At 36.2% G+C, this 121,896-nt stretch overlaps 4 protein-coding genes and 1 long non-coding RNA gene across 5 annotated transcripts; all 5 read right to left on the bottom strand.

Moving 5' to 3' along the window:
- Positions 1-354: 354 nt before the first annotated feature.
- Positions 355-23,164, bottom strand: LOC140146533 (uncharacterized). Its single transcript, XM_072168412.1, has 14 exons — positions 23,053-23,164; positions 21,425-21,535; positions 17,974-18,084; positions 17,643-17,753; positions 16,700-17,020; positions 13,190-13,300; positions 12,166-12,279; positions 10,770-10,880; positions 10,148-10,261; positions 7,388-7,510; positions 6,304-6,388; positions 5,441-5,488; positions 3,479-4,272; positions 355-2,569 (listed from the first exon to the last, which is right to left on the bottom strand). Exons 3-14 carry the CDS (start codon positions 17,984-17,986, stop codon positions 1,716-1,718), a joined length of 2,799 nt encoding a protein of 932 aa, XP_072024513.1. The 5' UTR covers positions 17,987-18,084; positions 21,425-21,535; positions 23,053-23,164; the 3' UTR covers positions 355-1,715.
- Positions 23,165-25,880: 2,716 nt separating this feature from the next.
- LOC140136551 (uncharacterized) lies at positions 25,881-28,836 on the bottom strand. The gene is made up of 3 exons (XR_011856686.1): positions 28,652-28,836; positions 26,552-26,613; positions 25,881-25,997 (listed from the first exon to the last, which is right to left on the bottom strand). It is a non-coding gene; the product is annotated as an uncharacterized lncRNA (long non-coding RNA).
- Positions 28,837-39,101: 10,265 nt separating this feature from the next.
- Positions 39,102-59,325, bottom strand: LOC140142129 (ornithine decarboxylase-like). Its single transcript, XM_072164097.1, has 11 exons — positions 59,221-59,325; positions 55,414-55,510; positions 51,019-51,095; positions 50,192-50,364; positions 49,301-49,435; positions 48,497-48,650; positions 47,769-47,937; positions 46,802-46,947; positions 45,594-45,717; positions 44,827-44,914; positions 39,102-39,252 (listed from the first exon to the last, which is right to left on the bottom strand). The coding sequence occupies exons 1-11, from the start codon at positions 59,323-59,325 to the stop codon at positions 39,102-39,104; spliced, it is 1,419 nt and encodes a 472-aa protein (XP_072020198.1).
- A 13,931-nt stretch (positions 59,326-73,256) lies between these two features.
- On the bottom strand, positions 73,257-77,398 carry LOC140136538 (ornithine decarboxylase-like). The gene is made up of 4 exons (XM_072158244.1): positions 77,259-77,398; positions 75,165-75,288; positions 74,302-74,389; positions 73,257-73,686 (listed from the first exon to the last, which is right to left on the bottom strand). The coding sequence occupies exons 1-4, from the start codon at positions 77,388-77,390 to the stop codon at positions 73,536-73,538; spliced, it is 495 nt and encodes a 164-aa protein (XP_072014345.1). The 5' UTR covers positions 77,391-77,398; the 3' UTR covers positions 73,257-73,535.
- A 446-nt stretch (positions 77,399-77,844) lies between these two features.
- Positions 77,845-90,366, bottom strand: LOC140142120 (ornithine decarboxylase-like). Its single transcript, XM_072164087.1, has 8 exons — positions 90,249-90,366; positions 89,086-89,182; positions 84,291-84,367; positions 82,278-82,450; positions 81,547-81,681; positions 79,445-79,598; positions 78,486-78,654; positions 77,845-77,855 (listed from the first exon to the last, which is right to left on the bottom strand). The coding sequence occupies exons 1-8, from the start codon at positions 90,351-90,353 to the stop codon at positions 77,845-77,847; spliced, it is 921 nt and encodes a 306-aa protein (XP_072020188.1). The 5' UTR covers positions 90,354-90,366.
- Between the last annotated feature and the right edge of the window lie 31,530 nt (positions 90,367-121,896).

Raw genomic sequence — 121,896 nt, 5'->3', positions numbered from 1 at the left:
ATCTGCAGTGTATCGCCGGGAGCTAATTTGTATAACTTGTGCGGTGTGTCCTGCGGAATTCGACCTTCAGCAAACTGCAAACCAGTTCGGATTTACTTTATATACTAGTAGTAGGCCATACATACTGTAGTTACTGTCCGTTTTCCTATACACAATACTCAGTGCGCTCACCATTGACGCGTGACCTCTACAAATAGTGTATGTTAGAAGTATAGGCCATTGCCTAGTTGACGTCACTGTGTAAAAAATAACAGGCCAATATTTAAAGTATTCTCTGAAATTCTAGAAAATATAGTTTTGTAACATGTCCTAAATTTTTAGCTAATTTAGGTGTTTGGAAATATTGGTACTTTTGTGTTTTAGGAAGGATATGTAAACGACAGATAACACCAAAAAATATGAAGAAATTATTTCTAAACCGTGCTAAGTCATTAAGCTTCTCATTTTCAAGAACGCTGGTTAACAATAAGCAGACTATTGTCTCATTTCGTAAACAAAAGCCCACAGTATTGTTACCTTGCGTTCGCTTTATAATCGTTCACCCAACTGAAACTATAATACCAGCTCATTGTTCATTGCACAGGTAAAACAGACACACGTGCAGTGTGTATTTAACCAGAGAAGATCTGATGTAACATAGTTGAGCTGTTTTCATTGAGTGTTATCTTGGTTTAATAGCTTTTAATGGGGTTTAAGTCCTTCAAAGGTCGTGGTGAATTCTACTGTAGACATGACTGCATCATGATTATTTTAAAGTCAACAACATTCAACAATATGATCACCGTGATAGTATGACAGTATCAGTACCGTGAGTGTCAGTGATCCTGGCCTGACACAGTAGACAAACAAACAAACAAACACGCCACACACATGACACATGCATGCAAGGTAACATTGACTATACACTAATCAAACAATGGTATTGATCCTGTACAACTGGTCGTGGTTTATTTACAATCGATTCATTTAAAATCCCCATAGTAAACATTAATTTTGGCAAGAGTTTTCTCTCTCTGGAACGAGGATGCATCCACTGGCTCCGCGTAATGAAAAGATCTAACATGATTGGTCAATTTAGCTCCGCGAAGCGAAAAGTAAGCTACGCGTAGCAGCTCCACGTTGTGGCGGTTACGGCCAGCCATATACTGATCATGCGAAAATCGTAAAAACATAGAATAGAAACAGTGTGGCAGGCTCTCAAAATCTCAAATTGTATGCTTAGCCTGAGTCGCTCGGCCTGTCTCGAATTAAATCACGGCAATTTTTGACACGAAGATATAGGGACGATGACGGTGTGTCTTGTTTCCTCTTTTCCAAATTTAGACTTGTGTCAAGTCTTTGAATTTTCTGACTGCAATTGAAAGAAATCATGCAGAATTGTATTTTACTTGAGTAGGGAGTAATGTCCACCCCTATGATTCTTTTAAGACACTAGGATCTGAAACATGCACATCATTCAGAACACGCTTATACATACATTGAATGGCCCTTCAGTGTGGTGTGTTTAAAACTCGTGCTCAAAAACACGAGGTTAACGTTTGAGGTATGTTTATTAAATGGAGTTTGTTAGGTATTAGTTTGGCTCGTCGTGAGAACGGTGCATAATTCGCAGAATAGCTCATCAGACACAAGCAGAAATTGTGGCATACATGGTTGCACAACCTAGCCTAAAATGGGTACTTGTACAACTAATGCTTATGGCATATTTGATAGTTTTACTGCAGGTGGTATTTTAGGATTGATTTCCCATTAGCAACCATTAGCGAACCATCAGGAGTCATTGACAAGTCACAGGGATTGTACAATCCTTTGGCTATACATTGTAGGAATACACCTGTTGGGCTGTATCTGTGAATGTGACCTCTGTTGTATACTAGCATTCCTGGGTCCATTGCAACATAAATATTATTGCTGTCATTACAGCCTATCCCATAGGGAATTACCTTTCTACCTGTCAGATCATCATCGAACTCTGGGGTGAAGGTAAAAACTTCGTTACCTGAGTAGTCTATTGCTACTACCCTACTGTATACCGAGTCTAATGCTGGATGGGAATGAATCAGGATTTGATTCTTGCTATTGACAACCATGCTTGGATAATAACCAAGAGAGCAATTGATCTTCTTAACCACCCTTGACCACCCTTCTTGAACACCATCTGGACATGCATGACTTGTGATGATACCCCTTTCACTATCACCCACCAATAAATGTCCTTCTCTATCTATGGCTAGACATTTCCACTTTACAGATGTGTTGGAATCATCACCAGGTGTAAAACAGTGGTTGTAATTTCCTTCTGTAGTAAACACGTGGACAAATCTACAGGAATCACTCACAACAAAGATGTATCCTTTTGATGATACACATATGTTACAAACGAAGCCGATTTTCATGTCAGAGTCTGTCTCAGTTGATATCAGTTGCATTTTGAATTTCCCATCACAATCGAAAAGACAGAGCTCATCTTTGTAAGACGTAACCATGTCCCCATTTGGACAGCAGGCGATACGATGATATTTGTGATGCGCGGGTTGGATTTCTCTCTGCAATGACCAATCACCCAATGCTACGGAAAAAGACAAATGACGATACTGACTATTAACTCATTGGTCTTTTTTCTTATTATTAGTGTTATTATTATTATTATTATTATTATTATTATTATTATTATTATTATCATGCCGATCACTCGCACCTGTTAGTATCTTTGAAAAGACCTGTATTGTATTTAATTTATGATTGCATTTTGTTTTAATTGCCACAATGATTGTGTTATCGCTGTAAACTGCAACTTTTCTTTTTAAAAAGTACTATGTTGCTAATATTGAAAGACACTATATATATATTGGACGAATGTGGTGTCAAAATACATAATCAATCGTTCTTTTTATGTTTAAGTATTGTGAACACGATGATAATAATAGAAGCTAAAGGAGTATATATAACGGCTGCGTTATATTTGGGAAGGCTTTATGCCAGTGTAACGGGCATAATTTATATTCTGCTTCTGTTCTGTAGTCTTCACCTTTTCCTTCTTCTTTTACCCATTAATGGCCACATCTATGCCAAAGACCACGGGATCTAGAGGCACTTATTTATCGTACATGTAGGACTATCACCATTGTATGTCACATTTACAAATGTCCAACTTGTGCATATGCATAGGTTTTTATTTAAGGCGTTTGATCCTTTCATGTCGTTCTATATTTAGTGGATACGTCCTTCTCGTTTAAGTTGCAAGTCATTTATTACCTAAATTTATTTACTTATAGTTTATATCATCATATTTAGATGTGTAATATCTCGAAAAAGAAAACCGAGGGTTCTAATCGAGCTCAAGGTTTTAAAGAGTATTGGGTAATTTTCAAATTATATATCTCGAAAACTAAATAAGCATCATATTTTTTCATGATTTCTTGAAAAGTACGTTTTTAAATTGATTAAATGTAAACAAATAATTATTCTCTATGCATACCCTCCACAATATATATCATTGTAGGCCGTTGCTTAGGATTAGTATTCCAACACTGCTGCATGATATTTGCCAGCCCCTTGGGACAGTGTTCAGGTATGAATGGCTTGACTCCTCTGCCAACTTCAACACCCACGTTGTGAAATTCCAAGTCATGAAATGGTGGTTTCCGTGTGCAGATCTCTAGAATCAGCATCCCATAGGCCCATACATCAACGGGTCTTGAATAGACAGCCCTTCCACGCCCATTCCCCAGATGAATTTCTGGTGCCATGTAGCGATATGTTCCCATCTGGCAGGATGTTGTCTGCGAATCTTTAATCTCACGTGCAAGACCAAAATCGCACAATTTCAAGAGGTTGTCTTGAAAAAGAAGACAGTTTGAGGGCTTGATGTCCCTGTGCAAGAATTTCTGTCCGTGAAGATAGTTGATTGCAAGTGCCGACTCTTTTGCCCACCTTTTCTGCAGCTCATATGGCAGAGGCTTTGATGGATCTTTTAGGTAATTATGCAGTGAACCATTAGGTGAATATTCCATTAGAATAACATGAGCACGTGGGATTTCACAGATACCAAGTAAGTTAACTATGTTTGGATGACGTAGTTGGCTCATGACTTCAATCTCTATCTTTCCTATCTCATAAACTACTGTTTTTCCGGCAGCCTCTTTGTATCCTTTGTAGGGCTTTTTAAATGACACGCGTCTGACTGACCCAAATCCACCTTCTCCAATGCATTCTTGGTAGTCAATGTTGCCAGCATCAATTTTATCACCTGATATGCCCACTATGATATATCTGTCGTTTGATTAAAATAAATAAGGAAAAGGCAATGTTAAGAGTTTGTTTTATTATTATCATCTAAACAGATCTTAACCATAATTTATGCCAGATAAGAGAAGAAAAAACAAGAAACAAAATAAAAAACAAACGTGTTGCAGAGAATTTAAGTTTCTGAAGGTCATATTGATTTCCACGCAAATGTAATCTCCCTAGGAGTGTACACCGATAAATAGAATTCCCTGTTAATTTTGGGTGAAAAAAGCGAGGAAGAGGAAAATAATAAAAAGAGGAAAGTAAAGAAGAGGGACGTGAGGTAGAATATGACGTAGTGAGAAACATATCTCAGCAAAAGTTTTATACGTGAGGGTCATCAGGCAGTAAAGCTACTGAATGGAAAGGAGTCTCTCAAGACATTGGTTGTGCATTGAGGAATTCAAATGATTGTTCAAGAAATAAAATAAATTTTTCAGGGAGTTTACAATTCATCGCCAATTGAGGTATTCAATGTAATTTAACAGGATAAATAACGTTGGGTGAAGGCACATATTTGAGAAAATTTATATAGATGCAGCAATGAGGATTTTATGAAACCCTTATTGGAAGCTCGAAGATTTTACATGTAGAATCTCTCCAATCATGTTATATTACCTTTCTCATCTTTTGAATTGCAGAATAAAGCTATTTTACAAGCTGTATCAAAATGATTGGTATCAGTCAAGTGTTCACATCAAAATTCAACATAAGATCCAACAAATTTAGCAAAAATGAAAAATCACGATACGTCACAATGAGATGAACCCGACGAAATGGTCTATAAAATATGCATCATGTGAGCGGAGCGAGCACGAGATTTTGCACATTTTACGTTTCTGTATTGTTTCACAAAGCCTTGTTAGAGAGTTTTATTTAAATGTTGCTCTATAAATGTGTGCCAATCGCTTCCCCCTTTACAACCTGCCTACCACCCCAATTTTACCCTCCCCCTGGGCTAACAATATTAATGTACATCCTCTGAGCTGGTCATGCACTGCAGTAACCTAACACATTATTTGGTACACGACTTGGTAATGCTCTTGATGTAGCTGCAACTTTCATTTTCAACGCGCTACACGTTGATTATTGTTTCCCTTTCACTCGTATATTATTTTGTTTTGATTAGTTCTACGGGACATATTATACCTACTTCGACCAGCTTCCATGGGTTTTACTTCTCTGCTTGGAGGAACGGTATCTTCAAGAAATATAACGAAAAAATGGTTATTAAGCATTATTGATAAGGCTAAACAGAGAAAGAAAGACATGAACAAAAACAACAACGTTGTTTCATTTGGGACGTGCGCCATTTGTTTTAATTTCGTTTATATATGTTTATATGAGAAATCAGAAGCAGCTAGTAAGAACAATAACAAAATGAGCTACGCAAAAAGGTACGTTTTAATCAGATGAGTAATAAATACCTTGCATCACGGTCATTGTAAAGTTGCTTCAAACTACATTACATTAGGAAACTGAAGATTTATAAGTAATGGCAACAAAGTGAGAATAATTTAAAAAGCAAACTTCAACACAACTTATTTTCCCCTTAATACCAAGAGCGCTTACATTAAATTGATTGGCCTACTACGAGTAAAGTATACAGATAGTGTCCTAATTTTAAAATATTTGGTTATCCACCTGCAGGAGACTGGGTTAGTGTTACGGCTCAGTTGATGCCCCAGTTAGATATGCCATCAGGTAAACATTGCTGTTATTCATCGACACATTCGAATACACTAATTTGTTAGTGTGGCAATCATGTTGCGTGTAATTTAGGGGTTTGGGCTATTAACGGTTAACTGAACAAGGACTTTTTATTAATCTTCAGACACACATTTTGTTGATGCATACTGCAATAGCATAATTTATTTTTCAGTGTAGCTGTATCGTCTTGGCGCAGCGTCTTGTGTTCCGGGCACGTCGATGAGTTTGGATTATGCTGGATTATAAAGGCTTACCTAGCTGTGTTACGCTTGTGGGGAGATAGAAATTAATATATATTTTACCAACCTTCTAACACAGTATACACAGGTCGGGATGAACACGAGAAGAAACACCGTAACACCACCAAATGAAATGAGAGTTATAAGTCCATCTGTTCATAAAGAGGAACAAAAATATTTTCGTACTAGGATACCTTATTTTTGGACTAGCGAATAATAAGGTGGGGGATCTTGGAAAATATTTGTACGGGGTGATAAAAGTAAACTTCAGAATGATGTTGACCATCTCTATACCTGCGTATTGCATTACTATACATATACCTCGCTTCTATCAGCTAACCAACCAATCTCTATACCATTTTACTGTAATGGTGACCCATCATGATATCATCAATATACTGCCGAAAACTTACAACAGCCCATCTCGATACCATCACAGAAATAAGGGGTCATTAATATACCTAAAACAACTTCAAAATCATCCCATTGGTATACCAAAAACGAGGAAAATGCACCTCAAAACCTTTGGGCATCCCCGTACACCATTTCTTAGGGAGAGGCCTCCCCGGGCGAATAGTTATTGTTTTAGCACTAGAGAACCTTAGGACTACTGGTCAGTCCATGGAGCATACTGAAAAAATATTTAAACACGAAAAGACATTTAAACACGAAGTTCATAGTTCTTTTCCAGTAAAACACTTCTGTGGACGTTTTGAAATGTATCGAATTTCTCCATCGACACTGTTGTTGTGACGACCTTCTGTTTACCATTAGATGCACAGCAACGCTTTTACCATTGGTTTCTTCTTCAGAAGATTGCTGCCTGATTTTCACTGCCTCTTTGGTCGAACGCTAGTGAGTTAGGCAATATAACCTCACTCGCGTATGATCTTCTGAAGAAGACACTGACTAAAAACCGAGTTGCTAAGCAACTAACGGTAAACATAAGGTCGTCACAACAATGTCATTGTTAGAGTCTCGGCAGACAGAAAATCGATTTTAGCGTGTCCGATTTAACAAAATAAGCTATATTATATGCAAACTTGCCGAATGGAACTCGTCTTTCAAAAATAAAACCAGTCTATAACTACTGAGTATTATAATAATTTTAATAAAATACATGATTATACCACATCATTCCCGTGTCTTACCCGAGATCATAGCATAACCGCACAGAGTCCCGTCGTATCCTGTGAAGCATTCACATGTAAATGTACCGACTCCGTCTTTACAATATCCATGAATACAGGGGCTCGAAAGACATTCGTCCGTATCTAATAATACAGAGTGTCCCAGAAAAAAAATACCGAGTAAATTAGTTTAGTCGTGAAATAGGCATCGGAATCTTAAAATTTAATAAAACAGTGTGTAACCCATCTTCTCATGCATCTTATCAGCTAATTTCACCCAAAACGGTTGACTGATTGCAAAGAAATGAGCAATTACATAACGCATGCATCGATTCACTTCATTCCAAGTTTGAAAGAAAGATCAAAAGTGATTAACTGTCAATGGGCTTTATATTTAGTTCGGTGAATCCTTTTGTTATTTTCACACAATCTGTTTCTTGCAAAAAATGTCATTAGGTTTTGTTCAAATTTGAAAAATTGCACGATATTGAAAATGAACCTTGCATGTAAGATGATGCTTGGTACATGTACTTGTAAATATCTTTTTCGTTAATTTTGATATAAGCATTGTATACATAAGTATTGCACAACGTATTCCAGCTGGCTAAAAAGTTTTCACACGCACATTAATGTTTGTTTGAATATGGTAATGGTAATGCAATGTTGAAAGCATTGAAAACTTCAGCATAATGTTGCATGATATCAAAAATCACACGTAAAGCTGTAAGCACTTGATCGTTGTTCTTGGCTCAAAAGTTCTTTGGACAGTTGTCATATTTCCACAACATAAAAGTTTTCCCGGACAAACCGTTGTTCATCTTCAGTGAAAGTATGAATAGCATAATACCTTCGGATTATAAAATAGATAATGAGGACTACCTTTAATAAGATACGCAAACTTCAGGTAAGGGAGAGCGAGTATGAAAAAGCCCTGTTGATCAAACTTGGAATGAACTGCATTGATGCCGACATTATGTAATCGTTAGTTTCTTCGCACCAAGTCAACCGAATTACATACACTTTGCGTATAGGATGCACAATGCAGTGATCTACTTTAAGTTTTTTGACTGCGATGTCTATTTCTTGACTTATGTCCATATTCATTCACTCGGGTTTACTTCGACTTCTAGAGGTTTTATTGGCAGAGAGGTTTTGACTACGTAATCTTCTATTATCCTCCAGACGTTGACGTTTCTGCTTTAAAACAGCATTTCGCAAACTCTCCAATATATTATTTTGAACAGCTGACCTCCTACGTGGTATGGAATTACACACTATATACTGACTTCCGTTTACGTGTATCCTACCCGAAAGAACAAAATTATTATTTACAAGCAAACTAACTATGACATTTGCACACAACAACTACCCACTGTTGATACACACGGCATTCCAATCAAATACTAAACAGACACACTCCCAGGGAGCACTCAACTTTTGAAGTGAATGCTATGTGCCCGTTTTTATAGTCATACCCAATGAACCCCGTATTTTTAGGCGCGTCTACTCAAATGACCCCTTTCCTCCTAGAATTGTATCATCAAATTTCCAATTGGGTAGACACTTCGTCTACCCAATTGCCCCCTTTATCCGTAGAATTCTATCATCAAAATTCCATAAAATAGGCAGACACTTCGTCTGCTCAATTGGCCCCTTTACCCCTAGAATTGTACCATCAAAATGCCATAAAATATGCAGACACTTTCTCTCATTTTCTCTCGTATCAGCAAAATTGTATTGTAATCTAGGCGAACATGGTCTCAATGTTTTCCACCGTTTCTACGCGATGACCCCCTTTTCAAAAGTGTATACCAAATGGCCCTTTCTAACCTAACAATGATATTGTATCTGAAATGTTGGAATGCAACACTAACGTAAGTGCCACTTACGTTAGTGTTGCTTTCTGCTGCAGGTTTGCATGACTGCACATACGATATTTTATTTTTATATTTTCATAGTCATTTAAGTGATTGTACAGACCAAAGAATCTGAAAATGATAGAAGAGGTATGTTATTTAATCTATTTAATGATTATTTACCCATTTAATTACTATTTACCAATTATAATCCTAATAATGCACAGGTTTGCACTAATACGTTAGTGTTGCATTCTATAATTGGTTTCTTAATACAGTGCAAGACAAAGTGGCATTTGGGTTAGTGTTGCATTCACCCTAAAATTTTGTCATCAACAATATTTAATTTCATAACTAAGTGAGGCACACTTGATGTCAAATGTTTATAGATAAAAATGTTTACCAACTAGTGAAACATAAAAATGCTTCTCATGTAAAACGGAGAAAAAGGCACTTACGTTAATCTTGCATTCTGCCGACGAAGTATTATAGAAACTGAACACATAACAGCTATAGGCAGCCATTCGAAGATGTCAAAGCCATTATGCGTTACGTAATTAAAACACCCAGTCAGATGTATTCCACATCTTCCAAACACAAATCACTCAATTTCTAAAACTGGACGTTGAATGTATACTCTCATGAATATGTATTGTCAACATTTTTCTATATGTCAGCGCTAATATCGGACACAACATATGAATAGATGCTGCAGTGCCTTGGGTGTCGGTGTGTTTACATATTCGCTGTCGTAGAGCACGTTCAATTAGCCTGGGCTCATACACTTGTTCTGAATTTTGATATGCCATAGGCTTTGTGTTGTGATTATTTTGATCAGTGGTTCGTAACAAAGAAAGCGTGAGCCAGTTGACCTAGCTACGGTCATATTCCAATGGCCGTCACTATGTCAGCGAATTGTACTTACCTATGTCGCATCGGTTTCCTTCATAGCCTTCGGGGCAATCGCAATGAAAACCACGAATTGCGTCACTACAATTGCCACCATTCCGACATGGAGACGACTGACATTCATTTATTTCTGAGAACATATAAACAAGTTTTCGTTTCTTTACTCAAAATCAAGACAAATTAAATATAAAATCAAAATGATCCGATAGTAAAGAACACCGCTAAACGTTAATGGTTTAACGATAATTTGATAGAGTTAAAAAATAATGACGAATGTATATATATATATTTTTGTAACATAGCATGGCTATTACAAGCGTTTATAATAACAATGATGATGATGATAATAATAATAATGATAACTTAAACCCTAAACCCTAACCCTAAATCCTAACCCTAACACTAACCCTAACTAACTATTACTACTACTACTACCACCACTACTACCACCACCACCACCACCACCACCACTACCACCACCACCACCACCACCACCACCACCACCACCACCACCACCACCACCACCACCACCACCACCACCACCACCACCACCACCACCACTACTACTACTACTACTACTACTACTGCTAATATTTAGTAATAAAATCAAAAGGTTAGTCTTCTTTCCTGCCTCTTACCATATTCGCACAGAGTCCCGTAGTATCCTGAAAAGCATTCACATGTAAATGCAGCCGCACCGTCCTTACAATATCCGTAAACGCAGGGGTTCGAACGACAGTCGTATGCGTCTATTAATTCAACAAATTAATGAAAGAAATTAAAATGTGACGGTTATGGTGGTGTTCATGCTCTTCTATCCGTGACAAATCTAAATGATTTCACTGGATTTCGGAATATCCTTAGGGATGTGACCCGCATTTTTGGTTCCTAAAGCACAATCGTTAGCCTTTCGATGCAATCGCAAAGAAAAGTACCATCATTGTGATATTTATTTGTTTCTCAAGATAATTCAGCAGTATATTGAAATATTTTATGATATCACAATGTAATGATGATCATGTTTATGTGACGTGTCATGTCAAAATCAGACACTTTTTGGCAGGTTATCAATTTTAAGGTTTTACATATCATAAATATAGAGATATTTTGCTCCACAACGCTGTTTTTCCCATTTCTAAGCGAAGATATTAAGTTCGTAAGTTATGATATTATAAAATTGGAAATTGGGATATCGGCATTTGAAAATATTATTGACAATGTTGGGAATAGGTATTACCTTTAAAAATGTCTTAAAAAATACAAGATGTCAGTTATATTCCGGTCTGAAAATATCAGACAACATTTTTAACATTAATAACATCACAAATTCGCAACAAACCCAAATTGTGAAAAAAATCAACAACGGCCAGATTTTTGGCTATTTCTCCATTCCTGCCCAAAAATGTCTGCTTTTGACATAACACGTCACATATACAATCAATGACAAGATTTAGAATACCAGTATATTGTATATTAGTAATTAGGCGAGGTGTACGGGAAAGTATCGAGTGCGAAGTGGCATACTGGGTAAAGCCGATTTTATCATACTATTAAGTCATTTTTAATATTGAATAATTAAGGTTTTAAACATATTAATTATTGCAAAAAAAACAAACAATTACAAAAATTGGATCTTCCGCGTATTATGCGCAACGTTTTTTTTTACGCGCCCGTTATACGTGAATCGCCTTTATAGGTGTACCTTGCCGTATGCGCGCGTCGTACTTACGTAATACACTCTCGCTCACCATATTTCGCGGTTAGTGCTTCTTTGTAGCCCTGTGGGACAAACTAGTTGGATATCCACATTTCACGGCTAGTCGTTCTTTTTTAACAAAACCGTAGCCACCCCAGCCAGTCCCATACCATAAACTAATAGTTTCCATTATTCTATCGTTTCAAATATTACTGTTTTATACCTGAACCCCATCGTTCAGCTATTTTTTCGGAAACCGCTCCACTTATAAACAAAATGTTTTAGTACAAATGTTTAGTAATAAAATCATACTGATAGCTTTCCTTCTTGAGTCTTACCATGCTCGCACAGAATCCCGTAGTATGATGCATCGTAGCATTCACATTCAAATCCACCGAACATGTTCTTGCAATCTCCGTGTACGCAGGGGTTCGAAAGACATTCGTCTGTGTCTATTAATATGTAACAATTATATTGAATTATTAAACTGTACGTAAGTCGATGAAAAGGCTTGTTGTACGATAAGAGGGGGGATTTGAAAGAGGACATCTGCATTAACACTTTTAAGTGTGCACGGTCTCCTGCACTCCCGTTAGTACGTAAAGGGCGAACATGGTACCAGACTTCAGATACCTCCTCTACCGGATCGAATTTGGCGATGCAATTTGAACCGCTCTTAAGGTTAAATACCACTAATAGGCCTGGGCGATACATTGAAATACGATGAGTAACTATTTGTTTTCATGGCATTCGAAAAGACTGCATTAAAATCGCTGAAATTGATCAAGTTATATAGACAAAAAAGTACTTTTTAGAGTTTGATGCTTCAAAATGGTACATTTTCTCTCATTATATGACATTTTTGATGTAATAGTACCAAAATTCATACGCACGGCTTCGGTTTTTAGGAAATAGTCGCCCTATCATATTGTAACTTTCAGCTTCGAGGGCGCACTGTCATTTTAAGGTGTTTACGGTTCAGTGCGTTAAAACAAGAAAAGTCTCAGGTCAACCTATGTTGAATTTATGATCATTTGGCATCTAAATCATATAGTTTCACCTGATATTGGTGGCATTGAACTGTGAGAGTTCTGAATATGAGAAAATTGCACCCGAAATTAGGCATTTTCCCATTGAAACACGTGTAATACATAATTAGTGGTATTTAACCTTAAATGATGGACGTGTTCGAAAGTAGACGAAAAAGCTACTACTACTACTACTACTACTACTACTACTACTACTACTACTACTACTACTACTACTACTACTACTACTAATAATAATAATAATAATAATAATAATAATAATAATATTAATAATAATAATTAAATCAAAATTATAGTATTTTGTGTGTCTTACCGTGTTCGCAAAGAGTCCCATGGTATCCTTTAGAGCAATGACAATAAAATGCATCAACTCTGTCAAAACAAAATCCGTGTACGCAAGGGTTCGAAAGACATTCGTCGGTTTCTAGAAATATAATACCAGAATCATTAAACTCTACGCACGTCCATGAACACGGGGTGTTGTACGACGGGTGGGGGTATCAATAAGTTTGTGTGCATGGGACCAAACCTCAACCCCCCCCCCCCCCCATTCCGCATTAATAAACTCATAAACTCGCGAATATCTTGTGCAGGATCTAGTTTAGATTAAATTTTATTAGAAGGGGATGAAAAAAAAATATAAATTTCTAAAAAGTCTAGAACCCAAAACATTGGGATATGTTTTAAATATATCAATATACGTAATTTCCAACGTGGACATTTCATGGCTATCACTAACTTCAAATTTCATATCTGACATGTATTCTAACATACATGACAATCACTCTCTGATCTAATCGATGATCTCCCGCGATGCCGCGGATTATATTGACTAATCAAACTATGAAAAGATTGAAACTGACAGTGTCTTTTTGTCTTTCAGATTTTTGGTGCAGAACGGTTTAAACCAGGCAAAAACTGGCAGTTTTTGCCACCTTTGCCGGCAAAAACATGTGTAATGGAATATATTATTTAAATATTCCGGAGTCATGTTAACCATGTTAACCTTTTAGGAACTTTTTGGATAAACTCGTATAATCTTTAATATACAGGCTGTATTCTTGCTTTCTAGGCTGTATCTTTATAATGACTATCTTTACAATAATTAAGAGTGCTCAATCCCATTACAGGAGAGCGTAAAACAAATTTCTAAGTATAGACCTCTGGAAAGGCATTGTTTTTGTGCTTTCCTGTAATGACATTGAGCACTCTTAATTATTGCAAATATGACCTTTGACCTGACCCCTGCAGAATGTTCCAAAATGTTCCCCTGGTCATCAAGTTGTTGTCACCGAGTTTGATCCCCGTACCCCCTTACAGATGTCCAGAAAATGAATCTCTAAGATTTGACCTCTGCATGACCTTTGACCCGACCATGCAAAATGCTCCCCTGGTCATGAGGTTCGTTGTCACTGATCACGAAGTTTGTTGTCACCGAGTTTGAGTCCCGAACCCTTTACAGGTGTCCAGATAATGCAATTTTAAGATTTGACCCATGATGACCTTTGACACGAACCCTGGAAGATATTTTATAATGTCTCCCTGGTCATGAGGTTTGTTGTCATTGAGTTTGAGCCTCTAATTTCTAAGATTTGACCCCAGCTAATTAACCTATGACCTGACGCCTGCAAAATGTTCCGAAATGTTACCATGGTCATCAAGTTTGTTGTCACCGAGTTTGAGCCCACCACCCCTTACATGTGTCCAGAAAGTTCGTTTCTAAGAATTTATCTCTGCATGGCCTGTTATCATACCCTGCAAAATGTTCCCCTTGTCATGAGATTGGTTTTCATTGAGTTTGAGCCCAATATCCATTACAGATGTCCAGATAATGCAATTGTAAGATTTTACCCCCTGAATGACCATTAACCCCGATTTTGTTTACAAGCTATGTGGATTGGGTATAGCCGATGCTTATATTCAAGTGACGTTATTGTGTTATGTAATATGTAGCAAAATAAGCATTTTGAAGGTATTTGAATATATACCGGAAACGCCCTCTTAATGACCTTCGACCCCAAGTCTGTGAACAAGCTATTGGCACTGGGCATAACCGATGCCTATGAGTAAGTAACGTCATTGTATGATGTTATAAAGAGAAGAAGCATTTTTAGCTGAAATTTTGTGGCCCTTCAGTGTCATGTGAAATGACATGGTCAACGACTGTTGTGACTAAGTCTTGTTAAAATCGGTCAATTCATGTCTGAGCTAGAGCAATGTTAACAGAAGAAGAGGAAACCAAGAGTATGTACCCCCCCAGCTAGGTAAAGAAGAAAGACGAAATCGGTAAAAAACAATAGACAGTCAAATCAGTCAAATCGGTCAAATACAATACAAGCCAGCAATGACCTGTAGTATCCACAAATATTAAGATAAATAAATAAGTTGCTTTTCACTTGGAATCGTCTTTGTCCCGGTACATCCCTTTTTAAAGGGATTTTTATTTTATAAGTTCTCACGCAGAATACTGCTTGTGGATTGGCGTTGTAGTTTATCAGTTTACTCAAAATTTGATCGTTGCTCCCCAAAGTTTACCTCAGAACAGAATTCTTTCGAAGCAAATTAGAAATCTTTAGTGGGGAGCGACGCCAAAAATATAACTAGATTTGTTGCAGCCTTGTTAGGCCACGAAGTCTATCCATGAGCTTGAAATGACCTCTGATGACCTTGAAATTACTTTGTAAGAAATGAATTACGGACATCGTAATTACGTTAATTTGTGAACTCGTATTCGTGTTGTGACAACGATTTTTTCGGACGTTGATATAACGTCATAGTGACGTTGTTTCGACCTTCACAACTTGACGTCGAAACAACGTAATAATGACGTTACATTAACGTTCAGGAATAACGTTGTCACAACACGAATGCGAGTTCACAGATTTACGTACTTACAACGTCCATATATTACGTTTATACGACTTTTATAACAACGAAAAAATTGTTAGCTGGGTCACTGTTAACGCCACACGGTTTACGTATTACGACATTGTGCAGTGTTTACCTCGTTATTTCAGCTCAAAATGGACAGAAACCATTCCCGATGATTATTACTAGTATTATTTCAGCATTTTGAGTATATAATGACAAATTTAAAATTTGAAGGAAATCGTACATTAAGCCTTTAAGGGGGAAACATTGGAGAGGAGATCCACGTTTACACTAAAATGTACAGGGGCTCTTGCACTTCGCATAAGACCCAACGACATATTTTCTTTATAATTAAGTGTGTACCACACATAAAGGATCAGAAATACGGCCATGTCGATGAAAATACATGCTGTACCGATCTGAGGCAATCAATACGGAAGCGAACTTTTGCATTAATGCGCGTTAAAAATCGTATGAATATACGGGGCGTATGAGACCCAATGACGGCACCAATACGTCGTTTCATTTCAGGGACAACCCTCAACCATTTGTATTTGTACCCCTAAATCTCCCTCATTCTTCAGACCCTGTCCTCTATCGGGAACTAATTCATAGTTTGATCGCTATTGTTTTTGAGCGCTAATTGTTCCTTTACAGCCCTGCGGGGCAACCTTAAAAAAACCCTTTTTGCTTCTTCTTTTTTTCGATCTATACCTCTACAACCTATCCCATATTTCATAAAGGACTTTTACTATGTTCTATGGTGTAAACAATATCTTTAAAAGGCGCACTCTTCAGGTATCTTAACATGCCGTATATGATCAGTTGAAGATCATTTGTAAACTATTTTCGGCGGTTTAGTCTGGAGACCAGGTTGGTGTATATGGGTATGCTGGTATAGATTTTTATGATTATAATTATGATATTATATATACTTATCCATGTTACATACCATCGGTGCAAATTACTCCGGCATCCTGCCCGTGTGCGCAATCATGAATTCCCCATCCACGATGGTTACATTCGTCCAAACTCTGATGATATCTTAAACAGTGTACATCATCCAGCAATATCGGTCCAGATCCTTGGCCAAAGTAAGCTCTTCCAACGGCTTCTGCAGCAAAGTATTGTAATCCAAGTTGACGACACACTGCCCTTGCATTATTGGCATCCCACGAGTCATCACAAACTGTGCCCCAGGTGTTATTGGATAATATTTCAACTCTTCCCTCATAAACGCTGCTACCATTGACAAGTCGAATTTGGCTGGTCTCTGATTATTATGAAACATTAAAAATTGTCATTTGTGTCTGTGTGTGTAGTTAGTAAACAAATACAATACAGGTTACGATAACGGTCTAATCGCCATGTTATTGAAGGTTTCAAGGGAGAGTTATATGTTACGTATAAATCTGGACGTGATTTCGCCAGTTCAAGTAGAATGTCTCATAAAGTTTTATATCTTGGCTTACGTTTCGTTGAGAAAATAACATAAAGTCAGGACAATAAATCATGATCTTAGGGTCGATATCGAGAATGAAGGTGTACATAAATATTGACCGCTAGGATGATTTCTTTAGTTCCGCGGACAACGGGGCTTGCCGGGGTATACAACATGACATGTATGTGTATAAACCAATAGGATTACAACGTTAGAATGTGTACTTTCCATTAGTTCTAGTTTTATGAATTAATTATTTCTGCACCGTTGACCGTCATTGATATCTCAAATTAAAGAAAACATCCTTTATGGTCTCATTGGTAGATTTATTTATTATTATTATTATAATAATAATAATAATAATAATAATAATAATAATAATAATAATAATAATAATAATAATAATAACAGCAACAAGCAACAACAACAACATAATAATAATAATGTGTCTTACTATATTCGCAAAGAGTTCCATAGTATCCTCTGTCGCAATAACAGGTAAATGCAGCGACTCTGTCCATACAACGTCCATGAACGCAAGGGTTCGAAAAACATTCGTCTGTGTCTAGTAATATGTAATACCATAATGAGACGAATATTGTACAGTTAGTTGGGGCAATATCATGGGGGAATGCGGAGATCAACATTAACCAGCCAAATCAGTGCAATTGTGCATGGGACCCAAACTTAGTTACCCCATTTCTGGATCAAACTTTTGTATTATACTACTACTACTACTACTACTACTACTACTACTACTACTACTACTACTACTACTACCTTACCATATTCACACATAGTCCCATAATATCCTGTGAAACATTCGCATGTAAATGCCCCGACTCCGTCCTTACAATGTCCGTTCTCGCAGGGGTTCGAATAACATTCATTTCTCTCTATTAAGATGTAACACAATAATCATTAAACTAAACGGGCGTCAATTGAATAATAGCATGCTTTACGTTTATCAGTACGACAGCAACTTGGCTCACTTCCGGTAATTTTTACCGGCGTTTGACTGAACCTACAAACAGTTTATAAAAGATTATTGTTGAACGAGACACTGAATTAGAAATAACATTTTAAAAGGTACGAGAATAAGTTAGCAGGTTGTGATGGTCTAGTGGCTAAGGCCGTGCCTGAAGTACGTGAGGTTGGAAGTTCGAACCCTGCCATAGCGTTTTTTTAATTTTTTTATTTTAATATTAATGATATTAGTAAACAACTTTCAGGAAGGGTTTCTGATCATTTGAATCAGAAATAATGAGGTAAAATAAAAGAAAGCATCTTGACCGCTTATGGTGTTCTATTGAAGATAATTAAAGTTGCTCTAGACAACGAAACGCTGATTCCAATAATGTGTATGTCTGGTTAGGGTGTAAGAACGGTGTAAAAATTACAAATAATATTATGCCAAAATATCAGGTTTAAAATTCGTAAATTATGGCTGACGCTATCTTATTTTCTAATATGTAGGCCTACGCATAAAGAAAAACATTGCAAACGTGTTGCATAGAAATATTTTCAATTGATCATAATACTGACGGGCCTACACACACACACCATAGGCCTAACAGAACAAGAGAAAAAAAAATCGAAATGCTGTAGGATTCGAACCTTCAACCTCTCGCAACCACTAGACCATCACAACCTGCTGTACCATACTCGTTTCTTTTGCAATCTTATTTCTCATTCAGGGACTCGATCAACAATAATATTTTTAAAACTGCTTTTAAGTTAAGTCAAATGAGGTGATATTACTTTTTATATTGACTTCAATATTTTGTAAGACTTTGCAGTATTTTGCTTGAATAAATAAATATCACTGGAGTTAACTGGACGATTCTGACGATTATTATTCGATATAATGACAAGGCCGGCTGCTATTTTGCTAGTGACACTTGTCACTTACGGGACACGCACGATTGAGACACGGGCCGTTTTGAGAGTAACTTTCCAACCTACGACTCGATTATTCCACAAATCATTTTCGCTGACAATTTAATACAAGCTCAAGTAAGTTAATATCTATTATTACAAAAAAGCAAACGACCGCCGTGTGCTCCTAGTTGTAGATATAACCATTTTGGTGATCGTGGCGTGCAATTTTTCTCATTTTCCTGGCCACTTTGGACATGTTCAAGCTTCTTTATTTTCAATATTATTCAACTTTTACTCGTTTTTTGTTCTTTGCACAAATGTTTGGTATCTTATCCGTAACCATGGAACGCAATTTAAGCAAAAAACGACTCCTGTCTCCCATTTCTGGAGCTATTTCGCTAAAACATTTTTGCCGACCAAATTTTCAACATTTAGTTACGTAACCCGTGTTCACCAACCCGTAAAAAATTTCTATCGAACAAAAGAGGTCACGAAGTTGCCGTCGTACTGTTATGGAGCTAATCACACAGACTTTTTGACTTACATAAATTGGAGGGGCATTGTGTTTGAACATGACGTTTATAACAACTGGAGCATTTGAGTGTGAAAACAAACCCGCAGCAGTATCCATTATTGAATTTCTAGTTTCAAATGTGGGTTTGTTATTAAAAAAAAACATCATTGAATAATGAAACCATGCAGTTTAAATTTAAAGAAAAGGACATTAGAATTGAATAAGAATGGGTAATTGGGTATTTTCTTTGAAAAAAAAAGCCTTACCGCCCTGTATATACGTCACCTCCAAAATATAAGGGACCCCTGGAATCTGGATCAAAAATCTAAATGAATTCAATGAATTATAAAGGAATCTCTAAATTAATATTTAGGCTTTCGTGTGTATAATATAGAAATAATCATACAGCTGCAGACCAATAATAATAATAATAATAATAACAACAACAACAACAACAACAACAACAACAACAACAACAACAACAACAACAACAACAACAACAACAACAACAACACCAACAACAACAACAACAACAACAACAATAATAATAATAATAATAATAATTATAATAATAACTAGTGGCAAATGGTGGTCATAGTCCACACACCTAGCTGGGGCATGTTGGTGTTGTGGAGGTATCTGAACCCTACAAAATGTTCCAAAAATGCTCCCCTGGTCATGGGGTTTGTTTTCACCGAGTTTGAGTCCCGTACTCCTAACAGATGTCCAAAAAATTCAATTCTAAGATTTGACCCCAGATGACCTTTGACCTGACCTATGCATGATGTTCCATAATGTTCCCCTGGTCTTGAGGTTTGTTGTCACCATGTTTGAGCCCCGTACCTCTTACAGATATCCAGAAAATGAAATTCTACGATTTAACCCCAGATGACCTTTGACATGACCCTTGCACAGTGTTCCAAAATGTTCCCCAGGTCAGTAAGTTTGTTGTTGTGGACTTTGAGCCCCGTACCCCTAACAGATGTCCAGAAAATGCATTTAGAAAAGTTGACCTCCACATGACCTTTGACCTGACCCCTGCAAAATGTTCCACTGGTCATGAGATTTGTTGTCACTGAGTTTGAGCCCCATACCCCTTGCAGATATCCAGAAAATGAAGTTATAAAGATTTGACCCCAGATAACCTTTGCCCTGACCCCTGCAAAGTGTTCCAACATGTTCCCCTGATCATTAAGTTTGTTGTCACCAAGTTTGAGCCCTGTACCCCTTACAGATGTCCAGGAAATGCGTTTCTAAAATTTGACCTCTGCATGACCTTTGACCTGACCCCCGCAAAATGTTCCCCTGGTCATGAGATTTATTGTATCGAGTTTGAGCCCCATACTCCTTACAGATGTCCAGATAATGCAAGTGTAAGATTTTATCCCCTTAATAACCTTTGACCCCAATTCTGTGTGCAAGGTATGGGCACTGGGTAAAGCCGATGCACATGTGTAAGTGACGTCATTGTGCTATGTAATATGTGGCAGAAGAAGCATTTTGAAGATATTTGGTTATATACCCAAAATGCCCCTTTAATGACCTTTGATCCCAATTCTGTTTGCACCATATGTGCAAGTTACGTAATTGTAGGGTGTAACATGTAGAAGGGGAAGCATTTTAAAGTTTGTTGCCAGAAGAAAAAGAAAGAAAGAAGAATCGGAGAGCATAATAATAATAATAATAATAATAATAATAATAATAATATAATAATAATAATAATAATAATAATAATAATAATAATAATAATAATAATAATAATAATAATAATAATAATAATAATAATAATAATAATAATAATAATAATAATAACAACACAAGCATTGTTTCCTGTATCTTACCATATTCGCACAAGGTCCCGTAGTATCCTTTGAAACATTCACATCTGAATGCAGCGAATCTGTCCTCACAAATCCCGTTGATGCAGGGGTTCGAACGACATTCGTCTATGTCTTTTAATATGTAACAAAATAATCATTCAAGTACACGTACGTCAATGAAAATAAATAAAATAAAAATAAAAACATTCAAAAAGTCAGTGCGTATATTCAACGTATTGAACTTCCTTAAATTAAATGTTGATAAGACAGAATAAGATCAAGTGAGCGTTGATCTATGAATTTAACACAGCAATTTAGGAGCATGTGTTCGAGTGGATAAAGCGCCCGATTCACAATCCATAGGTTGCGAGTTCTAGCCCCGCTCGTGCCAACGTGTTGTGTCATTGGGCAAGGAACTTTATCATCATTGCCTACGGGGGATGGGGTGGAATCGGATGTTTGTATAGTTGTTTGTTTCAATGTTGCAATATTGGCGCTGATTATGCTGCTGCCTGTAAAATTGCATTGTGTCTGTTTAAGTGTAAATTCTAATTTAGCAATTTGACCTGCGGGTCACTATTAGAGTTTGAAATAAAACCTTTTTTTTTTTTTTTTTTTTTTTCCAACGTGTTCACAAAGTTGAGTACTTGTAATCAGCTAACTTAGGAATAGTGAGGTATAATTGATGTACAATGTTTTTAGCCACTGGAGACAACAGAATTTGGATTACGCCAAAAGTGCGTGCGCTTTTATCTTGATGTAATCCGTCGCTTAAAGCCATATTATAACATTTTCTGAGGAGGACGCCCTCTATTTTTTAATTCTGAATAAAGCGCAGGAAGCGTTGTTTTATTATTACGATAGAAACATTAGTTAAACACGTATAATGCGATGTTCATAACAGTACGTACACGGAGTGCGGGTACTCCGGGTAGCAAATTCCAAATTTCTTTGCTTTACCTCAGTTGTCCGGCTCAAAATTAAAAGGGGACATATCTAGTAGTAAAAGCTAAAATGTGATGCAAAAGAAATACTAATCTATTTTTTTTTATAGAACTGTTATAATATGGATTTAAGTGTGTCAGATGGTAGCGAGTGGATAGACTACTTCTGATTGGTGCATGCAACTTCATTTAGAAGATCATTACCACATTACTGTGTCATCAACGCAAAGGTCTTCAAGTGTATAGTTAAGTCTTTGCTGGGCATGATTGGGGAAAACTAGGACTCAGAAAAGTAGAATATACCAAACATTGTTGTGATTAAGACCCTATAAAGCAGCTACGTGTATCATTAACTGTTTTTTTGTGTTTTATTAAAATGTCCAATCATCTTCAAATTATACTTTTCATTAAAATTTTTATTTTCGTTGAGTTGTAACAGTGTGTTACGCGCATGACGTCAGTGCAACATACGTGGTCACTAGTCGGTGATCGTGTGCTTGGCACACGATGGGTATAAGGTTCGAAGTGACTTCTTTGTTTATCTTCTCTCCTTTTTAGTTTCTTCTTTAACGTCAGATAGCAAAAATCAGTGTTTAGTTTTAGGATTAATACAGATATCTTTTAGTTGTGATTCTTCTGTACTACGCTTATGAATTCAATCTACATGTATACCAGGATACAGATCAGATTTCTTCCTTTTCTTACCATCTTCACAGAGATTCCCGTGGTATCCTTTGTAGCATTCACATGTAAAGGCTGTGGTTCCGTTCTTCTTACAAGATCCATAAACGCAAGGGTTCGAAAGGCATCCCCCGTCTACCTCTATCAATATGTAACAAAATAATAATTAAACTGTTCATACGGCGATGAAAAAAGGAGATGCCTCTTAAACTTACACACCGTCGATTTGATTGGCACAGAAAACCGGAGAAAAATAAATAGATCTTTAATAAATGGTGCTGAAAAGAGGAAAAACCCAAGCAACAGAACCTATGCCATGTCAAAAAGGGCGTGGCAACACCATGGTGGGGAAAAAGTTTAAATATTGAAATTGCGCGCATTTGTATCAGAGTACAGGTGTGCAAGTAAATGAAATTTATGCATGTATTTAAGAAAATACTTTTTTTAAACTGCTCATGTTTTAAATTACCATGGATATGAAAAGTACCCATTTCAAAAGAGTATCTTTATAATACAACAAACGTTGTACACAAACCTGCATATTTGAACATGCAGGCAAATAATGCTCCCTTATTATTTTACACTTAACGTGACTTACTATTACTAGAAACTAGTTCTGGTTGTTAAATTCGGACTCATCAGTAGGGGCCGTCTATCAAATGCCTAAACACATGTTGACAATATAGCTTAAAATACATGTACATTAACTAATTAAAGACAATGTTGTCTGTTACAAAATGAAAACCATTAATTGTAATGTAAAACTTACCAGTGTGGCACGTTTGCTCATCCGAATAGTCGCCACAGTCATTGTCTCCATCACATACGAATATGTTTGGAATGCAGTATCCGTTATGACAAATAAATCCACTGCATAGCGAATCTGCTGTATATGTATTAAAGATCAAACATTATTAAGGCAATATCAGTGATTCACAAATCAGAAAATCTAAACGAAATCAACTAAAATCAGATTTATGCCTTTTCGTAAAAGTTTATAGATTTGCTTACATACCCAGCAAGTGATAACAACGAACTCGACTTATGAGTGAAAGGCAAATTTTAATAAATGTCGGAGGAGTCGGTACCTACTGACATTTGTAGACACACACAATGGAATGGAGCTTCATATTTTGCAACACTGTCGTTTAAAGTTTCTACCCTTCCAACATTCGTTTTCATATAAAAGTTTTTAAAAAAATCAAGGATAATACAGCTCAACTGATCATACTTTTTCTACATTCGACCTTTCATGATTTTTGAGTTGACACAGTCATGAAAATAACTATAGATACTTGACAGACCATTAGTAGCCCAGTTCTGAACCTTTACATTGATCATTCATAACAATAGGTATCTGATGGATCAGTGAAGATAAGAAGGGATTATAATATATCCGTAACCTTGATATTATAGTATATCTCGAGGAAAAAGTGCAATGGACATGTTTTCATTTTATGTTTCAAATATCCCGCGCATGAAAATTGAGTATTTAACCCAAAATGGAAAATGGAACAATTTATTGAAATCTGTTTAACAGATTTTTTGACATCTTTTTCTGCACTGTATTATACCTAAATTAAGAAATTTTATAAATATTCAAAGAAAATATAGGTCATCCAAAAATTTAGATTTTGGGGCAAAAAGGAAAAATAAGCAAAAATATCAAAATCTGTTTAACAGCTTCATTCATCAAGTCATAACAAACGGCCTACATGCTTAATTTCTAATAAAATATTGAAATTGTGAAAAATATAGGTATTTATTGATTTTCATGTTTTTTCTTGCAAATATGCGAATAATATGCAAATTATGAAATTGCAAAATAAAGTTTCTACATAGCATACATCTTTCAAGTGTGATGTTCAAAATGACAGACATCAAAAAGAGATTCGATGAAATGTAAAGGTGTAGTAACAATTTTGGCATGGACTGTCTGGTCAGGAAAAGTAAGGTAAGTTGAGCTGTACTATTAATTTATCTGTCACTTCATTCAAGTCATTCATTCAAACCGTATACCTTTACGGGGATCACTAATGGTGCCTTTAAAATGGTCATTTTCAATTAAAGTATAGACATGAAAACTTTACACTTAAGGGGGTACTACACCCCTGGCCAATTTTGTGCCTATTTTTGCATTTTTCTCAAAAATTATAGCGCATTGGTGACAAGAAAAATATGTATTATTGGGGCAAGGACTAACTACTACACTGAAAATTCAGCAACTCACGGCAAGTAGTTACTGATTTATTGATCAAATATTGGTTTTCCATCATTTTTGACTCTAACTCCACAACTGTTGTCTGTACTAAAATAAAATTTCGAGTGCAGTAGTTGTAGTCCTTGCCCCTATAATATACATATCTTACTTGTCACCAATGCGCTATAATTTTTGAGAAAAAACGCAAAAATAGGCACACAATTGGGCAGGGGTGTAGTACCCCCTTAACTTGACTTACTATTACTAGAGACTATAATCTGATTGTCAAATTTGGACTACTCAATAGGGTATGTGATGGCTATCAAATGCCTAAACATATCGACAGGAAATTAATTAATCAAGAACAATGTCTTAATTAATTGGACATTTAAACTTATGATCTTAACACAAAATTAAGACGTACCTCAAATTTTCGGTCACAACTTTGACCTTCATCTGGAGACTGGCAACCCAAGTTTGGGATCAGTGACCTTTTGGACACTTGACCCCAAAACTCTTAATTTGTGTTGAGATCATAAGTTTAAATTTCCAATTATGAAGTCTACCAACACAGATGAACTTTCATGCTAAGAACAATGTCATTATGCCTGTGTATGTCGCAAACTAATTTCAATTTTCAACTTACCCTTGTGGCACGATTGCTCATCTGAATAATCGCCACAATCATTGTCTCCATCACATACGAATGGTTTTGGAATGCAGTATCCATTGGGACAAAGAAATCCACTGCATACCGCGTCTGCTGTACCTGTATGTTTTAATGTTATTGCATTCATTAGCAACTGTCAAACTCAGAGATAACCGTGTCACTAATTAATTTGATAACCATGCAGGTTTGGTTCACCCCAAAAGAACTGCTCTTGCGGGGCTTCTTCTTTAACTACAACTATTATCAAAACATGATTAAGATCAATCATCAGCCAAATTTGGTTGCAACATCAGAAAATCCAAACATTGTATTTAATTTAAGACAAGTATATACACCCAACAGTTGTACCTACACGCAATCGAATGGAGCTTCATATTTCATAATTACCTAATTTTGTACACTTTCGCAGGGAACACTGAATAAACAGTAAACTGAATAAGAATGAGAATAAAAGATAAGATTGTGTATTATGCCTATCCAATATCGTGCCATAATTGATGGGCTAGCTGATTTTTTATTTTTTATTTTTTTAACTTAGTCGCCGGCATCCAATAATCCAAATATAGGCTAGCCCATCTGGTACGATATTGGTTAGGACTAAGACGATATCCTATATTGTATTCTCTAGATATTATACATTTCACCTGACTTACTATTAGTCGAAATTAGATCTGGATCTGGATCTGGATTTGACGGTCCCGAACTTGGACTGCAACTGTAACATTTTATGATAGGAACAATAAATAAATAAATAAATAAATAAATAAATAAATAAATAAATAAATAAATAAATAAATAAATAAATAAATAAATAAATAAATAAATAAATAAATAAATAAATAAATAAATAAATAAATAAATAAATAAATAAATAAATAAATAAATAAATAAATAAATAAATAAATAAATACGAGTAGAACTTGTGGAACGAAAGTTGTAACTCTGAGTTTCACGCTAATGCGATCATCAGACAAACGAAAGTTGTAACTCTGAGTTTCACGCTAATGCGATCATCAGACAAACGAAAGTTGTAACTCTGAGTTTCACGCTAATGCGATCATCAGACAACTGATCAGTTGTCTGATGATCGCATTAGCGTGAAGCAACTTTCGTTCCACAAGTTCTACTCGTATTATTAGCTCTGCTTTAATGCATCGAGCACTCTGCACGAAGATAGTCACCTTTCTCCAAGTAAATAAATAAATAAACATCTCAAAAAAAGTTAAATGACCATTATTCAAAAACGGGTGATTGTATTACAAATCTGTAAAATGCGTTGGAAGCAGATTTTATTTCTGCACATTTTGACCCCTCAGTTGTAGCAATTAACTAAATATTGACGTCACAGCGTACATTTTAATCAATGTAGCCCAAGATTTAAAAGTTGCAGTAAATTCTATTGATTTTGCATTCAGTGTAATGGAAGGAAATTTGTGTAATGATATCTGAGAGTTTTTGTATTGTAAACATTTGTATGTAAGTGCAACTTTAAAATCTGGACCTCACTACATTAAATTGACCGGTGTTTTATTGTTTTCTGCGCTATCGTATCAAATGAGGTGTCAAAATGCGCAGAAATAAATTCTACTTCCAACGCATTTTACAGATTTGCAATACAATAGCCCCCTTTTGAATAATGGCCATTATTTAAGGGGGGTTAGTTACTTTTTTTGAGATGTTTATATAAATATATAAAGAACATCACGAACAAAAAATTTATCTGACGTTTTGTGGTAATTTCAAACGTCTGTGATGATTCAGTGTGATATGAGTATTAGTGCGTTCAAAAAGTAACGTATATTTGCATGTCGTCGTATTTTAGGGGTGGTGCAATAATTTTGTGTACCCTGGAGTGGTATATTATAGGGGGGGGGGGGCAAAGATTTTTTTTTGTCAGGCCAAAAGGAGGGGAGGCAAGCATTGTTGGGCAGGTCGAAAGGGGGTCAGATATTTAAGGCTCCGTTTTTAAAATTACACCCTAAAAAGGTGTAGGAAAACATTAGGAACACGTTCAAATATGCAAAATTACATGCTCGCTGCGCTCGCATTATTATGATAAGACAATTTAAGGTTTTAAATTCGGGTTTCCAACAATCTTAGTGTGTAAAAAGGGTGGGGGAGGGGCAAAGATTTTTGGCACGTCAAAGGGGGAGGGGCAAAGGTTTTTGGCACGTCAAAAAGGGGGGAAAAGATCTTTTGGCACAGCCAAAGTGGGGAGGGGGGCAAGCTATTTTTGGCAGACCGCTTTCAGAATTCACCACCCCTAGGGTACACATGATTATTGCATAACCCATTTACATGTTAAGTTTCAAGTGTAGAACCAATACTCCTGTCTATTTGTGTCAGTCAGCTTTCGACTCAGATTATAATGACGCAAAAAATACAGACCCCGTATTAAAGCAAATACGCCATAAACTACCTGGGCATTTCTGTTGGTAAAGTTGGTAGCTTATATAGCTTTAACTGATATTGTTACAATAATGAGCCTTTCAATTCCCGTGGATGTTTTGTCTGATTCACGAAACCTATAATATGGTCTCGAAAAGACTTAAAAGACAACATCTAGCCCAGTAATGCCCTCTATTGTTGAAATTACTTCAATTGGGAACACATATGAATGAAGCTCAGCCTTCAAATGGTAGTCATCAACAGAACAACAGATAATGATTATTATTCAAGACCGAGTTCCGCAATCTACACGCAGCCAGGAACGCAGGTGACGCATTTTTTTTTACAATACGTAAGATACATACCCGTTTGATGTATGAACAAGCACTAGAAGAACTAGTGGTATCAACAAGAACCATATATTCATTTGCCACATCATTGAAAACTACAATATACAATTATTGCATAAAATTAAACCACTTAGGCTGGAACCATTGGTAGCTAGACTAGACATCGGATGGTACTGCCTTGACTATATGGGGAATTCCAATATTAGTAAAACAGCACGGTTATTGAATCCTTTGTTGAGTGTTTTTTTTTCACGGTGATATTATCACGTACATAAATTTTTGACCCGTAGCCGTAGCTACAATCAACACACGTTTTATGTATGGTTATCTGTTCACACGTTAAATTTAATACTCATCGCACCGTTATTTAAAAAAAAAATCATCCTGGCTAGTATGTACTATTTTGTCATCAAGCTGTAAAAAGAGCAACTTTTCCATAGCTATTATTGGAAATAAACCCACATGCCGAAAATAAGATTATACGATAGGTAACATAGGTTGTTAAACATACTAACAAAATACCAGTAACCAATTCAGCGTCTTATCAATGGCATTGGCAACTCGAGCTGGCAACACATTAAGTTCAAGGACTTATTAAAGTCGTTGAACTTAACAGTTGAGAACGATTGGGTATAGGTGGAAGATGACGTCAATGCTATTTTAGCTTTTTATGCAATGAGTATCGTGTTTATGAACTTAGATAAATAAAAAACAGCGAACAAATGGGGATTTTTGAAACAAAAATTCCAAATAACAAAAGACGATGCGAATATGCAACAGAGTTTGGTAAAGAATGATGTTTGCAGTAGAAAATAATTATGACGCAGGAATTTGTTGTGCTGGTTATAATGATTTCTCATTTGCAATATTGATATTCTGAGTAATAAACCCATAATTGAACACATTTCCAGCTGCTTTCTTCATTAACTTGTAGAATACATCTCTTTTCATGTTATATACTTCGTTTGTGAAGATTATCATTCATCCAGGTAATAACAACTATGAACTTGAGATTATAATCTGATCTACTGGACTTACGTTTTGATGAGTGGCAATATGCAACATCCTATCTCGGATGCATCAGCAGGCCCGCTGATGTTATACTTCGTTGTAAAAGAAACAAACACATCCAAGGTGAAATATTTATTGGTTTATTACTCATCAATAGGGTCAAATTTGCAAACAAATTAAACATTGATTAATAGATTAAGAACATTATAAATACACGCATACACAGATGCAATACTTAATACATAAATATATAAATACATATATTTAGTTAGGGTCCCCCTTTTTGTCGCAACTGTCGAGTCGGTCCTTCTCTATGGATGTATTACAGTAAATCATGGAATGTCAAACCAAGGTTGCAAAAGAGTTAGATGGTTGCTACACCCGCATGCTGAGAGCAGTGCATTATGATGTATTACGAGGTTCATTCAGAACAGTTCTACCTCCTTCTACGGGTCACTCGCATACGAAAGTGGTATGCATGCTCGTCCCAGCACCTCAAAAATGTACCCTAAATGGCGTAATCAGTGTGGAACAATTTCACCCCTTGGCGTAAGGCTCTGTAAATCTTACCCCTAAAATATGGCGTAATTCAGCGTAAGAAACTAAAATGCACCCCTAAATGGCGTACATTCTAAAACAAACCCACTGAAAATGAAAAAATATACCCTAAACGTCGAAACTTTACCTGAAAAGCACCCTTTTTTCTAAAAACGTCGACGCCGCCACAAGGCCAAAAATCAACCCTTTTTCGACGTTTTTGGGGACGAGCATGCGTACCACTTTGGTATGCGAGTGACCCCCCGGGCCTCCATCATCACTTATCTGTTATCTTACGTTTCAGGATATTGAAATTTCCCACGGTTATACTCCTAAATCGCGGCTACAAAATGAAATTATTTGATTAAAATGTGGTTTTTGGTTTTTAAGATGTGTTGGTGAAAAAGAATACAGATTTGGTACATCTGAAACGGTCTGCAAAGAAATGCAAATTTTGATTAAAAAGGTTACCAACATCTAGTATCTATGTGGAAATCATTACAGATTTACTTCTGATAATGATTCAATTGCTTTAATTTTGTTCAAATAACTTAATCAATGGATTTTGTGCATATATAACTTGGGGCACTCTTGATGATACTGAAAGTATGAGGGATGTGAGCTGCCCTTAAGACAGTTTGCTTAGCTACCACCATCGACACTGCGCTTTCATTGAAAGAAATTGAATGCCATGAATTGGACCATAGGGTGTATTGTGAGAATTGAACTGGGTTAAAACCCAGCGTAACACCAAGTACGGCAAATGAATGAAATACATTGTTTTTCAAATGGGATACTGTATAAGTACTGATGGGATACAAACCACTCAATAAGCCAAGGAAAACAACTCGTTTGTATGAGTTCTTAAAAATACCAATTTAAGTAGAAGGTACAACGTTGCTGTCGTATTTGTGAGCTTCATTGTTCATACTGATGGTGAAGAACAGCTGCAAAGGTCAGGTGCCACACCGGCACTACTCATTTACACACAACCAGCCACACCGCTACCCAGGTGCTAGCAGGCCATTGCAGATGTCGTGAACGCCATCTTTAAATACTCGGTATACACGCCAGATACGATGACTTATTTTACAATTTAACAAGATTAGATCTTACCAAATCTCTCCAAAAATCAGCCACAAATGGTCACCAAACAATATATTATTGCTTGGTTAGCAGTATAAGACTAGATGCCTGAGGGGTGGTGCAATAATTGTGTGTACCCCCGGGGTGGTGAATTCTCAAAATGGTCTGCCAAAAAACGCTTGCCCCCCTTTGGCCGTGCCAAAAATCTTGCCCCCCTTTTGACGTGCCAAAAACCTTTGCCCCCCCTTGCACATGTTAACCTTAAATTGTCTTATCATATAAGGCGAGCGCGGCGAGCAGGAAATTTTGCATATTTGAACGTGTTCCAAACGTTTTCCTACACCTTTTTAGGGCGTAATATAGAAACAGTGCCCAAAATATCTGTGCCAAAAATATCTTCCCCCCCTTTCGACCTGCCAAAAATCGCTTGACCCCCCTTCCGACCTGCCAAAAATGCTTGCCCCCACCCTTTTGGCCTGAAAAAAATCGTTGCCCCCCCACCTATAATTAACCACCCCGGGGGTACACATAATTATTGCACCACCCCTGATGTAAAAAGTGGAATTTTAAGATGAAATATCCACTTCGGCGGAGCTCTCAAATTTTCCAACCACGCACTCCAGCGCAGCGCCCTCAACATAGTTCAGTATAGGGTATACGTACAATAGTTTACAACGTAGACGAGATGCATTGTACTTTAGCATTGTATCGTAATGCATGCAAGAGAGAAAGGCTTACTAGATTTTTTTTACTCGGATACATAGCCCGGTACATAGTGGGTTGAACTGATAAAAAGAAACGAAAAAAAACCCAAAATACTTTATGCATGAAATTGTATTTTTTGAACGAATCTCACAGTTGACCAAGATCTGATGACTTCAAATCTATCATGAATTATGTTTCAGTATAAAATAAAAGAAAGAAAGAAAGCGAGTCCCAATCTTATTGACCTATTCATAATTATATTTAAGCAATTATTGTTTAAGACGAGCGTATTTTAAACAATAAACGTTTAAAATCTTTAAACAATTGCTGGTTTAAAGTCTTAAACGTTCAATTGTGTAAAGCATTAAAGCAATAAATGGGTTAAGGTTTAAGCAAAGATTTTAAACATTGGCAAAGTTTAAGGCCTTTAACCAATTATTAGAAGAGAGGGCCACGCAAACAGTGGCTGTTTAAGATTGGTTAAGGATTTCTATATCGCGAAGATAAGAGTGTACTTGGCACAGTAGCCCTTTTTCTGTTCTGTTCTACTGAGAACCCTTCAAGGGATCTGTATTAAGGGATCCTTAAAGGTTCTACAAGCTTAAGGTTAAAGAGCCACTTTCTTGGCTTAAGAACCTTTTGTAGTTCTACGAAGAACCCTATGGGACCCAAACAAATTCTTTAGCTAAGGAAATGGTTCATTGTAGCACGTTCATGTTTGGGAACCATTAATAAAGAACCATTCACGATTTCTTTGTAAAATATTCTTTAACTAAGAATAGACTGCTACATACGAGACAAAATGTTATAAGTTGGACCTTAATGGTTCCTCGAACTTCCCCCTACAAGGAACCATTTTATTTGCTGAAAAACGTTTTAGATTCTTCAAAGAACCCAGCGGAGAGTCAAAAACATTCTTTAGCTAAGAAAATGTTTGTGCATAACCCTTTTGTACTAATATCTACACATAAGAAGACCAAATTAAATTTTTATTGTCCATAAATTACCATTTGGTCACTTCAGTTGCCTTAAATTGACGATGACATACCAAAATAACTGTTGCAAATAAGATCAGATAAGAACTGCAACAAATTTAATGTTTTGTATTAAAATTCTCAAAAGACATTAATGCAGAAATTGTGCGTATTAGAAAAACGGAGCTAATTGGAAGCATTTTAAACCTGCTATAGGAATGTCACTTCGTAATAAGCAGAGGATTCTAATTTAGCAAATGACAAAATTTGCCTGGTTGTCTTTGTTTTTACACATTTCATACAGATGGTCTCCAACCAGATTCTCATGCTCTGAAGGCATACCATGCATAACAGTAAAATTGGATGCTTGCATAGTTTTCAAACTTAAATACATTTTTTGAAAGTTCATCTGTGTTGGTATAAATCATGATTTTGATTTAAACTTTTGATCCAAACACAAGGAATCAATTCCTACCTCGGAATTTTCAGATGGCACCTCTGAAGTTATTAGAAGGACATTTAGCAATTACGGTGTCAGCGTGTTCTTCAAACCAACTCGCACACTAAGACAAATCCTAGTGTCACCAAAGGACAAGACAGAAAAGAAAGACATTACAGGTCCGGTATATTACATCCCATGCCAGGGCAAAACTGTAACCGGACAGTGCAAAGAATCTTATGAAACTGAACGCTCCTTAAAACACGGTTCCTGGAACATAGGTAGCCCAGCAGTACAGCATCAGAGGTCTCAAACCACATCCACATCGAGTCTCCTGGACATTTTGTGGACTTGGATAAAGTTCACATACTCGATAGGGACAGCAGGTGGTTCCAACGTGGAGTCAAGGAAGCAGTTCACATCAAAGCCAATCAACCATCTCTCAACAAAGACGGGGGCCGGTTCAAACTCTCAGGAGTATACGAGTCTGTTATCAGGTCAAAGGTCAAAAAGATCACGACCTGATACAGTCACTCTCTCGCTGATGAAAGATGGAGTACCATCTGAAAATTCCGAGGTAGGAATTAATTCCTTGTGTTTGGATCAAAAGTTTAAATCAAAATCATTAAATGCATTTTATTACTGGCCATCTTGCTGTTTGGTCATACGTTGACGTTGTTTTAGTTTACACTTGCATATCGAGCTGATCTCGTAAGATATCATTTACACATATTTTCGCATAAATCATTTACGATTTGTTGCCGTTTCTGGTGTAATAAATTTCATTTTGGTTCTGATGCCATCTACAGAAATCTGAAATAGATATCAAAAATACGCTTGCTATTATACTGGTAGGTAATATCCAAATAGTGTAACCATGCTAAGTTTAAAGAAGCTGCCTTAAACATGTTAAACTAAATTAAAGTTATAAGGGTGGAGATCTAACTTATTGAACGACCCTCGTATTTTGTCAATTTACAGTAAGCCAAAAATTAAGGTACCAGTTGTGTTCACCCTTGTATAACCTAAATAAAGAAGAAAGTGTCAAACTTAAAACAATCAGAAAATACCTGTACTCTTTAGCTCTGATTTAAGACCTCGTTTGTTGGAATTGGTTGAGAATTAAAGAAACGGTGGTATAAAACCTAATAAATAAATGAAATCAAAAGTTGCACTTTTCTGTTCTAATCAATGAACACGATGCCAGTTTTAACGTTACATCAATGGAAGCACGGTGATGGTTCTCTTGTTTGTGAACGCTTTGTGTGCAAACCAATAGGGCGCGCAATGTACCAAACTGCAACTTTTAAATTGGCATCTTCCTTGTGTTTTTGGATCCTCATATCTTTATTTCTTGAACAATGTCAACAAATGGGGTCTTCAATTCGTGCTAAAAGATACAGCCATTGGCCCCTGGTTCCAATTATGACATATCTGTCTTTGTTTATGATACACAAGGGGTGAACAGAAGTGGTACCTTAAGGGTACTTGCCCATCAGTTTCATTCAGGGGCGTGTTTGAAAAACGGCACAGCGCATTAGTAAAAAGAATAAAAAATACTAAAATTTTCACCGAGGTTCGAACCACTGCCAATTGCACTATGAATGCTAAAGATGCCTACTGTGCCACGGTGACTGTGGTTAACATTCGGCGATTTTCAAAGATACATATTAACACGTTTCTAGTGTATTGAAAATCAGATTTTGGTAGGAATACGGTCATAGAAAGACATATGACTCTACTTGTCTGTTTGTTTTTCATTTAATACAAATTAATTTTGATGAATTGAACTGGTACGACTCTTAGGACTCGTGATAAACGACGATTAATTTAGTAATAATAAAATGAAAACGTTGGGTCATTCACGACGTCATTTGTAATTCATGTCAAAACCTGGGGAGGACCATACACATCCGTGTTGCATGTATACGTGCGCAATCGATACTCAATGATCCAGACAATAGCGTTTGAATATACCGCCCTTATGTATGCATCTGCTTGACACATCTTGTCACTTGCGGGAAGATATACTATAGGCCTACCCTAATAGCTTACAATATATACCCCACCGTAAATAGCTCTCTGCATTACCTCGCTGTCCCAGTATATACGCGTAGTGTACGCACTTTTGAACCATATTTTGTTCAAAAATGATAGGAAGGGGCTGTTTTCAGCTAAAATGTTGGTTATCAGCAGATGCTTAATGATACCGGGAAGTGTTGCAGAAAGGTAAGCGTACTCTTTATTTATTCAAAATATCACATATCAATGAATTTAAATTGGAAATCAAAAAAGGAAATGTCAGGTCAAAATTCTCATCTTAGAATTATTGTGAAATAAAATCAAACCAAATTTAGGATCCGCAAACAACGTCCAATTATTCCCATTGGTGTGTGCTACACGTGAATATAATAAATTATGATTTGGGGCTAATTTGAGAAGAGTTAATGCCTCGAGTTTCAAAATACACCGAGTGATGTTTTTTGATCAAAAACATCGACAATTCAAGACTCTGTAAAAACAAATCAAGAATTATCTGGGATAATTGCAACTAAGTATAATGAAAGTTATGATCTAAGCTACCAGATGCATCATTAATTTCTTGACTATGATATTTAGTTGTGGAAAAAGATTACTTTAATGTTTTGGCGGGATTATTTCCCGCCAAAAATTTCAACCAAAAAGAGCATGTAGCCTTTATTGTTTCGCTTACTGTATATAAACTATAATAAAACAAATAATGTTTTATATCGATTCAACCGTCGTTATTTCATTCAACTAAACTTGCATGTGGAAACACGTCTACATAACTCCCATACTTAAAGACATCCACTGTGCATCCCGATTGCCAGATAACTTTAAGTGATAATATTTCAAAATGCATCATTAATCTGGAAACCTTCAAATCGGTACACGGTTATAAATACAACCTACATTTTGCGAACAAGAAAATACCATAATGTTTTGGATTTCAAAATGTTATTTGCAACTTCTGAAATGTTGGTATTACACGTCTTGTTCCAGTGGCGTAGCGTCATATGGGCACGGGGTGGGGGTGGGGGTGGGCACGTGCCCCCAATAAATTGAAAAAATCCCATAGGAGAATGGTCAAAAACGGCTTGTGCCCCCCCGCCCAATCAAACCCGGTGTACCAACCACCACCACCCCACCCCCAATCGGATGACCCACGCTACGCCACTGTTCCTAAAACTTCAACAGTAAAGTTTAGAGGGGGAAATATTTTATATATTGGAGAATTGCAAAGCCTGTGCACTTAATGTACGCAAATGGTGACCCACAGCTGGGGGTATTGCTGTATTACTGATATAGGCTATTTTATTACTTTACTTTGGACAAGCAGCTCATGCAACGAATTGTTTATAGTGAGTATCTTAGCAGTATCAGTTTGAACAGTTTGTAGTTCACGGCTTTCTGTGATTTAATAGCAACCTTACGAGTTTTCAAGTTCACACGTTTTACTAGCTACAACCAGCCTTCAAAAGATACGAGAGAACATTATAAAATCATTATAAATAATATATTGCAACGTAATATAGATACAATTTCCATGTTTAAAAGATAGAGATCTCAAAAGAAACACAAATGACCCAAGTCCACGTAAATCAAGATACAATCACTGAGAGCCAACACGTATATTGCTTATACGGTTTTAACAATGATCATGAAAATAATTAGGATCTTTGATTTTGCACTCTTATTTATATTTAAACCAATATATAGTTTCCTAGTTAATGTAACTGAATGTGAATAATATAATGTGGTTTTATTTTACTGTTTTCAAAAAAAAATTCTTCCTGTGGATATGTGTCGATTATTGAACCAGATATTTGATTTTGTACCATGAAAAAATCATTCTTTTGCGTTGTCCTTGTCAAGACCGGTTTATTTATATTATTATTATAATTATTATTACACATATTTTTGCATTGCTTAATATTCCTTGGAATCAGTAACGCAGATTTGATATTACTTTCTCACATCCAGTCCATTCCAGTTGCGGTTCTGGCTTATCTAATAATGGTATTACATAACAAAAAAAATGTTAAAATATTTTAAACAACGCTGTTTAAGAATGACATTGTTCAAACTGTTATACAACCAAGGTTGTTTACAATTTGAAGAGCTAATAATTGTTTAAAACATTTTAAACAACGAATGTGGAGCAGCGTGGCACACTGGTTAAGGTCTTTGCTTTTTGGCGCGAGAGGTCCCGGGTTCGATTCCCCACAGGACCTAAACAAATCTCCGCTCTCCCCGTGGCTCATCTGGTTATGGCGGGGCAGATGATCCATGATAAAAGACCTCGGTTACAGGCGGTTCCGATCAGGGTAAAGCCCGATTGTTCACCAGGTCACTTGTGGCTGGCCGAAGTTTCGTCAGCGTTATCTCCTAGATTCCCGCTGTTAATGCCTAGATATGCCCGACATAAAAAAAGGTATAAAAGTAGTGGCTGCGTCCCGGGGGCTGCGTAGGTTGGAAAAATGATAAGTAAAAGAGTCTAAGAGCAGAAATATTTGGTGTCAAACCACATTTGTATAAATTTATTTGCGTAGCAAAATTAAACACGAATTTTCGGTCATAGACCTTTGTCAAGTGATGACCTTTTGCGTGGCGGAAAACAAAGGAAGATGAGAGCACAGAAACTCGCGAGGTGTAGCGCGCGGAGTCGTGCGTGAAAACATAGATGGAAAGGCGCGAGGCCTAGCGCAACGCAAAGGGAGAAGACACGCAAAAGGTCAAAATCAAACTTACTGCAAAGAAAAGTGAAGGAAATAAAGAAAGAAAGAAAAGTAAAGAAAAGAGAAAAGAAGAGAAGAGAAAAGAAAAAAATAGAGTAAAGAAAGGAAACCAGAAAAGAAAGGAATAAAAAGAGAAAAGAAAAGACAAGAGAAGACAAGAGAAGAAAAAAGAAAAGAAATGAAGAAAAGAAAAGAAAAGAAAAGAAAAGAAAAGAAAAGAAAAGAAAAGAAAAGGAAAGAAAAGAAAAGAAAAGAAAAGAAAAGAAAAGAAAAGAAAAGAAAAGAAAAGAAAAGATAGAGAGAAAAGAAAAGAAAAAAGAAGACAAGACAAGAAAAAAGAAAAGAAGAAAAGAAAAGAAAAGAAAAGAAAAGAAAAGAAAAGAAAAGAAAAGAAAAGAAAAGAAAAGAAAAGAAAAGAAAAGAAAAGAAAAGAAAAGAAAAGAAAAGAAAAGAAAAGAAAAGAAAAGAAAAGAAAAGAAAATGCAAAAGATGAAAGTAATGTGAAAAGTTAAATATTAATGTTGAAAACATTAAACTGAATGTTCATCCCATTGGGTTGAAGTGTGCCAAGATTAAACATGATGCGTTGTTGATCGACTTTCCGTTTGTGAGTGTTATGCACTTGGGTGAGAGCGGTAACGGTAAGGTCCGTGATGTTATGACTATCACCCCTAAAATGTTGAGGGACGGGTTTGGCGGTGTCACGTATGAGGACGTCTCGTCTATGTTCGGTGAACCTATCCTCCAAACGCCGTTCAGTTTCACCCATGTATATATGCGGATGTCGTCGACACCTAAAAAAGTATTTCTTTAAACATACACAGTTGTTTAATAAAGCTGTTGTTTAAAAGAGTTAGGGTTATTTAAAATAATTGTTGTCGTTTTAAACATCGTCATTTTAGACAGCATTTTAGCACTGTATACAAGTGTGTGAATAGAATCCATCGTAGCCCTTAAAATGCTTGCAGTGAATAGACACTTTGAAGAATCTCCGTGGTAGATATATCAACTATGTGTTTCCCTGTGTTGGGTGTTTGATTAGATGCGGCTTTGGTGTCGGTCATTTGCTCTCTACACTGTACCAGAAGAGGATGGATATATGACCTGTAAACGATGAAGTATATGAGCATATTTATAATACATTTTCATGAATTTTCATCACGTTTTTTACGACGGTTTTTTTTAAATAAATTTATATGGAACATTTGCCGCTGAGTGCACCAAATCCGCGTAACTTCGGAGTAAGCTACTAGTTTAGTAAGTTGGCGAGTGTCTCGCATTTTGAGACTTCCAAATCGGCGTAAGTTGCTGGACTAATATTTTCTATTGTTATATCTTTTGCGGAGTAAGTTGGAGAGTATCTCAGAATTTCGAGATTTCCAAATGTGCGTAAGTTACTAGACTAGTAAAGTTACGCCGCAGCTGTTGTTATTTACTCGGCAACGTACTCTTCATCGTTGGAGGAGTAAGTTGGCGAGTAAGTAAATCGATTCATAATAATAAGATATTTCTCATTAAAGCGTATTCTGCGTGTGGAGCGTCTCGTATGCGGCGGCGCAAACCTTTCGTGTAAGCCTACTGACGAAACATTTTAAGTTAAGGTTGGCCTTAACCCTGAAACATGGAAACTATGGAAACCTCATAGTAGCCTCATAGTTACTAAACATAATTATTGTATGCCTATATGAAAGTACATTATAATTAGAATGTAAACACTTGAGGAAATGGTATTTCATAAGCGATCAGACTACGAAAAAACTTATTATCACCCGAAATGCATATGATGTCATTTATTGTGGAAGGGAGAACAAGGCATGTTGGAAGGGGGTGATCATCGTTAATTAGTATAACCGTTCTTCACTTAATCAATCAATCAATCAATCAATCAATCAATCAACCAACCAACCAATCAATTAATCAATTAATCAATCAATTAATTAATTAATTAATTAATATTCATTCCCTGTGACGTGTAGTGATTAGCGAATGGATTACATTTATATCTTCAGTAGATTGCAGAATATTATAGTAGGCCTACCATTTATGACATTTTTAAATTTATGACAATTGCATTCTATACTACCCCAGCAAACACAAAAACGTTTTAAAAACGTTTTAAATAAGTTATATTTTGGCTTTTGGTTTAGGTAAAAACGTTTTAAAAACATTAAAATGTCGGGTTATATAAAGGTCATGATAGCGTTTTAAAACGTCTTGTATGAAAACACACCACAACAATATTTGTTAATGTTTTCAAAAAATGTTATTGTAAACTATTTTTGCAAACATTTTAGCCAAATATTGTGTCAATACTTAAATAACATTATGTTAAAATATTTGAACCAAGTAAACACAGAAATGTTCTTAAAATGTTTTTTTCAAAACCTTTTAATAACATTTAAATGTCGGGTTATATAAAGGTTATGAAAACGTTTTTAAAACGTTATTGAAAATATTTTGGGCAAACATTTTTCGCAAAATATTTTTTCAACCTCAAAATAACATTCTGTTTAGAATGTTTTGTATCAAGTTTTCAAGAATGTTTTTGGAATGTTATTAAAACGTTTTTATACCCTTTATATAACCCGACATTTAAACGTTTTCTGTAAAACATTTTTGTTTGCTGAGCAGTAGATTATCAAAAAATGTTTTGTAAGGTTATGAAAACGTTTTATACTCTTAATATACCCTTTATATAACCCGACATTTAAACGTTTTCTGACAACCTTTTATAACCTTTTGCGAATGATGTCGAAAACGTTTTGTGTTTGCTGGGACACTGAATAATAATACGAATCTATACAAATATTTTCATGTCTGGGGAAACATTTTTTCAAAACTCGAGATATATTATAGGCCTATATCTAATATTGGCCTACATATTATTATCTTGTTTCAAGATCCCCCCAAGCTTCAAGAATTAGGAATAATTGCAAGTTTTGTGCCAAATAAATATTCCTTCACACGGCTGGATACAATCACAGAAATAAATTATTTCCTCCTAATTATAATGTTTTATTTTAACCTGATAACGGATAACGGCAGATCCATGCTATCCCAATCCGACTGGCCCTGGATGGGATTTTATTTTAAGTATATTTCTTGTTGTTTCTTCCATTCCCGGTTCGCCTAGTTGCAGGGCTAGAAAGTTGCACACTTTCAAAAAACGCTATATACCCCCATCCCACCCCTGGGGCATACCATCCGGTTAATGATTGAATAGCGTAGGCCGCAATTGTCAGATATTTTGCTCAAATTGCAATCAATTTTGGCACATTGTTACCAAATATCATTTAAAAAAAACGTGCGCTTTTTGTGATGTTTTAGAAATATACAAACCTTTATACTAAATTTGTATATAAATGGGGGAGCCGTTACTATACAAGAAGCCCCAAAATGAGATCCATATTTGCGGCTTATGACGTACGGTCATTTGAACTGAGCACCAAGGTGGTCCTTGCGGGGGGTTGCTAACTCCCCGCCACCCCCCAAAGAAAATTCCAACCCCCTAAAACCAACCTCACAAAGAAAATGCTAACAACCTAAAACCAACCCCCTAAAAATTTAAGCCCCCTGACCCCCAGTGTAAAATTGAAAATGGCCCGGTAAACACACAATTTTACCCTTATTTGAGCAAAGATAAATGAATATTGGCATAAAAAATATCACCTTAATTTTTGGCTAAAATGGTGCTCAAGTTTTTTTTTTTTTTTGTTTTGTCTTTTCCGCCCTCCTATAACGCGACTGAACATGTGAACTACTTTGACCCCAAAAGGATTTTTACAAAAACTACACGGCTGAGTTCCCCACCCCGGCGGGTTACCCCTTCTGACATATGGTGTGACAAAATAGATATCACAATCATAAACTATAGGCCTACTACAAAGCACGCTAATATACACTGATAGGGTATTTGGTTTGTACCGGGGTATTTAGTGACCTAACACTGCCTATTGTTAAAATTGAATAATAATTGACCGCGTGGTTAAAAACGTGCCGTCGTTTTATCTTTTCAGAGTCTGTTTCCGTATCCGTATCCGTTTTTGTAAGTCATTGTTATTCTGAAGTGGTAGTCTCCCAGGTGTGACCAATCTTTTATTCTATCCTTTTGTTAGTTACTGAAAATTTGAAGCTCGTGAATTTCAGTTTTCGTTTTGGTAAGTTATATTGATTTTTGACATAAAACCTTGAGATGTGCGCTTGGGTGCTAATCTAGACAAAAGAAGAGTCTAAATTTTACGGTCCTAAATTCGCGGTTAATTGTACGGCTTCAATTGACTTGTGTTTGGTGTATATGCACTTACGCCTAGGCGTAAGTAGCTCGTAAAATTAGTCTTGCATTGAAATATATACTAACCATGTTGCCAAGTTATAAGCAAAAGTCTTTCATATTGGCGATGAAACGAGCGTCTGAAATAGCCAAATATCTCCCAATGAGGAGCGTACAAGTGGCGATTTGGTAATCATGTTTTATATTGAAATGCAATACAAAAGAATTGCATTGGAGCAAAGATAATTTATTCTATTCATTCGTAGCAATGGCAAGCTAATCTGATAATTGGTTGGGCCTATATGCAAGACTCGGGTTTATTTTAAATGTTTATTTTTGCAGAGCTTATTTTCAGTCATGGATCATACTGATAAGGGAGGGAGATACTTGAGACTGAACAAGTGAGAGTGGGAGGGGTGAGGAAGAAAGAGAGGAGAGGGAGAGACGGAAAGGGAGTGGGGAGACTGATCATGGGAGGGGGGGGGGCAGGAGGAAGCAAAATATGGAGATAGACATTGATACGAGGGAAGGGCGACACTGTGGCCCTGCACAAGTGCATTGGGGTGCGACAGGCTCATAAGCGGACCTTTTGTGATTTAAGGGCTTATTTTCAACGTTTTTAATGAAAAAATTGGACTTTGTCATTCGGATTGGCATGCATTTTGTCAAACTAATGTAGATCAATTTAAAAATGTCAAAGACGAGAGGGCGCTAGACCATTAAAAACACCGGTGTTAACACAGGTGTTTCATAATCTTGTCTCTCCCTCTTTTATTGACATAGGCATCCCCCCTATTGAAATAAGCTGATTGGTACTTCAAAGTTAACAATGAAGTCAGATTACAGTAAACTTACTGAATCCCTTGCGTTTTCGTATCTGAACAATAGACTTACGGAAACTGAAAAGATAAAAAGACCCGTGATATTAAAGGTGCTGATTGGGATTTACTGCTCCATTAACGAAGATACTAAAGAAGTAGTACTAGCCAGTTACGCTTCAGAGCAAGTCCCAAAATTACTAGTTTAGTAAGATACGCGGCAGTTGCGGAGTAGTTACTAAAGAAGTAAGCTACTGTGTCCCAAAAAAGAGGCCCCTCATTGCGCCCTCTTTTTCTCCTATTTCTGGAATATTGATTAAATATATTTTGGTCTGTAAAGAAACCTTTAATCGTTAGCTTTAATAAGCCGAAACAATTATTTCAATCGGCTCACAACGTTTGAAGATATGCCCTTTTAAATAAAAGTACCTGTTTTTCATTCTGTGGAGTGGCCTGCACGATCACCAAACCTCACACCACTTGATTTTTTTTTCCCTTTGTGGCAATATCCAAGATCTTCGCAAACGTATTACTGAATGCATTTGCAAGTATCCGGCGCACAAGGATGGTACGCAATGCAATTGATGCAATGAGGACCAGGGGTGAAACCTGTATTCGCCAAGGAGGCAACCAGGTAGAGGGCAGAGCAGCACAGTAAACTCACTTCAGAAGAACCAAAGACAAACCAAACAGCCTTTTAGGGCTACCTTTTATCCTAAAAAGATAAATGACTTATGTTGTAAATAAATAAAGAAAGCAAGAAACAACAACGTAAGAAAGTAAGAAACATAATAAAACAAAAAGGCATAAATAACCAAGAAAAAATAAGTCATTGCAAGTAAAGCAAAAGAAGTCTCATTCGGCATCCATTTTACCCACAAATTAATGACACTATTAACAAAATCCATTGCCCATAAACCCACCGGTAAAGCCCATTCCATAATAAAGTTATTTTATAATTTATCATTGAGGAATGTTTGATATTCATGCATGGTATGTGTACTCCTTTTCAATCTTTGAAGTAGCCAAACCTTTTCCGTGGACAGAGTGAAAAACAGGTACATTTCTTTAAAAGAGCATAACTTCAAAAGTTGTGAGCCGATTGATATAATTGTTTTGGTTTATTCAAGCTAACGACTCAAAGTTTCTTTGAATATATTTGATCAACTTTTCAGAAATAGGAGAAAAAGAGGGCGCAATGAGGGGCCTTTTTTTTGGGGGGGGACACCCTGTACTAAACTAGTAAGTTACGCGGATTTGGTGCACTCAGCATTTGCATACTATAGTGATTGCAACCCATTAGTTTTTAAGTTTATTTAAATGGCTTGGCCCTTTCATTTTGTATTTGTGAAATGACTAGAGTTTATACTCATAAAATAATTGTCGCATAATGGTTCAATATATCAATTTGAAGTTTATAATCATGAAAGTAAACAAGACCAAGGAAACGTGCAATAGAATACCATGAACTACGCTACTATTCCATTCGTATACTCTCGTCACAGCTTATACTCAATTGTAGGGAAATAAACCTTAGTACTGCCAAGAACCAATTCAAGAATACTACAGATGCTACATAGATAAACTCACCATACGTTTTCTGGCACGGCGTAGAAGAAAAACGGTCTGTCGAAACCGTTAAATTCCGTTGACAGGCATGTAGTATAGGCTCCCATATCTTCGCATGAAACAAATAAAGATCAATTAACCAACGAATCAATCAACCAATTAATCAATCAAGGGTATATTGGTGTTTTTGCCACATGGACGTACCAGCAACGTAATTTCCCCTTGTTCCACGTGCAATTGTAGGAATGAGATTAATTTTTGCTGAGCCTAAATGTATACCACGTGACAATACAACCTTCATGTATATCACATTGTTCGTCTGGTTATATTGATCACAGACATATGTGATGCGATCAAGCAAAATCAGTCGGAACTCGTAAATATTGATTTTGAGATATAGCCAAACAAAGAAAATATTTCCTTTTGTTTCCTCTTGTTTTGAAAATTCTTCAATTGCTCATATCTTTGGCACCTGTTGTTCAATTTCATTTCTTTTTGTAAAATTCAGCTTTGTAAATGCTTTTTACTATCCTAAAATTAAAAATCCTAAAATTTAATATTTCCGAGTTCCGACTGATTTTGCTTGATCGCATCACATATGTGTATGTGTTGGAAGGAAAATGTTCAAGTTCTAGAAGTGAAAAATAAAATTGCTTCGGTGTCCGTAAAAGTTTGTCTATTTGTCTGTATGTCTATTTTATTTTTTGCTACGTAATATTAAAAAAAAAAAAAAAAAAAAAAAAAAATGTACTGTAGGTAAGTTTGAAACTTCACATAGTATAATTTACCTTCAAACACGATCCAATCGCCAACCTTAAGTTGCGGTAGCATACAGTCTTTTACAATAACATCTTGCTCAGCAACAGTTTGGCCCACAACCACGCTTTCATATTCCATTTCATCGACGTTTACCTTCATATAAAAATAATATTGTCGAAGCATTGTTGATAAATAATTAGATTATTTATACTTATTATTTGATGTATTTTGAAGTGAAGAAACTGGCTGTTATCTTTTAAGCGTGATCAATAGCTGTAATCTGTTTTATAATTTCAGGTTTCAAGTTCATATTATGTTAATTGATTCCATAAACATCGCATTTGGACTTGTCAGTCTTCACTTTATTTGTTTTCTGTTTTACCAATTATGTTAATACAAGTTATACATTGCAATTTCCTCATTTTTCATTAAGGCTGCGGCAATATGATCAGTGAAAACTAACATTTTCTGGAAAATATTTAAGAATCTATTCATTATGCAAATTACACATTATTGCTTTAAATCACACATTATTGCTTTAAAGCCTTAATGTACGATCTGTTTTCAGAAATATAACTTTTTTTTTTTTTTTCAAAGCCGGTTTTTTTTGGCATATTTGTAATACTTACACATGTTCCAACTTAAATTTATGAACAAACTGTCAAATTCGCCCTATTTGTAGTAAAACGTGATGATTTTGTGTTGGTCCGACATATTATCATAATTTTCAGATTATGATAATATGTCAGAACGGTCGCAAGTTGTAGTCTCCTAGGAAACCATTTGGTTACGCTCCACATATGTTGAGGGAGCGTAACCAAACTGGCTGCGTAGGAGACTAATTCTAAGGCCACACTCGCCGTCTTAATCCAAAAAGTGCGAGATATTACGAGTGATAGAGGTGAAGTTTATGATGTTGTTTCTGCTTTGCAAATTTCCAATGTTTTTAGAATCTAAATGTATTGGGAACTTTCATAATGATTGCATATTAACCATTTTATCATTTTGGAAGAAAAAAGAAAATCTAAAATTTTAAAAATTAAGGCTTTAACGTAACATTTGAAGTCGATTATTGAACATTACATTCTGTTCGTGTGTGGATGGGGTTGTGTGTGGGTTTGTTTATGTTTGCCTGTTCATTTGTTTGTGTTTAATTACGTGTTTATTATCTCGCTTCGATGATATAGGTATCCGTAATACAGCTTCAGATTTAACAACACATAGGACCTCTACTAACCTCCTTGTAAGTTTTAGGTAGAGTAATTGGGAATTCAAAAACATTTGCCAGAAATGATGTAAACAAGCCGTCGTTGACGAAATACATGTAGTCGTAATTCAAAGGCACGTCCGTCTTAAGTATATCTGACATCTCAGTAGAGTCATCTAAATGGTAAGAAATTTATGTGTTACTCAACCAATCACAGAACTTTTATCATCAGAAAAATTTGAAATATAAAAAAAGGAAAAAAAAACACTATCATACCTATTATGTAATAATGTGTCCAGTTAAGTTCTGAAACATATCCTATGTGCAACTTACAGCCCAAAAAACCACGTGTTAATTCCGAATTCATATTTTGAACCAAATAAAAGAGATATTTGCCCGTGGACAAATTCCCAATTTTGTTTCTCGCAGTCCTTACTCTTGTTGCCATGTTTGCGCTTTGTGTAATGCGCACATGGCCTGGTTTTCCGGACGTTTGCGAACGTTTCTGACGACATCCCTTGGCCATGGCGTCATATAAATGCACCCACGTAAAATTTGAAATCCCGGCTACGTACAAAGTATTCTGCCAATATTATTTTTAAACATACAACTTTCACCGGAATTTTGTCTTTAATAAAAGTGAAAATTGCAAACATATATAATCTACCTATAAAGATTGAAGTCAATATCACGTGGAATATTTAAGGGGACATGTAAATATCGCTGGGCTGCTCGACGACCCCCTAATCTCGAAACACCTTATCCCGGTGAATGTATTCCTGCTAAAAGTAATGATCACGATATCGAATGGGCGTACGATTATTCACGTCATACCAGCGCTTACTTGAGTGTTGTAATGCATCATTAAAATATATGTTAGGGGTAGGGTAGGAGGGGAGTTTGGTAACCCCAGTTTTGTTATAGATGAGAACATGCTTGTAACGAACCTATTTGTGAGTATAACGCTTTATCGTTACAGGTTTGTTCTCTCACTTACTGTATGTCTCTGTGTTCGTATCTAAACGTCTCCCAGATTTGATACCGATGATGTTGGCCACAAGGGTTGCCGCTGATTGGACGTAGAATCTTCCTGGTTCGGCAATAATAGTAACACCGGAATCAGGCGGGAAATAACTGTCTATTCCTTTCCTTACTGAACCAGCAAACTGTAATGTATTTCAACAGCATATTAAATTAATAAATTTGCACAATACAATCACTATGTTGCCATGAGTGTAGCCTTTACACAAACAGACTGTAAGCAAAATTAATATACATAGATATTGCACATTCTATTTTTGGAGTAACTGGTAGGCATTTGATCGAGAGCCTTTTTTTATAATGTGCTTAATTTGGCAACATTTCGAGCGAAACATTTTCTGAGGTGTACTGTCTTGACTTCGGAAGTACAGGAAGCTCTGCTATGGGTCGCTCAGCAAATATATAGGGGACCCATTATTTGCATCCATTTGTCCGTACTCTCTTGCGGATTTATAAATTAGAATTGATAACTATATTGCATTTAACTGTTCATCAAAGTAAAAGGAAAAAAATAACGATTCATCAGACACGAAAAACATTTTATACCCAAAATCAAACGTATATTAAAGCTTTAAATACTGTTGAATAAATAATGCTATCTAAAACTATCTATGCAATTTACTTCAAACTAATGAAATTATTACTTCTTGTATTGAAATAGATATAAAAAAAAGCATAGCCTACCAGTTTAAATGTGTGACGTGCAGGAAATCCGCCTCCTATATCTAAAATGGTCATGCTGAAACCCAAACGCATACCAATATCAAAAACGTCTCTTGCACATTTCAAAGCTCTTTCGAAAATATCCGGGTCTTGACTTCCACTTCCTATATGAAAACTTTAAAACACGGGAAAATATAAATATGAATAAGAATAAGAATAAGAAAATGTAGCTAAATCATGATTTAAATAAATAAGTGCAATGAAACTTGCATTTTATGGGAAAAAAATGTTACAATAAATATTATACAGTAACATCTTGGCTAAGAGTAAAACTTTACTTGGCTTCACCCGATTTTACAAAACTCCGAGTTGGGGCACTTTTTGCCATGTTCGCACATATCAAGTTTGTTCCGCGTAAAACTCTTATGCTCTCAATAGTAAATCAATGATATGATATCTATTTCAAATTTATGAATCAAAATACCACTTCAAATGTCCCATTGTTTAAAATACATATCTTAAATGCACCGACAAAGCTTATGTAGAAGCTTAAGACATTAAATAAATTGACGACAAAGTAAAACACAATACAATCAATAAGTGACACGTTTGCCTAATGCTATTTTATATATTGTATATTTTTGGTTACAGCCTGTAAATATCGCCCTCAAGTATATTAAACATCTTAAACTCTGTCGAAAACAGAACATCAAAGTTCAGTTCATCAAAGTACACTGCAATTATATACCAATCAAGATGTTAAAACTCAAACAATTAAAATACATTCTCCTCAGCCCATCTTGTACACAATATGGGAACACTTACTGAATTCCTGTCACGTTCAGTCTGTGTTTCTTGGCAAATTCCAATAACGTGTGCACATTATTGTGAAGACAGCCGAATTTGTGGCCAAATATTATGTGGGCTGTTTTGTCGAATACGCTCAGTCGAAGTAACAATCTGGTAAATGGAATGATACACATGATTATACTTATTACATGGCATACCAGCAAACACAAAACATGTTCGAAAGTATTGGCAAAAGGAAAGGTTGCCAGCAAACATTTAAATATCGGAATATATAAAAGGTGTAAAGGATATACAACGTTTTCATAACAATAAAAAATATATTTTGAAAATGTATTGAAAAATATTCTAATGTTATACAAGTGTTGACGAAATATCTTTGAAACATGTTTGAAAAAAAAATACAATAACATTTTGACAACATTTTAAAAATGTTATTATAGAACCTGTTCATACAAACGTTCTTAAATTCCTTCATTACCATTATAAAACCCGATATTTAATGTTATTAAAACATTTTTACCAAAACCAAAACACAAAACACTGTTTGTGTATGTTGTTATACATACATAAAGCAAATATTCTGACATCATCGTGGTGCGTAATTTAACAAGCAAACCTTTATTTTCGCTAGATCGACTACCGATACAATGTATACTATCATAAAACTATAAATCGATACTATCAAATTTGACTAGACATTGTATAGTCAGATTTTACATACATACGTACACCACTTTAAAACCATTGACAACGTCTAACAAACAAGTTCCGATTTTTCTGTGAGTTACTATCAAAAAATCTTGCTAGTTGACTGTTTGCAATATAAGTTAAGTTGCTACATGAAATAACATTCCATTTCCAAGATACTAAAAAGTCTTTCAAATTATGCTGTAAGTCTTAACTTACCGTGCTTCAGGGCAAACCTCTTTTATCTTTAACAGCTCTGTCGTATCGTCAAAGGTCATAAGGTCAACATTACATTTTGAAGCATATGAGAGATGGGACCGTTGCTTTTGGGTATGCGATAAGACGATACGTGACGGTGAGACTCCAAGACGCAAAACACGATTAATCTCTCCCTGAGTGGTTTAAGAAAGAAGAATAATCTTACTGTGAGGTGTTTTAACAAAACATTACAATACTAAAATGTGGGTTTTAAGAACAATGGTGTGTTTTTGTGTTTGGTACGGGCATACGGCAGGACGGGTTGTGTTTAGGGCGGGGACACCAGTAGCGTATCCAGCGGGGGGGGGGCAGGGGGCAGAGAAATGAAAATGAAAGAAAAAAAGTGCCCTTTGACAAAAAAATAAAAGGGAAAATCAGGAGGGCAAAGGAAAAGAAAAGGGGCAAGGAGCCCTTTTCTACCGAATTTAAGCCCGAAAATACAAAATTTTTACGCGCTACGCGCGCATATTGCAAGGATTAAGCCTTTTCCATCCTGATAATCGGCGAAAATAGTGTAAAATACCAACGCACATCGTCCCAATGAAGCCTTTTGTCTCTATGTATTGTATGATGCAACTGTAATTTTTTTCGTCTGTGCCCCAAAAATTTTATTTTGCCCCCTCCCCTGACCAAAAAAGCTGGCTACGCCCCTGGGGGACACTGATATGGGTCAGGATGGATGGGGTATTATATGTGGGTGAGGTGGATCAGATGAGCTGGGGTAGGTTGGTGGTTGGTGGGGAATCTGTAATTGAACAGGGGTTGATCAGTAGCTCATTGTTACATACCAAACTTGCACAATCAAAACCACACCCAAGCGACGCCAACACACTCAGTAGCGGATCGTAGGGCATACATTTCACCGCTGAGAAACGGAAATAAATCAAAAATGCAATATAAAAGATACGAACAAAGACTTTTAAGTTAACAAGATTATTATTGGTCCAGGAATATGTAAAAAGAAAGAAAGAAAAAAAACCCCAAACTTTCAGACACTGACGCAAGAGATCAAGTTCATGATGCGCACCCGAAATAATACAGGGTGGTCACAAACAACCTTACCCAATTTCAACGTTTCATATCTCAAAATTGAAAAGACTGTTTCATATTCTTGTTGCAAATTCTTAACGGCCATTTTCCTACAGGTATTCGGTGAAAAAAAAAGGAATGAAAAAAACAAAAATTACATCATTAAAATTACAAAGGTGGCGGCAGTTTTAAGTCAAATGATTAAAAGTTAGTTTGTCCACGCGTAGGGCTATGGCTGCTTAGTCACAGCAGATTATACATCAAGCGATTTCCCCTCACGGACGCAAGAGATCAAGTTCATGATGCGCACCCGAAATAATACAGGGTGGTCACAAACAACCTTACCCAATTTCAACGTTTCATATCTCAAAATTGAAAAGACTGTTTCATATTCTTGTTGCAAATTCTTAACGGCCATTTTCCTACAGGTATTCGGTGAAAAAAAAGGAATGAAAAAACAAAAATTACATCATTAAAATTACAAAGGTGGCGGCAGTTTTAAGTCAAATGATTAAAAGTTAGTTTGTCCACGCGTAGGGCTATGGCTGCTTAGTCACAGCAGATTATACATCAAGCGATTTCCCCTCACGGACGCGGTACATAATATGATTCCCAGGGTTGTAAATTGTCACCCCTTGGTAATTCAAGATACCCACGGTAAAAACGATGGTCCAATTTTGTCCCGGACTTGTCAAATTACCCCCTTGTCATAAGGATTCAGAAAATTATATTGTTTAGAGTTTAGAAGTTTAAGTTTAGAAAGGGAACTCCACGGGGGTTAAAATATTATAAAATGCTTACATTTTGAATAAAATGTCTCAAATTGTTCTTTTTGTAATAACAACTCTAATAAAAATAGACAATGACTCATTACCTTTTCGACCCTGATTTGGTAAAATGACATAACTTGAATTTGGACATTTTGAGGTAAAACAATATCTTGGGTAATGTTCCATTAGTGACATCTTCAAATCACCACCGTGATTCATTTTGAAGATAGCAGAACATATCCTGACACTTTTTGTCACTGGTCGTGTTAATGTGGTAAAGTCTTAAGGTTGGGTGATTTTAATTCATTATCTAAAAAATCCTCCAGAGAGCGCCAGACAAACCCAAACGCATAATGATAACACGGCAAAATGTCTATCTAGATCTAACAAGATCATGTTACCTTATGAAGGAGTCTTGCTATGTCATTTTGGTTACGAGGTAAAACAAAGTAAAACAATAACTTCCAAAAAATTAATTCTTAATTTATAACTACTCAACCAAATTAGCAAAATGTCTCCAAATAGTCTTTAATTTGTTTGAAAATGTATTTTAATCAAAAAGAAAAAAAAAGTCAAGTGTTCAAAGTTAAATTCTCTTTTTTCTCAAAACAGCGATTTTCAAGATATATCGTTTTATCAAATCAGGACCGTTTTTGCTTATAACTAGGAAAATAAGTCAGAGGAAGATCAGACTTTACATTATCTGAATCCTTACGATCAGATGAATAGTGGGGTATTGGTTTTAAATACAGTTTTGAACTTTGACCCCTATATTAACTTTTACCTGGGAAATCTTGGTGACAATATTATTATTCTACACCCCAAGAATCTCATTTAAAAATCATTAAAAAAACACTTTAAAAGGCATTTTGTGATCCACAGCATCACCCCCCCCCCACACACACACACACACCCCCACACACACCGCACCCACACACACACCCCCACACACACTTTTCTCAAAAAAGTTGATATTTTTCACTGAAACCTCTGGCTACATAATATTTATGTACAAACACTGTCTTGCAGATAAAATTAGTTTAGTAAATATATCGTGAAATTTTAATTTAGTATACCAGAACGAAATTACCACACATTGTCTATGGAGCTGTGTAATACACATAATCATGCATAACTCCCAAACGCAAAATCGGAATCAACTGAAATGTTGGGAATAAGCTTTTTCGTGGATATCTACTGCAAAATGTCCTAAAAAGAGGACGTTAGGATCACGAAATACTCCTTTAAATTACAAAACCATCTAACCAGATGAAAAATAATCACGTTAGCTGGTGTATTTTGTTCCCCCGGTATTTAATATCGACTGACTTGTACAATGTACATAAACTGGACTCAAAAAGAAACTTATAATTTTCACATGGTCATATATTGACAATCTTTCTATCAAAATGAACCAAAATTACACACATAATTACTTCAATACTCTACTTTAATGACATTTCAATATTCAAACAGTTACCTTACTGACAATTGAAAAATGCACTGGCATGGAACCGCTTGCTGAATATCCCAGGTGACAGCCTGGACATTTCGGCAACATATCGTTTAAGGTACGTCAACAAGTAAAAAAAAAATGAAGGTATTCGGGCAGGGCAGGGGGTGGTATGTTCTTTGGGTACGAATGTGAGGCACTCCTGAGACAGGAAAGTGCATATTGCTGTTACATTTGCTTTACATACGGATTAAATCGGCTGTAGAATGTGGTGCAGGACACCGTTCCATGTCAGTGCATTTTGCAGTTGTGTCAGTTGGGCAACTATTTGGTTACTTACATGTGCTTCGAGTAGAGTATTGAAGTAATAGAGTTTTGGAATTAAATCTAATACTGTAATTACTTTTTGCAACTATTGCTACGGCAGACTCCATCTTGCAACTGACCCGTTGGACTGGTCACGCATTGAGCAACCATCACTAAACAAGAAAGGGGGACTCCGCTTTAACTTATCTCATGCATGGGACGATTCCTAGCCGTCAATCATAAGCCATAAGAACATTCACTCATTTATTGGACCATTCTCCGATAAAGTGTTCAAGTTTGGACTCAGGAATGACAAAATGCCAACCTCGAAGAATTCATGAATATCATTTAGAATCGTAACCTTTAATTGTTTCAGAATACAAAACAATGCATGGGTAATACATCATTTTTGAGCAATATTACTTGTACGTTTTGGGCGTAACGTATCTGTGGTAACGTATCTGTGAAGCCCTTTCCCACCTTTGTCTTAATCTTGCAAGTGTAAAAACTTACCGACTTAATACCCATACTTGATCAGTCATCACCCAATATACTAAAGTCTGGTATGCTAGTTGGCTTCATTTATCACAACGTTTTTTCTGAGGGCAGTAGAATTTAGGTAACGTATCTGTGACGACATGACGTCAGGACTTTTTGCCATTAATAGACCTGATTTTTTACTTTGAAACCATTGTGTTATGTACCACATCTATAATATAACTATGGAGCCTGCTTGATCCATCACATATAAGAACATTTATCTAGGCAATTATTTTCACAGATTGTTAGCCATTAGAAATATGGTAACGTATCTGTGAACAATATTGGCGACATAGTCTCAAAGACCTGTTGGAAAAATTTAAGAACCTGTGTTGTGATATTTTAATGCTTTATAATTAGGGCATGATACCAGCTAATGAAAAGTACCTATAATCCATAATATGCGCGTTTAGCGAGGGACACATTATACGGAACGCACCTTGGCTGGCGACATGGAGAAAAATAATGGATACGCATAATCAGCTTTATTGTTTTATACTTTCTAGGCATGTTACAACCTCTAGCCCCACACATTTTAGAAAGCAACTCTTAAGTATAAGTTATATTAATAAAAGTTATTTCTTTCTAACGAAACAAGTCTGAATACGACTTGAAAATATGGGCGACACAGATTTGGCATTTTGAACACTTTATCGGAGAATGTGTAAAAAATTATAAGTTTCTTTTTGAGCCCAGCTTAGACATTTATATTCGGTGTATCTCAGTTAATAATACTGTATAATTAAATTTTCTATTTTGATTATCTACTTAACTTTGCAAATTATGCTGCTTTAATGAATCTGTTTAAAATATCTAATTTATTTATTTATTTATTTTTAATTATAATCCGTGTGCGTATGATAGATTTTATAAAACGTATTTGACTTTAACGTGATATTTTAAAATTACTTTCTATTATTTTACTGATGACCAACAGCTGTGATTTCACCATTTTTCAATTAATTAAAATGAATAAATTAATCTATTAACAAATGATGCTGTGGGTTTCTGCCATAGAAATAACATGTTCTGCCCTGAAAATGGTTAAAACTGTTGCTCGCAAATGAATCCAGCCATATATTTACCATAGAACGGAGTAATACGTGGAAGTTCACTTAGCCATTCTTTGTGTTTCTTCAATACATCTCCAATGTCAACAACCATGAAGGCATCGTCTACAAACTAGCATGCGACATGCATGTGTGAGGGCGTGAGACAGGTAGAGAAAGATAGAGACGGAGTGATAGAGAGAAGAAGGAAATGATTATGTCAATACATAACAATCGAGAGATAGAGATATTAACTATTAGTACTACTAAGTACGCTTAAATGACCCAACTCACCACATGGAATGAGTTTAAAAAAAGACCCGGCTAGAGCAACATACCACTGCATATAATTTGTGTTAATTAAAAAAAAATCTAACTCGCATCTGATGATCTTGTCAAAAATGCCCGTGATCGGCGGTGCCTTCATAAGATACGCGATAACGAAGTTTGAGTGACAGAATCGTCAGACGCGAATTATATCTTTTATTTCGGTCTTTAGTTATAAAAGTCCAATTAAAAATAAAACAGAATATCCTTTTCTGATAGTAATACACGCTGATATTTCTGTTGGAGAGTCAATTTACGGCCAAGCAGTATAATCATTGTGAAAATGTTTGCAATATTTTGCAAGTATTATCTTTTTACTAAGATCCCATTTTATTCGTAAAAAATGAAAGTAGTTTACAAAATAGGTTGTTTTGATTTTGCTAATCATCCAGTAATGAAATCAATCCTTCGTACTTAAAGCAAAGATCTGTTGGTTCTTTTTATGAATAAACCACTATTTTTTCTGTCTTTTTATTTCGAGGTATTTTGATATTTTTTATTTTGATACATTTTGTTATTGCCTGTTATTGGTTTTTTTTGTTTTTGTTTTTTTGCAGCATTATGATTTTTCCCAATGTCTGGATGTTTCAATGTAGTGCAAATTTCACGGCATGTGATTCCAACAAATTTGATTATGCAACATCCTAAATGACGCTCAAAAGCACTCATATCGTGTAATTCAAAAGTATACCAAGAGTAATATCGCAAATGACATTCAAAATCACCTGTATCATAAAAATTTAAAATCATATCAAGAGCTACCTCACACATAATGTGTCAAAACCATTTGTATCTTAATACTAAAGCGCATTCTAAGTACCTATCTTTCAATGGATAACCAACTCGGCCATCTAATTAAAGTTTCCTCCTTTGATTTTGTGTCATTCATAATACAGGATGGCCAAACTAGGCAGTTTTATGACATTTGCTTATATTATCCAACTCTTGATACAACCTATTATAAGAATAGTTTGCTAACTGGTTTCATAAATTTGCACATGTTGAGAAATTTTGGACATTAATATATTTTAAACCATATAAATCAACACATTACAACTGTTTTCTTTCACTAATATATTTATTTTTGCTCTGTTTAATATAGATCATTGCTGTTAAACCTCTTTGTACTTATGTTCCCTTTTTTTAAATGTACTAGCGGGATACCCGCGCTTCGCGCGGGTCCCCGCTAGATGAGTAAATGGGAGCGTTCACTATTTCAACAGGAAGAATTACTGGACAGGTAGAATCATCGAAAAGATACATTTTGATTTTCCGTTTCCATGTTATTTATTTAAACCCGTTCCCATTTTTTTTTTCAAATCTGTTATTTGTTTCATTTCCCTTTTAGCTTCATTTTTTATTTGCTGCTTGTGATTGCCCGTTTCCATGTTTTTTTATTTAATTCTGTTATCATTATTATAGCTTCTTTTTTTTCTTACATTTCCTGATTAGTTTCTTTCCTTCTTTGTTTCGTTCCCGTTTCATTTAGTTAATTTAACCCGTTGGCCGAATTACTCGTACCTCTTTTGTCATTTTAATTTCATTTCCTTTATAGTAGGTCTACCGCTTCATTTTGTTTATACAACACACATATTTTTCCCGTATACGTCCTCTCATAGCGTGTATGCGGACGTGTTCATCTTTATCATAATCCCGTGACCCGTCCATGTACCTTTTTGTCCTTTAATTTTTATTTATTTTTCCTTCTTTCTGTATTATCATGTCCACTGGTCTCCGCTTCATATCATGTCCACTGGTCTCCGCTTCATTTTGTTTATACAACACACATATTTTTCCCGTATACGTCCTCTCATAGCGTGTATGCGGACGTGTTCATCTTTATCATAATCCCGTGACCCGTTCATGTACCTTTTTGTCCTTTAATTTTTATTTATTTTTCCTTCTTTCTGTATTATCATGTCCACTGGTCTCTGGCTCGCAAGTCGCGTGGCTCTGCGCCGTTTACGCGAGCATTGGCGTAGTGCGCATTACGCTCGCGCGCCGACGCGCTGCCTGCCAGCTGCAGTGACGCGCAGGCTGGTAACTGATTTTCATAACAAAAACCCCGTTTTTATCCATATTTTCACTGTTTTTGCAGCCAATTCTTGACCGATTTCAACCAAATAAAGTCGAGGCAATTTTCCCGTATATTCCTCGATCGCCCGTATGAATTTGGCGACATGTGGATCGAAACTGATGGAGCCTTTTACATAAACCACATACATACACACATACAACATTCCCCTATTTATAGTAAGACTAGCGTGATACCCGCGCTTCGCGCGGGTCCACGCTAGTGAGTAGCCCGGGGTGAGTAGGCCTAAATGGTAGCGTTCACTATCATGACTATAACAGGAAGAATTACTGAACAGGTAGAATCATTGAAAAGGTAGGCCTACATTTTATTTATATATAAATCTGTCTCTTCATACATTTCCTTTTTTTTCCATGTTATTTATTTATTTAACCCCATTCCCATTATTTTTTAAATCTGTTATTTCTTACATTTCCCTTTTAGCTTCTCTTTTTTTTTTTTATTTGCTGCTTGCGATTTCCCGTTTCCATGTTTTTTTATTTAATTCTGTTCTCATTATTTTAGTTTCTTTTTTTTTTCTTTACATTTCCTGAATGGTTTCTTTCCTTTGTTTCGTTCCCGTTTCATTTAGTTACTTTAATAACCCGTTGTCATTTTAATTTCCATTTTCTTTATAGTACCGCTTCATGTTATTTATACAACACACATTTTTCCCGTATTTATTACGTCCTCTCATAGCGTGTATGCGGACCCGTTTATGGACCTTTTTGTCTTTTATTTTCTATTTATTTTTCCTTCTTTCTATATTATCATGTCCAATTTCTATATTATCATGTCCACTGGTCTCTGGCTCGCAAGTCGCGTGGCTCTGCGCCGTTTAAGCGCGCATTGGCGTAGTGCGCATTACGCACGCGGCGCTGACGCGCTGCCTACCAGCTGCAGTTTTTCATAACAAAAACCCCGTTTTTACCCATATTTTCACTGTTTTTGCAGCCAATTATTGACCGATTTCAACCAAATAAAGTCCAGGCAATTTCCCGTATATTCCTCGATCTCCCGTATGAATTTGGCGACATTTGGATCGAAACTGACGGAGCCTTTTACATAAACCACATACACACATACATACATACAACATTCCCCTATTTATAGTAAGATACACGCATAATACCAATTTATACATAAAAACTATATTGATTTACACTGCATACATAATACACATTGTCGCATATACAATATCAAAAAACAGATATAACATATTCCAACTACAGGGACAAAAATTTGACCCTCACTAACAGATATTTGAACCAAAAGGATGAAAACTTTTGACCCTCACTCACAAATCTCAATTACATTGCCAAATTCAAACCAAATGGATGAAAATATCTAAAAAAATCCTAATACGTGTAACTATCTAATAACATGTCAAATGTGTATAACCGACCAATTATTGCCTAATATAATACGAAATAACATGTTACCTTTCTACCGCATAATTCCTGCGTCCTTTCCATGATAAATTTTCTCTTATTGTCGCCATTTGTGTACATATAAGGCTGGAAATCTTTCTCTATAAACTGCGCCATTTCTACAACATAATCAAATGGTACCATGACCCGTTATCTATGTATCTATCTATCAGAGGGAGCAATAGTCCAGTACCTATCACCCAGTAACAAATCTTGCAAAATAAAAGACCAACAAACAAACAAACTATCGTCAATGTCAACTTCACATTCATAGACACGGCATAGTGCATGGCTATAATTATTACCTCAAATAATTCCAACTACAGTTTTGTCGACATGTACTTAGTCAAGCTACTCCAAAAGTTTGCATTATGGGTGGTGTCATAATTATGTGCACCACAGGAGTGGTGAATTATAAGTTGGGGGGGCAAAATTGTTGGACCCCCCTATAATACAAATTTATTGAAAGTATTGCAAATTAGAATTTAACAAAATGCTACAAATTTCAGAAAAGTTGACCAATACCAATACACCCACCTTAAAAAACAGAAAATAATCAATCACGCAAGACGCACACGCACAACGAGTACATTTAAACCAAATTTTTAAATCATAAACTCCGCGTATTTTTCTAAAGGCTTTCTGGTTTGCTATATGGATAATTTAACGTATCATCAATGATAAGCCGATATCGGTCTTGAACCAATGTTGGGCCAATTTTGACCCAATGCCTTTTCTCATGACAATAAGATGCTGTTGAACCAACATGTGTTTTATTACTGGGAACCATTGTTGCGCCAACGTAAAGACTGCATTGGTCCAATGTTGGTCCAATGTTGTTCTTGGAGTCTATACCGAATTGTTGTCAACATGATTGGCCAATGCTGGTCCTTAAACACCATAAATAGCATTACCTTTAATATATTATTAATTTAAAAAAATCCATATTATCGCATTTCCTTGTCTTAGTTATCTAGTGAGTTGAAAGCGGGCATTCTCTGATACCATTCAATGGTGAATTGTCATTGTCAAGACCAGATGTCATTTATTATCGCGAATTGTATTTATTTATTTTTTATCTACACTATAAACAACATATTTCTGGTAGGGCCTTGGATATTTGGCAATATACATTTGATAACAATGTTTTGCATTTAGGGGTGTGTACAGTAAACCCATCAAAGTCCTTAAAACTCTTGAAGGGAATATATATTTTGAAGTATCTCCGTGGTAGCGATATCAGCTGTATCGTCCTCGTTATTGGTAGCTTGATTAGACGCGGTCTTAGTGTCGGTTATTTGCTCCTTACACTGTACCAGAAGTGGGTGGATGTATGACCTGTAAATGGGAGAGAAAACTGTTATGAGTGTTTTTTCGCCGTTTACTGTATATGAGAATCACTTTAAAACAACTTGCATTGATTTAATAATTGAAATTGCACCCAGAGGTGTATTGGACAAAAACACTGTCAATTTATGTGTACAGCTGTGTATGTTAGAAGAACTATGAGATGGGATATCTCGCCCAAAAAGGTGAATACCAAAACTGTGCTGCTTTATTACGCGTCTAGCGCTTTACCGCTCGGCCACCGTGGCAGTTGAGCGGATGAGTGTAATGATAAAAGATAAATCTCATAAAACCATCTTTAGCCTTTTGTTTACTAAAAAAGACGCGTTTTGTAAAGATAGATTAGCCGTTTTATGCATAAATAGCACGAACGTCTGGGAAAGGCTTCAAACAAATAATAAAGACACTGATGTGATGATGAAATTGCGTAAGTCGGGAATTATCTGCGTCGCAATGTTTTGTTTTGGTTTTAGGAATTTGACCTTAAAATTTACGACTTCATGACATTATCATTCGAAATCAACAAAAGATATTTCAACACTATATGTCCTCTTTCTTTCTCTACAATGTTTTGTACATGTATGTGAAATAGCTTCAACAATGGTTCGCTGCATAATGGTAAAAATAGCCTTGACCTAACAAAGGGCGACAGGTACCATATTTACGGATTCAGGCTAAATTTAAAATTGATATAAAACGTTTGTTTTTTGATCGATTACAAAAATAATTTTTTGTCGTATAAAGAAATTGTATCTGGTGTGAATTACACTACAGTTTTTATTCCTAGGGCCCTTTGACTTCTTCAAATAATTTTTTTAATGTTAGAGTGAATCCCCTGGCCCTCTATAATTACGCACAAAAGATCGAGTCCCCTTAAGTTATATTGCATACGTCGTTTCAAAGAAACATGTAACTTTAAGGTCCATTTGGATACTTTCACGGTTGATACTTGAAATTCAGGGACAATAAGAGTTTACGGCCAAGGACATATTAAAACAGGACCAGTGTTACAAACAAAATATGTTACACTGACAAACTTACCATAAGTTTTCTGGCACGGCGTAGATAAAAAATGGTTTGTTGAAACCGTTGAATTCCGTTGACATAGACGTAGTATACGCTCCCATATCTTCATAGGAAACAAATAAAACCACTCAATTAATGAATGATTGAATGAATGAATGAATGAATGAATGAATGAATGAATGAATGAATGAATGAATGAATCAATCAATCAATCAATCAATCAATCAATCAATCAATCAATCGATCGATCAATCAATCAAACAATCAATCAATCAATCAATCAATCAATCAATCGACCAATCAATCAACCAATCAATCAATCAATCAATCAAGGGTGGGGGAACACGACATTCGAAAGCAAAAGCAAAAGCAAGGAGATGAACACAACATTTTTACAAAAGAAAATGAATTGCCACCATCCCCGGCAAAAGTACTGACCGATCCGTTAGTACTCTGGAAGGTTGCACAAAATGGAGCATGTGAGGAAAAAAGACAACCTCAACAGCTTTAATCCCGATTTCATTTTTACAGAATTTAAACAATACATTAACACTGTCACCTTCACTGGATTAAAAAAGACTAATAAAAGGTTCCTCACAACACCGGCATTGATGCAGAATTTTATCGGGAATTTAGGCCCCGTAAATCATTTAGTTACGTCGCTGGTTAAAACAAGCTCAAAATCATCGCATAGCTTTACATGTAACACGGACCACGTTGGTCCTTCGGAAGAGTGTGACGATGATATCGGAACATACCGATACACTATTTCTGCATCGTAAAAAAATATGGAAGGACACAATGGAAAATCTAGAATTTTAATATCGAGATTTTAGGCCTGGTAAAAACAAGCGAAAACTCATAGCGCATTGTTACGCATCTCACACAAAACAAATTGATGCTTCGTAAGGGTTTGACAACGAAATCGCAACTCACAATGATTTCAGTTGGAACACACACCTATACATGTAATCAGATATGTAATTATACTTTTTTGTTTCTATGTCTAGTTTACATAGTACTAGTTCATGTACTGTACATGTACTGTAGTACGTAGTTCATGTACTGTACATGTACTGTAGTACGTAGTTCATGTACTGTACATGTACTGTAGTACGTAGTTACAGTGTGGTACATGTAATATCATTTCTGCAAAGTATATGGACTGTGACACTGTTATGTTCACACAAATTATTATCATTGGCATCTGTTTTACTTGTAAATATTCATATTCTTATTAACTGTTTTATGTTCCAAAATTCTGACTAAAAGGTTCACCATCTGTAAGTCGTAATATGCACGAGATAAATCTATATTTAAAATATACAGAACATACTCATTACTTAAACTGGCTAATTATGCAAAGGTTTTATATTGCAGTTCCGGTAGTATTGAAAAACTAATCAGTTTTTATACATTTTGAATGTGTTTGGTTGCTTAAACGAACAGTTTATTTTTGGATTTTAATTCACAAAGTATAATGTTCACCTTTGGCATGCTTAATTGTTCTTAGCATTAAAATAATGCGGGTATAACAATGTTGATGCTCACATTAGTAGTATGGAAAATATCGCAACACAGCCATCATTGATATAGACAATAGGCAGGTTCATATATTGACGGAAGAAGAGAAAATATAAAAAATCATATCGTTTATTCTCATTCTTAGCCAGGTTAATGCTATTTTAATAATTATTGCCTTTGCCCAGTTCTCTCCTGAATGCACAATATTGAGAGAGGGTGGAGCTGAAGGGGGATATGTCTGATTAGTCGACTTCCAGTGCCAACTTGAGTTTTTTAACCTACTAGAAATGAAATGATAAATGGTACGACTGAAAAAAGTTCAAATTTGAAACAAAATGGACATTACGACAACTAGGAAATTTTTGGTCTAGAGCGCCCTAATACATTTTGCTAATCTCGGCACACCCACACAGATGATAAAATGGAATTATATCCTTTGACTATATAATGTTTGTCATCCGGTATAAAACATGTACGTGTTAACCCCCAATCGACTTAAGGTAATAGGTAAAAGATGTATCCTTTACATTCAGTTTAATAATAAAACGTTTTAACCTAGCACTTTAGGCAGTACCGCAATTTTAGGTCTGGAGCGCCCTAATACATTTGCCTCTCTCGACACACCCACACAGACGATGAAATGAAATTATATACTTTGATTTTCTAGAGAAAATGCACGTGTGATCTTGAGATTTAATACGTTCCCAATTTGTTTGTAATTTTGAAAGAAAATAGAGCAGCATCCTCGAACAAAGTTTGGCAGTCAAGTGTGCCAGATATAGGTCAGATATATGTCAGAATCGGAATCCTTGTGCTCGACATACCCTAAAAAGTGTCTTTGTGCATGATTATAGGTGCTCTGGTTTAAAACTTACATTTTCAAAATGGTGGCGGCGGCCATTTTGGATTTTGGCATCTAGCGAAAAATGCCGGGATTTTCGCGATGGACATGGGGGCTATTTGTTTTCTAAATAGTACATAGAAGTCGAATCAATTGTCAAACCTTACTAGCCAGAGTGTGGTCACAGAATTGAAAAAAAAAACTATTCATTTAATTTCTGTCAAACGAAAAGCCGAACAATATGAAAATAGCATTTAAAGTGAGCATACCTAGAAAACTACATTTGCTTCGAATATTGTAACATTTTTTCAGAGTCTTTATCGACGCATACGGTATATCATTAATATCATACCGATTTCAATGGCTGAGTTCCAAGAAATCCACCTCCAATATCTACGATCTTCATGCTAAACCCCAGACTTATACCAACATCAAAAACGTGTCTTGCATATTTAAGAGTTCTTTCGAAAATCTCAGGGTTTGGACTTCCACTTCCTATATGAAAACTTTAAAACAAAGTTGAAGTAAAGTAACCTGTCCAAAGAATGTTCTTTGTTACGTTTGTTTTGTTGTATCAGTGCTCTGGCGCTGTACTTAGTGTTTAATGTCTAATTATAAGTAAATACCATTTCAAGGTGGGCAAAATTGCAAAATTCAGCTAACCCGCTACTCAAATAGTACCATACGGCTGAGCAGTTTTGCCGTCTCTCTCTATCATGCCGCTCGCCGCCTGGTTTATATAGTATAGCTTTAAAGCACATTACAATTGTGTAAAAAAAATTGAAAAAGAACGCAGACGTTATTTACATGACTTACTGAATTCCGATCACGTTCAGTCCGTGTTTCTTTGCAAATTCCAACAAGGAGTACACGTTATTGTGAAGGCATCCACATTTGTGTCCAAACATAAACTGGGCTGATTTGTTGAAGATGCTCAGTCGCAGTAACAGTCTGGTAAAGAGAAAATGTTACATGAGCAGTATTTAGACACCTTGCATTTATAGAGATGATAACCCACTGAACTGTTTTTATATGATTAGGCTGATTTAGCCGTCTAGTGTAGGTGAGGATGATATACCAGGCCCCTACCAGGCACAGTACATAGTAGGTGATGACTGTGAGTTTTTACTTGTTGCGAATCTAGATTAGCGGTATGATTTCAAAATAACAACCCACCGTGCTTCAGGGTACATATCTTTTATCTTCAACAGCTCGGTCTTATCGTCAAAGGTCATAAGGTCAACATTACATCTTGACGCATATGAGAGATGAGACCGTTGCTTCTGAGTATGTGAAAAGACAATACGTGACGGTGAGACACCGAGGCGCAAGACACGATCAATCTCCCCCAGCTGCATGGATTAAGAAATCAGAATCAAATTAAATGTGCATGTTCCGAATCGAATTTTCTCATAATTACGGTGTGTTGTAGTTTACACCTTACTATTTAATCAAAAGCAACCTTATTCTATTAAAATTAAATTGAGTTAAATTACGAGTGGTATACAGTATGCAACCACGGCTACGACCTTTTGTGTCCGTACCATAAGGGACCGTTCACAAACACTTGTAAGGGGGGCCCGATGCAAAAAGGGGGTGGGGCCCTGAAATTTTTTGACCCTCATAAGGGGGGGGGCCTGAAAAAATTGAGTTTATATGCTTTTCTATGGGGTTGACCCATAATTTTCATGTCAAAAAAAAGGGGGGCCTTGAAATTTTCGAGGTCTGTAAAGGGGGTCCCTAAAAATTTTCGGGATAAATTTTTTTTTCATCAGCCCCCCCTACAAGTGTTTGTGAACGGTCCCTAAAGACGCTACAAGTCACAAGTTATGGCACCATGATAGGTTGATATATACCCAGCTTGCACAATCAAAGGCACACCCAAGCGACGCTAACACTCTCAGTAATGGATCATATGGCATACATTTCACCGCTAAAAATAAATATGTAAAAAAGAAAATGTAGATTCTACCATATTATAGTATAGAGCAAAATACTGCTCATCTCTTAATGAAAAAACACCTTTATTGCATTGATAAAAGAATTCTGTATGATTGGACTCAACTTATGATATATGAATAGTAAAATAATTGCATAATGAATACAAAACCCACCCAAGTCCATACTTTGGCCAAATTGAGTTCAGCATGGGAAATTGTTGCTATACATAGGCCTGTCATGTGTATGAAAGAACAACTCAAATTCATCCTATGTGTCTATTGGAAAATAGCATGTATGAAAGAACCACCCAAGTCCATGATTAGATTCTTGTAACACATTGATTGAAATCCAGTATGTATAAATGTTCACTTGTAACACATTCATTGCTGGAGAGTGACCTTTGGGAAAAAATGGGTTTAATAAAGAAAGATGTGTGGTTTATATTACATGGCAGAATGCTTAACAACATTATACATACCTGTGTGCTTTATTTTGCATTATCTCACTAGTGGTAATCTCATTCCAACATTGTTGTCTTTGTATATGAAAAAAAAAAAAAAAACATGTCCAGCATTTAAAATGAACCCCACGAAGTCCCTGAAATGCTAATCGTCATACCTAATACAGGTTAATCCATTCATTTGCACGTAAAACTTACGATATTGACCAGGTAAATCTAACTGAAGGAATTAAAATCACTTCCCATGGACTTGGGTGGGTTTTGTATTCATGTATTCAATTGTCTTTGGTGGAAATTCTGTGGTCAGAATAACAAGTACTTCATAATACTTTTGTCAAACCTTACTAGCCAGAGTAAAATAGGCATATAAAAAAAAAAACTTTTCCCGACCGACCGACCAAACTTCTGAAATGATCTATGGACAAACACACATTTTTTTATTGGCCTAATGTAGACTATGTGGTGCACGTGAAGTGCGTGGTGTCTTGAAAAGTGTCTTTGGGTCCATTGATGGTGATGTGACTATCCTCTGCAACAACTTTGCAAATATTGCATCTAGGACGCTTACATGGAATATATAATAATATTAATGTAGTGCTTTGTAATAAATATAATCATATATTATAGCGTAAAAATAACGGCCGTAATAATCTCACGTATATTTTTAATGAATAATAATAAACTAATAACTAGTTGCCAGAGCGAGTGCGAGTTTTAGTCTTAATGTCCTGCCCTTATAATTTGCGTTAGTACATTTTACGAAATAAAATTTGCTCGCAATGAACACATGCATTTAGTTACCATAGAACGGAGTAATACGTGGAAGTTCACTTAGCCATTCTTTGTGTTTCTTTAATACATCTCCAATGTCAACAACCATGAAAGCATCATCCACAAACTGGGGAGATAAAATTAATTTTTGGTCTCATTTGTCCGAAATATTTTTAAAATAGATATCTGAGTGTAAAGATCTGTGTCATACAACGTGCACAGGATGTAAAAAACACGTTCAATAATCTTGTGGGTTTTCACATCAAGAAACGGGCCTAACACTGATACATTAATATGTTGCTAATATATACACCAAATATCATGTTATTCTAATAAAGAGCTTTGGGGATAAAGGACTCGCTAAATATTTTAGGCGGCGAGGATGGTATCAGGATAAATCACCCAGCTTGGTAGATGCGTGATCTTGGCCAGCTCGTCTGGACTAGTCAACCTTCATTCCGGTTAGGTCTGGGTGCTTAATCTCGCCGATAAAGTCTGCGGCGTGCCCGCAACCCAAGACGCAGACCCAAGCCGATGCGTCTATGCTGAGAAATAAAATACTGTTGCGATATGCACTAACAAAATGTGTGTCTGCTCGATGAAAAGCCATGTTCAGTCACCCGTTCATCGGCTTGATCGGCCCAACTCCTACATTTCTCGCAACCGGCTTATAACACTTGACAACAATACCCTTACAAATTAGTGTCCTTGAGTGCGTTGATTCTTTGCCGGATTATATCGACTGATCCGCAAATTGCTCACGGTGAGTAAACTCAAGTACGTACTACAATAAACATTAATATAAAGGTTTTGAGTAATGAATGGCAAACCGCAGAGCAAGAAGATGGCAAGATGTTGCGAACTCGATGCCCATAACTGCTCGCGAATTCGCAACCAGGTATATGGCTACACTATATTAATTCATCGGCGTGCTGCGGCTTGATACTGCAAGACGCAGTAGAGCCATCGAAATGCTGCGAGACGACGCAGAGGTAATCGGCGAGATTAAGCACCGGGTCCTTAGTGCCTGGTTTGCACTTCCCTGCTCAGATTGATAATTCTCTTCACCGGCTCTTACATCGAAGAATTGGCATTGGTATGGGCGCTAACAAAAGCTCTCCCGAGAACTAGAGGTCCTATTTAGGCTTTCAGACTTAGACAAGCACGGATCAATTATCACACAAACAAGAAGACAATCAAAACCACAATTTACTGTTAATTAAGTACTTTATTACCTTACCTCATCTTCATCATTCCGTCCGTAACTTTATATAACAAACGTCATTACCAAAGTTAAATATTAGCGAGAATGATACCCGCTCTAGTCTAACAGGTTGTTTCCAAATCTGGACACACACGGGGAGTTTAGAGAGAGGCCTAAATCATAGCTTGCGTGTCCCACAAGAACTCGATTAACAAAAGACAACTGTGACGTTTTCGTTTGACTAATCTAAATTATACGGGAGAGTTAAGTTCTCACTCGGGGTGAATGACCCTATAATGTTGATTAAATAATAATTATATGAAAATAGAAGGGTACTTGATATAAAATATATCGCCACAACATTACCTTTCTACCGCATAATTCCTGGGTCCTTTCCATGATAAATTCCATCTTAAGGCACAAAATCTTTCCATATGAACTGCGTCATTGCTACCACATTATACGTATGTGTTGATATCGTGTCATTAATTGCGCACTGATTCGTACAACTCGGAACGACACCGCCTCCACTCTATTATCGTAGGCGTAGAAAGAGTTCCCAATAAAGGGTTGAACGCGTAATAATAGTATAAATTAAAATATAGAGATTTCTAAGAGCGATGGCGCCAACAGTGGCGTAACTAGGGATGGTAGCGCCCGGGGCAAGAAACAAAATTGGCGCCCCTACACCTGAGAATATATTAGACGTGTGTACCCCATTTTTCCCGTGGAGCTCGCGGAATTTTGGACAAATAAGGCCTAACACTAATTAATTTTAGTTATTAGAAGTTGAATATCGGTCTTAAAATTTAACCATCACATCTTAGTCTCGAAACAAGCTCTGCCCTCATTACAGCCCAATCAAGGCTGTCTGATTGAATGAAGGGGGATTCATGGTAGTCTGAAGTCTAGGACATATGAAATCCAAGATGGCCGCCCGTAGCAACCATAATCAATTAATCATCATATTAGTCAGATGAAATGACAATAATCATGATAATTTGGGAATCTGTTTGACCAGGGTCATTGAGGTCTCTATCCATACTATATAAATCAAGACTGTATAATTGAATACAGAGGGTGTAATGGTTACCTGATGTCTAGGACACCCACCTCTAAGATGGCCACCCATAGCAACCATATAATATTCACATTAACCAGGTGAAATGACAATATCGCAGTAACTATTTGATCTAGAAGAGCGATTAAGGTGTCTCACTTTACCAAATCATTGCTGTCTGGTTAAATGAATGTAAATGTAAGAGATATCATGGTTGTCTGAAGTCGAAGTCACACCAAATTCAGATGGCAGCCATAGCAACCACTACTAACCAAGTGAAATGTCATCAATTAGAACTTATGTGATCTAGAGGCTGGATTAATGTGCTTATCCTTAGAAAATCAAGGCTAGTTGATTGAGGAAGAATGTTTCTATGGTTATCTGAGGTCTTGGACACCTAAAATACAAAATTGCTACCCATAGTAACCAAGTGAATATTTCCACAGTTATAAATCTTTCAAATGATTTGACTGGGGCACATAAAATGTTACGTTTTTAATTGTTAGAAACGAATTTTAAGAGCTCACACGCACGTGTTGGCATCTGTGCAATTCGCCAGTCGCATCAGATACGGTTCTATTTGAGATTTTTGACTTTTTGGAGAAAATTGATGTGTAGAATCCAACATCTTTTCGAGCTCTTCATGTTCTTCAATTCATTAGTATCACATACAGATATACCGGTATACGATGAACGACGCATCACATACAGATCTAGAGCTTACGTTCGTAACCAATACACGCATCACATAGTGATATATACGTATGAAGAAAAACATAGCGAGACTGTAGCAAAATATAGCGAGAGAGTAAAAAAACGTTCTACATACAGAGCTATAACACTTTGTATACTTTCAGTCGGTGATTTCATCTAGCCAAAAAGTGAGTTTTCTGGTTAACCAGATTTAATTACCAGCTAATTACAGATCTATAAACCATATTAAACAATTTTACCTGAATAATGGACTTGTCAATCTCAGCAAAATGGAACTTCCAAGTCTCTTAGAAAATATTGACAGAAACATTTTAAATACCTGGCTATATTTACTCCGACTGTGCAAAAATCCGAAATTGGAAGTTATGTGACGCGGGCGCAAAAACTAAAAAAATGGAGGCTCTGCCATGTCTGTGGCTTCCACCATTTTTTAATGTTCGACAGACTGAGCCGATTTGAGTTCAATCTGATTTAGACCCTTTACCAATTAACACATTACTATCATTATTGTAACATATTTTCTAGCAAGCTAAAGATGTCTAATTCACATGATTCTTTCATTCGGAATGTCATTTTGTCATTGCCACTCAACCTTACAAAAATATCGTGGTATTTCTCTGTTGATATCACAATAAAACTAAAGAATAAAGCGGTAATATTTAGCTGCTACCCCCAACATAAGAGAGTTATGTTTACGCTATCTTCCAGACATCACGAATTTTACGCGCTCATGCGTATGAATGGCCAAGTGGTCCAAAAAACACGTAAGATAAACGTGTAAGGTTATACGTGTAAGCATGTCCAGAGTTACAATAACAGATTTTAGTAAGGCGTTTGATCGCGTGGATCACAACATTGCTATCCCAAAGTTAATTCAAATGGGAGCCAGATCTTGCATAATCCCCTGGATTTGTAATTTTCTCTCAGAGAGGTCTCAGTGTGTTAGATATCAAGACTGCCTTTCTGCATGGCTCAATCTTACAGGTGGTGTACCCCAGGGCACACTTACAGGCCCTGCCACATTTGTTTGTCAGGTTAATGACGCTGCTCAAACTACAGATGAGAACAAACTGGTGCTCAAATACGTGGATGATCTCACTATTGTTGAGAACACCTTTGTCAATCAAAGATCTAGTATCCAGGATAATTTGAATCTATTTGATCAATGGGCTAACATCAATAAGATGACATTAAAAAAAAAAAAATGCATGTTCATGGATATTAATTTTTGTCATACTCAATCAGATCATCAACCACTGACACTTGCTGGTGTCGAATTGCAATCTACTGATTGTGTCAAAATTTTGGGTGTGAAGATAACTCATGATCTTAAATGGGATGTGCACACTACAGATGTCATCAAAAGAGCTACAGGGCGTTTGTTCATGCTCACCACGCTGAAGCGGTTCGGTCTAGATCTGGATGACCTTAAAACCATCTTCATAGGCTTTATAAGACCGCTTGTTGAGTACGCTGTTCCAGCGTGGCATCCAGGTTTGACCGAGCAGCAGCATTACGCCCTGGAGCGAGTCCAAAAACGGGCATGCAAAATCATGCTGGGCTACAAATACACATCTTATCAAGATGCTCTAGAACGTTGCAAATTGACTGATCTGAGATCACGTCGCGATCAAATCTGTCTTAAATTTGCCAACAAACTCCTGGAGCATCCTGACTTCCGTAGCTGGCTTCCAGGTTACAGGAAGGAGACTGGTAGGAACCTGCGAAACGCTAACCACCTGTCTTTACCCAATGTGCGCACTCAAAGATACGCGCGTAGTCCCATCCCATACATGGTTCAGCTGTGGAACAAGGATGCTTCAGGAGCAGGTCAATAATTTCTTGCTAGCTTGTTTGCAGTTATATTTAGTTTGTATGTGATTTCGTTTTGGATTTCATGCTGATGTAAGATATATTTTGTGTTTTGTTGTTGCCAATTTCTTTGTAGCATGTATGTAATTCAGCCTTTTGGCTGCCATATGCATTGTTGTAATAAACCTTGAATAATAATAATAATAAGATTGCATTTTATACGTGTAAGAATAAATCGGGATTTTTAAATTGACGAATCACAGAGTAGGAAATCACAAACAACCAATCATCTCACGCGTAACAAACTTCAACCAATAATATGCAAAGACGTTTTGTGATTTGTAACACCTACGGCTTCTTATACGTGTAAGATTAGGATTTAAGTGATGGACAATACGTGATATTATTGGCGGCGTACCGAGGATAAGGAGAGCTCGTCACCAAAATCGTAAACAAGGCATTTTCTTAATTTGTATGAGTGCTACAATATCCTGTATTTAATGCTGAATCTCTGTCAGGAATTGTTCCGACTGATGGTCCGTTATGGTCACATCCCGCTTTATCTCACTTTTTGGCTACTTTTTTCAGTTATCTGGATTCAGTTGATACTCGTATCAATTAAATTTCAAGAGGTGATGGTAAAATAATCATGTTTGCGAAAACTACCGCGGTGCAGATTGATATCGAGGCTGAGATCATTCGGCACTCGTCGTATATCGTACCAGTCAATCGGAATACCGTCCATCCCTAATAGGCAATTCTTACGCGTATAGGAAATGCTATGGCGACATTTCATTGGTCGAAGATAAATACGCGTAAGATGATAGGTTGTTTGGGGTTTAAATATGGGCTCTTTATATATGATTCGTCAATTTAAGCATCCCGCTAGATTCTAAGACGTATAAGATGCGATCTTACATGCATAAGATGCAATCTTACACGTGTAAGATGCCATTGTGTTCGCGTATACACTACTGAACTGTGGATTCATCACGGATTAACAACGGTTGGCTCCTGTACAAAGGTATAGGAAGAGTTGTTGAAATATTTACAGAGGATGATTTTTAAAAGCATTTCCCAGCACTCCACTGGGGTCAACTTGCTGTTAGTAGCTGTGTGAGTGAACATGACACCACTGCCCGGGACCACTGCATAAACATGTATGGTTAAATTTGAATTTGGACTGATATATTTACAATAAAAACACATTTAAATGTCGGTTGATTTCACATGTTATGTTATCTACAGAAGGTGTGAATTATCCTTCATGCATACATCACTTTGGATCTGAAATCGACCAAGTAATAATGACACACGGGCAATTTTAAAACAACATCTTTTGCACAGACTTCAATGGGATTTGAGAAGTTAAGTGGTAGTTGAAACTCGCGTGATAACACTTTTACAGTGCATGATGGGGCTTCCTTAAATCATCCTCTGAAATATTTATAGATGTGCACGTAGTACAGGTTGATTCAAATTCGAAAGTTCTATTACAGTACATCTCGCACTCTTTTCTATGATAGTTTATTTAAGGTATAATCTCATTATATAAAAACATTGGTAAAGGTGGGTACAGTTATTTTTAAATCACCCTGTAATGCAAATAATCAATCAATGATAGTCCTTAAAAGTCTAGAAGTGAATATATATTTTGAAGAATTTCCGCGGAACATGTGTCGACTGCATCTTCTTCTTTGTTGGGCGTTTGATTAGACATGGCCTTGGTGTCGGTTACTTGCTCTCTACATTTGACCAGAAGTGGGTGGATAAATGACCTATAAAGGGTAAAAAATATCAGCGTTATAGTGAATCATTTTGCTGAATTTTCAGCAGATCGTTTACGATAGTTTTTATAGTTCCAAACGTTCAACACCATATACACGAAACTGTGTGTGTAATAGAATTTGAACTAACAAAATTGAAAATAGAACTGTAGGGTCCTTTTAAATAATCTCAAAGCGTATACTCTAAAGTATTGAAAATAACCTTCCATTGCCAAGGACATACTAAAGCAGGAACAGTGTTAAATGTCCTTGACCCAATCGACAGCCTCTTCCTGCCAGTATTCTTCATTAAAACTGAAATTTTAATATCAGAATAAAGTTGATATTTTTTCATTAACCCAGTTAAATTTAACGCCAAGGACATTTTTCGTTTAAATGGTGTGACCAAAATGTAGTCATTTGTGGTAACCACACCGGAAGTGTATGTATTATAGTATGAGGCATTGTTATGTTAATTTTTGGTCTCAAAATGATGGCGCTATACAACTCAAAATTTGGAAACACATTGTTTCAATGGTATGGTAGGTCTCAGTGTTAGATAGAAAACATAACCTGAAAAATGGACCACGCCTCCAACACCTTATTGGGCTACAGAGATACACTTACCACATGTTTTCAGGCACGGCATAGATGAAAAATGGTTTGTTGAAACCGTTGAATTCGGTTGCCAGACACGTAGTATACGCTCCCATATCTTCGCAGGAAACAAAATTAAAATCAATCAATCATTCATTCAATCAATCAATCAATCAATCAATCAATCGACCAATCAATCAATCAATAAATCAATACATCAATAAATTAATCAATCAATAATCAATTAATCATTCAATACATCAATAAATTAATCAATCAAATGTTCAACAATGAAACTTTGAATATTAATATATACTATATGAATAAGTAAATTAATACATATATGAATAAATGAAAATAATTAAATAAATAAATAAATAAATACATACATAAATAAATAAATAAATAAATAAGTAAATAAATAAATAAATAAATAAATAAATAAATAAATAAATAAATAAATAAATAAATAAATAAATAAATAAATAAATAACAAACAAACACATAAATAAATAAATAAATAAATACACACATACATACATACATACATACATACATGTGAGGCATTTATATAGCGCTACATACACAAAGAGCGCAGCGTATATGACAAAAATGACATGGCAAAAGATGAAACCAGATTAATTAAATACAAAGAACATAACAAATTATGACCACTGTGGAACATACTATTCAGAAGCAGCAAATAAGTAAGTTTTTAGACCCTTTTTGAAACCAGACAATGTATTTGATTCCCTGATGGTAGCGGGCAGATTCTTCCAAATAAATAAATAAATAAATAAATAAATAATTAAATAAATAAATAAATATGTTTTCGCATCTGAACAATAAGCTAACAGAAACTGAGAAAATTAAAAGACACTTGGTATCAATACCTTCAAAAACAATCCAATCGCCGACCTTAAGTTGCGGCAGCTTGCACCCTTTAATAATTACATCTCTCTCAGCACAAGTGTGGCCCACAACCACGCTTTCATATTCTGTTTCCACAACGTTTATCTGCATATAAACCAGTGCCATAAACCTTGTTAAGAAATAATCGGTTGTTTCGTACCCACAGTATCAAAATGGTTGGCATACATATGATGTATTTTGAGGAGACTGAAAATTGTCATTTTAGCTGGATCAATAGATGCAATAATCCTCATTATGTATAGTAAGGTTTCCAAGATCATACTATTATACATTCCTACACCTCAATGGCAGCCATAGCTGGGTCCCCGTCGGATATAGTCCACCTAAAATATGAAATGATGCGTCCTTGGCGGGGATTTTAAACTGCATTTCATCACCCATGTTACATGTAGACAATAGAATGATGAAAGTCTACAACACAATACAACATGACATTGATTGGCATCAGTATGGTGCGACGGGGACCCAGTCATGGCCGACTAAATTCTAACCATCATTTGGCTCGTGAGATTCGTATATATTTATACGTTCCAGCTACTGTGACTACCCGTGACGTCACGCTGGACAAAGTCCATTCACTATCAGAGGAGGTTCCTTTGTGTGAATATACTATGAAGCAATTATATATGCAACCAATACAATCTTGACTTTCTAGGAATTGAACAGAGCACGTGTCTCATCAAACCACTCTAATAATCTTTCGAAAGAGGCAGAGGTGTTTTCGAAACTAGAACATATAATAATTATCTACATAGTCCGGCTGTCAGTGGTATGACGTTGTTTTGGTGTCCATAGTTTCGTTTTTGATGGCTATTGTTTCCCAAGACCACCACTTCAAAAATTCTTTTGGATACCCCCTAGTATAGGCATGCCACAGATTGGTAAAAGTATAATTTTTCTGGATCGACATGACAAGAGAAATAATTTAAGGAACTTTTAAACAACATTTCAGCAATTTGAATTTGACCTCTGTGTGAACTTTGATCAGCCATATCTCAAAATGCTCAATGCTGACAGGGTTCCAGTGATCTTGAGAAGCAATATCAGTCTAAAACAAAACTATTGACGCCAATGACCAGTGACCGGTACCTGACCCCTGCAACCCGGCAAGGCCTTCGTCATCGCAACAACTACAGTTTTCAGATACCATTTGGCCGCCTTAACATTCACAAGAACTCTTACTTCAACCGCACCATAAAAGAGTGGAACACACTACCAGAATCAATCACAAGCTCACCAAGTACAGAAACCTTTAAGACTCACTGCACAAATTACATCTAGAACTTCTCAACCCCCCGCACATGCCTGGCTTTAATGCTCAATTAAGAGCCCAGCCAGAAATCGAGCAGAAGCAGAAGACAAGCTTCTGTGGCAAAATTGAGTTTGGCAGCCGGACTAATATTGTTTGACTTGGATGTGTTGGTCTTCAGAGGCCTATACGGAGTTTCGAAAGTGAATAACTGATAAACACCCAAGGGCTTTATGGCCACTAGAAGGGACAGAAGGAAGATACTAGGAGAAAAAAAACCAAACAGAGCAGTTGCTTGCTCCCGCCGGGATTCGACCCCGAGACCCCTCGTATGCCAAACAATGCGACCGTGTACATACATCACTTCGGGTGATTGCGTCATGACATCACCATGATCACGTGGGATGCACGCACGCACAGGGAATGTTAGCTAACCGGTTTGGGCCTGCAAATATTTTCCTTTGTAAACACCCTAGACGCCTTCAAACACCACATTCTTTTAAGACATAGTACATTTTATATCATAATGTAACCTCGTATCGATATTATTAATTATTTATTTAAACAATATTGAAAACAAAAGTGAATATGAATTGGATTATCCTTTATATTATGTTTATGCGTTCGTTTGTTTTTGTGTTTGATTGTTTTTGTTTTGTTTTGTTTTTGCTTTTTTTGTTTTGTTTTGTTTTTGCTTTTTTTTTTGCTAATTTGTTTTTGGCTTTGGTGATTCTATTATCAATAATAAAGCTTCAGATTTCAGAGAAAATAGCTAAGGCCTATTATAATAAATAATAATACTAACCTCTTTGAAAGTTTTAGGAAGAGTAAGTGGTAATCCAAAATATTTTGACAGAAATGATGTAAACAACCCGTCGTTGACGAAATACATGTAGTCGAAATTCAAAGGCACGCTGGGTTCAAGTATATCTGACATCTCAAAATCATCACCTGTTGAAATATATAACATGATAATGTGTATTCGTTATTTAATCGTTTTACGACGTACTTGCAACTGATGCACGGAGATGGAATTTGTATCCGAATACTAGACGCATTTGATATCTGAAATAAACACTTTAAAATATAACATGTTCTTATTTCAGAGGTCAATTTTATATGCGAGGCCTTGAGTTGTCCATACCTATCGAGGTTTTTTTTTGCTTTTTTTAATGTAACCATTTATATTGTAAACAATAATGTACAGTCCTGTAAATAAGTATAAGTTTCTATATGTAGCCTCTGATTTAGTAATATAACAGATATGTAATATGGATAACAACAAATGACCTGGATTTGATCAATTTAAAGTAAAGTTGTTCAAATTGGCTGCAGCGTTTATTTCTGATTGCCTGGCCTACATTTGTAACTTTTCTTTAAGCAATTCTGTATTAGCTGATAACTGGGAAAAGGCAAAGGCAACATCTATTCACAGGTCAGATGATAAAAATAATAATTATAGGCCAATTTCAGTCCTACCCATTGTGTTCAAGATTATTGAAAGGGCTGTATATAATCAATTGTATGAGTAAATGACGAAAATATTCTCTCAAGTGCACAATCTGGTTTCCGTGCCAATCATTCAACAACTATACAAGTCTTCTTGATGTTCTAGATTTTGTTCTTAATAATATGGATAATGGATATGCTACAGGTATGATCTTTCGTGATTTAAAAAGCTTTTGATGTGGTAAACCATAATATACTTATTGATAAACTGAGCAGATAATGGCGTAAATGGTAATGAACTAGTTTGGTTTAAATCTTACTTAAACAAGAGGTCTCAGGCTGTTAATGTAAACTCTACTTCAAAATTTGAAGATATCAATATAGGTATTCCGCAGGGATCATTTTTAGGGCCATTGCTGTTTATGATTTTGTAATTTTTTTTACCATCCACTGCGGTGTGCAAAATAGTCATGTACGCTGATGACACAGCCTGGATTTGTAGAGCTAAGAATGAAGTGAATCTTCAAACACAATTGCAACGTAGCAAGGCTCCATCGATCTTGTGTTTTGTTCCCCCACTTACTGATTGTTTTGCTGCTTGTATCTACCCGTCTTCCAGATTTGATACCAACAATGTTGGCAACAAGAGTTGCCGCTGATTCGACGTAAAATCTGCCTGGTTCGGCAATGACGGTAACGCCGGAATCAAGTGGGAAATATGTATCTAGTCCTTTCTTTACTGAACAAGCCGGCTACGAAAAAAAGAAGAAATCTGCGATCACTTTTACTTTGTAATCATAAACCAACATGGCTGCCAAAATATCGAACGAATTTGTTCCACAGCAACATATAATTCACAATATCAGGATGGTAGGACCTTTGATATTGGTATGTTGTTAACTATTTTCAAAGTACATTTCAAAACTTGTTATGTCACTCATTCCATTCTATTGATGAACTGAAATCATACTAGTTTTGAACAGGGTGCACGTTTAAATTTCGGATTATATACATGGTATAAAAGTTGTAACACGTGCTAACCCTAGTACTTCGAAAAAAGGGGTTTTACCCATAGTGTTTATCATCAGGTATAAAACATGATATTTGGCTAGAATTGTTACCTTTCTCTGCCCATCACCCACACATATAATGAAATGGTATAATGGAAATTTATGAATTTGATAGAGACAATTGCATGTGTGTTTACAATATAACAGACAATAAGACTAGTTAAATCTTGTATTTTAATAAGTTCCTATTTTGTTTGCGATTTTATAGAGATAAAATGAAAGAGTGCCCAGACGCAGTCAAGGGTAACAAATCAAAAGATCAGAAGAGTAATATATGTCTGCCTTGTATAGCTTTTATTCAAGTTCACATGATTTCTGCCCAAATTAAACAGATTAAAGTCGAATGGAAGTCAAATGTAAAATCGAACAATGTGGCAACCGCGTTTATCAAGTGAGCATACCTACAAAACGACAGTTACTTCAAATATTTGAACACATTTATTCATCAACGGACATGACATAAGTATCATACCAGTTTCAATGGTTGAGTTCCAAGAAATCCTCCTCCTATATCTACTATATTCATGCTGAACCCTAGACGTACGCCAGCATCAAAAACATCTTTAGCATATTTGAGAACTCTTTCGAAAATATCCGGGTTTTGACTTCCACTTCCTATATGAAAACTTTAAAAAATGGTTAAAGTACAAATAAAAAGAGGAACGTGTATGAATAGCTAAAACCATGGTTTAGACATTAGCTATAATACAACTTGCATTCTTAGGAAAATAAATATCGCCCTCAAAAGGTGTAAATTTGACCAAAAAGCATCTAGTCGTAGGACAGCCTGCTCTTAAAAGTAACCTATCTGATCTAAAAGTAACATGTCTATATAGCGTTGCGTGTTAGATGTTGCATGTAAAACTGAGTCATTTTTAAGAAAAGTTGAACAATGATGGCGCAATTTATCTAAAATCTTGTTTGCAGGCGACATAGGACACGCGACACGTGACGTTCGAGGCTGGCGAAAATAAAAGGCTGACAGCCCCATTCAAAATAGATGGTTAGCAGTTATAAATTGAAAAACAACATACTTACAGTGGGGTACATTGTCGTACCCCAACGTTTTTAGAGTAAAATAATTTTGCTTTGACACGACATAACAAATTTAGAATTGTTTGAGAAGATTTCATGATTATGTGTTAACCCAATGGCGACGTCAAAAATGACGATATCGCATCCGCCACCGCCCGCTTGTTTGCATCTTTACAAGGGGTAGACACTTGTAAAACGGTATTAGAACATCAATAAACAGACTAACGAATGAAAAGGGAATTTTCAAAAACCCTTGCATAGCCAAAACCCTTGCATAAGACAAAATAAGCCATTCTACATGAATCTAAAATGTATACTGACAGTATATAAATTAGCTACATGTATTTAAATGGGGCTTCAACTTCGTCAACATTGGTGTTTTCTTTCATTTCAAAAATACCAAAAGACAATTTTAATGACTTATCTTTCACTTTTAAGCAGTTTATAAACAATTTTATTTTTTGCACTTTCGCTGATCACTAAATGGTACTTAAATACAATATAATAACAAGAGCTATATAGAAAGTCATGCGAGACATGACACACAAGCCGACCTGTTAATGGGTCAAGTTTGAGCAATTTAGAAAATTTTTTCTGAACAGTTGTCCAGAAAATGAAATTATAAGATTTGACCCAGATAACCTTTGACCTGACCCCTTCAAAGTGTTTCAAAATATTCCCCTGGTCATTAAGTTTTTTGTCACCGAGTTTGAGCCCCGTACCCCTTACAGATGTCTAGAAAATGCATTTCTAAAATTTGACCTCTGCGTGACCTTTGACTTGACCCCTGCAAAATGTTCCCCTGGTCATGAGATTTGTTGTCACCGAGTTTGACCCCATACCCCTTATAGATGTCCAGATTTTGCAATTGTAAGATTTTGCCCCTTTAATGACCTTTGACCCCAATTCTGTATACAAGTTATAGGCACTGGGTAAAGCCGATGCATATGTGCAAGTGACGTCATTGTGCTATGTAATATGTGGCAGAAGAAGCATTTTGAATGTATTTGGTTATATACCAGAAATGCCCCCTTAATGACCTTTGATCCCAATTCTGTTTACACCCTATGGGTACTGGGTATAGCCGATGCTTATGTGCAAGTGATATCATTGTGGAATGTTACATGTACGGGAAGAAGCATCTTTAGCTGAAATTACAGTTTTGGCCTATTTGACCCCTCTGTAACCTTTAACCTACTAAAAGTCAGGTGACGGGTATGGTCGTGGTCAATGATAGTTGTGACCAAGTTAGGTCAAAATCGGTCAAAGCATGTCTGAGCTAGAGCAAAAATGTGCAGTTTGTTGCCAGAAGAAAGAATGGATAGCATTGCAGTACCTAGCTGGGGGTGTAAACCCCCCAGCTAGGTAAGAAGAATTGGAAGAAGACAGAACAAGCCGACGTTCGTCGTTGGCTTGTAATTAGTCACAAACAGAGCACCTAATGCTTTGTTTTTTTTTGAAGGGCGTGTATGTTTCTTTAAAGTACATTACAAGTGTGTAAAAAAATAATAATAATAAAAAAAAGAAGAGCAGACTTACTGAATTCCTATCACGTTCAGTTCGTGTTCCTTGGCGAATTCCAACAAGGACTGCACGTTATTGTGAAGGCAACCAAATTTGTGACCAAACATAAACTGGGCTGATTTGTTGAATATGCTCAGTCGCAGTAAGAGTCTGGTAGAGGCAATAATGTTACATGAACAGTATTTAGACACCTTGAATTGAAATAGATGATAACCCATTGAACTATTCTATGATTAGGCAGATTTAGCTGTCTAGTGTAGGGTCAGGAGGACCATAAGATCAGTGTCGGGACCCATGCATAGTACATGGGAAGAGATGATATATACACCACCTGGGCCATCATATTTAGGCTAACGCTTCTATAGTACATTTCGAAACTATCAAAAACAAGGTCCTGATGTACATTTCGGAATTACACAACACAATGCATGATAAGTACACCACATTTATACCGTCATATCAACATGCAGAATTGAAACGCACTACGTTTACAATATACAAATGTGTCGGTATCCCATCTAGGCATACACCTGCGCGGTATGAAACGTTTATAGAACCATAGGCCTACATCAACTAATTCCCAATTATCGACAACCAGAAAGTTTCAGTACTCAATGGTATTCTAGTTAGAAAATGAGAATTTCCTGGATTTGTGTAGGCCTATTTGTGTGCGGTTTTTTTCTTCTAATTATTATTATAATTATTATATATCTGTAAATATCTGGATATTGATCATAACAACCCACCGTGCTTCAGGGTAAACATCTTTTATCTTCAAAAGCTCCGTCTTATCGTCAAAGGTCATGAGGTCAACATTACATTTTGACGCATATGAGAGATGAGACCGTTGCTTCTGAGTATGTGAAAAGACAATACGTGACGGTGAGACACCGAGGCGCAAGACACGATCAATCTCTCCCTGCATGGATTAAGAAATCAAATTAAATAACATAAAACCAGATGTTCAATTTGAAATCAAATTGAAACATTGAAACATGTGAAACCAAGATATGGCTTTTACCGAGAACTTGTTGAAGCCACATATCTTTCATATTACTCGTACCCCGTCCCCCGGAATTGAAGGGGATACTACACCCCTCGATAAATTTGTGTCTATTTTTGCATTTTTCTCAAAAACTAATAACACAGCGGTTACGCATGTTATAGGGGCAAAGAATCCAATTACTACACTGGAATGTCAGTGACCCATGACAAACGGTTCATTATTTATGATAAAAAAGGGGTACCGCTAGGATGTACCTCATTTCCAATTATATATACTGCAACGCTTGCCTTGAGTCACTGAAATTTCAGTATAGTAATTGGATTCCTTACTAATAATATACATAACTTTTGTTACCAGTGTGTTATTATTTTTGAGAAAAAATGCAAAAATAGTCACACATTTACCAAAGGGGTATAGTACCCCAATAAAAACATGATTTAATTTTTTTTTTTTTTTTTTTACAATGGAGGCTTCATGGTTTCAAAGGCCAAGTACACATCACATTCCATCTACATGTAAGCATTTAAGGCAGCTCTAGTAGCTATGGCGGTGGGGTGTCCCAGATAGCAAAACTTCGTTGGCAGCGTTGGCAATGGTCGGCATGGTCGCGATCGGCAAGCCGACGTCAAGTAAACGTTGGACAAACTTTGTTGTGCCAACCTTATATTATGGTTGATATGCCAACGTCAAGCCGACGTAGCCAACCAACCTTTAAATGACGGTCGCCATGCCAACATTGGGCCAACGTAGCTCGCCAACTGAATGGTGGTCGATACACCAAGGTTGGACCAACGTTGTTGTGCCAACCTTAATATGGCGGTCGACATGCCGACATCAGACCAACATTGGTAAACAGTATACTGTTGTCTAAGTCATAGGAATGGTCAAGTTTATATTTTCTATAACTAGGCGTATTAAAGTGTGACATCAGTATAATAGCCCCAGTAGATAAACTAATAATAATAATAATAATAATAATAATAATTAAAAAAAAAAATAATAATAATAACAACAACAACAACAACAACAACAACAACAACAACAACAACAACACTAATAATAATAATAATAAGGATGATGATAACAATGATAATGCTTAGTAGGCCTAAAAATAATAATTATAATATAACCCAAATAAATGTAATAAATATAATCAATATTTACAGTAAATGTGATCAATATCCCTCAAAAGATGCACTTTAGCAGGTTTATAGATAAAATTATTCGTTATATTAATTTAAAATAACTTATCTAATATAGAAACCCCGTTAGGTCAGTCGGTAGAGCAGCAGACTAATAATACAGAGGTCCCCGGTTCGATTCCCGGTAGATACCATAAAGTAAGTGACAAGTATCAAATTAATCCAGGTAATTTGTCTTCGTTGTTAAATAGAAACCCAATTAATATGAAACTAAATACCAGCCCTGTTATTCACTGAAAACTAATATTTTTCATTTTTTTTTCATGATTTTTTGTCTCATTTGGCTTCTTTGCCAATGGTTGGATCAATGTTGGCAAATGTTTGGCTAAAGGTCAAATTACCATCATCATGACAATGCTGGGCCGATGGACAAAATTGCGTTGGCCCATCGTTCACCTACCAACATTGTGCCAATGTCCAGCAATATGTTGTGCCAACGTTAGGCCAACTATGCTTTGCTATCTGGGGTGTGTCTGTAGGGATGTGGGGTGTGTCTGTGGGGGTATACACTGTTATTTAGGTCGATGGTTCCTTGCTTCATTAATACATACCCAACTTGCACAATCAAAGCCACACCCAAGCGACGCTAACACTCTCAGTAAAGGATTATATGGCATACATTTCACCGCTAAAAATAAATATTTAAAAAATAAAATGTAGTTTTACTATATTAAAATATGAGAACTATCGAGCAAAAACACTGCCAATTTTTTTTTAATGAAAAAACATTTAATTGAATGTATAAAAGGACCATGTGTGTGTACGAAGTCTCGAAAAGGCAACATTATAACTGCGGCAGGTCCCGGACAGAACCTGAATCCAGTCAGAAGCTATCTCATTGGGCGATGAAAATATAATACGAAAAACATAGAAATATCCAAAACTATGGAACAATGATTTTAGAGTCTCATTTTTGTAAGGAATTTCTATCTGGAAATCCCTCGGGTAATTCTGGTTAGAAATACCCGAAATATCGAATCATGCTGTAAACATCTAAACATGTTAAACACCATCTGATCTCTTCACTATACCGTGTACATGGTATAACAATATTGATTAATCGAAACAACTTTGTGAGAGATCAGTGTTACATGTCTTATTGGCTTTTAATGCGGCGTTCTGAAAAGTAAGCGTGCTAACTAGGAATTAAACAAAATATTAATTCTATACAGCTTAAAACACATAGCAAAGACTTGCAATTAATGGAGTTCACATAATTTTCTTTCAGACTTGAAAGCAAGTATACTTCATATGTACCTGCACTTGGTACTATATTTTATGATAATGATGATTGTACTAGAAGTCTCTTTCGCCTGCTCTTTGGAGCCTTGCAAATGTATTAAGTTATGCTACTCTGCGCATAACATATTCTCAAACGAAACCCACTCATATCGGCAATTAGCTATACTTTGTTCCAATATCATGATTATCTACCAAAATTGGAACAAGCTAAATCCGTTGCTACTAAACATACAGCTAGCAATTAGTTATATAAAAGGCAACCCATGCGAAATGAACCCAACGGACTCAACTTATATAATAACTCGTAAAAACGTTTTTTGCTTATTGAATTGAAACAGTTTGGCATATATTGGGTTCGTTACCTAGATATCATGGAGGTTAATTTACACATTTCTCACTGGAGTTACTCTGGGGCTACTCTGGATTATCCTAAGGGCTACTTGGAATGCTATTCTCTAAATTCTGCTTTATTGTATGCTTAGGTATATACCGTAAAACCCCGTCTACACACATATATAATGCTTTTTATAAAAGCTTAATTAATTCGAAGCAAGGGTTAATATACTAATACAATAGATCGGTCTTAAAATAATACTTGTTTGTATATGCTTGGATCCGTAATTTATTTGCTCAAACTCCATAATGGCGACTGGATTAATGTAGCTATCATCAGAAGCACACTCTATGCTTGTAGACGGGGTTTTACGGTATTAGGGTTTGTGTTCTTACATTTTATAATTTAAAAAAAAATCTTCATATAATAAAGAATAATAAGTAGGTAAGAATAAATAAATAAATAAGTAAATAAATAAATAAATAAACACGTTCAAAATAAGTATGAAATAAATCAATACATTAATAGATGATTGCAGACATTTATCAATATTAAAGATTATTTAATGAAATTATAAAATCATTAACTTCTTGATTTGATTACCTGCTTGCTTTTTTTGCTCATCATTGGCCTACTTAAATGATTGGTATTTTTTTGTTTTATTTTAGGACGTTTGTTAAATTTTAGGACGTATTTTACATTCATCATTTCTTTTTATGTATATTTTAATTGTAAAAGGTATCAAACAGTGCAGGTATAAGATGAATAAAAACCCACGAAAATATTGTTAACATCAATAAAAGTTGAAAAACCAGTACGCCTAACCAAACAAATCGAAAAAAGAAAGTGTACACAAGAAGTTAAGAACTGCAATTTAGACTGTAAATGGTACTAAATAAACAAAACTGCGCACTGCAGCTTAAGCCTCTTGCGTTGTTTGGACAATAACGTTTAATAAAAACTGAATAGACCTTTAACTGTCGTTAAAGCAAACGAAGCAAGAAACAAACAGAAACAAAACTAGTGACAAATGGTGGTCATAGACCACAAACCTACCTGGGGCGTGTTGGTGTTGTAGAGGTATCTGACCCCTGCAAACTGTTCCAAAAATATTTCCCTGATCATGAGGTTTGTTGTCATCGAGTTTGAATCCCGTACTCCTTACAGATGTCCAGAAAATGCAATTTTAAGATTTTACCCCAGGTGACCTTTGACCTGACCCCTGTAAAATGTTCTAAAAATGTTCCCCTGTTCATTACCGCCCATCGTCATCATCCCTATATCTTCGTGTTAAAAATTGCCGTGATAGTACAGCGAATCCTCTCGTTTTTTAACAGCTACGCATCGCGATTTTGTTCGAGATAGGCCGAGCGACTCAGGCTAAGCATACCATGACTATCATATGAGATACCACAGCGTTTCTAGATTCTACACATTATTACGATTTGTGCATGCTCTAGTACCCCATATGATGTTTCTATTACAAGAAAAAAAAATGTTTTCAGGTAAAACCACTGAGTTTTGTTTCCAGTACACTCACTCGAAAAGCAGTACACTAATTAGCGGGGCCTTGCAGCTTGCTGTGGATATCTTTTACTGCATTTTTAATGTAAAAAAATTGAAATCCAATGTAAAAATTGAGATATATTTAATTTTGAGAATGACAATTATACTTTATAGGTATAAAGGAACGCGTTAAGCCCATTTAGTTAAGTTCCAGGTGCACGTCCTATAACACAATGCATATGTAAACTTTCTTTATCTGTGTCAATAATAGAATATTGATTTCAACGGAGTATTGAGCTGTATGGAAAAAAATATTTATAATACAGGGTGTTGACACTGTGTACCGGTAAGTTTGTTGTCATCCAGTTTGAGCCCCGTACCCCTTACAGATGCCCAGAAAATTCATTTCTGAGATTTGACCTCTAGATGACCTTTGCCCCAACCCCTGCAAAATGTTCCCCTGGTCATGAGATTTGTTGTCCCTGAGTTTGAGCCCCATACCACTTACAGATATCCAGAAAATGAAATTATAAGATTTGACCCCAGATAACCTTTGGCATGACCCTTGCAAAGTGTTCCAAAATGTTCCCCTGATCATTAAGTTTGTTGTCACCAAATTTGAGCCCCGTGCCCTTACAGATGTCCATGAAATGCAATTTATAAAATTTGACATCTACATGACCTTTGACCTGACCCCTGCAAAATGTGTCACGGGTCATGTGATTTGTTGTCACGAAGTTTGAGCCCCATACCCCTTACAGATGTCCAAATAACACAATTTTAAGATTAATTAATGACCTTTGACCCCAATTCTGTATGCAAGTTATAGGCGTGTGGTATAGCCGATGCATATTTGCAAATGACATCATTGTACTGTGTAATATGTGGCAGAAGAAGCATGTTGAAGGTATTTGGTTATATACCGTAAATGCCCACTTAATGACCTTTGACCCCAATTCTGTTTAGACACTATGGGCACTGGATATAGGCGATACATATGTGCAAGTTACGTAATTGTAGGGTGTAACATGTAGGAGGATAAACATTTTGAAGTTTGTTGGCAGAAGAAGAAGAAAGAAAGAAAGAAAGAAAGAAAGAAAGAAAGAAAGAAAGAAAGAAAGAAAGAAAGAAAGAAAGAAAGAAAGAACTAGAGTCAATAGATTCTGAGTACAAGCCGCCAGCAGTAAATATAACGTTAATGGGTCAATTTTCACCAATTTCAAAATTTGACCTTCGACCCCTAAACTTTGACCGTCACCATTGACTTTTTGTTTTGTCTCACTAAGGTCTATCATATGCAGCACTCAGATTTGCCATACCTCGCTGTTTGAAATTTTACACATTTTGACCTTTTGACCCCAAGTACAAAGAGGTTACCATTGACTTTTTGTTTTGTCTCACTAAGGTCTATCATATGCAACACTCAGTCAGATTTGCCATACCTCGTTGTTTCAAATTTTACACATTTTGACCTTTTGACCCCAAAGTAAGCATTGTACAAAGAAGTCACCATTGACTTTTTGTGTTGTCTCACTAAGGTCTATCATATGCAGCACTCAGATTTGCCATACCTCGTTGTTTCAAATTTTACACATTTTGACCTTTTGACCCCAAAGTAAACATTGTACAAAGAGGCCACCATTGACTTTTTGTTTTGTCCCAGTAAGGTCTATCATATGCAGCACTCAGATTTGCCATACCTCGTTGTTTGAAATTTTACACATTTTGACCTTTTGACCCCAAAGTAAACATTGTACAAGGAGGTAACTATTGACTTTTTGTTTTGTCTTACTAAGGTCTATCATATGCAGCACTAAGATTTGACATATCTTGTTGTTCAAATTTAGTTTGTATTGCATACGGAGTCAAAGGTGAAGCAATGGTCAAGCTGTGAACACCCTGAATACCCATACCACTAGTGACCAACATGTATTAATTAGGGCTTTGGCACATTTTGTTTGTAGAAGAAGAGGCTGGTTGCCAGAAAGAAAGAAAGAAAGAAAGAATTAGCGTAAGACAGAACAAGCCGACTTTGTCGTCGGCTTGTAAAGAAAGAATCGGATAGAAAACAGGACCTAGCTCGGGGGGTTGTAAACCCCCAGCTAGGTAATGATGTACGTGTCTGAAAACATTCAAAACTCACTGGAAAAAATCTTGCAATTTTGTTGCGTGATTAAAATGTTTGCTTTGCTTAAAATATATAATTAGCGCGTATACCCTGATAAGTTCATTAAAAAACGTTGATCCAGGCATTTACTAGTTACCATAGAATGGAGTAACACGAGGAAGTTCACTTAGCCATTCTTTGTGTTTCTTCAATACATCTCCAACGTCAACAACCATGAAGGCATCGTCTACAAACTAGGAAGAGAAAAATCATAAATTTTAGACATATATTTGGTCCAATGAACAAAGTATATAGGCCGAATCCGAAAAAAATACACTCCCTAAAATTTGAAAAAAATTAAAAATAAATCCGAAAAATTGTTGTTTTTACACCAAATCACTTGCCGAAAATGCCAAAATCTTCCGATAGTCGATTATTAACCATGTTTTTGCTGAAACATTTTGCTCTAAACCATCGACTCAAAGCGAAATGAAGTTTATATAAATGGTCGGTCACCCAATCTTGCACAGTATTTTTGTGGGGCCTGAGAGCACATCATGCAGACATATCGAATTGCATTCTGAATGTGTTTTTTTTAATTTGCGATATAATTTATACAAATTTTATGGCTAATTCAATAATTGAAATAATTCAACGTATATCTAACATTTGTATATTTTGTCATTTTGACAAAGTCAGCATAACCAACATTATTCTAACGTCAATCTCACATGGCATTGGTCAGTTCCCAATTATCCGACTAATACGTCTTACTTTTACGACGTCATACACCTATTATTATAGCTCAGTTGGTAGAACACCATTCTGCTAAACGGAAAGTCTTCTGTGAGAAAACCGGCACAGACAGACAGACTATAAATAAACACCCCAACAGAAACAAAATGTTTTTAAAACGTTTTAAACATTATATTTTGGGTTTTTGGATAAAGGTCATATAAAACGTTTTATGTTATGTATAAGAATGCACTACATAATTATATAATGTATATTTTGAAAATGTTTTTTAAAATGTTAGTGTAAAATATGTTTTGCAAACATTTTTGGCTACATATTTTGTCAACACTTAAATAACATTATGTGAGAATACAGTTATCATAAATGTTTATGAACTATAAAACGTTCTACACCATATACACCCTCTATATAACAGGGCATTTCAACGTTTTCTGTCAACCTGTTAATTCTAACCATTGGCGAATGATGTATAAATCGTTTTTCACATCAAGCAATAGATCTCTACGTACTGTGTAATTAAACCTATATTTTACTTCAACGTACGCACACAATTTATCATGTTACCTTTCTACCGCATATTTCCCGTGTCCTTTCCAGGATAAATTCTCTCTTACTGTCGCCATTAGTGTACATGTAAGGCAGAAAATCTTTTCCTATACACTGTGCCATTGCTACGACGTGTGTTATATAAAATACAAGGTCAGAATTATTAAAACTAAGAACTACGCCAGAACTACGCGTTGAACCTCGACTGAACAGTCTTTCGCGATGACCAAAAAACCGTGTTTCTCATTATGAGAGAGTATTCCAGTTTATTTTGACCTCCATGGTTAGTAACAAAATCGCTTTAAAGGTATACCATCACATTTCAGTGGCCCAGTGTATGTCAATCCAGACACCACCTAAGTGACCGTTCACAAACACTTGTAAGGGGGGGCTGATGCAAAAAAAAATATCGCGAAAATGTTTCGCCCCCCTTTGCAAAAAATTATAGAAAAGCATAAAAACTTAATTTTTCCAGGACAATTTGTGGTCATTTTTTCAGGCCCCCCAGGAGGATCACAAATTTTAAGGGCCCCTTTTTGCATCAGCCCCCCCCCCTAATAAGTGTTTGTGAACGGTCCCTAAGTCCAGACAAGTATACAAGTATACAGGAGTGTTATCTATAAGGACATGGTCACCTGCCAGTTGACCAGGCCAACGATTGTGGACCTTAAAGGGATATGGCTCGCAACTCGCATAGTGTCAGTATAATACCTGCATGAGTCTTGTCCCAATAATAAGTAAGGTAACCCATAATTTGTATTTCCCATGAGCTTAATTTTCTTTAACCCGTATACATGTGAATCGGTCCTATATAATTTTGCAAAAATGTTTTATACATTTTTAAATATATCTTTAAAAAGTGAAAAGCGCAACTGCATGGTTGATGTACACTATATAGCCCAATACCAATATTTTCCAATACCCCAATAATTACCTAGCTGGGGGGTTTACACCCCACCAGCTAGGTATTACAATCGTTTGGTTTGTTCTTCCGTTGGAACAAACCATAATTGTAATCGTTTGGACTTGGTCTTCCGTTGCCAACAAAGTGAAATTACACATGTTCTTTTTGTTACCCCTGGAGTATGAAACCCTGACTTGATGCTATGTAAGAATTATTTGACTAGTGTACATATGAATACATGAATACAAAAGCCACCTAAGTCCATGCGAAGTTATTTTGAGAGAAAAACCCGTGTATCATTTTAATTCCTTCAGTTAGATTTACCTGGTCAATATGGTCAGTTTTACGTGCAAATGAGTGGATTAACCTGTATTAGGTATGACGATTAGCATTTCAGGGACTTCGTGGGGTTCATTTTAAATTTTGGTTTTTTGAATCATATAAAAAGACAACAATGTTAGAATGAGATTACCACTAGTAAGATAATACAAAATAAAGCACACAGGTATGTATAATGTTGATAAGCATTCTGCCATGTAATATAAACCACACACTTTCCTTTATTAAACCCATTTTTTGTTCAAAAGTCATTCTCTAGCAATGAATGTGTTACAAGTGGACTTTTATACATACTGGATTTCAATCAATGTGTTACAAGACTCAAATCATGGAATTGGGTGATTCTTTCATACATGCTATTTTTCACATGCCCAATAGACACAGAGAATGAATTTGAGTTGTTCTTTCATGCATATGACAGGCCTATGTATAGCAACAATTTCCCATGCTTAACTCAATTTGGCCAAAGTATGGACTTAGGTGGGTTTGTATTCATATATTCATATGGTTTGGCCATGTTGAATCATTGTTTTCCCCAAGGAATGAACGTGGTTGTTTGTTTGTTCGTTTAATTTCTTCTTTAACCTGGGACACTCAATCAGTTAAAAGCGCAATTAATCATCTGTTCTTCCTCCAAGCCCAGGGAATGTGTGTATGAGAGGATCGATGGCTAATATGATTTTGGAAGGGCTCAGTGGGAATTGAAAGGTTGTTGCTCATCTATCAGGGCACAGTTCCTGAACCCCAATATATTTGTATATTCAACGAATAACCTAGAGACACTGACAATTTGGGTACAAAAAACTCATACTTTGTAACTGGAGGTCACACTATACGCATGACCACAAAAACACCACTTCCTAGAAACTCACAACTATACAAATCAAACGCACAATTCTTCACCTAATCAACAATTCAATACTAAAGTACTAACAACAGCTTTTATCATAATGGGTACATTCCCTCATTTCAAATATATAGTTTTGGTTTCTCTATTGTTCAGAAACCAAAAATCAAGGGATTATAATGTGGAGATGAACTGGTATGCAATCATAACACTTTTGTGCTGGGAGGACACAAGAGGGTATAATCATAAGTATAATGGCCTATAACCATACGTATATAATAGCCTATTGTGCTAACATTTGAATTATCGATATCTATCAACGCCGGCGACTTTTGATGCTCTCTGCCGTAGGTGGCACACTTCCATGACACCATAAAATTGCACCCAAGTTCCGATAAGTTATGCATAGACATCGTTGAGACATAAAAGATGGATATATACGAGGCCTAGACCTACATGTAGAAATCATGTGCATATATTGAGGGGTTGGGGGGTGTTTTGTTTATTTGTCTGAAATATAAACGATGCATGATGATGTAGATGATTTGATTATGAATTAGATTATTCCCGGAAAGCACAACCCATACCTCTTACCTATGTTCCTCCACCACCTATATATATCCTCCTCCTCCCCCCTCCCCACACTCGATATCGACTCTTCCCTATTATTCCACTCCACTCTTGAGCCCCCTCTCCCCTCCTTCCTTCCCACTTCCAATGCTCTCTCCCCTGTTTTTCTTTCTCCCTTACCCTTACCCCCTCCCCCCTCACACACACACACACACATACCCTCTATCCCTGGCGATCTCTTCTATCTCTCTCTCTCTATTCTCCAATAAATAAATTGAATAAAAGTTAGTTTAAACCAGCTTTCTATGATATTGATCTTCCGTCATGCGACATGCACATAAATAGAATTGTGTATAATAGTGTTTATAACACTGAAGTCATAATCTGTCAAGTGCCTATTGTAATGTCTGTGGAAATATTTTGATGGTCTATATATTTTCACAGTGAAATCAGCTTAGGCTAATTCGTAGTCTCAAGGCAATGCTTTCAAACTAAATCAATGCTTTCAAATGTAGACTTCTTTGTTCGACTTCTCTGCTTGTGAATATTGCACTGCGAAATTTAAACATTTCTTTTGTATACTTAGAGTAGGTAACTTCAAATCAAATAATTTTACGATCCACACCACTTATAAGAAACTGAAACCAAAACCGAAATTGACTGTCGCAAATGTTCGGTTTTAAACAAAAGGTAGAAACAATGAGTTCGATATCTTATGATTCAAGTGGTTAGGCAGGACAATAGGAAAACACGTGACCAAAACCAAAACCAAAACTAAAACTATATATTTGAAATGAGGCATTGTATATTTACTACACCAAACCACTGGTCCCCAAGGGAGACAAAGATCAAGTGGTATACAAAACTTTTGGTCATGAGTATAGTGGAATATAATAATAAGGTCAAACTGTGATCTGAGTCTGGTACAAAATGTAGGAGTTTGGTTTGAGTAAATATATAGACCTACTCAGTAGAAAAAAATGTTGTTAGTAAAGTAGTAGTTTAGTATAAAACGGATGTGCCTTGTAGTGGTATTTTATAGTATTTTATGATCGAATGTGCTGGTGATAAACAATTTCTAAAGATTTTAATCTTTAGAAACTGAATTTCAGCACAAAAATGCAATGTGTGACACACACATCTTCTTCATCATCTGATGAAGATATGTGACACATAGGGGACTGTGGAATAATTGTGAGCCCTGGGGAGGGTAAAATTGGGGGGGGGGGCATTTTGACGAGCCAAAAGGGGGAGCAAGCACTTTTCGGCAAGCCGCGAGAGGGAGGCAAGCGAGTTTTGGCACACATTCATGGGGCCCCTTTAAAATAAAACGTTCTAAAAAGGCTTAGGAAAAAAGTACGGAAACGCTTATTAATGTGCAAATTGTCCTGCTCGCTGCGCTCGCAACATGTATCTACACCATTAAGCTTTGTAAATTGGGATCTCCAAAATTTGGCATGCGCAGGGGGGGGGGGCAAGATTTTTTGGCAGGCCTAGAGCAAAAAGTGCAAGAAAATTGCCAGAAAGAAATATCGGATAGCATTACAGTACATTATAATGGGTGGGGGTCAAAATAGTTATAGTTTTGTACCTATTATGAGGGGGTCTCAAAAGTTGTGCGTTCACGAAGAGGGTATTTCTGAACACTCCCTTATATGAGTGATACGATACCAAGATGACTGGACATGCTGGATGTGGATTGGACCAGGAGCTCATTTTAGCTCCTGTCCAGGCATACTTGTAAATAATGCATGCAGGTGAACAGATAGAGGGAAGGGATAGAGGGAGGCGAAACAGATGGAGGCGAGGGGATAACGGAGAAGATGATTAAAATTAATTAAACAAAACGACTGATTAATCTTTCATAAATTAAGGATTCACCTCTAACTTTTTTCAAAGGACGGGTAAATCAGGATAAAGCTGTCCCGACTCCGCTCCTGACAGGCACAAACTTGCCCTTTATCACGAGCTTTCCACGACTCGGCATGTTACTTGAGGTAAAACCTATACCCCGTTTAAATACTCTAGCTAAATACCCAACATCTGAACACAGCTTAGTGTGAACAGCCCTTCACGCCACATTCCTTCTGTCATACCAACAAAAGTAAATCACTTGATTTACACATATTTTTGCTCTAGCTCAGACATGCTTTGACCGGTTTTGACCTAACTTGGTCACAACCACCACTGACCATGAGCATACACGTCAGATGGCACTTAAGTCACAGAGGGGTCAAATAGGCCAAAAATGTGATTTCAGCTAAAAATGCTTCTTCTCCTACATTTTTACCTATTATTGATTTATGTTCCCCAGTTTGGTTTGTTTATCGCAAAAATCACATTAGCTCCCTGGAAACTATTCAACGTCGTGCCACCAGGTTCATATTGGGTCAACGGCGGGGATCAATCATATGGGGAACGTCTCAAACAACTCAACATCATGGATCTCAACAACAGAAGGAAATATTTGGCTATCTGTTTTGCCTGTACTTGTATATTAAATTGTAACACTTTTGGTTTCACCAATTGGTCTGTAAACACACGTCACTCAGAAAACTTAGTTTTTAATCATAATATCACACCCAAAACTGACAGTTTCAAATTTACCATTGCTGTACATTTCCCTCGCCTGTGGGCTGGTTTGCCAAGTTCTGTAAAGGATCATTTTATCTTGTAAATGGGCACAAAGTCTTTTAAAAAACATTTGCAAACTTATTTAGTGAAAAATAGTACTGAAGAGCAGGACTCTTAAATTTTGTTGTCTCGGTTTTCTGCTCAGTGACCAACTTTATCCGTCTTCATGGCCTGTGTTGGTCTGGTGGGTGGGCGTGGGTTGGTTAGGTCCAGGTGGGCCGGGGAGGAGGGGTGGGGGTAAATCCATGTGTCTGATAGGTAGGGGTCACTGAGCAGATTTTCATCTTGTAATAATGTGTACATCCATATAATACCAGGAGGGTGGGCCTTCGGCTGCTGCATGTGTCTCTTTTCATTTGTTCGCTTTGGGTGGATGCCGGACTCGTCCCGGGTCCCGGTCACTTGGGGTCGTCCCCGGGTTGCCTGGTTTGGGAATGTTCTCGGGGTCAAAGGTCATCCAAAGGTCATTATGGCCAAAATGTGATTTTCACTAAAAATGCTTCTTCTTTAGCTTTCACAAATTACATAACACAATGTCGTCACTTGCATACCTGCATCGCCTTTAGCCAGTGTCTAAAAGTTGTACAAAGAATTGGTGTCAAAGGTCATTAAGGGGGTAAAATCTTACAATTGCATTATCTCAACATCTGTAAGGGGTATGGGGCTCAAACTCGGTGACAACAAATTTAATGACCAGGGAAATATTTTGGAACACTTTGCAGGGGTCAGGTCAAAGGTTATCTGGGGTCAAATCTTATAATTTCCTTTTCTGGACATATGTAAGGGGTATGAGGCTCAAACTCAGTGACAACAAATCTCATGACGAGGGGAACATTTTGCAGGGGTCAGGTAAAAGGTCATACAGAGGTCAAATTTTAGAAATGCATTTTTGGACATCTGTAAGGGGTACGAGGCTCAAACTCGGTGTGACAACAAACTTAATGACCAGGGGGAATATGTTGGAACACATTGCATGGGTCAGGTCAAAGGTTATCTGGGGTCAAATCTTATACCGTAATTTCATTTTCTGTAAGGGGTATGGGGCTCAATTTCGGTAACAACAAACCTCGGGAAACATTAAGGTCAAAGGTCAGGTCAAAAGGTCATTAAAGGGTTACATGACTTGCGATTGTCTGCGCTCTGTGAGCGCAAATTATCTATAGTTTTACTTTGCTCTTTGATGTATTTTAGCCGAATTTGTAAAAAAAAATAAAAATAATAAAAATAACGTTCTACTATGACGTCACTTGCACATAAGCATTGGCTACATCCAGTGCCCAAATTGTGTAAACAGAATTGAGGTCAAAGGTCATTAAGGGGGTATTTCCGGTATATAACCAAATACCTTCAAAATGCTTACTCTGCCACAAATTACATAGCACAATAACGTCACTTGCACATACATGTAGGCATCAGCTATACCCATTGCCCATAACTTGTAGTACACAGAATTGGGGTCAAAGGTCATTAAAGGGGTAATATCTGTAAGGAGTATGGGGCTCATACCCAGGGGAATCTCATGACCAGGGGAACATTTTGTAGGGGTCAGGTCAAAGGTCATGCAGAGGTCAAATTTTAGAAATACATTTTCTTGAGATCTGTAATGGGTACGGGGCTCAAAGTATGTGACAACAAACTTAATGACCTTGCAGGTGTCAGGTCAAAGGGTATCTGGGGTCAAATCTTAGAATTTCATTTTCTGGACATCTGTAAGAGGTACGGGGCTCAAACTTAGTGACAACAAACCTTGTGACCCAGAAAACATTAAGGTCAAAGGTCAGGTCAAACGTCCCAGCTAGGTTTGTGGTCTATGACCACCATTTGCCACTAGTCTTCCTTCAAGTTCATTTTGGTTTGGTTTAGTATATTACTGCCGTGATACGCTGCACGATTGAGAGAAAAGTGCTGCAGAATGACAGACAGCACCCAGGGGACAACACACGCAGTCCTATAATAGAAAACATATTTAAAACAAATCAATGCTTTACATCACGCAAACATAGGACTATAATAAACATCTCAAAACAAGTAACTAACCCCCTTAAATAATAACCATGATTTCTGCACGTTTTCACACCTCATTTGATATGATAGCCCAGAAAACAATAAAACCTCAGTCAATTTAACGTAGTGAAGTCCAGATTTGAAAGTTGCACTTACAACAATACAAAAACACTCAGATATCATTACACATATTTCCTTCCAATTATACTGAATACAAATCATCAGAATTTACTGCAACTTTCAAATGTTGGGTGACATTGATTTATATGTCGCTGTGACGTCAATATTTAGTCAATTGCTACAAATGAGGTGTCAAAATTCTGCCTCCAACACATTTTACAGATTTGTAATACAATTGCTCGGTTTTGAATAATGGCCATTATTTAAGGGATTAGTTACTTTTTTTGAGATGTGTAGAAGACATAAGACTTAACAAAACCCATGATGCATTCCCAAACGCAGCACCAAAACACAGCACTATAATATAAAACATAAGAATTAAAAAAATAATGCTAGATTTCCAAACACATCACGCAAACACAGTAGAAAACATTTTTTTATAAATAAAATTCATGTTGTATCTCCAAACACAGCTCTCAAATACAGCTCTCAAATATAAAACATAAGAATTATAAATTCTAAGATGTACAGTTTGTCCCAAAACAGTCTCGATACCTTTTTAAACCGTTATCTCTATAAAAAAAATTGTATACCGACAATTTGAAAACGTATTTAGAAAGATGACACATCGGCATTTTTTTGTTATCAAACTGACTATATTTTAATACGAAGATACGAGCGAATCTTTATCATATTGGAAAACCATTCTTTGAGGCGGATAAACAAAAACACTTAATTAATGCGAATGAATTGTCAAATTAACACCCTCTTGTGTTATTGCTCACAATCCTAACAAAGTAACTTGGTAAAGTAATTTTCCTCATCTAGTTTTGATTAAATTGATACCCAGATCATTATTGAAAGTTGTCGCATTGAAACTCCCTTTTTCATACTTAGTCAGAAGACATCCACGAACCAGTGTAGCTCATATGCAAAAATGGTTAATAGGAACAAAGTTATAATAATAAATTACCAGGAACACTGTCAAATTGAAAAACTATTCCCAACAACTTCAAATTATCTTTACTTTGTTCATCCGTAGTATAGTTTTTTATGTTTTGCCTTAAGCCGTTTAGCCTTTCAGAATATGCTAAAACATAGCACTATAACAGAAAACATAGGAATTAAAAAATCCATGCTGTATTTCCAAACACAGCACCGAAACACAGCACTTTAAGGGGTGGGGTATGAACGTTTGGACAGTATTTATTGTGGGACATTAGAGCACATCAGACATATCGAATTGCATTCTGAATACGAAGAATGTCCTTCTGATATCAAATATTTTTTGAAATTCGCAATGTAAAACACATTTTATGGCAAATCATTAAAATTGATATTTTTGATATTTAACAGTACTGAAGTAAACTTTATAAATCTGATGATTTATACTTGAAGTGTATGTAGGTGGGATGAAAAGCCGACGATCAATTGAAAATGTTGACCTTTCGTATTGAAGATATGGATTTTTTTCCCAAAACACACACACACAAAAAGGTCTTTTGGGAAAAAAATCCATATCTTCAATATGAAAGGTCAAAATTTTCAATTGATCGTCGGCTTTTCCTTCCAGCTACATACACTTTGAGAATATGTCATTATATTTATAAAATTATTACTTCGAGGACTGTTATATATCAAAATGTGAAAATATCAAATTTTAATAGTTTGTCATAAAATTTGTATTATATCGTGAATTTCAAAAAATGAAAATTATTTGACATCAGAAAGACATTCTGCGTATTCAGAATGCAATTCGATATGTCTGATGTGCTCTTATGTCCCACAAAAAATACTGTCGAAACGCTTAAAACGCTCATTCCAGATCCCTTAATAGAAAACATAAGAATTTCAAAAAACCCATGCCTGATTTCAAAACACAACACTCAACACAGAACTATAATAAAACATAAATATTATACATTCCAAGATGCATTTCCAAATACAGCACTATAATAGAAAGCATAACAATTAACAATTCCATACTGTATTTCCAAATACAGCATTATACATCATAAATATTTTTTTATATTCTTATGTTTTATATTATAGATACCCAACAACATTATCACGCCCTTTCCACGTGGCTCTTTCAATGCATCCACGCTCTGTGGGCGGGTCGCAGGGAAATTCACCGAGTCCATAATTTTACCCCAAAACTGGCCGAAGGGAAAACAGTAAGACCGAATGGGATCATTGCGTGATTGGTTAAGATGCTCGGTCGTGCGGATTTAGCCCGGTCGACCAAGAAATATCCCACTCGACCGGGCCCACTCGAATACTGATAGGCATGGCTAACGATACGTACGCTTCTGAAACGAGCCGAAAACCCCAAATCTTCCGTTTCACATAGTGGCGTACGTGCGACTTACGCTTCAAACCGCGCTGAAACCCCCCAAATCTTCCGGTTCACATAGTGACGTACGTGCGACTTACGCTTCAAAAATCCGCCGAAACCCCCAAATCGTCCGTTTCACATAGTGGCGTGTAAATTTAGAGCTAGATATTTCCTGTAAAAGTTATTCCTTTTTAACTATTTAAGTTACAGTTTAATAGTTTAATCCTTTAACTTCAAATTCAAATGTAATCGGTCCACTGAGAGATAATATTGGTGGAGTACTGACTATGTTATTAGTAGCATATCCTTCAAACGCGTTTTTCTCGGGAATGTATTTTGCGTCTGTCCTGCACGTACGCCACTATGTGTTGCAACCGACGATATAAAATAAATGTAAGTGATAAACAAGAACAACGAAACAAGAAGGACGAGAAGACGAGAACGAACAGAAAGATAAGAAAAAAAAAAAACCAGTAATATGAGTACTAAGCTATTAACACGTTTAAGCCTCCATTGAGATCTTAAAAGCTTGCATGGGCAATATATAACTTATGATGAAAAATTCAAAACAGTAATACGTTACTAAGCTAAAACCTTTAAGCCTGCATTAAGACCTTAAAAGCTTGCAAGGGCAATATATAACTTATGATGAAAAATTCAAGATGCGACTCTAAAGTGCCTCCGGTCGTGATCGTTCACGTTCGATGCAAACACTCAAAGTGTTGATTTAAAATACACAAAATAAATCATTCTGCCAAAAGCTGAATCTTGAGATACATTTGCATTGTCAAATACAATTTCCCCTTTGAAGACAGCGCCTAGACATGTTCATTAACATGTTAACGCATGACAGACGACTCTTCGCCTTTAAAAATATTAATCTAAGCTTGAAGCTGCTAAAAGCATGTTCCTGAATTCCCAAATAGCATTAGACAAAATATCTGTGACACATCAGGAGGAGCAGCTTTAAACCTGTTGAACAGATATAACAAAGATAATGTTTGTTTTTTCCCTTTAGGCCAATTACAATTGATTCTTAGTTTCCTGTTTCCCGCCCGCGTCCAAAGTAGAGAATTGCAAAATATTTAATTATTTTATTTATATTTTGGATTTTCTCTTTAAAAATAACTTTTGATGGCTACCATTTGCTACTTTCTGACTGTGATCATATTGTCTGTAATGATGAATAAACATAGAACCTAATTGTACCATTACTTATGTATAAAATCAAACATAGTAGTAAAATAATTAAATGCATGCTCCTTGTCAAAATTGGTTGATGTAGGTTGCGACCACTTATTTTAAAATAAAGAAAATAAAAGATAATTAATAATTAATAATTAAAAGTCGCCTCATCCCTGGTTTTCAACCATGAAACAGGAAACTAAGAATTAATTGTGAAGGGCCTTAAATTATGATTATAAAGCAGATATTACGATGGTAATAATTTAATGTGTCATTAATTAACATTTCCGTATTCGGCTGGACACCATCTTTCGCCATCGAAAAAGTTTAAGTTGCCCCCCCCCAATTAAAAACAAAAACTGTGTATGTTTGGAAACCATTTTTTATTTCCATTGATTTTTATCATCTTTTGGATATAATTTGCTCAGACAAGAAATCTTTATTTTCATCTTACGTTAATTGTTGGCACCTATTTATTAAAACAATGTCAAACTTATTTTGTTTCCAGACTCTTCGAATGTTCATTACCAGCCCATATCTGAACTTGAAAAGAGTAAATTGCTACGTCATTTATATAAAATCTACCGAATGAATAAAATTGAACATAAGTCGAGAAATAGACATCAAAATAATAAAAAAATGTAGCGCATAGCATATTTCATTGTGCATCACATACGGACATTTTATTTGATTTGGTTGACTGGTTGCGAAGAAATTAACGATTACATTTATTAAAAAATCACACACTGTGATTTCGAGGGTTGATAACCAGGAAGGGAAACACAATCAGACAGGTACTCCGGAACACTCTTGTTGGGGCATTTTTAAAAACACAGTGACTAAAACTTTGAAATTGATGCGCTCTTCAACAGGGAGCAAGTGCAACTGCTTTAAATACTTAATAAAGTGCCCTCACAATAAAGTGCCCTCACAAACTGAGTATGCAGTTGAGAATATAACTTTCTGATATTATTCCTGCCTTAAAATCTTTATTTTTGGCATTTTCAATATTTTCTTTATTTTCTATATCTAAAAGATAGCAACCAGTTACTCACTGTTTACAAACTACTTAAACAAAAAGCACGTTTCTCAAAGTGGTCTTTACCTACTTTTAAAGCATGCTAACGACAAGTAGAATTTTCCGAAAATCGTGTTCAATTTGAATCTTGGAGTAATCAACAGTTCAAACTGTCAGCCTTGTCATTCAAGTCAATTTAAAGTAGTAGGTGCGAGTAAAATAAATATTAATTGATTTGAGAATAAGAACAAATACATATATTTGCATTTTTAGCAGAACCCTGGCTAAACGAGGAGTGGGGAGCTCGACCCCACTACACAGTTTTTAACCTCAGCCGAGAGTCTGCTGGTAAATTGGGATTCTTGAAAATATACCCTATTTGTTTTTAACTTAGAATACACATTCATCAATCATACTCCTATTGTTTAAATATCGCAGATAATTAATGTTCGAGAACCGAATTGAAAATTGACCCCTTTCTTCTCGAAAATTGGAACAATTAAATGCACACACGGAGTTAATGGACCATCGAACATATAGTTCAAATGTATTATCCTTAAGAAGCAAATATTACACCAGGATGTTTGAGAAGCATGGGTCGTACACTTTTATACTGATAGAAAAGACTGAATTCACTTCTGTACACCATGTTCCACATGTGAAGCGTCAAATATTGACATAGATATCTAGGGTGGTGCAAACTGTCTCAATACCGACAGGTAGCTGTCCTAATTAACCCTAGATCTACTGAGCAAAAAGGAAAGCTAACGGTCTTCACAATTCGTTCCTCAAAAGAGGATTTTATTTACAGTATATATAGACCACCGGCCCCAAAATACATTGATAATAACAAGAAATAATTTATTATAATTCGCTTAAACATTTATCTCTTTTCTTACATGCGAGTAACAAAAATTGTCCCAAATTATTTAAAATATACATATTTGTAGTTTGCATTAGTATAAAATATTTAAGTGGTAGGATTTTCACAAAAATATTGGGGAATGAGGCGTTATCGCTCCATAACCAAGAAATTACATAAGTACAAAATAAAACTCATCTTCAACTAAACCCGAGTTGCAAACTTTGCAAAACCTAAATTTCTTCTCGAGGTACACCTCCGTACCTACCCACCTCAATTTCTAAATTCAACATGCCAATTCTTAATTTTGACAGAGGGATTCTCAAAATAAAATTTTCAATAACGTACACGTATTTTTCACAAGTAATCTCTTGTTTGAAAACAGAGTAATAATTTAATTTGGAATTGGAACCCACAGAGCTTGAAAAACGCTGAAGATCCATATCTACAGAACGTTGTTTAAAAGGGACAGAGACAAATTATTGTTAGTAACACCTTGTGTAAGCCAAACATGCCCAAAACCAAAGGAAAACAGAAGATTTTTTACATCGAGAGCCCATCAATCCAGGCCACGTTCGGCTTTGTTATATCTATCTAGTGATTCCAAAGTAAGTACAAACATTCCTCACATAATATCACACTTGATTGTCCTGTAAAAATTGGCCCGACCAGCTATCTACGGCGACCCCTTCGTTAACCAGGACACTTATGCCAGCCTGGACAAAGTTTCGTCAGCGTTATCTCCTAGATTTCAGCTGTTAATGTCAGATATGCTCGACCAAAAATGTCGCTATGACGTCATAATGTGAGGGCGCCCATGCAAATTTGGGATATTCTGGCTATGTACAAAAGTATAGGCAAAATTGATGTTTGGCTAAAAATTCCACACCGAATTTTCTCCTCAATAGCAAAGGAAATGACTACTTCAATGTAACCGGCAAATAAAAAATCAGTAGCTCTTGGAAAAAATTGACTAGAGTGAAATTAAAATATTTGATTTGACGGCAGGTCCTGTCCCCGATTAAGGTGCTGGGGTAAAAATTGTATCACTAAAATGAGCACAAAGAATGGATCTACGATTAGCTCATGTATTTTGGGTATAAGCGCGTTTTTATTTTTTAATTTTTTTTGTGACGGATAAAAATCGAGGGAGGGGGTACTCCCCTCTTCGTATATTGTTCAAGAGCTACAAAAGTTTCCCAGATCCATAAATTTCACCGGTGTGAAAAATTGAAAATTGGCCAGCTGACCAGCTACAAATAAGACTTCATTTTTGCATAGGCCACAATATTCAATATAGCATTATGTGACCATATTTATGTTCAGTTTGACCGTATTGCGCTCATACTATGGTTGCAGAAAAAATACGTTGTTGGGACGACATATGGTTATGTGTATAACACTGCTCCATAGACAATGCGTTGTAATTTCGTTCTGGTGCACCAGAACGAAATTCAAATTTCACGATATCTTTGCTAAACGAATTAATCTGCAAGAAATATTTTGTACATAAACATTATGTAGCCAGAGGTTTCCAGTAATATATAAATCCCAACTTTTTTTTGAGAAAAGTGGGGGGATGAGGCTGTGGATCACGAAATGCCCTTTTAACATTATTCGGGCTTGCAACACCAATCAAACGACATGTTTAAGACGAACAATATCTTCTACTTTGGTAAAGTTGTTGTAGAACGAGTAAATAGTTGTAGGGTCAAACCATTGTGACATTTAATGAAGCTCGACACGTTTGAATTAATCAATTTTGTCTAGACTATCATGTTCGGCCATTGTGTGGACACCTGTTTTTTGCTTGCAAAATATGGTTACAAAATATTATGTTGCTGGACGGCAAAACCTCATATGTAATTTCAAAGGTGAAAAGCAAAAGCACGTGTAAAACGTGTGTGTGTGTGTGTGTGTGGGGGGCGGGGGGTGGGGGGGCTCGTTTTTCAAAGAAATTAATAAGATAGTGAACTTTTTCTTTTATCTCCAATTACTAAATGAATAATTAGGATTGAGCTATGTATAATAATAATAAAAAAAATAATGATGTATTTTTCTGGAATGGGGACTAGACCGCTCTGAATATATAAATGTCCTATTATGTTTATTTTTGATTATTATTTTGTGTGTGTGTGATGGCGTTTGTGTATGCGTGTATGTAGGTGTATATAAATAACCAATTAACCAACCCCATTCTCTAACAATTCTTGTCAATTTTGAACCGCCAAATGGGACAACGATAACTTAATCGCTCATCTTAACACCTACAATGAGTCTCTGAACTTCACTTATGAAATCCCTACCACCCCTCTTATTTTGGGCTTCAATTTCATCTATTCAGCAACATCTTAAAAAGATTACATACAAGCCAACTGACTAACAACTTACAAGTACAATACATATCACTCACATCGCATCAAATAGCTTTGGTGTGCTTTCTATTGTTTACCTAAAATCACAGTAATATTTTGATAGATCGCAGGATTTTTTTCCATTATCTTTTCACAATACTCAATATTGTATTGTTTTCAATCACATTGTTTTTAATCTAGGTATAAATCATTTTTTTCTGTGTATCTCCATGAATGTATATAACCGAGAGCTTAGCTTATTTATTATTATTTATATAAATAACTAATGGATCAAAACGCACCTAATTTGAACTACTAGAAATCCATTTGTTCATCATGTCCTTGTAATAATCAAATATAAATAACCAGTTATAACATATGTACGTCAGCTTACTCGGTGACAGAAGTATAAGATATGTTATCGGAGATCACGCATGTGTTTGAAAACACAAACTGTACCCATGTATGCTCACCCTATATTTCTAAGGTAATTGAAAACAAAAGTGTGCTCCTCCGTTACGTGTCTGAAGCCGAAAGTGGCCTGTTGGGAATTGTAACCCTGGATAAATACATTAATGTTCGGGTATATTGCTTTAACATTGGCTCCAAGAGCAGAGTAAAGTGGATAAAGGAGTCAAAGTAAAGTGACAAGGTCCTCAATACCAATCCTCAAATGCGGTGGGTGGATGCTCCTAGGGACAGGCAATGTATCAAAATAGAACTCTCGTGAAGTTTCATTGTTTACCAATGTGGTCTGTTAACCAGAATCCAAGGAAAAAGCATGAGTCATACCCACGTTAAATGGGTAAAACATGCTACGGAACATGAGTGTATAAGCAACACTGATGCTTTAAATGATTAATAGAAAACACTCAGCCTTAGCACACTTTACATTATGTTGCTGAGCACTCGGGCTACTACGGCCCTCGTCATTCCATAGATTTTTTAACACAACGCAAGGGCACATTCTCAAAATTCTACAAATTACCATCGCAACAAGAATCAAGTCCCCGAGTTTTTTACTTGAACACTATACAATTAGCAGTAATTTCTTTGTAACGAGAGCGTACTGAACAACGGCCAGGGTTCGAACCCGCAAACTCTCGCACCATACGTATCCCCAGACGATTGAGCTAACCTGACTGCCCGAAAAGGAAGATAAAAAAAAAAAAGAGAGGATAGATAAGCTTCTGCAAACAATCACATAATTTAAAAAAAAGTACAAAGGCGTATTACCTTTCTCAATGCAAACACTAATATTGTTAATTAGTCAACAATAATGCATGTCAAATATTATAAAATCATGTTTCTGCCAACAATAACATTTATACTAATTACTAGCACTTATTATATGCAATAAACATAATTATTACATTATTCAGAAATTAATTTGTATCCGGAAATTCCTTAAATATCGCCCCTTCAAAACAATACAATACATAAGAAATGCGTTACCTTTATTAGTGTAGGTCAGAATTCAATTCGCGTCACTAAACTCTAAACCAAATGTCCGATTTTATTCAAATAAAAAGAAAAGAAAGAAACTCTATAGAGACATAAAATAACAAGAATACCCTTATTTCAAAAACATTCTGGTGCAGCTTCCCCTTAAGCTATTGGTGTCATCTATTCAGAAAAACTACATCGTAATATTGCGAACGTACCCGCAAAAAAGTGAAAAAATTTAGCCTATAACCATAGGCAAAATTAATTTTCGACTAAAGATCTCACAAACTGCTAAATAACTTCCAGACGAACTTCACAAGAACCAAATACACAGTATGGGTTTTGCTGTCGAAATTAATCTATGGTGAGCTTCACTAACCCCTGGAACCTCGTTAGTAACAAGCAGTACATTATCCTGAAACTAGATATGTAGGTATAAGTCGTCGGTCGCAACACAAGAGCAAAACACACATCATTTGAGTAATTTGGAGCTACAATGATTTGAAATTATAAAAAAAAAAGTCCTGGTATTAAACACAAGCATAAAAAGTACGCTGGTCATACGACCCTTTCTAAATATCCATACTTCCCCCGCCACTGCCCGGACGTTCCCCTTATCGAATCATTATAACTATAGTCGTGTTCACACGGCCGGACACAAGTAACTTATTACTGGTTCTTATGCATGGGGACAAGACCGCCCACAATATAAAGTCTGCACAAAAAGTACCTCAGCTGTTATAAATACACCTATAGATTCAGAACAAATAATTGTTTTCACAATATTTCAACATAGAGAGAAGGATGATTTATTGACACGCATTTTGATACCCCATTCGTCAAATGTCGTTTAATATTAACAACACAGTAGTGCTTTTACAGAAAAAATACCCGAATTTAAAAGTTGCAGTTTACAGCGATCAATGGTTATAATCAATCAAGGCGTAAGTAATAGGTCAACTTCTAGGATATTTTAAAATCTTAATATGTGTCCTTTTATTACCGAAGCATACGGCACTTGCCTGATAATAATTTTTTTTTTAAATACCGCACTAAAATGTATCACCTGCAATACTGATGATCTGTTTTATTCATATATTTATAATATTTTCTAAAAAATATTATGGTGTGTGTAATGGGGGGGGGGTGTTGCTGTTGGTAAATCCTATTAAATTATAGCAAGGTATTGCATTTTTTGCGGTTTTTTGTTTTGTATTTTATGAAGAAATGAGAAAAAAATAGACAAAGTGTTATGCAACATGAAGGGGAAAATCCTCTAGTTCATGTTTCAATTTTATGCTTTATCAAATTTGTCCGCCCTTTTGTATTTACTAATTCTTTTTCCCGCCCCTTCTTTTTCCGCCGTCCCTTCATTTTGGCCGCCCCCTGCGTTTACCCCCCCCCCCCCCCCCCCCATACGCGCATGAACAATATGCGTTTATCAGATTATCAGATAACAATATATTTCATTGTTATTACGTTGAACATATGAAGAGCTTATTATTTCCTTATGTTTGGATCAAAAGTTTAAATCAAAATCATGATTTATACCAACACAGATAAACTTACATGAACATAATTGTGATTATCCTTTAAGGTAATAAAGTTAAACTTCGCCAGAAAAAAAGTTTTTGAGTTAGACGCGATCAACGAGTATGCCAATTTGTGATCAACCATAGCAGAACACTAACAAGTAAAATCCTCCAAAAGTTGCTGTGTTTAAAAAAAATTGTATCTAAAGTATCTTGAAACATCTATCACATGAAGTATTATTCACTATTAAATCAGCAAAATGATTGCAAAGTTATACGTCAGTATGTAAACACGTGAAAACGTTGCAACCTAACATCCGTCACACATCCGTCACTATGTCTTGCGCCAATATCGTGCACGCTAGCCTGGTCTCTCGTGTTGATCTATGGGCATCCGTCACACATCCGTCAGTATGTCTTGCGCATAAAAGTCGGATCAAGGAAGGACTTCGAAGCATCCGTCGGTTATTTACGCTTATTATTAAACGCTTTTTTCATGATAAAACCGACTCGTCACGAGTGCCCACGACATACACGACATATGCATTTGAGTATTTACTCCTGATCTTACTAGTTCTCACTCTCATGATATAGCTAGTCACACAAGCTGTAACTTCTTTTTACAAAACGCCAATGATTGTAGCCTATTCAGTTTTTACCAATTTACGCTGTATTATCTGTCAACTTGGAGCCGCCTCTAAACGCCTCTAAACATATTTTGATCATCTTTCAATAACTTCATTGAAAAAGATCATATTTTCATTTTTTATTACTTAACCATCCCTTTTATATTGGAAAGCTTTGAAATAATGTCTCTAAATAATTGTCGAATCAACTCGAACCATTCAAAATTTATTAAATTGATATTTTACTAAAATAATGATCCATTGAATATCTGCTCTACGTAATTGAATAATCTGCTCTAATCTTGGTGATATTATACTACTCACAATTTAAAATACATTGGCCAATTTTCATAAAAATGACAAAAGTTGTGTCCCTTTGGCCAGTATGTCATTTTACCTTTTGGCACCCAGTAAAAGTTATTTACATTTTGGTTATTGATTGTTGGAATACTTGGACCCCTGAGGCCCAAATGTCCTACTGTTCGTACAATACACAAGCACACTGTCAACATCTTCTTTTGTTTTGCGATTGACGTTGAATATTAAAATATGAAAAGTAGGGGCCCGAAAGCTCTGTATGGACAAACTGACAATAGCAATAACGAATGCCGCAAAGGCAAAACACACCGCAGCAACTAACAGCACAAGATACAGTTTACCATTCCCACCACGCCCCGAATTGTATTGTATGTACAGATAGCAGATTGCATGATAGCTGACAGACCTCTTGCAGTGGTTCTTCTGTCCAGTTACCTATACTGTCGGTCTCTGTGAGTGTGAACGTGACTTAATTGTGTAATTGACCGTTATACATTATCCACCCTTGATTGATTGAACAATTGAACAAAATACATAGAGCATGTAAAGTTGACCTAACCTGATGTGTGTAACCTGTGTCAATTTGACTAGTTTGAGATATTAAGGCCCATTTTAAGTTATACTGCGAGAGACTCAAAGTCGTATTATATACATGCTTCTAGTATTTCCAATACACGTCTTGATGTCCTACATTAGTGGAGACCCGGAAACTATTTCCTTCAAAGAGGGGACAAAACGGTTTAATTCAACAGTGAATGGCAATCTAGTCAAATTGGGCTGTGCATGCATAATAGTATACATGTTATACAGCGTGGCTACTAAATTTTACTTTGTGGTGGTGATTTCCAATACATTGCCCATTAGATTTGAATCTTTCCTAGCAATATGTTAAGAAAGAAAATTCACGATGTGGATACCGGCTGGTCATGGATGATACTGCTATCTTGTTGTGTAACTCTATTTCTTTGGGAAGTTACGATAAAATCATTGGCTGTTCTTATACTCCCTTCTCTAAAGGACCAGTTTGAAACAAACACATGGGTAATTGGTATGATGATTACACTCATGTTTTCTACACGGGATTTAACAGGTAACTAAATTTCACGCACGTTCATGTCATGTATGCACTGAAAAAAAATGTGTCATTATCGCAACAAAAATAGTGTCAAAAGTGGGACCTCAGGTGGCCAGCTAGAGGTGTTGAATTTACACTATTATGGGTGTTCATGTTCCTTTAGACACCTAGGGTGGCCCCCTGAGGAGACCTCCCTAGGGTGCCATTAAGATAAATTTACGCACTAATTGCGGTGTATCTTTTTTGTTATATTTTGTGCATGCTATCGAGCTCGATAAGTACCAAATTGCTACATTTCCAGACATTTTTGATGATAATCACGATGAGATGATAACTAATCCAAAATCACGCGATACATTAATTGCTTCATTTTATTGTTTTGTTTTACACATTATTTATTGTAAGCTTACCAGATCAATTATGCAACTAGCAAGCTTATCAACCCAACAAAAAAAAAGCCACAAATTCCGAGTCTCTGACAATGAAATTGGTTCTTCATTTAGTTGTTAATATTAACCAAGTTTTACATTTCGCTAATTTTATCATGACTATTATCCAAAATATCTGGTAATGTAGCAGTTTGGTATTTAGTGGGCTCGAGAATGTAGAGAAACGTTTGTGTGTGTGCCAAGGCACATGCGTTAATGTTGTCAGACGCTTGAACAGGTGTCAGAATCAGTACTTTGACATATCGCCACCTTTTCTCGCCATCTTTTGACACCATAGGAGTTATTTCAATTAACTTTACACCGGTGTTGGGGTCGCTGTGACACCAATTATTTTTTTCAGTGTACACAATATGCTGTTAAACTGATGTCTATCTGAGTGGGGGCCATGGATGGATGTGCGATGTACTCTCTAAATGTGAAAGAGTGAAAAACAGCTCAAAAGAGTGGTTTTCCACTCCTCCTTGAGCTGTATGAGTGACCACTCCTTTTAGAGTGAAATTCACTCTTCAAAAGAGTGAGGAAATTCACTCGAAAAAAGAGTGAATAAAATCACTCTTTAGGAGAGTGAATTTCACTCCAAAAGGAGTGGTCACTCATACTGCTCCAAAGAGGAGTGGAAAAACCACTCTTTTTGAGTTAATAGCTCTGAAATAAAGAAGTGAATGAGACTGACAAAAAATAATCACAGAAATAGGCACAAAATGTTCATTCATTCATGTATTTTTGTGAGCAAAGGAATTACAACACAATAAGTATTTTTACATGTTAATTAAGATTAAAATGGTAATTTTGGCATGCTTAAAAGCTTAGTGACGTAGGACTATATGCCTAGCATCACACATGCAGGTAGACGTGCTGTACTATTAGTAAAATGGTAATTTTGGCATGCTTAAAAGCTTAGTGACGTAGGACTATAGGCCTAGCATCACGCATGCAGGTAGACGTGCTGTACTATTAGTAAAGCCTTTTGGAGACTGGTCAGACATAGAGGCCTATAGTCCTCTGTGACTTTTGACATCACACATGCAGATATAACATGCTGCAGTATATAAACATGATAAATTAGAGACTGCATGGTCAGAGATAACATGCCTATGCTTTGGCCTGGCCCTATGGCCTAAGCCTAGCTAGGTATAGCCTGGCCTTGCTGCATGTGATCCTGTGGCTACTGGTATGTATAGCATGACTAGCGCATCGGACTCGGAGATGTGATCGGGTACATACTAACAATAAAAAGGCTGACGCAGTATAACAAACATTACAATTATTACACAAGTACACTCAATCATTTACAGGTTTATGAAGTAATACATGTACCAGGTATGCATAGCAGTCCATGAGTGTTCCACCGTAATGCCGGACCGACAATGTGAATCAATGTGTTCAACAAATGAAGAAGCTTCATGGGTACAATTATCACCTTTGAGACAGTAACATCAGATTTTAGTTGTCGATTACAATCTGCAATGATTCAACATATAAATAAAATAGTTCAAAGTATACTTACCGACAAAAATATTGGCTATTTCTTCGCCAAACTGCCTCGCCCATTCCTGACTACTGACAACTCCACCGCCATTGCTGTGACGATTAATTCGCCGAATGAATAATCACAATTTTTTCGTGCGAAAATCCGGCTTTCTGATTGGCTGTACGAACTGTGGATTCACTCCGCAAAGAGTGATTCTGATTTCACTCTGAAATTGAGCGGTAATTTTGGATCACTCTGTAAGGAGTGAATCTAGATTGACCGAGTAGAAGCTTTTTTTCACTCGAAAAGAACGACTAACCACTCGAATAGAGTGAGAATGAAATCACTCCAAGTTCCGAGTGAAATTTTCACTCTTTTACATTTAGAGAGTATGCCTACACAATTTGACATTTCGATACCCAGACAGTTGAAAAAGTATGCGAGATACGGAAATGACTCTATCGTGTACCTTGACAAGACCAGTTTATATGCTATGCAGAAACCGGAATAACGATACATTTATTATTTTGACTTTAATCCCAGCACCTATTGTTAGAATCCTTGCAAGTATCTTTAACAACCGTGTTCTTGGAATGCTAGGTGGCGCTGTTATCGGAGTTTCAACTATGTGTGCTTCCCTTGGATATAGTGTCTATGCACTTTTACTTCTTTTATCAATTCTAACGGGTAAGAACAACAATAATAGTGAACAAATAGGTAAGGGTAGATGAAAGCAATAATTATTGTAACATTTGCTGAGAAGGACCACTGTCACTTTTTTCTATATTTTGCCTTTTACAATATTGTAATGTGCTTTCTGGGATACCCTATCGAAAGAATAGGAAAATATGTCACTTTAAAAAAAATAGCTTGTGCCAGAATGTACCGATAAACATACCTGCCTACATACATAACGTACCCCCACACACCCGTACGGAAACCCCGATGGCCACCTGAGGACACATGCTCGGGCACACGTGAGTATCCCTATGAACGTTTACAGATATGCTTTAGTCATACTTGATATACATGGCACCCAATAACCAGCCTTTTCTAAACCAGGCAACAGTAAAATAACAAAAGGAGTTGTTGTTTTTTGAAGTGAATAACAGTCACTCATAAAAAAGTAATATAGTTACATTTCCTTGATAATGTATTTAATTTTATTTCAAAATGGGTTGGTTTTAATGACAGACAGACAGTGAGGCGAATAAATGAGCAGAACAAGAACATTTGTATTTCATTCCAGCACCAGCATTTCAGCCATATCGTCACCCTCATAACCAAAGTGCCTAAGTCATTATTACATGTTTCTCATTTGCAATTTTGATTTTCTGAGTAATAAACCCATAATTAATCAAATTTCCAGCCGCATTCCACAAGTTAATGAAGAATGGGTTTATTACTCAGAAAATCAAAATTGCAAATGAGAAACATGTAATAATGACTCAGGTGGCCATCGGGGTGTCCGTAGGGGGGGTGTGGGGTGCGTTTGCATCGCGTGCGAAACCAGGAGCTGTGTGCTTACACACACAGGAATTCGAGGAGGTTAAACATGAAAAAGAGCAGTGGAGAACCCTATATGGGGGTTAGAACGTCTTTTTCTGGCATGTTTGCCTCCAATTCGAGGAGTTCCATAATTATATTTGTGCTAAGTTGTCCTCACACACCTCCTCACATTCCTGTGAAAACTCCTCGTTTTGTATGTAGAGTGTACACAGTTTAATACATTTCACACACTCTGCGCTACGAGTAGGGGGGGGGGGTACGCATTTATAAAAGGCTGGATTTAGTATTAAATCGTTTGACTTATTCGATGAACTTGTTTATGCACTATGTTATTTTTGTTATTATTATCAGTATAGTTCACTTCATTTTTAACTGTTTTTCGCAGGGATTTCGTTCACTCTTTTAACGGTTCCAGGTTATGCTCTATTGGCTCAGTATTTTGAAACACACTATGCTTTAGCAATCGGCCTTGTTTATGCAAGTGCTTCACTTGGATTAATGGTGGCTGCTCCCATTGCCCAGCTTCTCCTTGAAACTTATGGATGGCGAGGAACACTGCTTATTCTGGGTGGCATTAATTGTCATCTGGTTGTAAATGGTAGCTTATTACGTCATCAACCAATGGATGAACGAAAGACTGGTTCAAGTACTTATTCGTCACTATCTCAAAATTCGGACAATGGGGATCAACACGTAGCCTTTGGTTGGCAAAGCAAATCATTAACATCTTCAAAACTCGATAGAAAAGATGCACTTATGAAGTTTACTGGATTGGGTCTATTTGAAAATTGGTCTTTCTTGGCATGTAGTGCTATTACAACTAGTTATGACCGCCCTTTTTTCGGGTTGGATTGTATACTTCATACCACATTGCTTGGTTAAAGGATTGACCCCTTTCGAGGCTGCATTCGTGGCAGCCGCTTCTGGATTTTCAAATTTAATTGCACATGTTGTCTATGTACCTCTGTTATCAAATAATATAATAAGTGTTAGAGGGAGTCTGTATTCTTCAGGAATTCTTGCAACTATTATGCTCTTGGCAGATAAGTATACATCAACGGTTACTACCATTTTCATTTCGAATGTGATTTTGCTCTTAGCTATTGGAATAGAATATCCATTATGTGATGTCTATTTGAAGTCCGTCGTGGAGCAAAATTCATTGGCTAAAGCATACGGATGGCGAATGGGAATTTCGGGATTATTTAGATTAATCCCTGGATTCACAATTGGTAAGCATATCCTGCAATAACGATCACTACCAAAATATTTTTCTTTCTTTCTTTCTTTCTTTCTTTCTTTCTTTCTTTCTTTCTTTCTTTCTTTCTTTCTTTCTTTCTTTCTTTCTTTCTTTCTTTCTTTCTTTCTTTCTTTCTTTCTTTCTTTCTTTCTTTCTTTCTTTCTTTCTTTCTTTCTTTCTTTCTTTCTTTCTTTCTTTCTTTCTTTCTTTCTTTCTTTCTTTCTTTCTTTCTTTCTTTCTTTCTTTCTTTCTTTTTTTTCCAAAAATAGATATTACTCAATTTGTTTTTGATCAACTTGATAGGATTGAGCCCATCTTAATTTGTCCGCTCCTTTATATTGGACAGACCTTCCGTACATGTAGCACCACTAATTGCTATTCACTGTTTCTTTGTAATTTTTTAGGTTGGATCTACGACCAAACTGGGAATTACGACGCTGGTTTTATATTCCTAGGCGTCATTCAAACTGTAGGAGTACTTGTCATTGCTGCAGATCATCTGCGACTAAAGATGACTAAAGATAATTAATAGATGGATGGCCATCAGATACACATTTTAGTTGTCGACATTTTTGTTGAGAACTTAATCCCGTATATGAAACCTGTGAGGAATGGCGTGTCGCCAAAAATTACAAATTCCGTTTTTAATAGGTTTTGGGCCATTTTAATTATTACACATATTTACCAAAACAGCATTGTAATCTATTTCGGTATGCCGGGCTATTAAGAAACGCCCCCCTCTAAAAATATTATACGCATTAGGGGGTAGTTGATTCGAGGTTCCCGATTAGTCACGTTTTAGGGGGCCCCGTTTTTAGGGCTGAAAAACTGGGGGCCTTAAACAACCACCCTAAACAGGCGCGTATCTACGATTCGGCGATTGGTCGGACGCTCAAGTAAAACTGTATAACTGCGTTGGGTTGGTGCCCGCTGAAGGGCCCGGAAATATTTTTCATATCAGATGCGCTTTAGTGGCATCTCTATGCTATCTTGGCCACAATGAAATTTCATACTTAGGACATGCTTTCATATTCACCTGATTCTTTGTTATTTAAGCCACATATTTTTCCATAATATGCAATGCAATGATCATTCTGTGAAATCTGGGGATTTCCTGATCCATAAATAGGTTTAATTGACTTTGTTATTGCGATTCAACTTGTTTACATATGATAAAGGTTTCCCATATCTAATGAAATAATTTTTAAATGTAAGCAAAGTTAAAAGATCAAATTAAATTTCAACGGTCACATCCCATTGACATAAATTGTCTGAAAGAGGGAAAACAGGGATATGGGGTATTTGTGGGGTCTGGGCGTATGTGTGTATTGGGAATTTGTATGTGTGTGGGTGACAATGTGACCATATGCCCCCTCCTCTGTGGTACCACCAGTGTTGATACAGCTATGTACAATGTTTCAGGGAAAGTCGCGAGTTATGGGGCGGTACGTTATGTGAGAGTTATGACAAGCGAGTCCGGTAAGGCAGAAAAGCGAGTTACGACAATACCATGAGGCGAAATGTGGATAGGAGAGGGGTGAATTACGGGTTACGGCCAGGGAGTGGGCGTGTTCAAAACCGGCAGTAGAAAAATATAAGATATGAAATGTATCTTCAAATCTAAAACCAACTCACATTGGAACTCGTCATAACTCGATCCCCTCGTGATTTAATATGTAACATAATATATGTAACATAATATAATAATTATGTAACTCTCCAAATGGTCTATCATTCTGTAAATTGCCACATGAACTATATGTAACTCGCCACAAGGTAAATTTGTAACAAACCTCGTGGCTTAAATGTAGCTCGCCACATGGTCTATCTGTAACTCTCCCGTAATTTAATTACCACCATTTCCGTGTGCCACCATTTATTGTAACATAAAAACACATCTATATATAATTGGATAACCCTTTGTCCCAGTTAAAATGTATTGACGTCGCCGCAGGCTCATTAGAATTATGACGTTGGCAACAAATTCATTCTAATCATATTGCAGAATTAAAATACACATTAAATAATTAAAAGGTGAAATACATCAATGATAAAAACTAGAATCTAGTAATTGGCTAAGATGAACAGGTACAAAGCACCTGTCAATAGATACAGGCCGACGGGTGGAGTGATAAAAAAGGGGCATTTTTAGTTAAAGATTGGTGTTTTCAACATTAGCGCATATAGGTGTTAATCTGTTGTCAATCTATTTTAGGCCATAGGATAAAAACAACGGCAACAGGTGTTTATGAACATAATAGTCTAGACAAAATTGATGAATTCAAACGTGAATTCAACTATACTCCCCCTCCTCTCAAGATATGGGTGATAGCGGATATGATTCATCACATTACTGATGAAGTCTTCCGATCGGAAGATGAAACGTCTAAAAACGTGAGTAATCTAGTCGATTTGTAAAGCATAATTTACCAATATTTGATATCTAACAGTCCTGATGAACTTATTCAATACGCTGTACAGTACTTGTTTTGCTGGGTATTGGGGTACTGGGTATTACTGAGTGTGGCAACGGAGCTAGTTCGATTGATTCTGCTTATTAGGGAGGATTAATATCCAAATATCCAAAATTTATATCCAAACCTGTAAACAGATTTGGGTAGCCTTATTTGTTTTACACATGTGGACCAAATTTCAGGGTCATACGTCATTGCGTTCAGTCACAATGGGTCATAATGTAAAAATAAGAGACCGTTTAAAACAGTGTTTAAAGTTGCATCTGAGTCCATAGGACTCAATTATCAAACAATACAGTAGGCCAGAGATATTCATGTGTTTGTAAAAGAAAACTTAATCTTTGGTATTCTTCTTCTTCTTTTTCAAAAGTAAAGTATATAGGTATTTAATTTTTTTCTTTTTAATGATAAATGACTGAGATGGAAGGGATATGTTAAAATTGAGGTTGACCACCTTATCAATGAAAACACAACACTGCAAGAGCTAACCCGAGCAATCCAAAATGTATGGAACAACATGGATCAGCAACGGGTCCGGAATTTAATAAACAGCATATGCGGCGACGTTGCAATGCACTTGTCAACAGTGCAGGAGGACACATCCCCTACTAAACATCTAGACTTTAAGTTTTATTTCCATTAAAAACACATAGACAGGCCTAACATACTGTATTGTTTGACAATTGACTCCTATGGACTCAGGTGCAACTTTTAAAATTCCCTCTTTTTGAATTTCACATTATTTAATTTCACCGAAATGACTTGCATACGAGTAGGTGATATTCCTCAACTTTCGTTGATACACCATTCAAAATACATTACGATAATCGAGCTCAAATGAGATCGAAAATTGTAGGTTAGGCGCATGCACATTCTGTATTTTTATGAGTTTGTTTTGTGTAACAGTCTGTGCAAGAGTTGGCCGGTTTGTAGTATGTATTAACAGTCTAAGTGGAGGTTAACTACGGTGAGACCACCCGATTTTGAAGGGGTTATACTATATTATTCAGTTGTGAATTCAAAGAGTTTGCACTATACTCTGATTAAAAACAAAACGACACGCCATTTTATAAAGTGACTGTGGTGCCTTCAGTGAAACTTAGTGAAACTTGACAGGGCCTTGCCAATTATAATGGTGTCTTTTATGTGTAATTTAGGAACACTCTTGATTTGCCAGATTACAATTTTATGTTTCCCTAAAAATATAATGGTATGTCTTTTATAAGTTACGCAGATCTTCCGAGTGACGTAATGGGCATAGTGACATTCGTTTATGGTGAAAGCTTCAGGAAATGGTATATGCAGGGGGTCATTCCGTGAATTCAAAGAGTTTGCACTATTAATAACGAAACAACACGCCATTTTACAAAGTTACTTGTGTACTTAGTGAAACTTGAAAAAGCGTATCAACTATAGCGTGTCTTTTGTGTGTATAAATTTAGGAGCAAACTCTGATTTGCCCGATTACAAGTTTATGTTCCCTAAAAATATAATGGTATGTCTTTATAAGCTTGGGCAGATTTTTCTAGTTACGTAATGGACACAGTAACACTTGTTTGTGGTATAGGGGTTCAGGAAATGGTAGGGGGTATATCAATTACGTGATTGGTGTATCATAGTTGAACTTGGAGCAGATCTTCTGAGTTACGTAATGGCCACAAATTTTACAAGTTTTACAAGTTTTATTTGTCTCTATGCCACCAAAACATTTGGTATAAGAGAGTTACAATAAGACATAATTATCATAACCTACAATATCATACAATATAACAAAAGTGTCCAAAAAAAACAAAAAACATATAGACCTATTGCAATGACATCTATATCAGAATATGAGTCAATTACACTTTTTCATAATACAATGACAAAACTTTACAAGTTTTGATAACTCATTACCTCTCTGGCTATTAAAAAGAGTGTTCATTTTGAGAGTGTTTGGTCTGGAGATGTAAGATTGTTCTAGGAACAGCATCCTCTCTTCAGCCAGAGACGGACATTGGAAAAGATAGTGGAACTCGTCCCCAAGTTGAGCATTTGTACACAAAGGGCATATTCTATTTTGCCGTTCAATGCCCTGGTAACGCCTTGTAACGATCGGTATTTTACTGTTATTACATCTAAATCTACAGAGTCTGATACGGTCGCGTTGGTTGAGGATGGTGAGATATTCTTCAAACTGAAGTTCTGCCTTAAACATTCTGTAATTAGTACAAGAACTTTTGGCATTTACTTCAGCATTCCATTGTTGTCTAGAGATATCGACAAGCCTTTGACCAATAGTATTCTTAAGCCAAGATTGATTAACCATTTCTAAATCCATGTTCCATAAATATGAGAGACCAGTGTTGTCAAGAACAGACTTAAGTTTTGTCAGCCACGCTGATTGATAAATTCCCTTGTCATATAAAGCTCGTGTCAGCCTGTACACCATGCTTGAAAGCTTGCTGTGTTTACTATTGGCTAGTTTATACCAGAACATGACCATTCTTTTGTCGATAACAGTACTCATTCCACACCTTCCCAATTCACCATATACCATGCAATTTGTAGTATTGCGTTTGAGTCTTAAAATTTGTTTGGAAAACTTCAAATAAAGTTGTTCAATTTCAGAAATGTCACCAACCGCCCAAATCTCACAACCATAGAGAAGAATAGGTTGGACAAGTTGATCAAACAGCTCAAGTTGAATATCAATAGGAAGGTCGAGTTTGTTAGCTTTTGAAATCAAACTAAACATTGCTCGTCTTGCCTGAGTAATCTGTTTGTTAATGGACTTCTTAACATTGTTGTTGTAGTTAAACCTAATTCCAAGATAGTCAAAGTTATCCACATTTTCAATTAAGTCCTTACCAAATTTGAAGTTACAACACTTTCTCACTTTGCCGCGTGAAAACACAACTATCTTCGTTTTGCTAGTATTAACAGTAAGATGCCATGCTTGGCAATAGTCAAAAACGGCGTTTAAAGCACATTGAAGTTCGAGTTCGGATTCTGTATAAACGATTGTGTCATCGGCATAGAGAAGTGTAAATAACTTCAAAAATACTTCTACATCATCATCACTAAGATGGGTTCTTATATCCTCCTCTATATCTGTAAGTCCCTTAAAATATTTGCTTATGAAAAGTTCAAAATCATTTAAATACATTGCAAATAAAAGTGGAGATAAGTTTTCACCCTGTCTTACGCCCATATTACAATTGAAATAATCAGACCATTCATAATACACAATTTAGCATTTCTATACATGTTGTAAATAACCGTAATGATCTTTCCATTGATACCGTTTGAAATAAGTTTCAACCAGAGAGACGTTCTGTCAATAAGGTCAAACGCCTTTTTGTAATCAATTAAAGCACAGTATACCCGTTTTCTCTTATGAAGATACAGATCTATAATAGAGTATAAAGTGAAGACATGATCTGTAGTTGCATATCCTTCACGAAATACTGCCTGTTTCTCACAGTAACATTCATTTACGGTATAGGGTTTCAGGAAATGGTAAGGGGTATCAATTACGTGATTGGTGTATCATAGTTGACACGATAGCATGATGAGGGCTTCAGGAGGTATATCAATATTACGTGATTGGTGTATGTATTGTATGTAATCTTTCAACACAGCCTTACTTTTGCCAGTAACTAATATTTTTATATGTACATCTGAACGTTATATTTTTTCACCAAATAAACTGATAAGAAGTACAATTTCTGTGTTCAAGTGCTTTACTCCAAAGTGTTCTTACAGTATATAGCTTAACTTCTTTGCTTCCACTTCAAACAGTGTTTATAAAACACACACCTATTTAATGCCTAACATTTCGTTGAACATACACTGTAAATCCAAGTGTTTAGAGTTTTTTTTAGAGGCCTATCCAATTCACACTAAGTGTATTATAAGACACCTAAACACCAAAGCAAACACAAAGTTAACACATAAACACAAAGAATAAACATATGACAGTATTAAGATCCTAAACATCGGACATGTTGAGTTCCAAAATTGTTTGAAAAGTAATGAAATAGAACAGTAAACGATCTAAATACTCGTCAGTGTTTACTCTTAAGGCCAAGTAAAATATAAAAAAAAACATGTTTCACGTCCGGGTTTTTGAAAAAAAGGAGAAAGAGGGGGCTTTTTATTTTTTTTTTTTTTTTTCAAAATCGGTGTAAATACCCATAATTAGAGCTGTTTTAGCGTATACAGCCTGTCTCAAAAAAAGTTGTGCAAGTAAAAAGCGCCCTCTTTGGCAATAAGAAAATACCGTTGTGACATGATGCTTACGTTAACGTCAAGGGCGTAGTCATAGCTCTCAAATACCGTTTGTTCTGTTCAATTTGCTTGTTTTAAT

The sequence above is a fragment of the Amphiura filiformis genome, chromosome 2 (assembly GCF_039555335.1).
Source record: "Amphiura filiformis chromosome 2, Afil_fr2py, whole genome shotgun sequence".
Taxonomy (NCBI): Eukaryota; Metazoa; Echinodermata; class Ophiuroidea; order Amphilepidida; family Amphiuridae; genus Amphiura; species Amphiura filiformis.
The sequence above is the reverse complement of the archived record's forward strand: the minus strand, read 5'-3'. Positions and strand labels throughout refer to the sequence as shown.

What these genes read in the sequence shown, in the direction of transcription:
- LOC140142129 (XM_072164097.1), bottom strand. Translation starts at nt 59,325, where the DNA reads ATGGCGCAGTTTATAGAGAAAGATTTCCAGCCTTATATGTACACAAAT. An exon ending in ACGTATTACTCCGTTCTATG is followed by an intron (nt 51,096 to 55,413) that starts GTAAATATATGG and finishes TCCGTTTCTCAG; the next exon opens with CGGTGAAATGTATGCCCTAC. An exon ending in GAGGTTTGCCCTGAAGCACG is followed by an intron (nt 49,436 to 50,191) that starts GTAAGTTAAGAC and finishes TCCATTTACCAG; the next exon opens with ATTGTTACTTCGACTGAGCG.
- LOC140142120 (XM_072164087.1), bottom strand. Translation starts at nt 90,353, where the DNA reads ATGGCACAGTGTATAGGAAAAGATTTTCTGCCTTACATGTACACTAAT. An exon ending in TCGTGTTACTCCATTCTATG is followed by an intron (nt 84,368 to 89,085) that starts GTAACTAGTAAA and finishes ATTTATTTTTAG; the next exon opens with CGGTGAAATGTATGCCATAT. An exon ending in GCTTTGATTGTGCAAGTTGG is followed by an intron (nt 82,451 to 84,290) that starts GTATGTATTAAT and finishes TAATCCATGCAG; the next exon opens with GGAGAGATTGATCGTGTCTT.
- LOC140136538 (XM_072158244.1), bottom strand. Translation starts at nt 77,390, where the DNA reads ATGTCAGATATACTTGAACCCAGCGTGCCTTTGAATTTCGACTACATG. An exon ending in TTCCTAAAACTTTCAAAGAG is followed by an intron (nt 75,289 to 77,258) that starts GTTAGTATTATT and finishes GTTTATATGCAG; the next exon opens with ATAAACGTTGTGGAAACAGA. An exon ending in CGATTGGATTGTTTTTGAAG is followed by an intron (nt 74,390 to 75,164) that starts GTATTGATACCA and finishes TTTCCTGCGAAG; the next exon opens with ATATGGGAGCGTATACTACG.
- LOC140146533 (XM_072168412.1), bottom strand. An exon ending in CGGGATTCTGTGCGAGCATG is followed by an intron (nt 10,881 to 12,165) that starts GTAAGACTCAAG and finishes TTGAATTAATAG; the next exon opens with ACGCATACGACTGTCGTTCG. An exon ending in CGGTTATGCTATGATCTCGG is followed by an intron (nt 6,389 to 7,387) that starts GTAAGACACGGG and finishes CTTTATGAACAG; the next exon opens with ATGGACTTATAACTCTCATT.